Below are 144179 nucleotides of genomic sequence, written 5' to 3' on the forward strand. Positions count from 1 at the left end.
GAGTTGGAGAGGTATGAGGAGGGAATTCCAGGGATTAAGGGCCTTGGCATCTGAAGGCACGGCCACTAATAGTGGAGTGATTAAAGTCAGGAATGTTCAAGAGACCAGAATAAGATGTGAAAGGAGGTATCTTGGGAGGAGGTGCAGCTGGAGGAGGTTATAGATTTAGGGAGGCACGAGGCCATGAAGGGATTTGAAAATGAGGATGGAATTTTAAAATTGAGGCATTGCTTAACTGGGAACCAATGTAGGTCAGCAAGCACAGGGGTGATTGGTGGACAGGACTTGGTGCAAGTTAAGACATGGGCAGCAGAGTTTTGGATGATCTCAAGTTTAAAGAGGGTAGAAAGTTGGAGGTTGGCCAGAAGTGCATCGGAATAGCCAAGTTTAGAGATAAAAAAGGCATGGATGAGGGTTTCAGCAGCAGATGAGCTGCAGCGAGGCAGAGTTGGGAAATGTTTGGTGGAATTAAATCAGTTTTAAACAGATATGGGGTCAGAAACTCATCTTGGGGTCATATGACACCAATACTGTGAACCATCTGCGCTTGATTTTAAGGCCACATATCAGGCAGGCTGCACCCACTGTTCCGTGTGTATGTAAAATATGGCATGATGTCATCAGATCAGCAATCTGACATCATCAAGCCAGCCTCCAGTATTACAAAAGGTGAGAGGGCATGGAAGTTGAAAGGTGACCTGCCATTTTGAAGTAACCAATTAACAAGCTATTGACCTTGTCAAAGAGCCAATTGTCCACAATTTTTCATTGCCCACTCCATTTTTCGGCTGTCGACAGGAAAATATTTGGGTGTGCTTTATGCCAGGTATGAGAAGGCAGCATGAGGGAGGAAGAAAAGGCCTGCCAATGGGACCATGCTTTCATGTATGCTGGTGAAGGTGATAGCATTTATATGTTTTCTCAGTTCATTCACTCACTTTTTTGAGCATGACATAGGAAATAAGGAGCGATTGAGAGGGAAGGTAGCCTTTAATTTTGTAACTGTGACCAACTTCCTGTTCATGGCATTTCCTCTCTCTCGCATGGCGCCCTGACCTAGAGTCCTGATCGGGCGCAGAGCCCCACTTCACACTGCTAATTGGCCGCATTCCTGCCGGGCAGCCGCTAATTGGCCATCCCATGCTTGATTTGCCGAGCTGAGGCAGCAGGGGCAGGAGCGAGCGGACCACTCGCTTTCCGTTCTGCCTCCCTCACCCTGCCGAAAGCCATAACATTCAGCCCTCTATTCAGCATCAGACAGTTGTCAGCAACTCTCCCTCCCACGCTTCAGAAGCAGAGATGATGCAGCTGCAAACCCCTTGGCTGAGAAATTAGCTGCAAAAGCGATGGACGTACAAGAGACGCCTTTACAACATACTAGCTGCCTCAGAAGCAATTATATATTTACAAAAGCTCGACTTTCCAACTGAAAATGAATGCCGGTAACATCACATGAAGGTTCACTGAAGTTTTGATCACCAGCAGATGTCTTAGATTAATTAAATCTACACACCGCATATAATTCAAAAAGCTGAGAAACCAAATCAGGTCTGTGCCTGGTTGCATTCGTGGTTAATTATTTTCAAAAGAAAAGATTTTCACCTCAGTTGGGAAACAATATGCTACAGAGAAAACCTATCTAATGGTAAATTGCTGCAGGTGGGGAGCAAATCTCTTGCCTCCTCTTAATTCATTTGGAAATAAAATGCATGAGATCGGAGCTTAGGGGCTCCTGATAAAGTCCTAAGCTAATATGAATTGATCATAACTTGTTTTGATTGTGGAGCTGAAGAGTGCCACAGATTTGCAAGACCATTATACAAAGCAACTTAAAGAGGGATGTACTTCCATTGGAAGCAGTTCAGAGAAGGTTCACGAGGCTGATTCCTGGGATGAGGGGTTTGTTTCATGAGGGAAGTGCTGAGCAGATAGGCCTATACTCATTGGAGTTCAGAAGAATTAGAGATGATCTTATGGAAACATATATGGTTCTAAGTGGGCTTAACTATGCTCGGGGATGTTTCCCTTATGTAAAGCAAGGGTGCGCACTTTGAAAATAAGGGGTTTCCGACTTGAGATGCAGATGAGAAGTCTTGCCTCAGAGGACCATTAGTGTTTAAAATTCTCTCCCCCAGTGAGCAGTGGAGGCTGGATCATTGAATATATTCAAGACTGAGTTAGACAGACTTTTGTTTGATGAGGGAGCCAAGGGTTATGGGGGTTGGGGAGAACTATGTGGGAGGCAGGCAGGAAAGTGCAGTTAAGGCCACAATCAGATCAGCCATGATCTTATTAAATGTTGGAGCAGGCTCGAGGGGCCGAATGGCCTACTCCTGCTCCTATTTCTTATGTTCTTATGTTCAAACCATGCAATCAGCTTTATTTCTAGAGGGGTAGAATGGTAAAGTGGGAAATTTATACCAAACCTCTATAGAACCTTGATTGGAACACACTTAGAGTACTGTGTGCTGTTCTGGTCACCATATTATAAATAGAATGTAAAGGGAGGGAAGAGGGTGCAGAGATGATTTACAAAGATGATGCCAGAAATGCATGGGTATACATCTCAGGAAAGGATTGAGATGCAGGGCCTCTTCTCCCTTGAAAAAGGGCTGAGGGGGTGACCTAATAGAGGTTATACAAAATTATTCAAGGTTTTGATAAAGTGGATACAGAGAATGTTTCTTCTTGTGGGGAAGAGCATAACTAGAGGTCCTCAATACTAGATGGTCACCTAGAAATCCAACAAGGAATTCAAAAGAAACTTCATCACAGAAAGAGTGGTGAGAATCTGGAACTCGCTACCACAGGGAGTGGTTGAAATGAATAGTATAGATGTATTTAAGGGAAAGCTAAACAAGCATATGAGGGACCATGGAATAAAGGGTGTTATGGACAGGAAAGAGATGTGGGATAATTTCCCTTTTTTCTCACCTCTCGTCTGACCACAAGGTGCTGTATTTTTGAGGAGTGCTTTTACCCCTTGAGTGCTGTGACTTTTAAGAAAGCAGGCTTTCTTGTAAATTTAAATCAAAGGAAAGGATAAAAATTTATTTGCACAACACCCAAAATGTAACCGCAGTAAACCCTGCTCCTCATCCACACAAGACATGCGCATGCACAAGCAAAGATAATTGCAAAAAAAAGGCAGCTTGCACGAATATCTTTAAGAAGTGTTAAAATGTCACTATTACACTGTTTCTTCAAGATGATTGTTGGAAGTGTTGCAGGCCTGAAAATTCCTTTTTGATTTGCTAAAGGAAAATGAAGGTCAGAGGTTTCTGGTGATGAGTCAACAATGGTACTCCAAACAATGGCAGGTTTCTACCTCCTCTAGTAGAAGCTGTGGTCACGCCTCTGTAGTGAAAAAATATAATTTCGCAGGTATAAGAAGAGCTTCACTTCTCTTCCTAGGATGACTTTCTTGAGGCAGGGTTCTTATCTTCTGAGGGTGAAATGTCTTTCCACTGCGGTCATTGCCCCAGACTGACTTCTCTGGGCTGTTCTTAGAATACTAAGATATTTGCTATCTCCAGCCAGTTTTTGCCATGTGACTACAGTATAGATGTTTCTATTGTCTACAGGAAAGGGTGGATGGCTAAGCAATTGGTCACACAATGGAGGATGTCTGATATCTTGTCAACATGCCTACTCTAAGTAGCCTCCAAAATGTCTCTATTTGCCACTTTCATGGAGTCAATATGTCTAACAGCCTTTGTTAATTTAAGTCACTATGGCGAGGGGCAGTCATCAACACCCGGGTAAGTAGTTTGTAATTTAAGTGACTTCCCAGGGATATGCTCAGACATGTGTATCCCTGTCTGCACAGAAACCACCTGACCCCCGGACTCTATTTTGTCAAGGTAAATTGTCCATATTCTATCTTTTAAAAAGTGAAAATGTCCATCTACCTCATACGTTCACAGGCATAAGATGCAAGCATAACAGGGTTACAATGATACATTTAGATGAGGAAAGATGGAATGAGAACAAGCCCCAAGTGGAGCATAAACACCAGCATGGGTTTGTTGGGCCGAATGGCCTGTGTCTATGTATTATCTCCTATATAGTTCTAAGTAAAGAGGAAGTTCTATTTTGTGGGCAGTGGTTTGACTCCAGCAGTTGGCTTGATTAAATGGACAAAAGTTAATAAAGCACTATGGGTTACAAATTGAATACCACCATTAATCTGGCAAAGGGTTGCAATTCTCATAGAGATGGGCAGCACACCAATTTGGTGCTGCTACTTCATTTCCATGTATGTAGCATGGTGGTGGGGTGAGGGGGCGAGCATTTTCCATGTGCTGGCTGCCACTGCGATCTCTGCAGTCCTAGTAGCATTGTGCTGGTGGCATATGATGTAGCTAACCTTCTGTTCTTAAAGACAATCTCTTAAAGGGAAGCTACATTGAATGACAGGAGGCAGTTACTAAATACTATTGCTGCATTTCTAAACATGAAAATGTAATACCAGGGCAGAGAGGGGGCTCCAAAGCCATGGAAGTGGTCCTGGAGGGCTTAGTGATGGAGATGGACAGGAAGAAAGATACCATGGAGGCCGTCACAAACTTCTCAGGAGGGATTGGGAACGGGTGGACAATGAGGTCAATTCTTGAAGTCTGCACCTGAGGAGCTAGCAGCAGTGCCACAGCAAGAGGTTTAATAAACTTACGTGGGTATTCAAGGTCAGTAAATGCATCTTCACATGACATCTCCCACCCACAGCTCCACAGCTTCTTACATCGCTCACTGTTCCACACCTTCATCACTCACCAGCACCAGAACCTGGCATTCACCACTCACGCATAGTATCCAGATGCTCCACCTCACCCTCCCACAGCTGCCAATGCTGCCAGCCTCACACCTATCCCTTGCTACCTTCACATATCTCCAGCTTTTCAGCTTTGGCAGGCAGATTATCCAAACACAGTGCAACACACTCACTAACATTCTTCCCTCTTTCTTGCAGCACAAGGTGGAACACAATCGAAGTAAGCAGAGCAAAACCAGGGGACAACAAGTATACCTGCATCTCTTGGGGCCAACAGAGGAGATCATCCTCTTCAGTGTTGGGCTGGCTCTAACAGACCCCATGCCATCCAGTGTCACATTGGGAATGATGGTATGTTAGCACCGCATGCCACTCCTCAACTCCCAGTTCATTCACATCTTGCTATCTGGCATGTTGAGCAAGCTGCAGATTGTGTGACCATGGACCTCTTGATTTCCAACTCACCCCATTCCTTTGCCCCAGCCATCCCCTTCTGATTTTTTTGCTTTCAGACGCCCAAGAACTGCTGCCGATCCAGCTGCAGCAGATCCCAGAAGGAGAAAGAGCAACACTGATGAAAAAGCCACATCACTTGCTCTGACAGTTGGAGCCATCAGCTCAGATACTGCCACTGCATATACATTCAAGGCAAGTTTAGAACTGGAATTAACATATGGCAGGTCACCAGACATGAGAGGGTTGTAGTCAGGCCAGGGGAAAAGGATAGTTTGGGTGAAATTTAATGTTCCCTGAGGGGTGGAGGTCACACCACCTTCCTGACTCCCCCCAATCAAGTTCCAGGTAGGAAAGGTGTATGATGGCTCTCCCTTCCCCTTAAGGGCCTCATGCTACTGCTGCTGCCAAAATTAAGCTAGTGGTGGTCAGGGAACCTTTCATGTGGGACAACTGCTCAGCCAAGCTCATTGACTTTTCCTGAAAGTGGGCGGGGGGTGGGGGGGAGTAGAGGGAGTGGGGAGAAAGGGCCGGTCCCTTTTTCTCAGACACACTATGGCCGATTGAGGGACCCAGCATTGGGAAGGCACTCTCTGCCAAGGAAAGGCACTCTCTGCCCACCTAACTGGTGACCCCCTCCGTGGTACCCACATCCCACCCACACTTACCTCTCAGCAGCAATTCATTGCTGGTCCCTGGTGAAGGCCTGTGTGTAGTACCATAGTAGCCACCACTCACAGCTGTGCTGCCAATACTGGTCTCTGCTTGGCCGACAGCTCTTGGGGGCTGGATTTTCGACCTAAACCGGGTTTAAACTGTCTGATCCTAGTTTGGTAAATGAGCGTCACATCAGCTGTAGGGTTGTGTGGCATCATGATAGCATGCACTTCGTTGCTTCCGGCGCTTGCAGGGGATGTCCACACGAGCCTCCCTCTCAAGATGGTGCACCTTGAACAGCACTACCAATCTGAATTTCACACCTTATGAATCCCCCTCCCACGTATGGGCCAGAACTTTTCCCTCCTTGGGCAGGTGCACGCCTGACCCGAACGGGAGTAAAATAGTGCACTGTGATGTCGGGCGAGCATCCCGACGTCATCGCGCGCTCTCACAATATTTCATGCTCGAGAGGCAGCAGCCCGCCTGCTGACAATTAAGACCCTTAATCAATTAATTATATGGAAGTTTTCTCTGACCGTCCAACCATTCATTTGGCGGATGGGCAAATAGGCCAAGCGGCTTTTGCATTTTTTGTGAAACCTCATCCACAGACAGGATATGGTGATTAAGAGATGGTGTAAGGTGATTTAAAAAAATAGAATTTTCTGAAACTCATTTTTAACATGGCCTTGCTCATGTGACAGAGTCACATGAGAGGACATGTTTTCCTTATTTTTCAATTGTTTATTTTTAATGTTAAAATTCTTCAGCTCCCTGAGACAGCTCTGTGCCTTCAGGGAACTTTCTGTGAGCGCATCCTCACGCATGCGCTGACTTCTGCGCTTGCCCTCCTCCTCCTCCCCACCCAGGCAACGCTGAGCGTTTCAGCGTGCAATTCACACTGGCCGGCCATTAGTTGGCCAGGCAGCATGAAACCACGGTCGGGGCCCGATCATGGGTGGTGGTCAGTTTCACGGCTGCTCCTGGGCCCGCCCGCCACACCCGCCCAATGAGATAAAAATCCTGCCCGTGATATATTTCCACATTGAACAGACTGAAATCAAAAAAGAAATAAGTAAACTTATTTCCTGTATATGGAAATAGTGAGGTTCAGATGGCAGTTTGATCATAATGACTGGAACATAAAAACACAAGAATATAAGAAATAGGAACAGGAATAAACCAGATAGACTGTCGAGTCAGCTCCGCCATTCAATACAATCGTGGCTAATCTTTGGCTTCAACTCTACTTTCTCATCTGCTCCCCATTCCCCTTGATTCCCTGAGCAACCAAAAATCTGTTCAGCTCAGCCTTTAATATATTCAGTGATAGAGCACCCACAACCCTCTGAGGTAGAGAATTCCAAAGATTCACAACACTTTGGGCGAAGAAATTTGTCCTCATCTCAATCCTAAATGATCCTTATACTGAGACTGCGCCGCCCTGTGTTTTAGATTCCCTAACTAGGGGAAACAACTTATTGGTGTCTACTCTGTCAAGTCCCTTCAGAATTTTGTATGTTTCAATGAGGTCACCTTTCATTCTTCTAAATTTAGTGAACCTTTGCTGTACCACCTCCAATGCAAGTATATTCTTCCTTAAATATGGAGACCAAAACTGCATGCAGTATTTCAGGTGTGGTCTCACCAAAGCCCTGTACAACTATAGCAAGACTTCATTATTCCTGTACTCCAGTCCCCTTGAAATTAAGTCCAACATGCTGTTTGCCTTCCGAATTGCTTGCTGCACCTGCATGTGAACTTTCTGTATGAGTACACCCAAGTCCCTCTGAACATAAATATTTAAAAGTTTCATTCCTTTGCTAAAATATTCTGCTTTCCTATTTTTATGATCAAAGTGAATAACCTCACACTTACCCACATTATACTCCATGTTATCTTGTTTCCCACTCACTGAACCTGCCTATTTATCTTTGCAGCCTCTTTGTGTCCTCCTCACAGCTCACATTCCCACCTAGCTTTGTATCATCAGTGAACTTAAATACATAACTCTCTGTCTCTTTGTCTAAGTGTTAATATAGATTGTAAATATCTGAGGCCTCAGCACTGCCCTTGCAGCGCTCCACTTATCACTGCCTGCTAACTTGAAAATGCCCCATTTATCCCTACTCTCTGATTTCTATCCATTAATCAACCCTCTATCAACGTTTGTATATTACCCCTAACTCCATGATCCCTTATCTTGCGTATTAACATTTTTTGTGGCACCTTATCGAATGTTGTTTTGAAACCCAGGTATACTACATCTACTGGTTCCCCTTAATCTACCCGATTAGATACATTCTCAAATAAATTATAATAAATCTGTCAAATAGGATTTTCCTTTTGTAAAACTATGTTGACTTTGTCTGAACATACCCTGATTTGCCAAGTGCATTGTTAAGGCTTCCTTAATAAGAGATTCCAGCACTTTCCTGATGACTGATGTCAGGCTAACTGGCCTGTAGTTCCCTGTTTTCTCCTTCCTTCCTTTCTTGAATAGTGGTATTATATTTGCTAACTTCCAATCTACTGGGACTGCTCCAGAATCTAAAACATTTTGGAAAATCATAACTAGCACATCCACCATCTCTGCTGCTATCTTTTTTTAGAATCCTGTGATGTAGACCATCAGGTCCTGGGAATTTGTTAGATTTTAGTCCCTTAAGTTTCTCCAGTACTTTTTCTCTGCTGATATTAATTACTTTAATTTTCTCACTGTTTTCAGTCCGTGCCGTCTACTGTGAAGACAGACACAAAATATTTATTCAATATCTGCCATTTCCTCATTCCCCATGATAATTTCCCCTGTCTCTGCTTCTAAGGGGCCAACATTTACTTTATCTACTCTCTTCCTTTTTATATACTTGTAAAAGCTCTTACTATTTTTATATTCCTGACTAGTTTACTCTCATAACCTATTTTTTTCCCTTTTTATCAACTTTTTGGTTGCTCTTTGTTGGTTTCCAAAATACTCCCAATTTTCAGACTTACTACTTACTATTCTTTGCAAGATTATAAGCTTCTTTTTTAACCTAATACTATCCTTAACCTCCTTAGTATCTATTCATGGGATGTGGGCATCGCTGGTTAGGCCAGCATTTATTGCCCATCCCTAAATGCCCTTGAGAAGGTGGTCCAGAGCTGGTTTCTTGAACTGCTGCAGTCCATGTGTTGTTAATGCTGTTAGGAAGGGGTTTTCAGGATATTGACCCATCAACAATGAAGGAATGGTGATATAGTTCCAAGTCAGGATGGTGTGTGACTTGGAGGGAACTTGCAGGTGGTGGTATTCCAATGCATCTGATGTCCTTGTCCTTCTGCTATGTTTTTTGTTTTTCAATGGGATATATGTTTGATCATTTTTAATTGTTTCTTCAAATGTTTCTCATTGTTTATTTGCTGCAATATCTTTTAGTTGTTACGATTGGTCCCCGGGTGAGGACCCCAATTTGTTAACTTCCCGAACTTCCTGATTTTGTTAAGCTCCTGGGTGAGGAGGGATGAACTGGCTTCACTTCTTTATTCAACCCCCTTGTTTGGTCTCAACAAGGTTAATTTAAAAGGGATCCCTTTCTCCGTGGATATCTTTTCCCAGTCCAAATATATTTATGTTTTAGGAGCCAATTTAACCAGGCTACCTTGGGTCAAAGAAAGAGTAACTTTATTATTTTCTAAAAACTCGAGAAAAATAATAAAAGATCAACACATATACACACAGATCAGAAATGAGAAGTTAAAAGTCCAAATCAAAGTTAAAAAAGACATACAAATCAGTCTTTGGCTTGTCCGTGTGGCATAGATTGCAAAATGTTGTAGTCGTTAAGTTGGGTGATACCGGTGGAGCTAACCTTGGCAGTTTAGCAGTTGGTTTGGAGACACTTGGTTCTGCAGGTTGCCTGAAGAAGCTGTCCTATTTCCTTTTTGATTATGGCTTTGCTGACTTGCCTCCAGCAACAAAGAGAGGGAGAGACACTTTGACTGCAACTGCAGGGGTGACTAGTTGAACATCTTTGCTGTCACACACACAGCCCACCAGCACACTAGCGCTGCTCTGCAGCTAGTTTTTTAACCCATTTTTCCCTGTGTATTCCTGTAAGGGAAAAAAAAATGTCTTGCCCTCAGAGTCTGTTTTCTTTGATCTCTGATCATATAACACATTCTGGGATATAAGTCAACAGGAGATAGATTTTAGATGCCTTCTGAGGCATGGTAATCAGTCTTTCGTCTCTGCAACCACAGGAGATTAAAGTTCAGTCTTTTGCATCTTTGCTATTTCCCTTTTAAGTGTCTCTGCTTGAAGAAGGCCATGACACCTTTTCAGGTGCAACATTCCATGTTCTCTCAGGACAGGTCTGTCAGTATAGTACACATAGGAATTTTCCAGAAAATGATCACTTTGCATTGTCAGCCATCCTTTGCTCAGCGTCCTTGCTTGTATTTCTTTAAAAACACACTAATCTTCCTCAAAAACTTCAATATGCCTGTAATTAATTTGTGGCTATAATTGGCTTTTATGACATTGTCCATTTACCCAATTAACCTTAGCCAGCTCTCCTCTCATACCTATGTAATTGCCTTTGTTTAAGTTTAAGATTATTCTTTGGGACTTGAATATGTCACTCTTAAACTTAATTTGGAATTCAAATGAATTATGATCACTATTTCATTGTATTTTTTACAATGACATTACTAATTAACTCTGTTTCATTACACAATATTATATCTAAGATAGCCTTATCCCTAGTTGCTTTCACAGTGCATTGCTCTAGGAAACTGTCATGAAAGCATTCTACAAACTTACCTTCCAAACCACCTTTGCCAGTAAATATTAATGTCACCTACAATTATTACATTGCCTTTGTTACATGCTGCAGTAATTTCTCGTTTAATGCTTTACCTAATGGTATAACTACTATTTAGGGGTCTATAAACTATTCCCACCAGCATCTTCTGACTCTTGATATTCCTAATCTCCACCAATACTGATTCTAATTTCTGATTTTCTAAACCAAGGTCCATTGTCACTAATGTCCTTATGTCATCCTTTACTATCAGGGCTACCCCTCCTTTTCCATTCTGCCTGTCTGTTTCAAAAAGCTAAAATATATCAACAGTTCAGCTGGGTCTGAAGCTCTGCAAAAGGTGCTGATCTTACATAACTACTAGTCACAGGATTAAAACATTTAACATCAATATTGTACACAAATGGTGCAAAATTTCCACTCTCAACCGCTGGAAAGATGTTCAAGTATGTCAATCTCTATTCCCGACATCAATGATACTTTTTCTTCATTGCACTCGTGATGGAGAATGTGTTAGTCATTGGAATCTACAGCGGACCCCCACCGAAAGCCAGAAATGAGTTGGTGCCTGCACTTACACAGAGGCAGAGACTACTGCTCTGTTGGCAGATCAGATAGCACACTGCATGCAGCTGCCAGGCTCTGGTGGTTCTCCCTCCACTTGGACCCCTCCCTCTGGATTCTTACCTTCTCTTGATCTTTTCATTGAGAACTGTCGGCGTGACATTAGCCGTCTCAATTTCTCTGCTCCTCTCACCCATTCTAATCTGTCTCTCTCTGAACTCACTGCACTCCGTTCTCTCAGGTCCAACCCCAACATTGTCATCAAACCCGCTGACAAGGGTGGTACTGTTGTTGTCTGGCGCATTGACCTCTACCTCGCGGAGGCTGAGCGTCAACTCGCAGACATTTCCTCCTACCTCTCCCTGGACCATGACCCCACCACAGAACATCAAGCCATTGTTTCCAGGACTGTCACTGACCTCATCTCCTCTGGAGATCTTCCTCCCACAGCTTCCAACTTGATAGTCGCCCAACCTCGGACGGCCCGCTTCTACCTCCTACCCAAAATCCACAAACAGAACTGTCCTGGCAGACCGATCGTGTCAGCCTGTTCCTGCCCCACGGAACTCATTTCTCGTTATCTTGACTCCCTTCTCTCTCCCCTTGTCCAGTCCCTTCCCACCTACATCCGTGATTCCTCTGACACCTTACGTCACATCAACAATTTCCAGTTCTCTGGCCCCAACCGCTTCCTCTTCACCATGGATGTCCAATCCCTCTACACCTCCATCGCCCACCAGGATGGTCTGAGGGCCCTTAGCTTCTTCCTTGAACAGAGGCCCCAACAATCCCCATCCACCACTACTCTCCTCCGTCTGGCTGAACTTGTTCTCACACTGAACAATTTCTCCTTTAACTCCTCTCACTTCCTCCAAATAAAAGGTGTGGCTATGGGTACCCGCATGGGCCCCAGCTATGCCTGTCTCTTTATGGGGTATGTGGAACATTCCTTGTTCCAGTCCTACTCCGGCCCCCTCCCACAACTCTTTCTCCGGTACATCGATGATTACTTCGGTGCTGCTTCATGCTCTCGTCGGGACCTGGAAAAATTTATTAATTTTGCTTCCAATCTCCACCCCTCCATCATCTTCACATGGTCCATCTCTGACACTTCTCTTCCCTTCCTTGACCTCTCTGTCTCAATTTCTGATGATAGACTGTCCACCAATATCCATTACAAGCCTACCGACTCCCACAGCTACCTCGACTACAGCTCCTCACACCCCGCTTCTTGTAAAGACTCCATCCCATTCTCTCAGTTCCTTCGCCTCCATCGCATCTGTTCTGATGACGCTACCTTCAAAAACAGCTCCTCTGACATGTCCTCCTTCTTCCTTAACCGAGGTTTTCCATCCACGGTCGTTGACAGGGCCCTCAACCGTGTCCGGCCCATATCCCGCGCATCCTCCCTCACGCCTTCTCCTCCTTCCCAGAAACATGATAGGGTCCCCCTTGTCCTCACTTATCACCCCACCAGCCTCCGCATTCAAAGGATCATCCTCCGCCATTTCCGCCAACTCCAGCATGATGCCACCACCAAACACATCTTCCCTTCACCCCCCTTGACGGCATTCCGTAGGGATCGTTCCCTCCGGGACACCCTGGTCCACTCCTCCATCACCCCCTACTCCTCAACCCCCACTTATGGCACCTCCCCATGCCCACGCAGAAGATGCAACACCTGCCCCTTCACTTCCTCTCTCCTCACCGTCCAAGGGCCCAAACACTCCTTTCAAGTGAAGCAGCATTTCACTTGCATTTCCCCTAACTTAGTCTACTGCATTCGTTGCTCCCAATGCGGTCTCCTCTACATTGGAGAGACCAAACGCAAACTGGGCGACCGTTTTGCAGAACTCCTGCGGTCTGTCCGCAAGAAAGACCCAAACCTCCCTGTCGCTTGCCATTTTAACACTCCACCCTGTTCTCTTGCCCACATGTCTGGCCTTGGCTTGCTGCATTGTTCCAGTGAAGCCCAACGCAAACTGGAGGAACAGCACCTCATCTTCCGACTAGGCACTTTACAGCCTTCCGGGCTGAATATTGAATTCAACAACTTTAGATCTTAAACTCCCCCTCCCCCCATCCCCACCCCGTTTCTTCCCCCCCCCCCACTTTTTTTTTTCAATAATTTATATAGATTCTTCTTTCCCCACCTATTTCCATTATTTTTAAATCTAAAACTAAAACCTTGTTAGCCTTTCCACCCCACCCCCACTAGAGCTGTACTTTGCATATCCTGTCCTCCATTCTTAATTAGCACTTTTCTCAGACAAAACACCTCTTTGACCCTTTTGTCTGTGACATCTTTTGATTATCTGCTCATCTCCACAATCACCACACCCTCAATGTCTCTCTCTCCCCCCACCACCCCACCCGCCCCAACCTTAAACCAATTTATATTTCTCCCTTCTTCTAACTATGCTTCAGTTCTGCCGAAGGGCCATGAAGGCTCAAAACGTTAACTGATTTCTTCTCCGCCGATGCTGCCAGACCTGCTGAGTTTTTCCAGGTAATTCTGTTTTTGTTTTGGATTTCCAGCATCCGCAGTAGCTTTTAGCTTTTTGTTTTTATATCTGGTGGTCAGGATACACACAGCTGTCTCTTGGGGCTTTCAGGATCTGATAGCTCCCATTAAACCAGTTATCTGGCTGATCAGCAGGAATTTTGATCTAGGGCCCAGTGAAATGATGATGACTGAAGTTAGCCAGTAAGAGTCTGTCATCTCTCAGAACAGCAGTTTGCTCCTTAGAGTATCATGCCAGTGGAATGTAAAGGGAAATACCAGGCTGCCAGCCAAAGTTCCCTGCCAGGAGCAAGCTGCCAGGAGAGGAGAGGTTGCTTCGTTCCATGACTTTTTTATGAAACGCAGCTAGCCAACCACAATTTGAGGTGCTGGCCCACAAGTTGTACTGAAGAGAAACACTAGGGCCAGGATTTTCCCCTTGGCGATTTGGGCGCGGGGCCTGCTCGCCGAGGGGAAAATGAAACAGGATGACGTCGGGAGGAATCCCCAACATCATCCCGGGCCATTTAAATTTTTAGGAAGGCGGGTGGACAGCGAAATCAGCTGTCCGCCCGCCGACTGTCAATGGCCAATTGAGGCCATTGACAGGCTAGTTAAGATAATTAAGTACCTGCCCATCCAAGCTGAAGGCTGGCGGGCAGGCCACATGAAACTTCATCCACTGGTGGGATGAAGTTTCATGTCCGTTTTTTACAAATGTAATAAATTTAACATGTTTATTATTAACATGTCCCATCTCGTGTGACATTGTCACATGAGGGTGACATGTTAATAATTTTAATATTTTTCTATTTTTAGACTTTACTTACCTGTCACTAAACTCCCTGAGACAGGACTTTGTCTCAGGGAGCAGCGCACTTTGACAGATGGGGATTCCCTCCCTCCCCTTGCACAGGAAGCGCATCGCGCTTCCCGTCGGGCAGGCCGCTGGGCGGGCCTTAATTGGCCCGCCCGCTCAAAATGGCAGCGGGCCCCATTTCGGTGGCGGGGTTCGGCTGTCCACCCGCCGCCGAGCAGGTGGGGCCCGCCTGCCCACCAAGGGCAAAATTCTGCCCTAGGTTAGGGAAAAGAAAGATATGTCAGTCACCCAGGGAATGTACAGTGTCAGAAAAGTGAAGGTTGACTTTGAGCTTTATTCTATTAAAGAGAGTGTAACTTATGTCATGCTTTAATATTCATGGAGCTTAGATGCATGCAAAAAGAGGTCAATTATTTAATCTGGTGATTATTATTGACATTACTATGTTTAGGTGAAAAAGGTTAATGCTTTGCTCTTCTCAGATGGACACTGGATTGATTTCCTTTATTTGAAGGAGGTAAGGTTTTGATTTCAACATTAGACAGTGTTTAATAGAAAATAAGACTTCAGTCATCAGTTGTGCTCTGTTGCCCTTTGGAACAGTCCCAGAGCAGTCCTTTAATAATGCCCTTCAAGTACTTCTGCATCCAAATCAATTAGGCCTATCTCCCCAGAAGTGTCTTTGCCACCATTGTTTGAGGCAGCAAAATTACACAAGGCATAGCAGTCTTTGAGAATGGGTGCCATACAAGCTAAAGGGGAGTATTTTCGGCTCAGTGAGCAGGGACAGGGCCTGCTCACCAAGGCATAACATGACGCGGGCATGCGCCCCGGCGTCACCCTGCGTCATTTAGATTTTCAATTTGGCAGGCACGCAGCAAAGTTTGCTGCACGCCCGCCGAACTGTCAAAGGCCTGTTAAGGCCATTAATTAACTAATTAAGGCTATTGAGAAAGCTGCCCATCCAACCTTAAGATTGGTGATCAGGCAAAAAGCCCAGGCAGCCTTCACATATTTCATGGAACCTCATCCCACGGGCGGGATGAAGTTTCATGAAGGGTTTATAAATTAAATACATTTTTTCATTAAAGTTCATTGACATGTCCCAGCTCATGTGACACTGTCACATGAGGGGACGTCTTAAATTTTTTTTTTTAATTAAAATTTTTAAAACTTAAAACTTATCTCCCCTGTGCCTCAGGGAGATTTCTGTGCTCTTTCGCGCACTTCCGACTCAGGGAACTCCCCCCAGCCCTGCCCACACACGGAGCACACAGCGCTTCTGGCACACATCACGCTGGGTGGGCCTTAATTGGCTCGCCCACGTAAAATGGTGGCGCGGACCTGATCAGGGGCACCAATCAGGTCCGCGCCCATCTGCACCCACACCCGCACCTGTGCCTGCATAACTCCCCCAATGGGGGGACAATTCTCTCCAAAGTGTATTTCAACCTATCAAGACAGTGATTGAGTCCTTTCAAGATCCCAAATGTTCTCTTGAAGACAACTCTGGCTGAAGCACTTGCCACATTGTAGTGTTCATTTGGTGTTAATTTGGAAAAACTGAAATTGTATAAAAACCCTAGGGGGTCAATCAGATAAGGTTGGTAATCAGACGCTGGTATCATGATACTCCTGTGGGGAGGCAATGGTAGTGGTATTGTCATTGGAATGGTAATCCAGAGACCCAGGGTAATGCTCTGAGGACCCAGGTTTGAATCCCACCAATGCAGGTGGTGGAATTTGAATTCAATAAAAAGTCCGGAATTAAAAGTCTAATGAAACCATTGCCGACTGTTGTAAAAACCCACCTGGTTCACTAATGTCCATTAGGGAAGGAAATCTGCTGTCCAAACCAGGTCTGGCCTACATGTGACTCCAGATCCTCAGCAATGTGGTTGACTCTTAAATGCCCTAACAAGCCACTCAGTTGTATCAGACCATTACAAAGTCTCAAAAAAGGAATGAAACCAGGCTGACCACCCGGCATCGACTTAGACACCGGAAACTACAACAGTAAACTCAGCCCCGTCAACCCTGCAAAGCCCTCCTTATTAACATCTGTGGGCTAGTGCCAAAATTGGGAGAGCTGTCTCACAAACTAGTCAAGCGACAGCCTGACATAGTCATTCTCATGGAATCATATCTTACAGATAATGTCCCAGAAACCACCATCACCCTCCCTGCGTATGTACTGTACCACCGGCAGGACTGACCCAGCAGAGGTGGCAGCACAGTGGTACACAGTTGGAGGGAGTTGCCCTGGGAGTCCTCAACATTGATTCTGGACCCCATGAAGTCTCACGGTATAAGGTCAAACATGGGCAAGGAAATCTACTGCTGATTACCACGTACCTCCCTCCCTCAGCTGATGAATCAGGGCTCTTCCATGTTGAACACCACTTAGAGGAAGCACTGTGAATGGCAAGGGCGCAGAATATACTCTGGGTGGGGGACTTCAATGTCCATCATCAAGAGTAGCTTGGTGGTACAACTAATGACCGAGCTGGCCGAGTCCTTAAGGACATAGCTGCCAGACTGGGTCTGCGGCAGGTGGTGAGGGAACCAACAGGAGGGAATAACTTACTTAACTCATCTCCACCAACCTGCTTGCTGCAGATGCATCTGTCCATGACAGTATTGGTAGGAGTGACCACTACACAGTCATTGTGGAGACGAAGTCCCGCCTTCTCATTGAGGATAACCTCCATCGTGTTGTGTGGCACTACCACTGTGCTAAATGGGTTAGATTTTGAACAGATCTAGCAACTCAAGACTGGGTCCATGAGGCGCTGTGGGCCATCAGCAGCAGCAGAATTGTACTCAAACACAATCTGTAACCTCATGGCCCGGCATATCCCCCACTCTACCATTACCATCAAGCCAGGGGATCAACCCTGGTTCAATGAAGAGTGCAGGTGGGCATGCCAGGAGCAGCACCAGGCATACCTAAAAATGAGGTGTCAACCTGGTGAAGATATAGCACAGGACTATTTGCATGCCAAACAGCATAAGCAGCAAGTAATACACAGAGCAAAGTGATCCCACAACAAATGGATCAGATTTCAGCTCTGCAGTCCTGCCATATCCAGTTGTGAATGGTGCTGGACAATTAACCATCTCATTGGATGAGGAGGCTCCACAAATATCTCCATCCTCAATGATGGGGGAGCCCAGCACAGCAGTGCAAAAGATAAGGCTGAAGCATTTTCTACAATCTTCAGCCAGAAGTTTCAAGTGGATGATCCATCTCGGCCTCATCTGGAGGCCCCCAGCATCACAGATGTCAGTCTTCAGCCAATTTGATTCACTCCACATGACATTAAGAAATGGCTGAAGGCACAGGATACTGCAAAGGCTTTGGGCCCTGACAATGTTCCGGCAATAGTACTGAAGACTTGTGCACCAGAGCTTACCGCTAAGCTGTCCCAATACAGCTACAATACTGGTATCTACCCGGCGATGTGGAAAATTGCCCAGATATGTCCTGTACACAAAAATCAGGACGAATCCAACCCGGCCAATTACCGCCCCATCAGTCTACTATCTATCATCAATAAAGTAATGGAAGGGGTCATCAACAGTGCTATCAAGTGGCACTTGCTTAGCTATAACCTGCCCACTGAGGCCCAGTTTGTGTTCTGCCAGGGCCACTCAGCTCCTGACCCCATTACAGCCTTGGTTCAAGCATGCACAAAACAGCTGAACTCCCAAGGTGAGGTGAGAGTGACTGCCTTTGACATCAAGGTCGCATTTAACCGAATGTGGCATCAAGGACCCTTAGCAAAACTGGAGTCAATGGGAATCGAGGAAAACTCTCCACTGTTTGAAGTCATACCTAGCGCAAACGAAGATGGTTGTGGTTGTTGGAGGTTAGTCATCTCAGTTCCAGGATATCACTGCAGGAGTTCCTCAGGGTAGTGTCCTAGGCCCAACCATCTTCAGCTGCTTCATCAATGACCTTCCTTCCATCATAAGGTCAGAAGTGGGGATGTTCGCTAATGTTGGACAATGTTCAGCACCATTTGTGACTCCCCAGATACCAAAGCAGTCCATGTCCAAATGTAGCAAGACCTGGACAATATCCAGGCTTGGGCTGACAAGTGGCAAGTATCATTTGTGTCACACAAGTGCCAAGCAATGACCATCTCCAACAAGAGAGAATCTAACCAACTGAACTGGACCAGTCATATAAATAATATGGCAACAAGAGCAGGTCAGGGGCTAGGAATCCTGTCACGAGTAACTTACCTCCTGACTCCCAAAGTCTGTCCACCATCTACAAGGCACAAGTCAGGAGTATGATGGAATACTCCCCACTTGCCTGGATGAGTGCTGCTCCCACAACATTCAAGAAGCTTGACATCATCCAGAACAAAGCTGCCCGCTTGATTGGCACCACACCCACAAACATTCACTCCCTGCAGCTCCAATGGACAGTAGCAGCAATGTGTACTTTCTACAAGATACTCTGCAGGAATTCACCAAGGCTTCTTAGACAGCAACTTCCAAACCCACGACCACTACCATCTAGAAGGACAAGGGCAGCAAATAGATGCAAACACAACCACCTGGAAGTTCCCCTCCAAGCCATTCACCATCCTGACTTGGAAATATATCACCGTTCCTTCACTGTCACTGGGTCAAAATCCTGGCACTCCCTTCCTAACAGCACTGTGGGTGTACCTACACCACATGGACTGTAGTGGCTCAAGAAGGCAGTTCACCACCACCTTCTCAAGGCCAAATAGGAATGGGCAATAAATGCTGGTCTAGCCAGCAAAGCCTGAATCAATATATTTTTTAAAATTGCGAATTTATATTATAGTGGTGTGCAATCCAGCACTAGTTGTGTTGCTGAATGACTGCATTCCTCAGGAAGGGGCCCAAGTTTGTGTAAGGTTAGCACTGGTTAAAGTTAAGGCAAACAGTATCTCTTTTAGGCGAGGCCTGGCAGAAAGCCTGATGTCACAGTCAAGGAGCATGGAGGAATCCGGCATTAATTTTGCACAGGGTTTCACACAGAGCTTGGAATCCATTCTTTCCAGAGTGGAAGCAGTGGCCAATTCCATAAGAACACCCAGCTATGATGTAGCGCCTGATAGCCGATGTCTCAGCTTCCATTACAGCACAAGTGGGCACCACCCGAAATCTGAGTGCTGCAGTGGAGACTCAGGATGAGATAATGAAATCTCAACTTGTTGCCATGCAAGCTCAGACTGCTGTCACCATGGCCGTGGATATCCGTGCTCAAAGGAGCTTGCAGGGTGTCACAACAGTCCAGCAAACTGTCCTTCAAAGCATTGCTAGGATTGTCGAGGTGCCACTCCGATGCAGTGCTAGTGCCTCTATGAAGTACAAACCTGCTATCCACTCTGAGGATGACAGCATTCATGCATCCACCACTATCACTCCCCCAGTGCCACTGCTGTTATCCGTCAGCTTACCAGCCCATAGTGCTGCTGCCAATGGCAACTGATGCATTCAGAAGCCAGTGCTTTGAGGGCCAGAGCTGCGCCATGTCATTCTCCATGCCTATCTGCAGTCTGCACCACTAAGTCAGCAGCCTTGTAGCAACCATGCTACAACCACTGAGGTAGTACTGTGTAGGAGCGCTAGGACAGCCAATGGCACCCACAATACAGACACTAAGGCAATGCAAAAGGGTGATTAGCAACCTTTGTATGGAATATCAGATGTTTGTTGGATAAAGTTGATTTAGAATTGTTGTTTTATTACAATTTTTATTTCAGCATTGTGGCTAATTGTGATGGCCAGTGCAACTGTTGTACAGTTGGGATTTGGGATTGTGTTCAGTGGAGCTGTAGTTGAATGAAGCGAATCCAGAAAGGGGATGTGCCAGTTGCCCCCTTCCTCTTCCTCAGCTGCTCAGCATATCCCTAAAGCAAGGGTTGTGCCTTCACAATAGCCAGGTTGTGGAGGATATAGCAAATCATCACAAATCAGTACACGTGCTTCAGAGAGCATTGCAGGGCTCCACCCTGAGCGGTCCAGGCAGCAGAACCAATGCTTCAGCACCAAATGCTCTGCTTTATGATGTTTCATTGTGGCAGCATGTACCATTGTACATATGCTGGCCACCTGTGATTGAGTTGCAGAGTGGCAATAGGAAAAAACAGTTTGGACCAGTACTCTTATTTCCCAATTTTTACTGGTGTTCTATGTTAAGGTAAACAAGACCAGTTCAGACCAGTATTCTTATTTCCCAGTTTTAACTGGTGTTCTCTGTTAAGGTAAACAAGACCAGTTCAGACCAGTATTCTTATTTCCCAGTTTTTACTGTTTTTTTCATTCTGGGAGTCATGAGCCAGGTGTTAATATAGGAAAATAAGAACAGGAGAAACCTATTCAGCCTGTTGAGCCTGCTCCATCATTCAATACGATCATGGCTGATCGAACACTTGAATGCCTTTTACCCACACTATCCCCATAACCCTTTACTGTATTGTTAATCAGAAATCTATCCATCTCTACCTTAAACATACTCAATGACTGAGCTTCCACGGCCCTCTGGGGTAGAGAATTCCAAAGATTCACAACACTCTGAGTAATGAAATTTCTCCTCATCTAGGTCCTAAGTAGCTTCCCCCTTATTTTGAAATTGTGTCCCCTGGTTCTAGACTCCCCAACCGGAGGAAACACCTTACCTGCATCTATCCTGTATATTCCATTCAGTATTTTGTAGGTTGCAATGAGATCACCTCTCATTCTTCGAAACTCTAGAGAATTCAGGCCCAGTTTCGCCAATCTCTCTTCATGAGACTGTCCTGCCATCTCTGGAACAAGTCTGGTGAGCCTTTGTTGCACTCCCTCTATGGCAATAATATCCTTTCTAGAATAAGTGGACCAAAACTGCACACAGTACTCCAGGTGCGGTCTAACCAAGCTTCTATACAATTTAAGCAAGACTTCACTACTCCTGTACTCAAATCCTCTTGTGATAAAGGCTAACATTCCATTAGCCTTCCTAATTGCCTGCTGCACCTGCATGTTAGCTTTCAGTGACTTATGGACAAGGACACCCAGGTCCCTTTGTACATCTACACTTTCTAATTTCTTACCATTAAGGAAATACTCTGCACATCTGTTCCTTCTAAAGTGGATAACCTCACATTTTTCCACATTATATTCCATCTGCCATGTTCTTGCCCACTCACTAATTCTGTCCAAATCCTCCTGTAGCCGCTTTACATATTCCTCACAACATGCATTCCCATCTAGCTTTGTATCATCTACAAAATTGGAAACATTACATTTGGTCCCCACATCCAAATCATTGATATATATTGTGAACAGCTTGGGCCTAAGTACTGATCCTTATGGTACACCACTAGTCACAGCCTGCCAATGCGAGAATGACCCATTTATTTCCACTCTGCTTTCTGCCTGTAAAAAGGAAACATTTGTCTAAGACAAATGTGGGTCATGTCAGTATATTGCCTCTTATCCCATGTGCTTTTATTTTGTTAATCAACCTGCTGTGGGGGGCTTTATCAAAAGCTTTCTAAAAATCCAAGCATACTATGCCCATCGACTCTCCTTTTCAATTTTATTAGTAACATCCTCAAAAATCTCCAACAAGTTCGTCAAACATGATTTCCCATTCGCAAATCCATGCTGACTATGCCCTATCAGATCATGATTATCCAAGTATCCATTTCTCACAGCCTTTATAATAGATCCTAACATTTTCTTTACTACTGCCAAAAGGCTAACGGGTCTGTAGTTCCCTGTTTACTCTCTCCCTCCCTTCTTAAATAGTGGGGTGACATTTGCTGCCTTCCAATCTTCAGGAATCATTCCAGAAGCTATAGAATTTTGGAAAATGAGCATCCACTATCTCTATAGCAACCTCTTTCAACATTCTGGGATGCAGAATATCAGGTCCCAGGGACTTATCAACTTTCAATCCCATTAATTTCTCCAATACAATCTTCTTACTTATATTAATTTCCTTCAACTCCTCATCCTCCCTAGTCTCTTGGATCTCTAAATCTGGGAGGTTTCCTGTATCCTCCTCAGTGAAGACAGACACAAAGTAATCATTTAGCTTCTCTGCCATTTCCCTATTCCCCATTATGAATTCTCCTGACATTGCCTGTAATGGACCCACATTTGTCTTTGCCAAATGTTTCCTTTTTTACATACCTATAGAAGCTTTTACAGTCCATTTTTACATTTTTTTTTGCTAGATTGCATTCATATTCTATTCTCCCTTTCTTTACCAGTTTCTTGGTCTTCCTTTGCTGTTTTCTAAAAACCTCCCAATCCCCAGGTCTACTACTACTTCTGACAACTTTATAAGCCTTTTCTTTAACCCTTATACAATCCTTAACTTCCTTTGTCAGCCACGGTTGACTGACCTTTTGAGTTTTTGCACCTTGAAGGAATATATAGTTGCTGTAAGCTATGTAATAGTTCTTTGAAGACTATCCATTGCCTATGTACAGTCATGCCTTTTAATGTATTTTTTCCAACCACCTCAGCCAGTTTGTCCCTCATGCCTTCATAATTTCCTTTATTCAACTTTAACACCTTTACTCCAGAGTGAACTACCTCACTTCCAAATATAATGTAAAATTCTATCATATTGTGGTCACTCATCCCAAAAGGTTCTTTTACAACAAGATTATTAATTAGCCCTTTTTCATTACATAATACTAGATCTAAAATAGCCTGTCCTCTAGTTGGCTCCTCAACATACTGCTCTAGAAAACCATCCCTAACATACTCCAGAAAATCCTTTTCCACAGCATTAGTGCTCAATTGGTTTACCCAGTCTATATGCAGATTGAAGTCACCCATGATCACTGATTTGCCTATGCTACCTGCTTCTCTCATCTCCTGATTAATGCCATGCCCCACATTACCATTACTGTTTGGTGGCCTACAAACAACTCCACCCAATGTCTGCTACCCTTTGATGTTTCTTAGCTCCATCCAAACAGATTCCACACATTATTCTTCCAATCTGCGATCCCCCCTTACTAATGCACTGACAGCATCCTTTATTATCAGTGCAACTCTACCTCCTCTCCCTTCTTGTCTGTCCTTCCTAAACGTCAAATATCCTTCAATATTCAGTTCCCTGTCTTGGTCACCATGCAGCCATGTTTCCGTAATGGCAATTTTATCATATCCATTTATCTCTATTTGTGCCTTTAGATCATCTACCTTATTGCGAATGCTGCACACATTCAGAGAGAGCGCCCTTAACTTTGTCTTTTTGACACAATTTCGCATTCAAAGCATACTCGATGTCTTGGTTTGTTTCTCCTGCCTTCTAGTCTCACGACTACTTCCTGTTACCAACTTTACTTTCATCCCATTTGGGCCACCCCTCAGGTTCCCACCCTCCTGACAAGCTAGTTTAAACCCACCCGAACAGCATGAGCACATCCCCCTGTGAGTATACCAGTCCCAGTCCTGTTAAGATGCAACCCGTCCAGCTTGTACTGCATTGAGTTCTGATGAAGAATCATTCGGACTTGAAACGTTAACTGCATTCCTCTCCGCAGATGCTGTCAGACCTGCTGAGTTTTTCCAGCTATTTTTGTTTTTGTTTCAGATTTCCAGCATCCGCAGTATTTTGCTTTTATCAGCTTGTACAGGTCCCACCTGCCCCAGAATTGGTCTTAATGCCTCAGAAATCTGATGCCCTCCCTTCTATACCAGTTCTCCAGCCACGTATTTAATCGATCAATCGTCCTATTCCGTGGTACTGTGAGTAGTCCTGAGTTTACTGTTCTTGGGGTACTGCTTTTTAATTTCCTTCCTAACTCCCTGAAATTAGCTTTCAGGACTTCATCTTTCTTTCTACCTATGTCGTTGGTACCAATGTGGACCACTATTTCTGGCTGATCCCCCTCCCCCCGAAGGATGTCCTGTAGCCACTCCATGACCCTGGCACCAGGGAGGCAACACACCTTCCTAGAGTCACTTTTACTGCTGCAGAAATGCCTGTCTGATCCCCTGACTAAGGAATCCCCTATTACTATTGCCCATCCATTCTTCTTCCTCTTCCCTGTACAGCTGAGCCACCCGTGGTGCCACAGGCTTGGCTCTGGCTGCACTCCCTCAAGGAACCATCGCCCTCATCAGCATCCAAAATGGAAAACCGATTAGTAAGCAGGATAGACTCAGGGGACACCTGCACTACCTGCCTGGTTCTCTTAGATTGCCAGGCGGTCACCCATTCCCTCTCTGGCTGTACGCTTCTGACCTGCGGTTTGACCACCTCCCTAAACGTCCTACCCATGTGGTCTTCTGCCTCGTGGGTGCACAACAGTGACTCCAGCCGCCGCTCATGTTCTGAAACCCAGAGCTCAAGCTTGTACAGCTGGTGACACTTCCTACTGATGTAGTCATGGTGCATCTATGACTTCCCACGTACCGCAGGATGTACACTGCACTTGGCCGAGGTGACCTGCCGTCCCTTAACTTTAAAAACTATTTATTATATTTAGAGTGAGTACAATGAGTAGAATAGATCACTAGTAACTTAACTTTACTACACTTACACTAATTTTATCTTACTTTGCTTTACTTAATCACTTAATTTCACTTTGACTTGATTTACTTTACTTCCCTATTGCTAGTGTTCCTTATTGAAATTCAAGTAGCTACTTCTCTTTAAATGATATGTTTATCTAGTTTTAAGCTATTTAAACACACTTCCTAATAGCAGCTTCTCACCAACCAATGAACTTACAGTTTTCCTGTGATGCCACTCCTGATTTTTTTCAAACTCAGCCCATTGCCCAAGTAGAGATGTTCCTTGCAGGTCCGGCTGTTTATACTCCTGGAAGGTGAGTGAAAGCCCCGAGCCTCTTCCTCTATTTATCCACTGCCTGAGGAGAGGTGTCGCTCGCAGGGCCGGCTGTTTATACTCCTAGAAGGTGCGTGAAGGCCCCAAGCCTCACCCTCTATTTATCCGCAGCTCGGATAGAAGTGTCCCTTGTAGGTCCAGCTGTCTCCGCTCCCAGAAAGTGAGTGAAGGCCCCGATCCACGCCTTCGATTTATCCGCCGCCCGAATAGAAGTGTCCCTTGCAGGGCCGGCTGTCTCAACTCCCAGAAGGTGAGCAGTGACACTTGTCGTCTAGCAGCCACTGTTTAATGTGATGTTTTAAAAACTGAGAAAACAGCAAATTGGAACATCAATTGCTTCAGCCTAGAAAGATCCTGGCGCAAAGAAATTCAGGACCAATCACCTTGACAGCCAGCGGCAGCACTGTCCTTGTCCTGCACTGCGGCAGCAGCGGTGAAGAGTTTGGTGAGGACTTACTTCCTAAAGTGCAGACAATGCTCAAATTGTTCCTGGCTTTGGGGGAGATAAGAGAAGTGCTCCTGGAACTTCTCTTTCTCCTCCTCCCTCTGCAAGCAGCTCATCCTCTTTTTTTATCACCTCTGCTCCATCTTTCCCTCATGCTGCAGCCTCAGGAGGATTGCAGCTACAGACTGGGAGCAAGTGGCCTGACCAGAACCCTTGAAGTCACAAACAACATCTTCTCAATCTGCAGTGCTGCTCCCAGTCAGCTTCATCAACTGCAAACCACCAAGCTCTTCCTCAAAATCAAACAGAGCCAGCAGAGATTAATCAGCATCCAACCTGCACATGGTTGATGATTCATTTAAATAGTGCAGGCGGGAGGCCCTTCCTGCTGCTGAACTCCATGTTCTGTGCTTGTGGGAGGAGATTACTTGAAATGGTGAGGTTGAAAGTGGCAGCACTGGTGTCAAATCAGCATTATACACTGACTGATACACAATCTGCCTATTCTGTATACTTCAAAGCATACTCGGTACACCCGCACACATGGACCCGCTAAGATGGTGTTCAGTGCAACTGCACTGGAAGGGTGCATGTGCATGTGGATGCAATTTTGTTACTGAAACAAACGTATAGCACCAAAACTACAGGCATATGGGGTCAAAATTTGCAGCTTATATATTCTGAGGATACAGGGAACAATAGTTCTGTTGTACCTTTAAGCAACTGGGGGAAAAGGCCAACAGTTTGTTACATTTGTGTTTCTCAAGTCATTCACTGAAGAACATTGCTGTCTTTAAATGACTCAGGAAGCTATAAAAGCAAGAGCTGTAGTGACATGAATGTCATTTAACCAGAGCTAGAAATGGTAACTCAATTCAGTATCACAAGGGACACAGTTGGAAATTTCAGGATTATAAGACAGATATTCCTACATATGGAAGCATACTGGGAATTCAGGGAATGAAAGGCAGCAACACTATCTGTTACTTCTGTACAGTAATTGCCAGTAAAGGAATAAAAAAAAAATTTTTTGCTGGTTTTCACATACATAATGCAATGCTATAAACAAAATTGAAACATCCATCATTTAAAGCATCATTGTTATATAAGTGCCACAACCTCTTACTACCCCAAATCAAAAGAAAAGAAAAGCATTCTGGGAAACCATGCATCTCTAAAACATTTCCAAGCGCACTTCTAAAGGCCAATTGCGCAACTGTGCAGGTCGGTTTTTTACTTTGAAGACATTGGGCAGTGTTTAATGTAGGCGACGTAGCTGACTGGAGAGCCATGAGAGCCCTGTGTTGCATCCTCTGGAGAAGGCCCACCGAATTAAGTGCCTGTCAGGTGATTAAGTGGCCAGTGGCAGGCCTTTCCCGGGATCAATCTCCCTTGGCACGGAGGTCAGAGACTTACAACTGTGCATTGCAGGCAGTGCCAGCAGGAGTGGTGGCAGCTACTGGCAATGCACCCACCCAGGTTCACTGATGAGCTCCAGGCCAAATGTGAATGAGAGAGGGATAGGGGTTGCGTGAGAGAGGGTGATTGGCAGCAAGGACAGGGGTGTGGCTCACCGTGGGCCCTCACCTTCCCAATGACTGCCTTTGAACGAGGCCTCCCCTTGTGCCAACCCCACCCCCCCCACAAGGATTTGCTTTATGGGATTCCCACATGGCGTCTCCCCTGCCCACTGCTCGTTGAATAACAGCAGCAGCAAAATGAGGTACTTTAAATGATTATTAATTGTCCATTTAAGGGTCTCAATTGGCAGCAGGGTGGGAAGGTCATACATAAGCCTTTGTGCCCCGGACCAAACTGGGGCAGAGGCAGAAATGTGGCAGGGTCCCCACATGTCACCCTCCTGCCGGATTAAATGCCCCCTGCCTCCAAACTCACTTCAGGAGAGGGCATTAAATTCTGCCCATCATCATGATGAAATGGCATTTTGTTATAAAGGCTACATTATATGTTCACATGTGAGTACACTGTACCAAAACTGTGAGGGAGAAAAATTTATGGATTGACCTAGTTGACTTGCAACAAATGCTGGAGAGAAAGGAAATCTCTAAAATTAAATAGGTGGGTACAAGTCATCATCTGTCTGACTGTTTTACAAAAACCATGTATGGAAAAATTGTTAGGGGTCCTGCTTTCTGCAGGATTTTGAAGTAATTTGTACATAGAAACTTGAATTTTTATTTGAAGACAGAAGGGAATCTATTATTTGTATGCAGGTGGTGTGTATTCACTTAAGCCTCTGAAAAATAGACACAGACTAAAACTAATTATTTTGGGTGGAAGGGTGTATGTTTGTAATGTAAATAAATATCACAGTGTATAAAGATTGGCCCCAGTTCTATCCTTCACCAACTGGCTTTCTGGAATATAGCATAGGAAGCATATGCACCATGTAAGATTTTTAACAAAAGAGAAGTTTGATTCTGCTCCTTAATATTCTTCCCAGCATTCTTCTCACAACCAGCTTTTATTTTCATTTCTTTAAAAGATTAGCATTTAATTCCGTATAATTGGTTGAATATTATCACCCTCATACTGAGCTTCAATTTCCTTTTTATTCAGATTACAGAACCACTGTCAAGCTGTCAAGTTTATAGTTTCTAATGTCGACAATTGTCATTTGAGAAGTTGAACTGCACCAACTATTTAGTTTTGTTGCTATCTTGTGGTTATTTTCTTCATGTGTTAAGACATTAATGGGTTTTAGTTTTTAGTGCGTGATATTTAAATCAAATCCCTTCAAATCATTAGGTGGAATTTTCCGCTCTGGAGGCTATGTGCGGTAGTGGGCAGGGTAAGCAGCATGTTTCCCGCTGTGTTGCGGGTGGGATATCACACCTGATTTTACACTAGGAAGCTCATTAGTTATGCATCGGCGAGCAGCTCTCCAAATCACATGGTGGGGCTGCCACTGATTCATCCACCCACTGTCACCTAATGGGGTCGAAGGTCCTGGTGCCATATTTAAATGCTAATTGAACATAGACATTCACTCTCTGCAGCCCAGCTGTGTTCACCACCAGCCCTGAGATGGCCCCCAGAACAAAGAAGAATATAACCCCAAGGTTTAGCCACGACGCACTGGAGTCTTTAATAGAGGTGTCCGCCAACTCCAGGATGTCCTTTACCTGAGAGATGGTTCCAGGAGGGACCATCACCTCACCGGCCTGGAAGGTGGTTGCAAAGGACGTCTGTGTCATGGACAACCACCAACAAAATGTCCTGCAGTGTCAGAAGAGGATGAATGATCTAATTCACACTGCCAGGGTAAGTCAACCTTCAGCTCACTCCAAACTCACACTCTCATAATGGCATCACGCACTCAAAGGGTTACACTCCTTAGGAATCTCACACAATATTAGCAAGGGAGATACCAGCATTGAATATCTCACTGACAGTTTAACATCACCAGTATCTCATCTATTATGTTACACAAACACCATCCCCAGCCCTTACTGGGGAGGGCACAACACACACCGCAGGCATGCATCCTTCCCAACCTCTGCTCCATTCCTTCTCACATTCCATCCCCTTGTCTTCATGCAGGCAAAGCTTTCCCACAACAAGAGGGAAACATCCCATACTGGACGAAGGACAGCTGACATTCTGGATCTCAGTTGATTTGAGGAGGATGCTGCTGAGTTCGCAGGGGAGGACAGGGATCGCTCCTGTAGAGAAGGCGAGATAGGCCTCTCCCTGCAATCCATTACAGTTGGGCCCTCCATGAGTTCATTACATCCTGACATTCACAGCGATTGACATACAATGTTGTATTCAGCCTGTTCATGAACTAAATCTTTCTTCTCGCGCTTACAGGCCCAGATGACAGGTTGTGAAGGGAGCAACAGACACTCTCTGTGCAGAGTACTGCAGAGCCCCACCTATAGGTTCAAACATCAGAAGCACATCTTCAGGATGCCAGTATGATGGATCTTGTCGCAAAGTGCGCCGTGTTGTATCTCTTCTCTAAGGCGCTTTGAGGATGACACACAGGCGTCATGAGCCACCTCTTCAGCCCTTGTCACCCAGCAGCCAATCCTGTAAGTGCTATGGCCCTTTGAATATCTGTGGCACCTAGGAGTGACTCAGGGTGTAGGAGTCATGGGAATTCCCAGAGTACCTGACACAAACATGCATGATGTGCTTCTGATGATCGTGAACCAGCTGAACGTTGAGGGAGTGGAACCCTTTCCTGTTAAATGAAGTTTAAGGTTTGTTGCCATGGAGCTCTTCAAGTGGCACGTGTGCAATCGACCTGTACTCTAGGGAAGACTGAGACAGCCGCAAATCCAAATATCTAGCAGCCTGGTTAGCGTCATCCATTGCAGAGTTTATATAATGGTGAGCCTTACTGTAGAGGGCATCTGTCACCTCCTTTATTCATTTATGTGTGGAGGACTGAGAGATGCTGCATGGGTCCCCTGTGGATCCCTGGAACGAGCCGCTTGCAAATAACTTGAGTGTGGAGGTGACCTTCAGGGGCCATTGGCAGAGGATGGCCTCCCATTCCATGTGGCATTAGATCCTCCCACAGAATGTGATAGATATGAGCCACCACATCTCTTGACAATCGCAGACGTGCGCGGCCCTGTCTCTCATCCATCTCCAAATAGGAGAGGTATCTTTGGTAAACTTTTGGTCGTGCCACTTGTGTCTGTGGGATGAGCCTGACTTCTTCAGCCTCTGGTTCTTCCTTGGGCTCCCCATGGTGCATGGACCATGCACCTCAGGCCAGGGGTCTTCTCTAAGCTGTGTTAGACAATGTCAGGCCCTTCTCCTCCTCAATCTGAGCACTGCCATCAAGAAGGCAACATTGAGCGCAGCCTCCATTATTAAATTCACCTTCTCCCTGTTGACAGATAGATCCAACAGATGAATTTAGATTGACCAACTATAGTAGACAGCCCACTCTTAGCCAGAAGTGCTAGTGCTGTACCTATGCTACTCGCCTTTCCCTGTCATGCCCTTGTGGCTGTGGAACTCCCTCACAGATTATAGGTGCCTAAGAAGCCACCCCAACAACCTCACCTCTCAAGCCCATAGAGGATGGAAGAGGCTTGGGCACAGCCATACTATGCTCAACCTCACTAAAAGTACTCATATGATGCCTGATTTGAATTAGAGATTAAGCTTGCCTTGCACTATTTGAATGACTGAATGCCTTTTGGCCCCTAACCCATGTCAATTGGACAATGCGCTTTTCAGGGTTTAATTGAGCATCCTGCAGATATCCAGCAGCTGTGCTCCCTTAATGGCTGGATGCCTCTTCCCTTCTCACATCCCTGACATTTAAATGCTCAATTAGACTACTTCTAATGTGATCCCATTTACCATTGTTGTCTCGCGTAAAGGTGCACCATTATATTGCGCCCCCAACTCCGTTCTCAATAAAGTCTTCATGATTTCTATAAGGTGACCCTTCATCTCCATGTTGAGAATCTAATTAGCATGAGGCTGCCCCCAGAAAGGGCCCCTGAGTCCATCCATGGGCTCCTCCCACACTGCCTCAGGCCCTTCCTGTGGAGATTTCTTTACATTTCATTTTTAAACTGCGACATTGATTCGGGGTCTCAAGATGGTGGTGCTGCACTTCTACTTCCAGACCAGATTCGACCCTCTCCCTGTCACTATTCAAATCCCTTCGAGCATCCTGGAACCTCAGATGTGCAGATAGACCTCCTTCCAGTAATTTTCCAACCTCCCCCAGTAATCCCGGGGCCTAGAGTTATTGTTGTGGATATTCCTGCTCTCCCCACTGAACACTGTGGATGTCCCTATGCCCCATGTGGATCTCACCTGTCCCCACCTTGAGGCTATGTGGCCACCAGCCGCAACCCCCACCCCACTCCGAGACCTTCAAGTATATCCCCCTTTATTACATTTTCCCCATTTACAGGCTGAAGATGCCTCCCCTGATCATGAGCATCCCGTCTACAGTCCAGTACCGAGCCAGACACCCCCAGGACCACCGAGTGTGAGACAATGACCATGTCCTGCTTACCAACATGTGCCTGACCCCCATTAAGCACAAATGCCTTGTCCCTCCATGGAGTGGCACCACGAGGTGTGTGTGCCATGCATAGCCCCGTGAAATGGTCCACAGAGCCCCAGGACTGCCTTTAATCTCTCAACCCAACCTTTCAGCCTCAGTCCCAGGACTTTGACTGTCTGTACTTGGCCCCACTGTTCCTTCAAGACTACCCACAACACCATTTCCCTCTCCGCTTCCATGAGTCTCTGTGTAACCTTTCCCTCTTGTGTGAGCCTTAACCATCCCAACCCGCAGACATGAGTGTGTGTGCAACCCTTCCATCTGATGCTATACTAAACCCCCACCTTCCCTACTCTAGAGTCTGCAAGCATCCCCTCCCATTCATGCCAAAAGAAGCCCATCCACCCCCCGCCACATCTGCATTCACCCCTCCCATGTTGGGCTCCAGCTCCAACACCCCTAATCTTCCCTCTGCCTGCCATCTTCCCCCTCCTTCCTCATCAACCCTTCCTGTTCCCTTCACCCTCAAGTGTCTGTCAGCCACACCCTCATCCGGTCCCCATGCTGGTTTCTGTTGGTAGAGTGTAGCCCTGCCTGAGACCCGCAGCACACACTGTGTGCAGTTCTCCCAGAGAAGTACAGCACCCACCATGAGCGGCCCCACCAGACAACCGAGGCACCCACCGTGAGCAGCCCCACTGGACACCTGAGGCACCCACCGTGAGCAGCCCCACTGGACAACCGAGGCACCCACTGTGAGCAGCCCCGCTAGACAACTGAGGCACCCACTGTGAGCAGCCCTGCTGGACACCTGAGGCACCCACCGTGAGCAGCCCCGCTAGACACCTGAGGCACCCATTGTGAGCAGCCCCACTGGACACCTGAGGCACCCACCATGAGCAGCCCCACTGGACACCTGAGGCACCCACCGTGAGCAGCTCCGCTGGACACCTGAGGGACCCACCGTGAGCAGCCCCACTGGACACCTGAGGCACCCACCGTGAGCAGCTCCGCTGGACACCTGAGGGACCCACCGTGAGCAGCCCCACTGGACACCTGAGGCACCCACCGTGAGCAGCCCCACTGGACACCTGAGGCACCCACCGTGAGCAGCCCCACTGGACACCTGAGGCACCCACTGTGAGCAGCCCCACTGGACACCTGAGGCACCCACCGTGAGCAGCCCCACTGGACACCTGAGGCACCCACCGTGAGCAGCCCCACTGGACACCTGAGGCACCCACCATGAGCAGCCCTGCTAGACAACCGAGGCACCCACTGTGAGCAGCCCTGCTTGACACCCAAGGTACTCACCATGAGCAGCCCCACTGGACATCCCAGGCACCCACCATGAGCAGCCCCGCTAGACACCCCCACCAGTTTGCCTTACACTGCAGCTTTGGTATTGCCGATGACTCGGAGCAGCACTGTTGCAGGTAGGCTTTGAAAGTTGCATTCACCTTGGAGTCCCGAGTGAAGTAACGTTGGACAGCTGCACACTACTCATATCCGGTTGTGATTCAGAGCCACGCCATTGGGAATTTAAAGTGCCAATTATTCGTTGCCCTATTTGTGGCCAATATTTATAATTGCACTTGTAATCTTGGACTAAATGGGCTGGGGTTGCTTATTCACGTTATCGAAAAGATGATTGTGATACTGATCTACAACCGCTGATGAGGTTCAACAGACAGAATTTAATTGGGAAGGAGTTTGTGATTCTGGCAACTTGCCTATTTAATGAGTATTCATGACATGTTAATACATGCAAATGAGGATCCCGACAAGGATCAGCGGGAAAGCTGACCCGCCATCATCCCACCATGAAAGTGGTGAGGGGAAAATTACAACTCATTTTCCTGCTGGCAGAATTGAGACTTTGGGCCTCACTCCGAATTTTCCCCACCCACCCGCCAAAACCCACCACTAGTGGGACTGGAAAATTCTGTCTGTTGAACTTCATCAGCGGTTGTAGATCAGTATTACAATCGTCTTTTCAATAATGTGAACGAGCAACCCCAGCTCATTTAGTCCAAGATTACAAGTGCGATTATGAATATTGGCCACAAATGGGGCAAAGAATAATTGGTACTTTAAATGACCTGCTAAGTATAGTTCTCAAAATAATTCAAGCAATGACAAAGCATTGCTTTAAACTATAGAATGTGGCAATGTAGTGTTAATTATACACTTTTTAATCCGATGCTTTGCCATAAGGATCTTTTTTGCTGCCCTATATTCACTATATTTAGTGTGGAATCTTGTGGAGGTAACGGGGGTCTCAGTCGCCATCTGGAGAGCCTGAGAGAGACCCATGTCGTCTCTTTTCAGGATGGCCTGTCACATCTTGTGCCACTTAGGAACTTAACAGGCCAGCTGCAGGCCAACCCCCAGGATCAAGTACCCCTGGGTCAGGAGTCCTGCCCACCAAGAGCTGCTGGCCAATCAGAGGCCAGCAGATTTTCTGCACTCAGCAGCACCAATGGGGAGGCTGCTTCTGGTACTATACCCACCCAAGGCCTCAGATCAAGAAGGGTCCCAGGCATAGATGAGTGATGGTGGGAAGGGAGTCAGGGGAAGAAGGTCATGGGGATGAGGGGAGGCATTTCAGTGTCTCCCTCTTCCTGATGCCAGGTCCCTCGGTCAGGCACTATAGTGAAACAGTCAGTGAGTACATTGTGAACTGCAGAATTTATCACTACATTGCAACTTTTTCACAAATGTACAACAGCAAATTCAGTGATGTATCTCTAACTGAAAGCACAGTTCAATTGAAAACCTACTCTGGTGAGGTGTTAGAAATGTGTAGCAAATGCAGTGCAATGTCAGATATAAGGAGAAGTCCCTCAAGTCACTCATTATTGTACTGAGACTTGTCAACAAAGCAGGGTTAGTAGACAAAGACTTCTTTTGCAAACTGAGATCAGATTAGAAGCATGCTTTTCAAGTGAGACTATCAAGAAATTTGGTCAGCTATTGAATAGATAGAACAATATTTTTGAGGCCAGCTATGAAGGCATAATCTGTGCGTATGCACACATCCGAATCAGGCCTGATGCAAAGCCAGTATATTGCAAGGTTAGGCCAGTTCCTTGTGCTCTCAAAACTCAGGTTGAAGAGGAGCAAAAGAAGCTAGAGAGAAATGGTGTGCGAGTGAAGCCTGATGTCAGTGATATAGACACTCCCAATTGTAGTAGTGCCCAAGCCGCATTTGCCACATGAGGACTCAGAAATAGTCTGTGAAAGTGCAATCTTCACATTAGGGATAGTAGATAATGATTTTCAAATCACTGCAACTGAACTTGTAGCTGGAACTCAGAAAGACCCAGTGTTGAAAAGAATCTATTGTTGGACAGAGATAAACCAGCACATAATAAGAGAAACAGAAATAATTCCATAATCAATGCATAATCATGTGAGCAGGACTGTATCAAGTGTAGTCACAGGGTGGTAGTACCTAGTTTTTTGAGAGATAGAATTCTGGCAGAACTCACAGTAATTGTCAGAATGAAATCCATAGCAAGAGGATTTGTTTATTGGAAAAACTCAGCAGGTCTGGCAGCATCTGTGGGTAGGAGCACAATTAACGTTTCGAGTCCAAATGACCCTTCAACAGAACTAAGTAAAAATAGAAGAGAGGTGAAATATAATCTGGTTTAAGGAGGGGGTTGGGACAAGAAGAGCTGGATAGAGGGCCAGTGATAGGTGGAGATAACCAAAAGATGTCACAGACAAAAGGACAAAGAGGTGTTGAAGGTAGTAATGTTATCTAAAGGAATGTGCTAATTAAGGGTAGAAAGCAGGACAAGCAAGGTACAGATAGCCCTAGTGGGGGTGGGGTGGGGGAAGGGATCGAATTAGGCTAAAAGGTAGAGATAAAACAATGGATGGAAATACACTTAAAAACGATGGAAGTAGGTGGGAAAAGAAAATCTATATAAATTATTGGAAAAAACAAAAAGGAGGGGGAAAATCGGAAAGGGGGTGGGGATGGAGGAGAGAGTTCATGATCTAAAATTGTTGAACTCAATATTCAGTCCGGAAGGCTGTAAAGTGCCTAGTCGGAAGATGAGGTGCTGTTCCTCCAGTTTGCGTTGAGCTTCACTGGAACAATGCAGCAGGCCAAGGACAGACATGTGGGCATGAGAACAGGGTGGGGGGATGGTCTGATGGTTCTCCACTTCTTCCTCGAACAGAGGCCCGAACAATCCACATCCACCACTACTCTCCTCCGTCTGGCTGAACTTGTTCTCACACTGAACAATTTCTCCTTAAACTCCTCTCACTTCCTCCAAATAAAAGGTGTGGCTATGGGTACCCGCATGGGCCCCAGCTATGCCTGTCTCTTTATGGGGTATGTGGAACATTCCTTGTTCTAGTCCTACTCCGGCCCCCTCCCACAACTCTTTCTCCGGTACATCGATGATTACTTCGGTGCTGCTTCATGCTCTCGTCTGGACCTGGAAAAATTTATTAATTTTGCTTCCAATTTCCACCCCTCCATCACTTTCACATGGTCCATCTCTAACACTTCCCTTCCCTTCCTTGACCTCTCTGTCTCAATTTCTGGTGATAGACTGTCCACCAATATCCATTACAAGCCTACCGACTCCCACAGCTACCTCGGCTACAGCACCTCACACCCCGCTTCCTGTAAGGACTCTATCCCATTCGCTCAATTCCTTCGCCTCCGTCGCATCTGTTCTGATGATGCCACTTTCAAAAACAGTTCCTCTGACATGTCCTCCGTCTTCCTTGACCAAGGTTTTCCACCCATGGTAGTTGACAGGGCCCTCAACCGTGTCCGGCCCATCTCCCGCGCATCCGCCCTCACACCTTCTTCTCCCTCCCAGAAACATGATAGGATCCCCCTTGTCCGCACTTATCACCCCACCAGCCTCCGCATTCAAAGGATCATCCTCTGCCATTTCCGCCAACTCCAGCATGATGCCACCAGCAAACACATCTTCCCTTCACCCCCCCTGGCGGCATTCCGCAGGGATTGTTCCTTCCGGGACACCCTGGTCCACTCCTCCATCACGTCCTAAACCTCAACCCCCTCCCACGGCACCTTCCCATGCAACCGCAGAAGGTGCAACACCTGCCCCTTTACTTCCCCTCTCCTCACCGTCCAAGGGCCCAAACATTCCTTTCAAGTGAAGCAGCATTTCACTTGCACTTCCCTCAACTTAGTCTACTGCATTTGTTGCTCCCAATGCGGTTTCCTCTGCATTGGAGAGACCAAACGCAGACTGGGTGACTGCTCTGCAGAACACCTTCGGTCTGTCCGCAAGTATTACCCAGACCTCCCTGTCGCTTGCCATTTCAACACTCCACCCCCTTTACTTCCTCTCTCCTCACCGTCGAAGGGCCCAAACACTCCTTTCAACTAAAGCAGTATTTCACTTGCACTTCCCTCAACTTAGTCTACTGCATTCGTTGCTCCCAATGCGGTTTCCTCTACATTAGAGAGACCAAACGCAGACTGGGTGACCGCTTTGCAGAACACCTTTCGTCTGTCCGCAAGTATTACCCAGATATCCCTGTCGCTTGCCATTTCAACACTCCACCCTGCTCTCATGCCCACATGTCTGTCCTTGGCTTGCTGCATTGTTCCAGTGAAGCTCAACGCAAACTGGAGGAGCAGCACCTCATCTTCCGACTAGGCACTTTACAGCCTTCCGGACTGAATATTGAGTTCAACAATTTTAGATCATGAACTCTCTCCTCCATCCCCACCCCCTTTCCGATTTTCCCCCTCCTTTTTGTTTTTTCCAATAATTTATATAGATTTTTCTTTTCCCACCTACTTCCATCATTTTTACGTGTATTTCCATCCATTGTTTTATCTCTACCTTTTAACCTATTTCGATCCCTTCCCCCCACCCCACCCCCACTAGGGCTATCTGTACCTCGCTCGTCCTGCTTTCTACCCTTAATTAGCACATTCCTTTAGATAATATCACCACCTTCAACACCTCTTTGTCCTTTTGTCTGTGACATCTTTTGGTTATCTCCACCTATCACTGGCCCTCTATCCAGCTCTACTTGTCCCAACCGCCGCCCCCCCCCCCCAACTTAAACCAGATTATATTTCACCTCTCTTCTATTTTTACTTAGTTCTGTTGAAGAGTCATGCGGACTCGAAACGTTAACTGTGCTCCTATCCACAGATGCTGTCAGACCTGCTGAGTTTTTCCAGGTATTTTTGTTTTTGTTTTGGATTTCCAGCATCTGCAGTTTTTTGCTTTTATCGGATTTGTTTATCTGGTCTAGACAGTGATCTAGAATCACTGATAAGCAAAATACACTGTCTGCCAAAACTGTAGAAACAAGCCTTCAAAAACCCTTTTGCAGTCATGATCGACCATTTCAAAACGTTCATGTAGACTTCTGTGAAAAGGAAAATGACAATTTCTTGGTACTCATTGATAACCACTTGAAGTGGATCGAAGTAAAGCACATGGGTCAAAGCACCAATACGGAATGAACAACAGATGAGTTAAAGTCTATTTTTGTATGTCTTGGATTACTGGAGGAGATTGTCTCAGAACAGCCCTCAGGTTCATTCTATTCCATTTCAAAATTTCATGGAGTAAAACAGTATCAAACATACCCTTACTTCTCCTCACTATCCGACATCAAATGGAGCAGCTGCAAGATCTGTTAGGATAGCGAAAGAAGCACTCAAGAAACAAGTGCTGCATGGGTGTTTAAAACTCGGTATGAAACAGTGGTTGGCTAGTTTTCTACTGAAGTACAGAACAACTCCACAATCCATTACTTGATATATCCCCAATGAGCTTTTGATAAAGTGAAGGTTAAGGATATGGTTGAGTCTGATCCTACCAAACTTGCCTGTTAAAGTTGAACACTTACAGTTCAGCCATAAACACCAGTATAACTCAAACAAAAAGGAATACAGTTTTAGTTAAAATTAGTCTGTTTGTGTTTTGATCACCCTTCACAATTTGCACAAGTGGAATGTGGAAAATGTAGCAGAGTTTGTGTAACTTGGTTACAATTAGAATGAAGGTTAGAAATGTTCATGTTGCTCACGTAAACTCAGCAAGGGAATGAACCAAAACACAAGTATGATCCACTTGATCACAAGCTCATGACAGCGTTTGAACCAGTTCTGACTTGAACTGAGAAAGAAGCCAAAACCAAACAGTCCAAAATCTGACTCTACACCAAAACCTGTAAAGAGACCAAGAAGGCTTTGTAAACCAGTTACTAAACTTGATTTGTAGACATAGTTTTTTTAAAATCCAGTTGTAATTATACCAAGCATGTCTAATCATAAAGATCTGCTTATTTGCATTCTAATATATATCTATATACACACACATATATATACACATATACTTTGAATCACATCAAAGCTATATTTAGTTGACATAATTGTGAAGTGCATACACATTCAATTGCACAAATGTCGAAATAAGTCTAGTTGAAATAAGAACTTGAAATGCATCAGTTCATGTTTTCAGTATTTTATTGGGTGTTAAAAATATTACAAAATATTGTGTAAGATGCATGTTTTCAACCAAAATGGAATCTGTTTCATCTGCAATTCATAGCCTTTTGAATGTATATCAAAGAAGGGAATATGGAAAGAAAGCTTGGTTCTTTGTTATTGAAAAGAAACAAAAATACTTTTCTGTTGGAAGGGGGAGGCAGTGTAATGTATTCAGAATGTTATGAGGATGTGGCTTTATTTTAAAATATACAATTTTTAATTCTCCCATCTCCTGTTGGCTTTACGCTATCTTGAAACTCTCCAAAAGTTTCTGAGATGAGACATCAGAATGCAATTACCTGTTCTATAAATCAGTGACCACAGCAGACATAGGGCAGAATTTTGCCCTAGGTTGGCGGGCAGGCCCCACCAGCTCGGCAGCGGGCGGGCAGCCGAACTCCGCCGCCGAAGCAGGCCCCACCGCCAATTTAAGTGGGTGGGCCAATTAAGGCCTGCCCAGCGGTCTGCCCGACGGGAAGCACTATGCGCTTCCTGTGCGGGGAGGGGAGGGATTTCCCAACTGTCAAATTGCGCATTTTCGTGCATGCGTGCAAAAGAACGCACTGCTCCCTGAGACTAAGTGCTGTTTCAGGGAGATCACTGACAATGCTTCAAAGTGTCAAAATAGAAAAATAAAGAAACTATTAACATGTCCCCCTCATGTGACAATGTCACATGAGATGGGACATGTTAATAAATCTCACATAAAGTTTATTTAAGATTTTTAAAACAGACATGAAACCTCATCCCGCCAGTGGATGAGGTCTCATGTTTTATCAGAAGCCTGCTGGGGCTCCTGGCCTGCCCACCAGCCTTAAGGTTGGATGGGCAGGGCCTTTAATTACCTTAGTTATCCTGTCAATGGACTCAATTGGCCATTGACAGGTCGGCGGACGGACAGCTGATTTCGCTGTCCGCCCGCCTTCCTGAATATTTAAACAGGGCGGAATGATGTCGGGGGTTCCTCTCGACATCATCCTGCATCAGTTTCCCGTCGGTGAGCGGGCCCCACCCCCAAATCGCCAACGGGAAAATTCAGGCCATAGTAACCAAATTCCTCTGGAATGTTAAGCCAGCAGGGCTTTTAAGAACTGTTTTATCAAGCCAGAGAGATAACATGGAGAGATCAGAATATTTTATTGAAAAGTTGTAAGGAAGCTGTTTCTCTCTCTCTCTCTCAAAGCTATTACACCTGGATTTTCAAAGTAACTATCCTAAAAAGAGAAATCTACTAAAACCAAGATCATTTGGAAATAAAACATGGAAATCTGTTCCATACAACTACACCTAGGAAGACACCTCAATAAAATGGCCACAACGTGAAATCACTGCATCAAGACCAGCCAAAGTACAGTTAACCATATATTTATTTGTTTGATTCATCTTGTTCGTGAACTATAAAACACCTTAAGCTATCCTCTTATTCTACCAGCTGTAGCAGTGTGTGTGTTGGCCCAGGGAATGCGTGTGATGTATGAATGGTGGTTGCGATTTACCTAGTTTTTTTTTAAATTTAGGAAGTAGTGTCAATAAACTTACTTTATTCTTTGTTTAAACTCAGAAAACCTGTCTGGCCAATTCTTTATAACTTGGAAGTGTACATACAGGGACTCCTGTAGTATTGGTAAAGCACATCCTCGCTAAATTCACAAAAAACCCTGTTACAGCCAGACTTGGAGTGGTTAATAGGGGAGTCATTTTTTCCCTCCTCACATGGCCGTAACAAGATGTTACATTAATGAGATGTCATAGTGTGCACAATGATGCAATAAACACCTGTGAACAGGCCATTTCTTGTGTTTTGGCTTCTTTGTTTGTGCCACCCAATATGAAACACAATGAATGACTTTATTCTTTCTGGCAATGCGAGTGCAATGTCAGACCCTCAGGACAGGCCTCTGGGTATTCAATCTCCAGCAGACACACCAGCTGCAGAGTCTGAGGGTGCATGCTGCTCCTGAACATGTGAGCCCAGGGTATTAACTGATCCCTCAGCAAGGCTTAGAACCCTAGCGCTGTTGAGGGCCTGCTGGCACTGATACATGAAGCTTCTAATGTCAATAAGCTGCTCGCATTGGCCACGGAGACCACCTGTGCCTTATCTCTCCTTATTTTGTCCTTGCAGGAGAAAGAAGCTCACAATGTAAGAGAAAGGGCTCTGACAAGAGGAGGAGTACCTATCTCTACATTGACGGCCAAGGAAGAGGAAGTCACAGAGATTGCAAGGGTGGCCCTCCAGGAGCAAGTCAGGAAGGTGCATGTGGTGATTTTGCAATCTATTGATGAAGGGGGCGGAGTGCACTCCTCCCTGCCTGACAGTATGCCAAAGACTGAGCTGCATCGGGGAACCTCAGTACTGCAGAAACTTCTGCTCCCCAAGATTACTTCTCATGATCTCTGCTTGTGTCTGCTTGTGTCTGCTGCAGGTTCTGGCATGGAGGGAAGTGATAGCGTCTTGTGCTGACACCAGAGCAAACACTGGAATTAGGGACATCAGATCTGTCACATCTTACAAGCTTACCCTCCACTGGTGTTGATACACTTACACTGGTGGATCCTCGCGTGAGGAGAGGTAGGGTGGCACTGGGTGAAGAGCACATCACAAGTCAGCAGGAGGAGATGAGAAAGGGAAAGGCAGCTATGGGCAGTCCCTTTGCAGGTTGGAGGACAGATATAGTGATGCTCAACTGGGCATAGATGCAGGGCCTCAGGAATCTCAGGAAAGAAGGTTTTACTTAGATCAGCAGCCAGATATACACTCACAGGTTAGACTTAACACAGTGTGGGATAATGGGCTGAGAATGGAGGAGTCCATTCAGGTTATGTGCAGCACCATGGCTCAGGGCTTTAAACACATGGGGAAGAATTTTTCCCTTGGTGGGCGTACAGGTCCCACTGGCTCGGCGGCGGGTGGACAGCCGACCCCCACCACCGAAACGGGGCCCGCCGCCATTTTGAGTGGGCGGGCCAATTAAGGCCCACCCAGCAGCCTGCCTGACAGCTATGCGCTTCCTGTGCAGGGGGGGAGGGAATCCCCAGCTGTCAAAGTGCGCTCTTTCGCGCATGCGCAAAAGAGCGCACTGCTCCCTGAGACAAAGTGCTGTCTCAGGGAGATTAGTGACAGTGCACAAAAGTTTAAAAAATAGAGAAATAAAAATATTATTAACATGTCCCCCTCATGTGACAATGTCACACGAGATGGGACATGTTAATAAATATCACATTACATTTATTAAACTTTTTAAAAAGTAACATGAAACCTCATCCCGCCAGCGGATGAGGTTTCATGTATTATTAAAAGCCCACTGGGGCTCCTGACCTGCCCACCAGCCTTAAGGTTGGATGGGCAGGGCCTTTAATTACTTTAATTACCCTGTCAATGTCCTCAATTGGCCATTGACAGGTCGGCAGGCGGACAGCTGATTTTGCTGTCCGCCCGCTTTCCTGAAAATTTAAAGGAACCGGGATGACGTTGGGGGTTCCTCCTGACGTCATCCTGCGTCATTTTCCCCTCGGCGAGCGGGCCCTGCCCCCAAATCGCCGACGGGAAAATTCTGGCTATGAGCTCCTCAATTGAGAGAATGGTCAACTTCAGAGAGAGCTATATGTGGCAGCATTCAGAGTGGATGCAAGGGCAGTCCACTGACACGCAGTGAATGCATGCCACACTCTGTAGCCTTGGCCAGTTAGTGGTGCTGGTGACGGACAGATGTTTGGAATAGAAGCCAGTTCAGCCCTACCAGGTGCTCTCCTCCAGCCAACAGAAGCAAGAGGGCTGAGTCAGACACTGAGGAGGAGGTTGCCACCCCTCATGGGGCACCGTCACCATCATTAGCTTCCTTGACCCCTTTCACTGAAGGATGTTTAATGCAGCAGAGCTTAAGAATAAGAGGTCTCCCTTTTAAGATGGAGATTAGGAGAAATGTTTTCTCTCAGAGGGTCGTTAGCATGTGGAATTCTCTTCTCCAGTGGAGGCTGAGTCATTAAATTTATTCAAGGCAGAACTAGGCAGATTTTTGATGGACAAATGAGTCAAGGGTTATGTGGGAAAGACAGGAAAATGGAGTTGAGACCATAACCAGATCAGCCATGATCTTATTGAATGGCAGAGCAGGCTTGAAGGGCTGAATGGCCCACTCTTGCTCCTAACTCCTATTTCCCTATAAGAGCCCAATGACTGAGGCTGCCCCAAATCATTGGTGGTACAGCAGCCTCCGAAGGCGCTTTCCAGGTAGCCCCACAATGAGGTCAACTGCCACTTGCATCTTGGCCTCATGCAGAGTAAAGCAAGCAGGCTGTCCCCATCTCATCTGAGGCCACAAGGGGAGCCTTCGTCAAGGCCCATAACTCCCTGGAGGGCCATATTACCAAGAATGCAACAGACCATCATGATGTGAGAAACCTAGCTGCACTGTCCTGCAGGAGGCTACCCAACTTGTCCAGCCACCAGAACCACATCTTCAGAAACCCGACGGCCTGCTCAATGCTGGTCCTTCTGAACAGTTAGCTTCGGTTATCACACCTCTGTTGCTACGTCTCGGGGTCTTGTAAAGGGGTGAGTCACCATCTCTTCAAGAGATATCCCTTGTCCCTACAATCCATCCACAGAGTTTGGGGTTGGGTGAAATGAGGAGCTGCATCATGCTGGAATGACGAAGGGTTAAGGCCAGGGCAGCTATAAGGAAAGTGACTGCACACATGCAAGAAGCTCTTGTTGTGGTCACAGACCAGCTGAGCATTGAGGGAGTGGAAACCCTTCCTATTGATTAATCTCATTGGGCAGGCACCCGCTGCCTTGAAGGCCACGCGGTTGCAATTGATACGCTATTACTTGGGGGAATCCAGTGATAAAAACAGACCTTACTGCCTTCTGTTCCTGTGAGGCCACAACTGTGTGGAATTGAAAATTCTGTCCAGCGCTTTCGAAAAGGGCATCAATAACATGTAAGATGCAATGGTGTGCAGCTATTTGAGATGCCACCAAGGTCCTTGGAAGGAGCCATAGGCAAAGAATTCCAAGGTCTCAGTGACTTTAACTGTTGCTGGCAGGGCATAGTGAATAATGGTGTGAGGTGTGAGGCTTTCAGTCACAAGGGCACAAGTCCCTGTTTGATCTACTGGTTAGGAGCAATCTCATGCAGCACTGGTTCTCTGACATCTCCAGTTGGTCCACCTTTTCTGGTAGGTCCTGTGTTGTCTTCATACACTTGCCCCTCTCCCCTATCTTACTCATGCTGACTCATATGTCAGGGTCTGTTTGCTGAGGATATTGCTTCTTATCATTTCTGGACCCAGAACCTGAGTATTATGCTGCCAGTAGCAGCTGTTGCCTTCCTTGTGCTCAGCTGGACTCCCTATAATGTCTGGAAGCCATCTTCTCATATGCCACCGCAATGCCAAGTTGGTGACAATCCTCTGTGCTGCCGAGGACATATAGATCAGACCTAATAGCACATGTGTGCCAATGGCTGAGTGTCCCTCTTAGCTATGCTCCCTTTTACTGGCAGACTTAAGTTGATAGTGTGCCCATGACTGGCTTCCTGCTGACTTGCCAGTTCCATGTACCTGGCCTGTCCCTGACCTCGTGTGCAAATCTTGTGCCTCCATCAAGACCTCAAAATAGCCATCAATGAGCATGTTGACAACTTTAATTAGCCTCATTTCCAATTTCTGTGTGTCCGCAGCCTGCCTTCCCGCATCCTGATGAAATGCGCCAGATGCGGGAACAGTGACAGGAAACCCGCTGGCTGAAGCCATTATTTTTAGCCCTCCACCCTCCTCTCCTCCTGCCCCTGGAGGGGCCTAAAAATCCTTCCCCACAAAGAAAGATATTAGGACAAATGACTAAAAACTTAGACCAAGGAGTAGGTATTAAGGAGCGCGTGAAAAGTAGGAGAAAGGGGTGGCAGGGTGAAGAGGTTTAGGAAGGGAATTCCTTAGGGCTTGAGCAGCTGAAGGCATGGCTGCCAGCTGCAGAGTGATGAAAACTGAGATTACACAAGAGACCAGAAATGAAAAAATGCAGAGATTTCAAAGACTTGTTGAGCTGGAGCATGTTACAGAGATAAGGAGGGGGTAAGGCCTTGGAAGGCTTTGAGACAAGGATAAGAACTTGAGACAATGTAGGCTGTGACCTCAGGACCTATGGGTGAACGGGACTTGGTTTGCATTAGGACATAGGCAGTAGAGTTCTGGATGAGCTCAAGTTTATGTAGTGTGGAAGAAGGGAAGCTGGGCAGGTGAGCATGAAATCATCAATCTTAGAGGTAACTAAGACATGGATGAGGGTTTCAACAGCAGGTGAGCTGAGGTGGGTGGAATCAGATGATGTTACAGAGCTGAAAGCGGATGGTCTTGGTGATGGAGTGGAGATGAGGTCGGAAGTTCATCTTAGTGTCAAATATGACACCAAGGTTGTGAACAGTCCATTCAGTCTCAGAGACGTGTCAGGGAGCATGGTCAAGTCAGTGCCTAGGACTCTAAGCTTGCGGTAGGACTCAGTCTTCTCAATTCTTAGTTGGAGGAAATTTCTACTCTTCCAGCACTGGATGCCAGATAAGCAATGTGACAAATCAGAAACAGTGGAGGAGTCAAAAGATATGGTGGTGAGGTATAGCTGTTAGTGTACAAGTGGAATGGCATTGAGTTTACAGATGATGCCGCAAAGGGGCAGCATGTAGGTGAGAAACAGGACGGGGTCAAGGACAGTTCCTTAGAGTACTGGAAAGATAATGGTGTGGGAGTGGGAAGAGAAGCCTTTGCTGGTGATTCTGTGGTTACAATTGAGTAGATAAGAATGGAACCAAATGGGTGCAATCCCACTCAGTGGGATGACAGAGGAGAAGCATTGGAGCATGATGGTGTGGTCAACCATGTCAAAGGCCACAGACAGGTCGAGAAGGACAAGGAGGGAAAATTTACCTTTGTCACAGTCACATAGGATATCATTTGTGACTTTAATAAGAGTCAGTTCAGTGCTGTAGCAGGGATGGAAGCCTGATTGGAGGGATTCCAACATGGAATTCTCAGGAAAATGGGCACAGAGTTTAAAGGGAACACAACACCCAAAGATCTTAGAGAGGAAGGGGAGGTTGGTGATGGGGCGGTAGTTTGCAAAGACAAAGGGGTCAAGGGTCGATTTTTAAGGTGATGGGTGATAATGGCATTTTTGACAAGGTGCAAACAGTGTCTGAGCTGAGGGAACCACTGATAGTATCAGCTAACATGAGAGGCAGTAAGGGTAGTTAAGTGATCAGCAGTTTGAGGTGTCAAGGGAACAGGAGGGCTCTCCATGGCTCAACAATTCTCGTGATCTTCTATGCATCCTGGAACTTAGCTACCGACTCTTATCAAAATTGATTTTTCTTAAGGGGCAGATAGCTTCTCCTGAATAAGTTGCTGAGGCCCAAGGACAAATTCCAGTCATTGGTGTGCCTCTTTGTTGTAGTGTAGGCTGCTTGTGCAGAGATCTGTCTAGGCCCAAAAAGGGGTCTAGATGAAAATATAGCCCTATAACTTCAAAAAATATAATCATAGTGGAGCAATCTAAAGAATACAGCCAACAGAATCTATGTGTACTATTTAGAGGGCAGTGAACAGTTTTACGAAGTGGTGTCATTATGGGTTTATCAATAAAGGTTTGTCACATTTTGTTCAATCACACTGAGTTTCACCTTGTTCCCAAAGTAAGTTATAGAAATATTTACCATTCACATCATATATGAACAGCAGTTCTGAAAATATATGATTATTAATACTTCATCATTTGGAACATAAACCACAGAGTTGCTTTTGAAAAGTTACATCAAAATTTGAAATGTGCTTTTCCTGCTAGTGCCTCCTCTTTTACAATTTGCAAATACTCTAGATATATGAGTGTGGCATTTTTCCACATTGCACAGTTGATTAATCTTCTATTTCAAAGTACTTATCGATGCCCAACATGCCATGAAATCAAGTCTTTCACATCCTCTTAAATGACTTCACAGAGTTTTCACCCTCATTCCAATTACCTTAGGTCCACAGCAATTTTCTACTGACAAAGACCACTACAGTTGGATATGGTGATTCACTCTATGACTAGCATACACTCATTCCTACCCTTTATCAGGTCTGCTGAACTAAACAGAACATATGAATATATTACCTGAAAGGCAATAAAATAGAATCACAGCTATCCAATATACTTCTGCACACATTCAATAAAGTCAGCAAGCAGCATAGTTTTATCTTATTGTGTTATGATAGAAGCTAATGTAAACATTCGCATCCATTTACTCAGCAATTATTTTACCTCTAAGCAGCATCTACTCAACAGATACTGTTTTAAACTGAAATATATGATTTCTACTTCTCATTAAAATCTTAAAGAGCAGCTTTAAAGAGAATATCAATGAAATGAAAAATAAAATCATTGCTAATTCTTATAGTGAAGGGTTCTCAAAATTCTCACATTTTTCATATCATCAACAAGGATATGACATTTGGACTTTTACCTGAAACCAGACAACGAGAGGAGACAGAATACACATTCTTCCCTTTAAAACAATCAAGACGAAACTAAAGCCCATCAAAATCTTGCATAAATAATTGCTACTAACTACGGTGGCAGGAAAACCACAATCAATGCAATTATGCGAACCCATCAATACTCCACACATACAATGGCTTTCAGTTTAAGACTAGTTATGGGGGCAGGAAGATAATGATAAACATCATGCGAGCCCATTAAAAACAACGAGACAACAATCACTTGGGGAAGCCCACCAAAATCAAACAAAGAACTAACCTTGATTTGGATTGAGATAAGAAATTTGAAAAAAACAGTATAACTGGGCCAGGAGATCTGAAGTGAGCAGTTTTGGGCAGTGACACAGAAGGGTGAGCAGTTTTTGAAAGCTGACACAGGAGAGTGAGCAGTCGGGAGCGGTTGAAGCCGAGTTTAAGGAGGGAGCTGAGCCAAGCAGAGGAAGGAGATCTGGAGGTTTGCAGGCCCGCAGGCAACATCACGGCAAGGGGCACGGGGTGGCAGGCTCAACCGAAGACAACAAGGCTGCAACCGCAGCCCTCCACGAAGATCGACCACCCACAACCACGCTCTCCACCCAACTGAAGAACCTTCGCAGCTTCCACAGACCAGGACCACGTAGGGATGGCAGGCCCCAGAGGACACAAAGAACGTACCCCAAAACTTCAACCAGCTTACCTGGCTGGATTTCGAACTGTCAAAGAACCCTGGTTTGTGAGCATGATCCTTGACCTCTCCTAGTTCAATTTAGTTAGGTTTTGGGGGTGGGACAAGGGTAAGGGGATTAGTAGCGTGATTTTCCCTCATTATGCCATGTGTTCCCCATTCTTAACTAAGTGTACTTTGTAAATCTGTATAATCTCAGTGTAATCCTAATGTTATAAGTTCATTTGTGATTTCAATAAACTCAGTTTTTTTTCTTGCACCAAAACCAGTTGTCTGCTGCACTTTGTCACAACCCCCAAATAAGTCCAAGGTCCAGAACCCAGGGAGTGGGAGCGATTCGGACTGCTCAGAAGTCAGAGGTGAAGATGACACTCACCAGCACCAACAGTACCAATTCCTTGCCTGCCAAATCCTAAGTACTTTTATAGTGGAAGATGTTGTATAATGGATTCAATGAAATAAATATCATTGAAGAAATCTAATCAGGTTGTGATTTGCAATGTCATCTGAACCCAAAGATTAGACTACACTTTTGATATAAATATATTACTGAACATTTGAAGCAATAAATTAATTTCAGGATTCATCTTGATTCCAATTCTACTCATTGAATCTGAATTGAATTGACAGTTGAGAGTACTGCAAGTGTGATGTTTACAGGATCTGGTAACTGTTATATTATTAATGCTGGTTTATCTATCTAGCTATATATAAAACAAAATGCCGCTCTGTCATCACCAAGAGTGACTCAATAGCACCACCACTGACCGAGTTGGTCAAGTCCAAAGAGACATAGCTGCTAGACTGGGCCTGTGGCAGGTGGTGAAGGAACCAAGAGGACAAAACATGCTTGACTTCATCCTCACCAACCTGCCTGCTGCGGATGCATCTGTCTGTGGCAATATCGGTTGGAGTGACCACCGCACAGTCCTTGTGGAGACAAAGTCCCATCTTCACATTGAGGATACCCTCCATCGTGTTGTGTGGCACTACCACCAGGCTAAATGGGATAGATTTCGAACGGATCTAGCAACTCAACACTGGGCATTCATGAGGCGCTGTGGGCCATCAGCAGTAGCAGAATTGTACTCAACCACAATCCGTAACCTCATGGCCCGGCATATCCCCCACTCTACCATTACCACAAAGCCAGAGGATCAATTCTGGTTCAATGAAGAGTGCAGGAGGGCATGCCGGGAGCAGCAGCAGTCATACCTAAAAATGAGGTCTCAACCTGGTGAAGCTACAACACAGGACTACTTGTGTGCCAAACAGCATAGGCAGCAAGTGATAGACAGGGCTAAGCAATTCCATAACCAATGGATCAGATCTAAGTTCTGCAGACCTGCCTCACCCAGTCATGAATGGTGGTGGACAATTAAACAACTAACTGGAGGAGGAGGCTCCACAAATATCTCCATCCTCAATGATGGGGGTGCCTAGCACATCAATGCAAAAGATAAGGCTGAAACATTTGCTTCAATGTTCAGTCAGAAATGCTGAGTGAATGATTTTGGCCTCCTCTGGAGGTCCCCAGCATCACAGATGCGAGTCTTTAGCCAATTTGATTCACTCCACATGATATCAAGAAACGGCTGAAGGCACAGGATACTGCAAAGGCAATGGGCCTTGACAATATTCCAGCATGTGAAGACATGTGCACCAGAACTTGCCATGTTCCTAGCCAAGCTGTTCCAGTACAGGTACATCACTGGCATCTACTCGGCAATGTGAAAAATTGCCCAAATATGTCCAGTGCACAAAAATCAGGACAAATCCAACCTGGCCAATTACTGGCCCATCAGTCTACTATCTATCATCAATAAAGTAATGGAAGGGGTCATCAACAATGCTATGAAGTGACACCTGCTTAGCAATAACCTGCTCACTGATGCTCAGTTTGCGTTCCGCCAGGGTCGCTCAACTTCTGACCACATTACAGCCTTGGTTCTAATATGAAAAAAAGAGCTGAACTCCAGAGGTGAAGTGACAGTGACTGCCCTTGACATCAAGGCAGCATTTGACCAAGTGCAGCATTGAGGAGCCCTCCTAAAACTGGTTAGTTGGTGGGGGGCCTAGGTGGAGTGTCTAGGTGGGGGTCATAGTCAGGGTTCAGGAGAGTAGACAGAGGGGTGGGGGTTAGTCTGGGTGTTGGGGTATAGTCAGGAATTCAGAGGCATATTCGGGGGATGAATGCATAGTTGGGGGTTCATGAGGGTAGTCAAAGGGGTAGGGAGGTAGTCTGGGGGGTGGAGGGTAGTTGGGGGTGTTGGGGGCATGGTCAGGGGATCGGGTGGGTATTCGAGGGGGTCATGCAGTAGTCGGAGTTGGGAGGGTAGTTGGGCATGTTAGGCTGTTGAGGGTTGGGGTGGTGGGGTGTGGCTGGAGGGGTTGAGGGTTGGTCAGGGGATATTCAGGGGGGTCTAGTGAGGGGCTGGGTGGGAGGGTCAGCACCATAGTTACCCAGGAGTTGGAAGTGGTTTTAATCCTTCTAACTTTTCCTGGGTAATTATTCTGCTAGGAGAGTCGGAAATATCCGAAGTGCCTGATTTAAATTGAAGTATTGGATGGTTGCTGGCACAGGGTAATTGCCCTTCCGAAGTTTATGCTTCCCAGGCAATTCCCGTGCAGTCCTTGAATGGGGACTTCTGGGGGTATTCCCCAATGCATTTTCTGGGTTACTTCGGGGGTATGACCCCATCCTCGCCCCCACCTCCCCCCCTCCCACCACCAAACCTCACAATTCTAACATGATGATGATCAAAAATAAGTTTCAATTTTTAATTTTGTAAAATACCCATATCAAATAAATGTTATTTAATCATTTTATTCCCATTGTCCTTTAACTACAACAGTCTAGTTTATACAGGTTTTCTGGAAGCCACATCCACAACTACCTGCCATTTTCACCCGCATTAAACAACACTGCTGGGCCTTACTGAGACTGACACTGGGAAAGAATCTTCCCTCATTCAAACCCAAATTCTCACACTGAAGATCATGATAGGTAGGTTTGGGACTACTCTGTGATCTGGGTGATGTACAGATGTTTTCATTCATAGGAATCAACATCTGTTGGTGAAAAACAATTCTATTCTTTTATAACTGTAATAAAACAGATTATTAGTCTAAATTTTAGCTGAAGATATTTTAAATACTGTAAGCTGTGAGTTTGTCAAATATTTATGAGCTGATAATACCTCAAGAAATGTTTGGAGACATGCTGCTGTTTAAGCAGTCATTGATGTCTGTAAAATGATATGGAATGAGGTATTTCCAGCAGGGATCCAAAGGGACTTCCTAGCACATCCTTCAGGATTATCTTGCTCCCTGTGATCATATTTCAATCTGTCAGTATACCACCAAGCATGCATGTGTCACAGGCTCACAGCTACTGCCACAATTTATAGATGTACTCAAGTCCTGGGGCAGAATTTTGCCCTCATCGGGCTGGTTCGGTGGGGCCGAGCGGGAGCGGTAGGGAAGCCGACCACCGACCATATTCGGGCAGCGACCATGATTTCACACTGACGGGCCAATTAAGGACCACCCAGCACGAAACACGTGCTGTAGTGCTCAGCACTGCCTGTGTGGGTGGGAATGGGGGGGAGTGGGGAGGAGGGCGAGCGGGGAACTTTGTGCACGCGCGCACATATGCGCAGGAAAAGCTCCCCGAGGTATAGAGCTGCCTCAGGGAGATGAAGATTTTTGAAAATTAAAAATAAAGAATTTTAAAATGTTTTTAAAAAGTCCCTTCATGTGACTCTGTCACATGAGCAAGAACATGTTAGAAACTAGTTTGAAAATGTTTTATTGTTTTTTTAATGGTGGATCAAAACCTCATCCTGCCCATGGATGAGGTTTCGCAAAAAAATCCAAAGGCCACTTGGCCTTTTCGCCTGCCGGCCAACTATAAGGTTGGACGGGCAGCAAAAAATGTTATTTAATTAGATCTTTAATGTCCTTAACAGGTCTGTTAATTGTCGGCAGGCACGCTGCCGACTCTCACGCACACCCGCCGGCCAAAATCACAAGTGCGCGATGACGTCGGGATGCTAACCCAATGTCATCGCGCATCATTTCACGCTCATTCAGGTCAGGCGAGCGTCTGCCTGGTGAGTGTAATATTCTGGCCCTGGAGTGTGTATTGAATACACAACACTCTGGCTCATAGGCATGGCTACTACCACCTAAGCCATGCTATAACAGAGTGTGACTTCTGACGAGTGGCATTTTTCTGTGCTGAAGCAGATAAATAGAGCGACAAAAAGAAAGAAAAGAAAGTCTTGCATTTATATAGCATCTTTCACAACCTCAGGCTTCCAAAAGTACTTTACATCCAATTCAGTGCAATTGAAGGAGAGAGGAAAAGGAGAGAGGGAAAGAGATAGATAGATTGATCTTTTGGTGGAATAATGTTTATTTTGAATCATAAACAAAAACAAAATTTGGACAAGTGACTACCTTGGTTAGAGTTGACTGGAGTAATGAATAATAAAACATCTAATGTACCTGTGTAGATTAACAATGACAAGATCATATCTGTAGGAAATAGTGGGGGAAAATTCAATAAGGCTTATTAGTGGGTGCAGTGATCATGTGTCTTTACCCCGTGCCCAATAAAAGTACTGCAGGCAGCACGCAATCTTTGTGTTTAGAAACATGGAAAATAGGAGCAGGAGTGGTTCATTCGGCCATTCAAGCCAGCTATGCCATTCAATATGATCATGGCTGATCCCTTATCATCGCTATACTCCCGCTGTATCCTCAAACCCTTTGACACCTTTGGAATCCAGAAATCTATCTATTTTCTTCTTAAATATATTCAGTGACTTGGCCTCCACAGCTTTCTGTGGCAGAGAATTCCACAGGTTCACCATCCTCTGAGTGAAGATGTTTCTCCTCATCTCTGTCCTAAGTAGCCTATCCCGTATCCTGAGACTGTGACCCCTTGTTATAAACATCCCCCAGCCAAAGGAAACATCATCCCTGCATCCAGTCTGTCTAACCCTGTCAGAATGTTATACATTTCAATGAGATCCCCTCTCAATCTCTTCAACTCCAGTGAATACAGGCCTAGTCAGCCCAATCTCTCCTCATATGACAATCCTGCCATCCCGGGAATCAGTCTGGTGAATCTTTGCTGCACTCCCTCTCTGGAAAATATATGCTTTATTAGGTAAGGAGACTAAAACTGCACACAATACTCCAGATATGGTCGCAGCTGTACAGCTGCAGTGATACATCCTTGCTCCTGTACTCAAGTCGTCTTACAATGAAGGCCAACATACCATTTGCCTTCTCAACTGTTTGCTGCACCTGCATGTTTGCTTTCAGTGATTGGTGTACAAGATCACCTAGGTCCCTTCGCACATCAACATTTCCCAATCTATCACCATTTAAATAGTGCTCTGCCATTGTGTTTTTCTTCCCAAAGTGGATAAGTTTACACTTATTGAAGTTATACTGCATCTGCCATGTATTTGCCCACTCACTCAATCTGCCTAAATCACTTTGAAGCCTCTTAACACCCTCCTCACCACTCACATTCCCGCCAAGTTTCGTGTCATCAGCAAACTTGGAAATATTACATTTGGTTCCCTCATCCAACTCATTGATATATATTATGAATAGCTGGGGCCCAAGCACTGATCCCTCCAGTACCCCACAGTATCACCACATGCCAATCCAAAAAAGACCCATTTATTCCTACTCTGTTTCTTGTCAGCTAACCAATTCTCAATCTATGCCAATATATTACCCCCAGTCCCATGTGTTTTAATTTTGCACACAAACCTCTTGCATGGGACTTTATCAAAAGCTTTATGAAAATCCAAATACACCACATCGACTGGTTCTCCCTTATGTATTCTGCTAGTTATGTCCTCAAAAAACTCTAGTAGTTTTGTCAAACATGATTCACCTTTCATAATCATTGATATTTTCTAAGTGTCCTGTTATCATATCCTTTGTAATAGACTCTAGCTTTTTCCTACTACTGATGTTAGGCTAACCAGTCTGTAATTCCCAGTTTTCTCCCTCCTTTTTTAAATAATGGGGTTACATTTGCCACCATTCAATCTGCCGGGACTGTTCCAGAATCTACAGAATTTTGGAAAATGATAACCAATTATAACCTTTTTCTTTTTACATACTTATAGAAGTTTTTACAGTCCAATTTTATGTTCCATGGCCACCTCCTTTAGTGCCTTAGGATGTAGATTATCAGACCCTGGGGATTTATCAGCTTTCAGCCCCATTAATTCCACCAGCACTGTGTTTTTCAGTAATACTAATTTCCTTCAATTCTTCCTTCTTACTAGACCCTTAGTTCCCTAGTATTTCTGGAAAGTTATATGTGTCTTCCTCCATGAAGACAGAACTAAAGTAGCTGTTTAACTGTTCTGGTATTTCCTTGTTCTCTATTATAAATTCTCCTGTTTTGGACTGTCAAGGAACCTACATTTATCTTCGCTAATCTTTTTCTTTTTACATACTTATAGAAGTTTTTACAGTCCAATTTTATGTTCCTTGTAAGTTCACTCTCATACTCTATTTTTCTCCTCTTAATCAATCTCTTGGTTCTCCGTTGAGGAATTCTAAACTGCTCACAATCCTCAGGCTTGCTACTTTTTCTAACAACTTTATATGATCCCTCTTTGGACTTAATACCATCCTTAATTTATTTTGTTAGCTATGGTTAGGCCACTTTTCTTGTTGTGTTTTTGTGCCAGGAAGGAATGTATAACTGTTGAAATTCATACATTCGTTCCTTAAATATTAGTCGTTGCCTATCTACCATCATGCCTTTTAATGAATTTCCCCAACCTATCTTAGCCGACTCACGCCTCATAGTTTCATAGTTTCCTTTGTTTAGATTTAGGACCCTAGTTTCAGATCAGACTACTTCACTTTCCATCCTAATGAAGAATCTTATCATGTTGTGGTCACTGTTCCCTAAAGGACCCAGCACAACAAGATTATTAATTAACTCCTTCTCATGCACAATACCAAATCTAGGGTAGCCTGTTCCCTAGTCAGTTCCTCAACATATTGGTCTAAAAAACCATCTCCAGGAATTAATCTGCCACGGTATTATTGCTAATTTGGTTTGCCCAGTCTATATATAGATTAAAGTCATGATTACTGTTGCACCCTTGTTACATGCATCTCTAATTTCGTGTTTAATGATGTTCCCTACCTTATCACTCCTATTTGGAGGCCTTTAGAAAACTCCCACTAATTTTTTCTGCCCCTTGTTGCTTCTTTGCTCCACCCAGACTGATTCTACATCTAGATTTTCTGAGTCAATATCCTCCCTCACTATTGCACTGATTTCATCTTTAACTAACAGTGCCATGCCACCTCCTTTTCCTTTTTACTTGTCTGTCCTAAATATCGAGTACCCTTGGATATTCAGTTCCCAGCCTTGGTCACGCTGCAATCATGTCTCTGTAATCGCAATCATATCGTAGCTGTTTACATCTATTTCTGCTGTTAATTCATCCACCTTATTGTGAATGCTCCATGCATTCAGATACAGTGCCTTTAGACTTGTCTTTTGAACATTTTTACACACCTCTTTTTGTACTAGGGCTCTATTTGGTGCTAGCACTTGTTCCCTCTGCCTTCCACTTTTGTTTTCTAATTTTGTCTTTCATTTCTAATTTTTATTCCCTCTCAAGTTCAAGTTCCCATCCCCCTGCCAGTCTAGTTTAAATCCTCTCCCACAGTACTTCCAAATACAACTGTGAAGATATTGGCTCTGGTCCTGCTGGAGTGCAACCCATCCAGCTTGTACATGCCCCATCTTCTCCAGAATCAGTCCCAAGAATCAAAATTCCTCCCTCCTACACCATCTCTCCAGCCACACATTCATCTGGTCTATTCTCCTATTCCTGCTCTCACTAGCACGCAGCACCAGGAGTAATCCTGAGATTACTACCTTTGAGGTTCTGCTTCTTAATTTATTTCCTAGCTCCCTATATTCTACTTTCAGGACCTCTTCCCTCTTTTTACCTATGTTGTTGGTACCAATATGGACCACAACCTCTGGCTGTTCACCCTCCCGCTTCAGAATGTCTGGCAGCCAGTGACATCCTTGACCCTGGCACAGAGAGGCAACATACTATCCTGGGGTCATGTCTGTGGCCGCAGAAACATCCATCTGATCCCTTTACTTCCACTTTCTCTAGTTTAGAGAATATTAAGGACAGAAAAAGTACTCACTAGGTCCTACTTAGCAAGGCCGCCATTCCTCTTACTGAGGAATGGTAGAAAATGAAAGGGTTCCTCCTTCCCTCTTCAGTGAACTCCCTCTCTCGCCAGACTCCAACTTAAGAACTCTAATGCAGCTTAGAGCAGCACTCCAGTGCAGACAAAGGCAGCACTGTCGATGGATTGCTTTTAGCTTCTGAATCTAGCTTCTGAAAACCTGTTTAAGCCAGTTAACTAATTTACTAGCTGCATCTGCAAGCAGAGCCTGCATAGACCCTGTTTTAAAGCTGGACTAAAATTCACCTTCTCCCAACCCAAAGAACAGCTTTTAGTTAATTACTAAATTAAAGAAAGTTTAGACTTTAGATAGAAATTAACGTTTAAAAGTCTCTCTCACACCAAACTCCAACTTAAGCACTCCAAAGCAGCACTCCAGCACAGACAAATATATCCATGATTGTGACATGCAGCCCAGTTCTAAACACACTCTGTGTGACTGCACACTCAGCTAGGGACCCAGATTTGTGCAAGGCTAGAACTAGTTAAATCTAGCCTGCATTTCTTAAAGCCAGTCTGTACCTCTTAAAGGGAAGGTTCATTCTGCCTGCAGCAGGTGCCAGAACTGGCTGGGGACAAGTGTCTGAGCAATAAGAAAACAGAGCAATGGAGCAGATGGCCAGGGAAAGATCTCCAAGGCTCAGGTGCAGAGTTGGAGGCCTAAGTGCAAGAGGTGGAAGGAGAATGGTCACTTTTCTGCAAGAGTCATGGACGCCTTCCAGACTTGCGTTACTAGGGCAATGGGAGCAGAAAGCCAGGAAGGCCACTTTGAGGAGTCTGACCTTGAAGACCTAGATACAGTGCCAGAGAAAGCTCAATAACCTAACACGAGTGTCAAGGTCAGTGACTGCATCTACAAATGCCATATCCTACCTGTCGCACCACCAACCTCACATGCTGTTAGTCCCTCACCTGGTTGTTGTTGCTGCAAGAGAGATGGAAGAGTGTGATTGAATCCATTGCAATGTCTTTGGACTATGTGTCTGCCATAATTGAATAAATGGAAACATGTAGAAGCTGTAAAATGTGGGAGCAAGGCTTGCAGCAGTGGTTAGCAAGGGAGTAAGGGTGAGGTGGAGCTTATGAATGTTAGACGTGAGTCCTGATTGCTAGAGATTGCTGATGCGTGAACAATAGGAGTGTGCACTGATTGAGCATAGTTCCTACCAGATATGACCCTTGAACATAAAACCACCCCAAATTTGCAAATGTTAGTAAATTGATCAATTTACTGGCATGGCTGCAACTCCTCACTCCCTTGGAGGGGATGGCAATGAGCATTTTTGATGTAGCTGTCACTGAGACCATGGCATTTATTAGCTTGGCTTGGTATGCTCATGACTTATGCACCTTTTCAAATCCTACTTCACCCACACCCTGCAATCTGCTATGATGCACAAGCTGCAGCTTGCTTTCCACTCACCCAAATTCCCTTAGCACAACCCTCTGCTTGCACATTTATGTTTTCAGATACCCAAGAACTACTGCCTGGCCAGCCTATGGTGCCTGAGCGGGTACCTTAGAGGGCAGTAGGGATCTGCATGTGGTGATTCACTTTGCACAAGTGGGCTGCAGCCAGGCCAGGTGGGAAAGGATAACTCATGTGTTACTCACCAGAGTGCAAAGGTGGTGCTGAGCTGTCTTCTTGAACTATTGCAGTCCATGCAGTGTAGGCACACCCATGGTGCTGTTAGGGAAGGAGTTCCAAGATTTTGACCCAGTGACAGTGAAGGAACAGCGATACAATTCCAAGTCAGGGTGGTGTGTGACTTGGAGGGAAACTTGCAGATGGTGGTCTTCCTATGCATCTGCTGCCCTTGTCCTTCCAAGTGGTAAAGGTTGCAGGTTTGGAAGGTGCTGTGAAAGAAACCTTGGTGAGTTGCTGCAGTTCATCTTGTACATGGTACACACTGCTGCCTCTATGCGCCGGTGGTGGATAATTGAGAGAAGACTGATGAGACAGATTGGATTTTTCCTGCTTTTATTTTTGGACAGGACATAGCTGGGCAATTTTCCACATTGTTGGATAGATGCCAATGTTGTAGATATATCAGAACAGCTTGGCTAGTCCTGGAGCACAAGTCTTCAGTAACATAACCATGATGTTGTTAGGACCCATAATCTTTACTGTATCTGGGGCTTTCAGCCATTTCTTCATATGACATGGAGTGAACCGCATTGTCTGCAGGCATGTGTCTATGATGCTGGGGACCTCAGAAGAAGGCTCAGGTGGATCATTCTTTCAGCACTTCTGGCTGAAGAAGGTTGCAAATAATTAAACCTTGTCTTTTGCAATGATATGCTGGGTTCCCCCTTCATTGAAGATGGGGTTGTTTATGGACCCTACTTCTCCTATTTGTTGTTTAACTGTCCACCACCATTCAAGACTGGATGCGGCAGAACTATAGAGCTTTGACCTGACCGTTGGTTGTGGAATTGCTTTTAGCTCTGTCAAAAAGCATGCTCTTTCCGCTATTTGTAAAAAAATGTCTTCACGGAATGTGGACGTCATTGGCTAGGCCAGCATTTTTATTGCTCATCCCTAATTGCCCTTGAGAAGGTGGTGGTAAAGTGGTGCACCTTCCTGAACCATTGCAGTCCATGTGGTGTAGATACCCCACAGTGCTGTTAGGGAGGGAATTCCAGGATTTTGACCCAGCAACAGTGAAGGAACGGCAATATATTTCCAAGTCAGGACTGTGAGTAGCTTGGAAGGGAACTTCCAGGTGGTGATGTTCCCATTCATCTGCTGCCCTTGCCCTTCTAGGTGGCTGAGGTCACGGGTCTGGAAGGTGAAGTTTAGAATTCAGCAAAAGTGGACAAAAAGATTGATCAAGAAGGGGAAAATGGAATATGAGAGTAAACTTGCAAGGTACATAAAAACTGACTGTAAAAGCTTCTATAAATATGTGAAGAGAAAAAGATTAGCAAAGACAAATGTAGGCCCCTTACAGTCAGAAACTGGGGAAATTATAATGGGGAACAAAGAAATGCCAGAAGAATTGAATGCATATTTCGGTTCTGTCTTCACAAAGGAGGATACAAATAATTTCCCAGAAATGTTAGGGAATCAAGGGCAAGGGAGGAATTGAAGAAAATCAGTATTAATAAAAAAATTGTGCTGGAGAAATTAATGGGGTTAAAAGCTGAAAAATCCCCAGGGCCTGATAATCTACATCCCAGAGTACTAAAGGAAGTAGCCCTGGAAATATTGGATGCATTGGTGGTCATCTTCCAAAATTCTATAAACCCTGGAACAGTTCCTACAGATTGGAGAGTGGCAAATATAGCCCCACTGTTTAAAAAAGGAGGGAGAGAAAACAACAGAGAAATACAGACCAGTTAGCCTAACATCAGTAGTGGGGAAAATGCTAGAGTCTATTATAAAAGACATGGTAACAGAATACTTGGAAAGCATTAATGGGATTAGACAAAGTCAGCATGGGTTTATGAAAGGGAAATTATGCTTAACTAATTTACTGGAGTTTTTTGAGGGTGTAACTAGTAGAATAGACAAGAGAGAACCAGTGGATGTGGTGTATTTGGATTTCAAGAAAGCTTTTGTTAAGGTCCCACATAAGAGGCTAGTGGGCAAAATTAAAGCACATGGGTTTGGGGGTAATATACTGGCATGGATTGAGAATTGGTTCACAGACCAGAAACTGAGAGTGGGAATAAATTAGACTTTTTCTAGGTGCAGGCGGTGACTAGTGATGTACCGCAGGGATCAGTGCTTGGGCCCCAGCTATTCACGATATATATAAATGACTTGGATGAGGAAACCAAATGCAATATTTTCAAGTTTGCTGACAACACAAAACTGGGCAGGGTTGTGAGTTGTGAGGAGGATGCAAGGGGGCTTCAGGGTGATTTAGACAAATTGTGTGGGCAAACACATGGCAGATGCAGTATAACGTGGATAAATGTGAAGTTATACACTTCGGTATGAAAACAGAAAGGCTGTGTATTATTCAAATGGTGATATATTGGGAAATGTGGACATACAAAGGGATCTGGTGTCCATGTACACTAGTCAATGAAAGTAAATAGGCAGGTGCAGAAAGCAATTAGGAAGGCAAATGCTATGTTGCCTTTCATTGCAATAGCATTTGAGTTCAGAAGTAGGGATGTCTTACTACAGTTATACAGGGCCTTGATGAGACCACACCTGGAGTATTGCATGCAGTTTGGTCACCCTACCTAAGAAAGGATATATTTGCCATAGTGGGAGTGCAGCGAAGGTTCACTAGGCTGGTTCCAAGGATGGCAGGACTGTCGCATGAGGAAAGATTGGTTCAACTGGGCCTGCTTTCGCTAGAGTTTAGATGAATGAGAGGGGATCTGATTGAAACATATAAAATTCTAACAGGGCTAGACAGACTGGACGCAGGGAGGATGTTTCCCCTGGTTGGGAAGTCGAGAACCAGGGACCACAGTCTCAGGATACGGGTCAGGCCATTTAGGACTGAGGTGAGGAAAGATTTCTTCACTCAGAGGGTGGCCAGCCTGTGGAATGCTCTACTACAGAAGGTTGTGGAGGCCGGGTCACTGAGTATATTCAAGAAAGAAATTGATTAATTTTTTGATATTAGAGGCATCAAGGGGTATGGAGAGAAAGCGGGAATATGGCGCTGAGAGAGAGGATCAGCCATGATCATATTGAATGGCGGAGCAAGTAGACTCCTGCTCCTAGTTTCTATGTGCTCTCAAAGGGACCTTGGAAAGTAGCTGCAGTGCATCTTGTAGATGGTACACAATGCTGCAACTGTGCGTCAGTGGTCATGGGAGTGGATGTTGGAGGTGGTAAGTAGGGTGCCAATCAAGTCGGCTGCTTTGTCCTGGATGGTGTCAAGCTTCTTGAGTGTTGTTGGAGCTCTACTCATCCGGGCAAGTGGAGAGTGTTCCATCAAACTCCTGATGTGTGCCTTGTAGATGATGGACAGGCTTTGGGGAGTCAGGAACTAAATTTCATGCCACAAAATTCCTATCCTTTAACCTACTCTTGTCACCACGATATTTGTATGGCTGTTCCAGTTCAGTTTATGGTCAATGGTAACCCCCAGGATGTTGATAGTGAGGGATTCAAGAAGGCAGTTCATCACCACCTTCTCAAAGGCAACTAGGGATGGGCAATAAATACTGGCCTAGCCAGCGAACCCCACATCCCATGAATGAATATTTTTAAAAAATCAATGATGGAAAAGCCATTGAATGTCAAGAGGAGATGGTTTCTCTCTTGTTGGCGATGGTCATTGCCTGACATTTGTTACTTGCCACTTATCATCCCAAGGGTTGAACTTTGTCCTGGTCTTGCTGCGTATGGACACAGACTGCTTCAGCATTGGAGGGGTCATGAATGGTGCTGAACTTCGTGAAATCATCAGCGAACATCCCCACTTCTGACCTTCTGATGGAGGGAAGGTCATTGATGAAGCAGCTGAAGATGGTTGGGCCTAGGACACTACACTGAGGAACTCCTGCGGTGATGTCCTGGAACTGAGATGATTGACCTCCAACAACCACAACCATCTTCCTTTGTGCCAAGTATAACTACTACCAATGGAGAGCTTTCCCCCTGATTCCCACTGACTCCAGTTTTGCTAAGACTCCTTGATGCCACTCTCGGTCAAAAGCTGCCTTGATGTCAAGGGCAGTTGTTCGCCCCTCACCTTTTGAGTTCAGCTCTTTTGTCCATGTTTGGACTAATGCTGTAATGGGTCAGGAGCTGAGTGACCCTGGCAGAACCTAAACTGAGCAGCAGTGGGCGGTTGTTTCTGAGTAACTGCTGCTTGATGACCTATGCATCACTTTGCTGATGTTCGAGAGGAAATTGATGGGTCAGTAGTTGGCCAGCTTGGATTTATCCTGCTTTTTGAGTACAGGACACACCTGGCCAGTTTCCATATTGTCAGGTAGATGCCAGTGTTGTAGCTGTACTGGAACAAGGGTGCAGGTAGTTCTGGAGCATAAGTCTTAAGAACTATTGCTACAATATTGTCAGGGCCCATAGCCTTCGCAGTATCCAGTGTCTTCAGTTATTTCTTGATATCATGTGAGGTGAATCAAATTGGCTGAAGACTGTGATGCTGGGGACCTCCAGAGGAAGCCGAAGTGGATCATCCACTCGGCACTTCTGGCTGAAGATTATTGCGAATGCTTCAGCCTTGACTTATGCACTGATGTGCTGGGCTCCCCCCTCATTGAGGATGGGGATATTTATGGAGACTCCTCTTCCTCCAGTGAGTTGTTTAATTGTCCACTGCCATTCATGACTGGATGTGGCAGGACTGCAGAGCTTAGATCTGATCCGTTGATTGTGGGATCACTTAGCTCTGTCTGTCGCATGCTGCTTATGCTGTTTGGCATGCAAGTAGTCCTGTTTGTAGATTCACCAGGTTGACACCTCATTGTTAGGTATGCCATGGTGCTGCTCCTGACATGTTCTCCTGCACTCTTCTTTGAACCAGGGTTGATCCCTTGGATTGACAGTACTGGTAGAGTGGGGGATATGCTGGGCCATAAGGTTACAGATTGTGGTTGTATACAATTCTGCTGCTGCTGATGGCCCACAGCAGCCGCTCATGGATGCCCAGTTTTGAGTTACTAGATGTATTTGAAACCTATCACACTTAGCATGGTGGTAGTGCCACATAATCTGATGGAGGGTATCCTCAATGTAAAACCGGGACTTCGTCCCCATGAGGACTATGTGATGGTCACTCCTACCACTACTGTCATGGACAGATGCATCTGTGACAAGTAGATTGGTGAGGATGAGGTCAAGTAGGTTCTTCCCTCTTGTTGGTTGCTTCACCACCTGCTGCAGAACCAGTCTAGCAGCTATGTCCTTTAGGACTCAGCCAGCTGGGTCAGTAGTGGTGCTACCGAGCCACTCTTCAGTATGTATGCAATCTTGCATTCTAGCTTTACCAGGTTGATGCCTCATTATAAGTATGCATGGTGCTGCTCTGGGCATGTTCGCCTAAACTCTTCATTGAACCAGGGTTGGTCTTCTGGCTTGGTGGTTATGGTAGAATGAGGGATGTGTCAGGCCACTTGCAGATTATGGCTGAATACAGTTCTACTGCTGTTAATGGTCTTATAGATGCTCCATTTTGATCTCCTAGATCTGTTCTGAGCCTATCCCATTCAGCACTGTGGTAGTGCCACACAACATGATGGAGGGTGTCTTCAGTCGGAAGATAGGACTTTTTCTTCACAAGGACTGTGCAGTGGTCACTCCTACCAACCTGCTATGGGCAGATGCATCTGCAACAGGTAGATTGGTGGGGACAATGTCAAGTAGGTTTTCCTTCACTTCCTCCCTGTACGGTTGTGTGCAGCTGTGTTGTCATCTCTGATGGATCTTTCTGCTGATGGCACAGGACAAGCTGAGGAATCTTGACAAAGATGCCTGGGACATTGGCTGTAAGGTCTGATTCAGTGAGTATGACTGTGTCAGGTTGTTGCTTGACTAGTCAGTGGGGCAGTTCACCCAATTTTTGGCACAAACCCCCAGATGGTAGTGAGGAAAACTTTGCAGGGTCAACTGGGCAGACCATTCTTTTCTCATTTTCAGTGCCTACATCGATGCCAGGTGGTCTATCCGGCTCTAAAACATTCCTTGATGCAGCATGACTGTCACTGTGGTAGTGCCGGTAATGTGTGGTCGGGTGGCAGAATGGAGTCATCATCTCTGTGTAGTGTGTAACCCTTGTTGCCAAGCAGCCACCCTCTGGATCATCATAGTGGCTCAAAGGTGGCTGGACCAGCTGACGTGAGCAGGATGAAAACATCATGACTGCAGCCAGGATAGCAGGAATTAAGCAGCATGATGGTATGGGTGTGGTTGCACACCAACTATATGTCCAGGGAGTCAAACCGTTTGCAGTTGCAGAACTTCTCCATTGAGATGTAGCAGCCACAAGGCCAAGTGCATGTATTCGCTGGCTCCCTGCATCATGGAGTAACCCACATCCTGGAAAAACCTGCTCGTCATGACTCTCTCTGCTTAGAAAGATGACAATGAACTCCCCTCCTGGATGCAGCAATAGATGGCAAACCTTTATCTTTTGGTGATGTCTGCCAAGCCTGTGAGGATCTGCTGGTGTAGAAATTGAGGATGACGGTGACATTGACAGCCACAGTCCTGCTCTAACAGCAGCTTCAGTTCAAGGAGTGGAACAGTTCTGTGACCATGTCCTTGGTGAAGACACAGACACTGCTCCTTACTGAGGTGGAGATAGGAGAAGCATTCTCTGAAGACCCTATGTGGATAAAGCCTCCAGCTGAGCCCTCCTCCTCTTCCCTCTGAGAACAGCTTTTCCTCTTTGCAGCTTCTGCTTTATACTCCAGCCAACAGGAACTGCAACTATAGCCGTCATGACTGGGAGCACGTGGTGAACCCAAAAGACTTGCAAAACCACACCAGTTCTTCCAAAGGTCCAGCACAACCCTCTTCTGACTGAACAAACCTCTGTCAGCTCCTCCAACACCACAGTACTGCCACTAACTCTGCAGCAATGAACAGAAACTCAAAAACACCTCTCCTGAAAGTTGAATGATGATGCCTTTAAATAGCACTGTTGGGGTGGGGGCTTGGGGGTGGGGGGGGGATCCCTCATGCAGCTGATTACATACTCAGCTGTGCATGTTTAAGAGAGGGTGTTAATAGAACCTGCAAGGTCCAAAATGGCTGATTAGATGCCAAATCAAGTTAGGATGGCATCAAAGTCTGCGCACTCTGTATGCTTACAGCACACGCACGCGACACTTGTGCAATCCCCTTCAAAACAAAGCAATTGTTGTGAGCTGCATTTGTTTCACCGCCTAGCTCCTAAGGCACCAAAACCAGTGGCACTATGGAGCCCAATTTTGAGGCCTATGGCCTTAATAAGATAGTATGAACAAGTTTGCACTTAACTTTGGTGCATTCAACTGCACTAACACAACAGAAACAAATGGAAGGCTGGTTGAGAAAGTAGAGAGGCTCTCATCTCTCATGTGATCATCAAAGATGCAATAATGTTGCAAATCAAGAAGCAGAATCGTATCGCTGATACAATAGATTGGTTTTAAAAATAACTTTGCAGGGCAATGCTGCAGTTACAAGAGCACACTTACTGGATTCTGACTAAGCAAGCTCAGCTTAATCTATAATTAGTCTTCTCTAGAGGCCGCATTTGGCAGTGTTGGGCAGATTGGGTATAGAAAATCAGCAGGGGAGGGACTCTATGCATTACTAGAGCATGTCAGTGGGTGGGTTGACTAAGCCTTAGGACTATCGATGGAGATATAAAAAGTAGCATATAAGAGGAAATAAGACAAAGACCATTTGACCTTCAAGCCCGGTCCTTTCACATAAATCTGCATTACCACAAGTCTTCCCAAATTTATTTAACATCCTGAGCGAGGTATTCAAAATATAATATTCTGAAATCCTGACTGAATCCCAAAGGCAATCAGCAATGCCTTTGGGATATCAGACTAACATTAAGGTATATGGTACATCATTCACCATCCATTCTTTAGCTAACATATATGTCATTCAATAGAATTGGAGGAATGACAATAGAAATTATTGTCAACAAAATTATTGTTTGGATGTATACATATCAAATTCCAACAAAAATAGTGGAGAGAGAAGCATAATAGTTAATTATTAACTATTAATATTTAAAATGCTGTTAAGAATTAATACTAGAAATACTGTTAGGTATTTCTATAATTAATATCACCCACAGTAATTTCTACCCTGTAATGTTGTGGAGAATTTGAGGGTGGGAAATTTGTTTTTAGTATTGGTGCGGCGCTATGCAGACTTAAACTGGTTCACCGGTGCACAGTGGGATGTCAGTATGTTATGTCAAAGTACCATATAGAGCTTTTCTGACAAAATTAATTTACAGAAAAGCCTGCTTATAAGCAGTATAGCAATTGCAAGTTGGTTAACTTTGAATTTACAAATTTGTCATTTATGGAAAACAAAACAGGTTTGAATAGTCATTCATAATAAAGCCTCCATATCGGTAGCAGGGGGCTAAGTTGTACTATTAACAATAGAGTTGATTGGCAGACACTTCTTGGGTGGAAACTTTAAGTTTATTTACAATATACTCAGCTGCAACAATATGTGTGCTTTCAACTCCAACTCTATCTCTACATGGACTGCTGAAGTAGCCCGTGCTACTCTCCTTTTGGTTACTACAGATCATATGATCTTGCCTAACACGTATTATTCTTGAAGGTACATTACAAACTAAATAAAACCATAATTATTACACTCCTCCCCCTTTAACTCGGCTATACATATTATATTTACAAGTACAAAATTTTTAAGACAACATATTATTTACACTGGGTAAGGAATTTAGTGATTCAGTCTTTCAGGAGGTTTCCTGGTACATGTGGAATGTGGCAGCTCCACAACTTCAGATTCTTTGTCAGGAACCTCCTTTTCCGGAGTTGCCTGAACATCAGGTGCTTCGGTGGGCACTTGCAGTTCTGCATCTTCAACTCTTACAGGAACGTCAGACATGTCAGTCCTGGCTTGAATATTCTCAACAGGAAACGCAGGTGGAGGATGGCACCACTTTGTGCATCCTGTATTGCTTTTGAATCTCGTACTGTGCTTTCCATGGCCAGTGCTATCTCCAGCACCTTCTTGAAACCCAGATTCACTTCAGACAATAATCTTTTCTGGCTAATGTCCTGTTTCACACCACACACTAAACAACCTCTGAGCATATCATTCAAAGTTGTACTGAACTCACAATGTTCCATTAGCTGCTTCAAATTTGCCATGCGCATTGAATTGTCTCACCTGGGGCTCTCTTTCGCAAATTAAACTTGAACCTCCACATCATGGCTGTGGGCTTTGGTTGAAAGTGACCCTTCATGAGGTCCACCAATCCATCAAAATTCTTCGAATCTAGGGCACTGGATGCCATCAAACTTCAAATCAAGCTGTAGGTTTTACTCCCACAAGTACTCAAGAGGGTTGCTTGCCTCTTCTCTTCTCCTGTAATCTCATTCACTTGAAAAAGGTGAGGCGTTCTATGTATTAAGACCAATTGTCTGTGGCAGGTTCAAAAGGGTTAATTCTCCAAAACTGTGGCCTTTTCAGAGAGGATAACTTCTTGAATTGTAATGGACCCTGCTACTTACAATCACGGGATGAGGTACAGTGCAATTTATTTTTAACTTGATTTCTTCTGTTCAATCCTGTTTTATCCTCATTGACAGTTTGTTGTAGGGTGGCCGAGTTGTACTATTAATGATAGAGTTGATCAGCAGACACTTCTTGGATGAAAACTTTGGGCAGAATTTAGCCCTTGTCGGGCAGGCTTGGTGGGTACAGGCAGGGACGGTCGGGAAGCCGACTACCGCCTGCGGTCGAGGCTGGAAGGCGATTTCATACTGGCGGGCCAATTACATAATGGAGGGAAGAAAGAAACAAGCCCTATTCTGGGTACTGGTCATTTGCTGATTTCTGATGCTCATGAAACTACAGCAATTTATGAAAAACAATGCTATTCTTTTATAATAGGTTTACATTCCAGCTGTGGATTAATTAAATTAAGTAAACTGTGAGTTTATCAGACATTCATAATCAAGCAAGGGTTGGAGACAGACTGGTTTAAACAGTCAGGGATGGTTGGAAAATTACATAGAATGAAGCATTTCCAGCAGGGATCCAAAGGGGCTTCTCAGCTTGTCCTTTAGGATTATTATGCTTCCTATAAGCATCTCATTCATTCTGTCAGTCCTCTACTGAGCGTGTGTCTCACAGACTCACAGCTATTGCCATATTCACCCGCTGTGTGACATTTTCAGAGATTTTTATATATCTCAAAGTTATCTTTTGTGAACCTTGTAGATCATCAAAGTACCATTTTGTTGTGACATGTAGCATCTCTCCAGCTTATCTGGATAAAGTGGTGTTGTGCCCCTTTTCAGTAAACAGTACAATAAGCATACAATACATGCAGATGCACTTTTATTCTTTTAAACTAAGCAACTCTTGCTTAACTCTTAATAAAGAACATTGGAATTAATGCTCATGGTTATTTAAGCGGCCAATTCCAGATATCGGAATTGAAATCAAGGCATCGAGGCAGAGTAAAATTGTGTTATTGATCGGAGAGCGTATAAAACATTAAAAAAAGGGTTGTCAAATGATTGAGAGACAGGAAGCCGATACTCCTATTTTCTTGGTTCCGTATTTTGCCAAATATAAGTATTTTTGATACAAATGGGTGGAATTTTCCCAGGCAAGGGAAGGCTGGTTTGGGAATCTGTGCATGGAGGTAAATTCCCTAAAAGTGACTTCAGGTCGGGATTGCAGCATCATCTTGCCCATTTCTGGATTTCACTGCGGCTGAGAGTGGGGATTGAAGATGTGTGGGGAACACCCGTGCAGCTGTCAGGTTAGTAATTAAAATAATTACATAGCTCATTAAGTAGTGTTTTAACCTTTAATTTTGTCTGGAGTTAGCCGGGCTCAGCTGGTCGTACTCTTGCCTCTGAATCAGTAGGTAGTGGGTTCAGGTCCCAATCCAGGATGTGAGCAGGAAAAATTAAGGCTGATAGTCCAGCTGAGCTCTGAGGAAGTGGTGACCTGTCAGCGATGCTGTCTTTCAGATGAGGTGTTACACTGAGGCCCTGTCTGCTCTCTCAGGTGGGTGTAAAATATGCTATGACACTATTTCAAAAGATATAGCACAGGAGTTTTCCTTTGTGTTCTGGCCAACTTTTATCCCTCAACAATCATCGCAAAAACGGATTATCTGGCCATTACAACATTGTTGTTTGTGGTGGCTTGCTGTGTGCAAATTGGCTGCTTCATTTCCCACATTTTAACAGTGAATACATCATTGGCTGTAAAGTGTTTTGAGACATCCAGTGGTTGTGAAAAGCGCTATATAAATGCAACCTTTTGTTTCTTTTATTTAACAGTCAGAAACCATTTTCCAAAGTATCAGTGCCAGGGTCACCATGGTGGGTGCTCAGCGGTAAGGGTTTCTTCAATGAAACTGACAAGCTGGAAAGATTTTGACCAGTGAAACTGAAGATCTCCAGCCATAAGCAGGTAAGGGGCTGCTGTTCAAAGCATTTCTTCTCTTAGAGAGTGCTTACACTGCTTGACATGTGAGTACCAGTTTTACCTGTCTTGCACTTCACTCAACTTCAGCTGCCTTTCTTTGCTGTCAGCCTCCACCACAGTTTATGCAGCTCTACCTTGCACCTCTGATGAAAGACATGGGGAGAAGTAACACCAACAGCTCCAGTGGCATCAGGGCCAGCACCAACTACCTTCTCCTCAGTTACATACCCCTCCACAGGGCAGAGGGGATGGATGCCAAGATCCAGCTGGAAGCAGGGGAGAGCCCCAACACTGGGTCCACATGCAGAGGATCAACTCTGTTGACATGTCTGAGCACCAGTGCCGCAGGAGGCTAAAGTTTTCATGGCAGATCATTGCTGACATTTGCAGCCTCTTGGAACAAGACCTCTTTCCCAGTGAAGCAGCTGGGCACACGTTGCCAGAGACTGCTAAGCTGCCTGTCACTGGATGGCCAACATTCCCACTGTTCCCCAACATCATTCCACCCCCGGGTCTCTGCTTCCTACCAAGATGTGTGCTGTTTTCTCCTGCAAGGAGAGAAAGCAGAGAGATGTGAATGTTCACAATGGTGTGTAGGGAGGACAAGATTTGTGGAATGGGTTCAAGAGAGTAATTGGCTGAGGGGAGAGTGTTGACTGCTCAGTCAGGGATGTGAGGCATCTGGAGAAAGTGCAGCTGCAAGGTGTATTGGTCTGAGGAGTACGGAGCAAGCAAAATTCTTCCCAAGTCAGAATGTGGGGCTTGGCATCTGAAATTGTTATGGCACTCACCAGAGGTCAATTCTGATGGAAGGCAATCAAGCTGAAGTGTTGGGCGGTCTTTAATAGGGCCTGTTACAGTGGAATCATGACAGGCAAGGGGACTGAATTAGGCTGGAGCTGAAATCTCAGTTTTCTGATGGTGGGATGAGATGTAAAGCTTGCAGCAGCAGGTTGAGCTTCACCCTGTTCAGTGGCAGATTCCTGTTTTCAATACACTTGCAATCATGAATGGTCATCATCTTAAAACCTTTTCAAATTAAGTCCTACCTTCAAGATTAAGTCAATGGAGCACGGGAAACTCATGCCTCCTGTTTCACGGTTGTTTAAAGGTGGCAGGCACCTGTTGGGTTTGTCCATTTGGATATGAGGTGAGTGGCTGTTTTTATAGAAATCTACAGCATGGAGAGGGGAGAAGGAGGCTGGAAGCTTGGAGGGTAGAAGGGGCAAGGGCGAAAGTGGGGAGGTGGTTGAATCAGAGGCATCAATCCATAGGCACCAGAGGTCGTTAAGGAAGAGGAACAGGTGGAGTTGGGGCATGGGAGTACACAACAGAAGGGCCTGGTGTCTTGGGTGTGGTTCGAGAGGCGGGGGGTGGGGGGTGGAGGGTGGTTGGGTTGCAGTCAGGGTTTGCAAAATGAGGGATGGAAAGTGTGGTTTCTGTACTGTCCAATGGGGATGGTTTAGTTACAGGGAGCAGTTTGATGTGGTAGGAGGGCAGGTCCAGTAGGAAGTAGGGATAATGGAAGATCTCAAAGGGCGAGTCAAGGGATTATAAGGATGATAGGAGCAAGGGTCTAGGATCAAGGGAAAAATGTCTACAGTGAGCAGGGTAGGGTCAAGGGTGAGAGATGGTATGTCCGCTGTCACTGTCACAAGGTCAAGGGTGTTCAAGGGTGACAGAGGGAAGGCGCACAGTGTTGTTTGAAGGTTCAAGGATAATGGGCTCAAACTTGAAGACAGCAGAGGGAGGGTAGATGGTGATGGGCTTCAGGAGCAAAGTGAGTCTTCTTCTATCACTGGTCATTGCTCCGAACTTATAACAAAGCTGGAAGGACTCCAAGTGGGTGGTGGCTACTAGGGGAGGGGGTGTGAGGCAGTGGGAGGATTTTTGGGTGTGGCTCACATGAAGATTTGAAAATCTCATTGCTCAGGATCTGTATAGATGAAAGCCATAGAGCTTGAAGAGGTGCCTGCTTTCTTCACACGGTTAACTTTGTGGATTCACTATGGGTTGATGCACCCGATATTCTTACAACCTCAGGAGCAGGAGGAGAGGATGCGACAAAGGAGGGCTGTTGCTGGCCAAAAACAGAGGCCACAAAGCCAGCAGCAGGCAGCACCAGAGGGAGAGGCTGGCCATGGGGCAGGCATGCAGGGAGGGCATTGCAGAAGACAGGAATGGGCAAATCACCACACCTTCAGGACGGGAAATAATTACCTGCAACTGTTGGAGAGGCAATGCCAGAGACGGTTGAGGATGTGCTGGGCAGCAATCGCAGAGATATATTGGATTGTGCAGACCTGCAGTCACATGGGTTTGGTGGAACCTCATGTCTGGAGCTCGCAATGTGACTGAGGCGCTTAATTTTTGTACCGACATTTGTTTCCAGGGCTACATGGGTGATATGTGTGGCATTTCTCAGGGTGCCACACACAGGTGCATAGAGGAGGCGACCAATGCCCCCTTCTGTCATGCAAATTAATTAATTAAATTCTCCACAGATGAGGACAGCCAGATGTCGAGGCCATTTGGCTTCAGGGCCATCGCTCATTTCCCTATGATGCAAGAGGTCATTGGCTGCACTCATGTCGCCATTAGGGCTCCTGGGACTAGCCAGTGGCATCGGTGAATTGCAAAGGCTTTGAATGTGCAATTTTTCTGCAACCACAGGCAAAGAATAATGCATGTTTGAACTCGTTTCCCAGGAAGCTCTCATGACTCCTACGTTTTGCAATAATCACATGTTCTAAAGCTTTGAAGCCCCAGCCCAGATTGACAGACCTGGTCAATTACACCAGTGAGCCATCCTTGAGCACCAGTACAATGCAGCACATGCCTCCACCTGAGCCATCATCACTTGCTGAAAATGCGCTTCCATTGCTTTGACTGCTTTGGATGGACTCTGCAGTACACAGCACAGAGGACATCACAAATAGTCGTAGTCTGCTGTGCACTGCACAATGTGGCTATGCAGTGCAGAGAACGATTGGGACAAGATGAAAAGGAGCAGCAGCACACCTTCTCAGATGGGCTTGAAGTGGATGAGCCTCAATTGGAGGTCATGAATGTACATGAGGCTTTATTGGATGTCAGGTCCATGGAAGGACATGCAAGGGATACCAGGAACAACCTAATATGCACCCAATTCGCCCAAGAGTGAGGTAGCTACATGACCATAGTCCCATCGCCGGAACTCCATTGCCAGCTTGGGAAGTCTACCAGCTCCTGCCAACCTCCCTGCCGCAGCTACCTCTGAACCTGCATCCTCTGCCATCTAGAAGAGTAAGGTGAGCATATATTTGTCACACACACTCACTAGTGAATGCTGGTCCTGAGGACATCTGTTTTGCACTTGGACGTATGTCAATCAGCTTACCATGGCCGAGAATTCATATTCTGCACCATCATTACAGGGTTTTGAGTGCACTTTTAATAGCTCAAGTACCCTCATTGAGAATAATCTCAGACATTCTCCTTGACAATGCACATACGGAGGTCCAGCTTAGCCTGAATGTTCAGCCAAGTTTCACAGGCTGGTGAGTATAAACTGGACACTAACATAAACATTCATTAAAGACTCAGTGCAAAAAACACAACATTGTGTCCTCCACTATAAAGGAAATGTTCCCAACTGCCCTGTAGCCATCAATGTGTGCTAAACATGAGACATGCCAATACATGTAGTTTTCTAACTAAGCTAGACCCAACAAATAATGGTGATGTACACATATGAATACATTTTTTAAAAATTGAAAATTGAAAACAATATAAGGCATATGTGACAAACTTACAGGTGACAAATTGAACATTTTTAAAACACCTGTTACATCTTTTGATCCCATAAAGTCTTAGTTTTCTCTTCAGCCAATATGCCTTGGGGATACCTCAACATTAGCAGCTGAGATGAGGCCTGTCTGTTCAGTGGTCTGCGCCATTGCCTTAGATGATGTGGCAGGCATACCCCAAAGTTCCAAGGCCTTGAGGGCTCTGGCCTACTGGGGGTCTCCTACACTGGTGAAGGGGCATCCTCCACACCCTCACCTCTTGGAGGTGATGGGGTCAATCACAGAGGAGGGTGAGGAGAGGCCATCCTCCCTGTGAGTGGCCTAAGATGGAGCTCCTGGGGCAGGAGGCACACACTCCTCCTCCATCCCTGTGCGCAAAGGCACTTCCCTGTCTCCCAGAGGAGAAAGGGCACCTGGAGGGAGGCCCAGGTGCCTCGCCTTGCTCTCACCCATCACTGCTGCATGGAGCCCATGGCTGGAGTAGCAGAATGCAGGTCAGAGCACACATGGGCCATATGTTGGTTCTCCATGGAGGAACCTCTCCATGGAGTAAGCCTGAGACATGGCAGAACTCATAGTTTGCAGGGATTCCTCCATCGCCCTTGCAAAGCTGCACATGACCTCTGGCATCTCCACCATATGTTCCACCACCTTTTTCTGCATCTCCAGCAGGTTTCTTGTGGCCATAACCAGAGGCCTGTTATCAGCATTGGATGCTGCCAGACCTGCTGAGTTTTTCCAGGTATTTTTGTTTTTGTTTTGGATTTCCAGCATCCGCAGTTTTTTGCTTTTATCTTCAGGCTCCCGTTGTGGCTGTGGCCTGGGCTCGGCAATGCAAGACCATACAGTGGAGAGCAAAATGAACCACATTAAGAATCAGCACAATCTATGAGCAAGTCACATTTCCTCATGTGCCTCCTGTGTGTCCCCGTAAGCCAGCATACCAGCTCACTCTGATGCCTGGCCATTCCAGCCTCACCATCTTTGATCGCTCAGCCTTCCCCTTATCCTGTGATCTGCAGTTCCTCTTCCTCTGCACAGATGAGCAGCTTCAGGTCAGGAACTCATTTCCAGTGCTTGACCACTGCCTTGAGTTCTGGGTCTGCTTCTCCTGCATGACAACATGCAGGTTTAGTGACATGTCAAGTGACACCTAAAGCCCTTGTTTGTACGCATCCCCATCACACATACTGGCCTGTCAATGGTATGTTGGATCCAAGTTCTCATAAATTCCCAATTGTCACACAATTTGGTCTCAATTGTCAAGCTGTGCTGAGGCTGATCACACATTCACCTGCCTGAGCTAGCTGCCCATTCACAAGGATAAATTACTTGATGACTCCACGTGACCTCCTTTAATAATACGTGACTGTGCCACTTAACCTGGTGGATCGGAGTAGGCCATTGATCCTTTTTCTCCACTGGACCCAGGATCTTTGGTGGACCCCATAGTTGCTAACCTCCTCTGCACTCTCCATCCAGCTCGCCTTGGTCAGGCGGGAGGGTCTCCTATTGCCAGCACTCAGGAAGAGCACTTCTTGCTGTTTCCTGACAGCATGGAGGAGAATCTGAAGTGAAGTGTCACCAACCGTGGGGCCGATCTCTGTTTAGGTTCAGACACATGTGCAGTAGAAGGGGCTTGGATATCATGGGGGGTGGGGGGCAAGCCATAAAGGAATAATAAGATGGGTGGGGGATGATGGGGAGAGTAGTTTGCGGTTGGGGGAGAGAAAGAGTGGCGAAGGGTTGCAGCAAGAAATTGAGCAAAGTACTGATAGAATGGAGGTGGACAGGAAAGTGTGGCCATGATACAAAACCTCCGTGTTTGTGTAGGAGGCTCTTTTATTTCCTGCCCGTACCTGCTGCTACCTGACGGCAGGATCCACCAATGAATAACCACCTTCGCCACGTAGTCTCTTGTTCCCATCACCAGCCCTTTAAATTTTAATTGCAATTTAAAATGACAATTTAAAACTGAGATGCGAAGGAATTTCTTCTCTCTGAGGGTAGTGAATGTCTGGAATTCCCTACCCCAGAGAGTTGTGGAGGCTAAATCACTGAAAGTATTTAAAGAGGAGGTAGATAGATTTTTGAAATATTGGGAAGTTGAGGGCTATGAGGAGCTGGCGCGAAAGAGGAGTTGAGGCCTGGGGAAGATCAGCCATGGTCTTATTGAATGGTGGGGCAGGCTTGAGGGGCCGAATGGCCTACTCCTGCTCCTATTTCTTATGTTCTTATGTTCTTAATTGTGTGAGCGCCAGCTCTGGACGTGGCGGAAGCGGCTCACAATTCCGGCTCAGCCATCAGGAACTGCATCCCTCTTATTAAATTCCACCCATTAACTTTGTTTCACTCACCATTGATGCTGCCTGACTTTCTGAGTATCTCTAGCATTTCCTGTTTTTATTTCAGGTTTGCAGCATCTGCAGTATTTTGCTTTTGTATCAAGAATTTCTGTAAGCTGCTGATGGTCACATGGATGCAAAAAGGAAGTGGCTGTTTGATTAAAGTGGGTAAATTTCCATGGGCCTGAATTTTTCCCGTGTCGGGCGGGCTCAGCAGGAGCGGGCAGGGGCAGTCGCGGAGCCGACCACCGCCCGCGATCGGCTCCATGCCGCCATTTTACACGAGCAGGACAATTAAGGCCTGTCCAGGTTAAGACGTGAGTGCTAGCGCTGAGCGCTACCTGTGCAGGCAGGGGGAGGAGGAAGAGTCAGGTCTAGCGTGCAGTTCACACATGCGCGTGAAAGAGCATTTGAATCTCCCTGAGGCACGGAGCTGACTCAGGAAGATTGAAGCGCTTTTGAAATAAATAAATAAATGGAATTAAAATGTAATTAAACATGTCCCCTCATGTGACTGTGTCACATGAGATGGGACATGTTTTTATATTTCAGAAAAAAATTTAATTTAATTCATAAAAGCTTTAGGAAACCTCATCCCACTCGTGGATGAGGTTTCCTAAAAAACGTAAAGGCCGCTTGGCCTTTTCGCCTTACGGTTGGCGGGCAGCGTAAAGTTGACCTCATTTACTTCCTTAACGGCCTTAGAAGGCCGTTTAAATATCGGCAAGCATGTAGCCAACTCCAGCGTGCTCCCGCCGAATGAAACATCGCGAGACAGTGCGATGACATCGGGACGCAGGTCTGACATCATCGAGCATCATTTTACGAGCTGGCGTGTCAGGCCTGTCCCCGCACGCTGACTGAAAAATCCTGGCCATGGGGTTTTTTCACAGTCACTCCCTGTAACTTTGCAAAAGAGCTGTAGAAACCCCAGAAAAACATTATAAATATACATCAGTGAGATCAGGTTTTAACATAGGCATTGGGTTGAACCTGCCAAGAGGAATTATAAAGGCAAAAACATGATGGTTGTTAAAACGAGGCTGTGTTCTACTGGGAGACGGAGGATTCTACAAGGAGAAACTTCAATTGGATCTGTGGCCTTTTCTCATCCTTTGTTCATGTTCTTTATATTCTAATGAGTCAGCACTTTCAGGAGAAACAGAAAAACAACTTATAAAATGAAGTTTTCTGAGCGCCTTGTGCCAACACATCTATTCAAAGCGTACCACGGTTCATTTGAATGTTCCCAACAGGTAGCACCATGTTCTGTGCCAGGATCACTGCTAAAAACATGAACCTATGAACTTTGCTTGGAAATGATGGTGTGCAGTATATACTGAATGCAATTAATGAGTATGATGTACTTAATATAATCAGGGCATGCAAGGGAAGAGGGAGTTTCTTGCACTGGAAGTGCTACCTTTCTATATTTGAAACAGTGCCTGTAATAAGTGGGGATCTGCTCTATAATGTTTTCATTCTCAGTTTATATAAAAAGCCATAAATCTATTAAGTATTCAGTGGCTCAAATTCTAGTGCTGTATAATGACTGTGTGAACCTACCTTCTTCATATAGCAGATTCATAAAAAGGACACTTGTTCACGGTTGATGCTTCTGATAGTTAAACAGGAATGATCCACAAACAGCCGCACACAACCCCATCCATTTAGATCCTTCCAATTAGGTTATTTACCCCAAAGTTCTCAATAATCTGTAGCAAGGCATTGTGATGTTTCTGCTTTGTCACTTAGATTAACCAGGTTATGTTGGGAACTAAAAACTACTTATTGATCTTCCATTTTTCATATGATTTTTGTCTAATTTGCATATTTTTGCACAGACAGCAAATTAATTACTAAAAGTTAAGCATCAAGAGATGTTTTATTGTAACAAATTGTATGTATGTGTGTGTGTGGGGGAGTGGGTGGGGAGGGTGGGGGTGCTGTGGGGAGGTGGATTTTAACTACCAGTGTATTTCTGCCATGAAACTGTTGGTTAGTTAGCTTCCCACTTGCCAGTAGCAGTATGAAGCCACAGCAATTTTAACTGCTGGGCCTCATTAACGTGCTATCAGCCTTCAGCATATTTATTGGACTGCAGCTTCCCCAATCAGGCCACAGTTAAAGTCACTGTTGTGACTCAATGATGTTCACCTGACCCTTATTAACATATGTGAATTTGGACTCCACGGGCTTTGGGTGGTGCTATTTGTGCACAACAGTTCAGTTTCCAGTTGCACAGCACACAGCATTACCAACCAATGATTGTGTTCATGGAAAGTTTTGGTGGCTATTTTTTGAGGCAGGTTTTGGTGAGAAACAATGCCTCCACATTTTACATAACGTCACACCTCAAAACTGCAATTTTCTGCAAGAAAACCTATGCTTATAAATCTGAAGTTTGCACTGTGTGTGTAAGGTAAACACTAAGTTTGATTTTGTTTTTGCCAGATAGAGACCAAGTTTGTTAAACCATGCTATATATCAAAGCATGATTTATGAATTTACTGGATTGAAACTCCTGATTTTTAAAAAAAAGACCAAAGTCACATTCCAGTGACTTGGGATCACAGTCAAAGATTGCTGCACATTTGCATCACTGTACCTTCTGCATTCAAAACTATTAAAATGAAGACAACCAGTCTGCAAAGCTGCACCAGGAACAATGGCCCTGAAAGTGGATGAATGGAGGCCATCTACTATCTGATTAACAAATCATTTTCATGTTACAGTATAGTATGAACTTTCAGACAAAAACACTTTAAAATTTTGAACAAAATCAAACTGTTAAAATGGTCACTGTCAATCATGTCACCTTGGAAATGTCAGGTCCAGTTTGTCCTAAGACTCAAGCAAATAGTTAATTACCTATGGACATTCACAGCCACCTGAGAAATTCACACATCGGTTTGTTTAAAGATGGAACATCAATAAAAGGTTGTTATGAGACAGCCTTTCAGTACAGCTGGGTTATTTAAAAATCCCAGAAGAAATCTTTAAACAACTGTCATAATCTATAATTTTAAGTGGTATGTTTGAGATGCAACTCTAAATTTAGGAATCAGACCACTAGTTCTCGAAAGGTTTTACATTAAATTAAATGAAACATTTTATTAATTTACACAAGTTAAACATTTTTTTTGGCTACAAATTACAACTATCATAACTTTTAACAAATTCCCAAACTAATCTCCATTAAGGCAACAGCAACCCATAGACTTACCCAGACACCAAGCAAAGCATTTTCACTTTACAAATTCAAAATGAGGTTCCTTTCACTTTGGTTCCTGTGGAGACAGTTGTAGGCTTTGCAGCTACTTTGATCTTACATTGCCTCTGCCCTTCACATACGAAAACTGCCCTCTAGTATACCTAACATATCTCATTGAATGTAAATTCTCATTGTATTACTAGCCTCTTTGAACTCTACCTCTTCTAACATTAAAACCCGTTTCATTGTACCAATTTTATTAGTAATATAAACATATTGCTTGGTCTCTGCTAGCTGGGTGCCAGATTTCACCCCAATTCTTGAATGCTCTATTCAAAAAATGCAAATGCACTCTACCTCCTCTTACATCTCAAAACTAGTACACATCAAATCACCCAGACTAGCTGGCTTTAATCTAGTTAAGACACACCCACAGACTAAACCTCTATTTTGAACGAAAAAAGAAAAAGTAATTCCAATAATATTATATACATTAGTGGCTTCATGACAAAGGTCTATAGCATTCCAACCAACTTGTCTTTCTGGGCAAGCAACTAAAGGAACGAGACCCTGAGTGGGTTCCTTCCCCCACCCTCTCTCTTCATCCAGCTTGCAAGTTGAACACTGTCTGCTGATTTTGACTATCCAGTTTCACAGGCAGAGTTTAAAAAAGAACTCAGCCCAGTGCTGTTGACTCCAGAGAACAAATAAATCATCTTTTGGCTTTAAATCAAATAAATCAGCTTTAAACTGCCTCGATGACGAAAGCAGCAGGACCACTGAGTGGAAGCAGCAGGACCCCAGGTTCAGCCTGAAGCCAGCTAAGTCACCAACCTTCAAGAGTTGTATATTCCTTTAATTTTACAGAACTCTAATTTACATCCCCAGTATGCAATCTATTTATGTGTGTGAACTTCGAGTGTGTGTGTGTGTGTGTGTGTGTGTGAAAGTCGGAGTATTTTATTATTTTTCTTAGACCAGGTATTAACCATAATAAAGGCTATTCTCTCTTCTTTTTAAAAATGCAAGAAAACCTGTCAATCACATTTTTTATCGTGATACCATGTAAACAATTACGTGCTAATGGAATTGGCAAATATATCCCTTTTTAAAAAAAAATCTTGTTGCAGTCAAACAAGGAGAGGGAAAAGGAGGGAGTCATTCGATACCTTCTCACCTGATGATAACATCAGTAACCACAGAAGAAGTTGCGTGATTCATGATACTGCCAACCTAATTATTCCTAAATGTGGTAAATCAAATTATGGATTTAACAAATCAATAATCTATGGATTCATATGTTTTTGATTGGTAAATCTTTATCACTCAGTGTTGGGGAACAGAATTCTTCCAATTTTAGCATTCAGTGATGACATGAAACATTAGGGCAAATTTGGCTAAGATGCTCAAATGAACCTTAATGCCAACATCACAAGAACCCACTCTACTGAAATTGAGAAATGTTTGCCATTTCCCACATCAATTAGTGCATCAATAGTCATAGGAACTACTCCAGCCTCAGCCACAGAGCTTCAGCATGCAGATGACAGTTGCAGAAACTGAGCTGCAGATCATTGTCAACTCCTTCTCTGAAGCATATGAGAAAATGGACCTTTCACTAAACACCAAGAAAGCTAAGGTCCTCTTCCAACCAGCTCCCACAGCAAAACACCTCCCCCTGTCGATTAAGGTCTTCGGTGAGATCCTGGAAATGTGGACATTTTCCGTATCTTGGGAGCCTCCTCTCAATAAAGGCTAACATAGATGGTGAAATTCATCAACGCCTCCAATGAACCAGCTCAGCCTTCCGCCAACTGAGGAAAAGAGTATTTGAGCATCAGGATCTCAAACCCATGACTAAGGTCATGGTTTACTAGGCAGCAGTGATCCCCATGCTCCTATCTGCTTCAGAGACTTGGACAGCCTACAGCAGGCACCTCAAAGCACTGGGGCAGTACCACCGGCAGTGCCTTCACAAGATCCTCCAAATCTAGCGGCAAGAAAGGTGGTCCAACAGCAGCAATCTCTTCCAAACCAACTTGCCCAGCATCAAGGCGCTAACCACTCAGGACCAACTGCCTGAGTGGGACCTGTTGTCTGTATGCCTGACACCAGACTCCCAAAGCAACTCAGAACTCAGCAGCATAAGACTCCCAGGAGGACGGTGGCAACATTTTAGGGATATCCTCAAAGCACGAAAGCTCCCATGAGCTACCTGCCAGCTCATGGGAGACCCTAGTTTGTGACTAACAAAAATGGAGAAGGCTCATTCAGGAAGGCACCAAACACATCAGGAGACTTCATCCAGAATGTGCAGAGGCAAAGTCAAGACATCAGAGGGCGTGCACAAACCTCCAAACAACCCATTTACCCAACTTCAAGCACCACCTGTCCCACATGTGGCAGAGTCTACAGATTGTGCATTGAACCCACCGAATCAGAGTGGAAGCAGGCCATCCTCAAAAAAGAAAAAGAGAATAGGAAATGGGTTGAAACGATGCCAATTTATTCCATATGCACCCTTCAGAATTAGTAGAGGCAGGAGAATTTCCCCCATAAATTCTGGCTAGATTCAAAGCTACGTCCCTGCTTTGAAAGGGGTGCATACAAATCAACTGCACCAAAACCTGTGTGTAATTTTCTGGCCTCTCCTGCCAGTGGGGTCTTCTGGTCCTGCTGAAGTCATTGGGGGTTTGAATGGCTTTCCACATCCTCCAAGGGATGGTCGCCACGGCAGGGCCAGAAAATCCCTCCCCTCGTGTTTTTGAATCTAGTTAAACTCAGCAGAAAGCAAAGCACTCGAAGGAGTACATCTAAACATCTGACAAACTATCTTCCATTCAAAACTGAAGAAACAAAGCATAAACCTGACTCATTTAACATATCTTTATATCTGTGTGTTCACATAACATGAGTGTTAAGTCAAGCTGATATTTCTGCAGATAAAATCATGTCTAGGAGACTGCTTCATCAACTTCATTTATCCACATTCAATAAAGTTTTCTAAGTAAATAATGTTTTTTTTCACCCTTAAAACTTATGTTTTAAACAAAATACCAAAAGTTGTTCAGGATAAAAATGAATGTTTCAGGTCTGCAAGCCTGGATGAAAGGAATAAACAACTGGAAATGTTGTCAATCTAAACTGAAAACAGATAATATTCCAATTACAGAACAGACCCATCAGCAATGATAAATGGAAAAAACAGTTTAACTTTCCTTATACATACCCCAAAGTACTAATCTGTCTGTTTTATTTACTAGTCCTGATGGATGCAATTGAGTATTTCCAGCATTATCTGGTTGTTAATCGCTGCTAGATTGTAAAGGGGAGAGTAGGACTGCATACAAACTTATGGATGCTTCTAGTATCACTTGTCAGTACAGTAATTGACTTGTAAAATAATGTCTTTTATTATGAATTATTTTACACCATTCTCAGTGGCCAACATCAGACCAAACCTATTTCTGTTGTAATTGAGAATCAATTTAAAATCACACTAATGCTCTGTGACTGACAGTATTTGCCAAGAATATACCAGGCAACCAACAAATTGAATTTTTTTTTACACAGACCCCAGAAAGAAAATTCTTCAAACAAAGGCTCCTGGTGTTGCTCAAGGCCATGGGTTTCCTGACTGAAATTTTCTCAGCAGTCGAATACTAACATCTCAGCTCATTACACTAATAGGCCTTGGATACTGGTGAGACATCACAACTCTTAATGAAAATAAAGAACAAGATGCTCTGATCTACAAAAGCAAAGCTTGCAGTGAGCTGAAGCAACATTTAGCACAGATACTTTAGTGTTTACATCTCCCCGCAGGCTTAAACTGACAGCTTTCATTTCCTTAGCCTCTTTTTAATTTTTCATCAACAACTCATTTTGTATGGATAGAAACTCTTAAATTTTTGGTTTAAACAAAAATATTAAGTGAGTACAATGAAGAGAGGAATATGACTGCAGATTTTTGCTTACAATTCTTACTAATAAGACAATGATGTACAATGGAATTATCAGCATTGGAATTGGTTATCGCAGTGTTATAAAACTCCTGAGTATTTGCTAAGGCGAATGTTGCTCTCTACAGCAACACATTGGGTTAGATTCTGGCCATTAGCCACAAATGTCAGAGTTTTAATGCAGCCCAGATGGATCTTCTGACAACAGTAAAATGAGATTGGGCACTACATGAAATTAAAAGTATCACATTTGAGAGTATGTTGTTGGCAGAATAAAATTAACTTCACTGTATCTGGTCATGTTACACATGACCAGGGGATGCTTAATGCTAATAAATAGTGGAAGGCAAAATCCATAGTTCCTCCAGTGCATCCCTTCCAAAACTCTAGCTGGGTTATGCAGGAAGGGCCAATTTTAGGCTGACATCTGGATGTGCTGGTTTCTGACCTTCTGTGGAAGATTTTTCTGGCCAATATTCGAGCTAGAGGCCGAGATTTCTGCTCCCACGTTGGGTTTTCAGACGGGAGAATTCCAAGCTCTGCAAACCCGACCCAACAGTAGTAGGTTTATGCACTTCTAATGCACATTTATGCCTAATTTTAACACTTCGAAAGGGCACCTGACTTCCACCAATGGGCACCTTAACTACCCAAAGGTGGCCAGGGATTAGATCCAAAGGGGTACCTTACCTCTCCAAAGGGGTGAACTGGCTATCCAAACGAATACACCGAGTTCAGATCTCCTCTTACCTGGTCTAACCAACACATGCCGAGTTTCACACTCTTGGCCTACCAAAATCCCACTTCAGTGGGGGCAGCTGATGATTTGTCGCATGCATGAAAATAGCCCAATCCTGCCCCTGCAAAAATAGGAAGTGCTGTGTTCAGGGACAGGATTTATGATTTTTGAGCATTTTCACTATTTTCGCCAAGATGGAGAGTCTCTCCTTTCATAGCAAAAATCTGGGCTTGAGTCTTTGCCCACCAGAAACAAGACCATTAACACTGGAAGATGGTGGGTCCTCCCTGTGATGGGCAGTCCCCAGGTATATAACAAAGGAAGATATCTCCAAAAAGGAGTAGAAAATTATGCCCAGTAAACCTAATTCAGACCTTACTGCTTTACCTCTTAGTTGGATCCTACCCAATATCTTAATATTTTGCTTTATGATTTTCCCAATCTTGGATTACCCTTCCTAATGCTACATCCTAGTTCCTATCCTTCTGTCAAGTTATATCAATGTCATTGAATGTCAAGGGAAAGTGGTTAGATTTGCTCTTGTTGGAGATGGTCATTGTCTGACACGTGGCACAAATGTTACCTGCCACTTATCAGCTCCTGCCAGAATAGTGTCCAGGTGTTGCTGTATTGGGCACAGACTGCTTCATTGTCTGAGCTGTCATGAATGGAATTGAACACTGTGCAATCATCAGAAAACATCCCCATTTCTGACCTTTTCATGGAGGAAAGGTCATTGATGAAGCAGCTGAAGATGGTTGCAAGCATTTGCAGCCATATCCTTCAGTTCTTCCACTTCCTCCAAATAAAAGGTGTGGCTATGGGTACCCGCATGGGCCCCAGTTATGCCTGTCTCTTTATGGGGTATGTGGAACATTCCTTGTTCTAGTCCTACTCAGGCCCCCTCCCACAACTCTTTCTCCGGTACATCGATGACTGTATCGGTGCTGCTTCATGCTTTCGTCTAGACCTGGAAAAATTTATTAATTTTGCTTCCAATTTCCACCCCTCCATCATTTTCACATGGTCCATCACTGACTCTTCCCTTCCCTTCCTTGACCTCTCTGTCTCAATTTCTGGTGATAGACTGTCCACCAATATCCATTACAAGCCCACCGACTCTCACAGCTACCTTGACTACAACTCCTCACACCCTGCTTCCTGTAAGGACTCCATCCCATTCTCTCAGTTCCTTCGCCTCCGTCGCATCTGTTCTGATGATGCCACTTTCCAAAACAGTGCTTCTGACATGTCTTTCTTCTTTCTTAACCGAGGTTTTCCACCCACAGTGGTTGACAGGGCCTGCAACCATGTCTGATCCGATTCCCGTGCCTCTGCCCTCACACCTTCCTCTCCATCCCAGAATCATGATAGGGTCCCCCTTGTCCTCACTTTTCACCCCATCAGCCTCCGCATTCAAAGGACCATCCTCCGCCATTTCCGCCAACCCCAGCATGATGCCACCACCAAACACATCTTCCCTTCATCCCTCCCTGTCGGAATTCCATTGGGATCATTCCCTCCGGGATGCCCTGGTCTACTTCTCCATCACCCCAAACACCTCAACCCCCTCCCACGGCACCTTCCCATGCAATCGCTGTAGGTGCAACACCTGCCCCTTTACTTTCCCCCTCCTCACCGTCCAAGGGCCCAAACACTCCTTTCAAGTGAAGCAGCATTTCACTTGCACTTCCCTCAATTTGGCTGATTGCATTCGTTGCTCCCAATGCGGTCTCCTCTACATTGGAGAGACCAAACGCAGACTGGGTGACTGCTTTGCGAAACACCTTCGGTCTGTCCGTAAGCATGACCCAGACCTTCCTGTCACTTGCCATTTCAACACTCCACCCTGCTCTCATGCTCACATGTTCATCCTTGGCCTGCTGCATTGTTCCAGTGAAGCCCAACGCAAACTGGAGGAACAGCACCTCACCTTCCGATTAGGCACTTTACAGCTTTCCGGACTTAACATTGAGTTCAACAACTTCAGATTATGAACTCCCTCCTCCATCTTCACCCCTTTTTAATCCCCTTTTTTCAAATATTTATTTTTAAATTTTTATATATATTTTTCCCACCTATTTCTATTATTTTTTTTTTTAAATTTATTCCCATTCATTGTTTTACCCCCACCTTTTAACCCATTTTGATCTCTTTTCCCATGCCGTCCCCTCCCCCACCCCACCCCCATTAGGGCCATCTGCCACTTGCTCATCCTGCTTTCCACTCTTAGTGTCACCATTAGCACCTCCTTTAGCCAATATCACCATCATCAACACCCCTTCGACCTTTTGTTTGTGGCATCTTTCACAATCTCTCCTTCACCTCCACCTATCGCTGGCCTTCTATCCAGCTTCACCTGTCCCACTCCCCTTAAACAGTATATACTTCACCACATTTTTACTTTTCTTTAGTTCTGAAGAAGAGTCATACAGACTCGAAATGTTAACTCTGTCTTTCTCTCCACAGATGCTGTCAGACCTGCTGAGTTTTTCCAGCAATTTTTGTTTTTGTTTCAGATTTCCAGCATCCGCAGTATTTTGCTCATATCTTTTAGTTGTTTGACACAGCAGGTACTGTGTTTATGCCTTCCTATGGCCAGGCAGAGTGTGTTGTTCTCTAGAGGGTTGGGGGGGGTGGCGGGGGGGAATCTCGCACAAGGGAGCTTTCCTTTGCTTTTGTAGAAGTACCTACAAACCAGTTGTAAAATTGAGGCACTCTGTGTCATTGATCATTATTTTTAAGTCTATGCCAGCAACAATGAAACAGCCTTTTTAAAAGGAACTGCAGCTGGGAGCCATTTCCTGCCCTTGCTGACATTAATCTTCCATAAGCAGGTCCAATCCAGCATGGGAACTCACTACCGTGGATATAATGAGACTGACCTTTGGAATCCTCCTAGGCTGGCAGGCATGCAAAATGTTGCTTTAGCACCAAGACTGGAAAATTGCCCTTATTATTTTTTGCTACGGTCAATTTGATAAGGTACGGCACACTTCTTTACCACCTTGACACGATCTGCACTGGCTTTGGTATTAAGCGAAGATTCTGGTGGCAACCTCAGGATAACAAGCAGAAAACCTTTCTGTAAATTGTATTAGCTTCCTGTGCTTCACTAGACATCTTTCATGTCATGAAAATGTCAACAAAATGTCAACATAATTCTGACTAATATACATACATTAATTGCTATTTTCTATCCTTTATTTTTTATCAGTGTTCCTGTTAATTATCTTAATTCCAGCCACTTCCCTCTGCCCCATACGCAATCCAGTTTTGGACGTGATAAAAGATGACATACTGAGATTTTGGTGCAGTTGTTGACCATTCACTGCAAGATTCCAGTTAATGCAGAGCTGTTACCAATTGCATTAATCAGACACTAAGATACAGCTTAGAGCACTTGACTATTCTAACTTTGTACAGATCAGAAAATGAGATAAAAACCAATGAGATAAAAAAATTAGATAAAAAACTTCAGAAAATGAGATCCTGGTTGGAATATTATATGCAATTTTGACAGATCCACCTTCAAAAGATCAAGGTCACATTGTATTACATTGTATTTACAGCACAGGAAAAGACCATTGGCCCCAACAAATCTACACTGATGTTTATGCTCCACTAAAGCCTCCTCCCACCCTTCTTCATTTCAGCATATTCTTCTATCCCTTTCTGCCTCAAGTGAGGCCCGACACCTCCCCCAACCACGTAAAATTTCAGACAAGTCAGGGCAGGCTGGTAGGTGGGTGGGACGCCACTCACTGGATTTTACCTGCAAACCGGTCAGCAGGGGAGTGTAAAATCCAGTCCTACCTCTTCCTCATCGTTTAACTGCTTTTGTTTTCTGTCACTTTGTCCCTTCTGTTTCTATTCTTTTCCTTTTTTTCACCTCATACTTGTGACCTGATATAAAAAATAGGAAATAAAATCTGTCAATGATCCAGAGGAATTGTGATTCTCTCTTGCGTTGCCTCCGATTTCCAGATCAAGAAATTCAGCTCCACGGTGCTGCTGGAGTGGCATTATGGAGGCCAGAGGCCTGGTGATTGGGGCGGGCAGAGCTCCAGTCCGCTTCTGGCGCAGCCCCTGCAGCGCCCATGCTGGGGGGGATGCTCACGCGGACCTGCCATGTGGGCACCAACAGTTTGATGGAGTTTGTCGTCAAAAAGCTATACCAACTGATTTGCTGCATAAATTCCAAACTTGGGCCATGCAGGTCCACTCAATAGATTCACTTACCGCTCAGCAAAGAGCATGTGTTCAGTGACAAGAGGGAAACCTCACTCACATCAGGGGCAGCCATCCAACTTGCAGGTTAGGAGTTTTCGAATAACTTCTACTCTCATAAATTTTGTGGAAGTATTATGGGGAGTTTTTGGAGGTGTTTTGGTGAGTTTGGCAGTGGGCGTTGCTGTTGCCTCACAGGGAGGGCCAAGGATTCAGTGACTTTTCCACACAAAGACAGTGCCAATACCTGAGCTGGTGACTCCAAATATCAGATCAAGTGTTGGTGCTTCTTCATCAGTGGTATGTTGTTGCTCTCTCTCTCTCTCTCTCTCTCTCCCTCTGTCTTTTCCGCCTGGGTCTGCAAAGGCTTGCAGGGAAGCAGTTCTTGGATTTTTGAAAGCAAGAAATCAGAAAGACGAAGAATGGGTGAGCAAAGGGGTGGGAAGAAAAGCAAGGGGTCACCATGATGCGGAGAACTATCTCCTCAGCAGAGGTCAGGAGATGCAGCCATCCTTGTCCCCCATCAGTACTTCTCTGCCCCTGGCAGTTATTGACCAACTTGTCTTGCAATAGAGAGGGAAGAATGTCATTGATTGCATTGCACTGTGTATGAATGATGTTCCTGGCACAGTTGAACAGCTGGTGGCCTGTGGAAGTAGCGAGAGTTGAGCATGAGGCTGTCAGCATTGGAATGTGCGTGACATGGAGTATCAGGATGTTAGGTGTGAGTCCTAAGTGATAGGGAATGCTGATGAATGAGTGATGAGGTTGTGTGGCATATTAAGCAGAATGAAAGGTTAGTGGAGCGGTGGGTAGGAAATGTTATGTGAAGATGCATTCACTGACTTGGATCATCCACATGAAGTCACCTAACGTTTTGTGGCACTCCCTGCCAAACCTTTGGGACCAGACTTACAGAAATTGATCTCCCTGGCCACCTGCTTACCTTTTCCTGGACCCCCAGAGAAAACATGAGCTGGAATTTTCAGCCCCCCACCAGAGTGCAGCCTACTTCATGTCTACAGACCAGGACTGCTCCAGGCAACAGATGGCCCCGAAAGCCAGGAAGACATCAGCGCCCAAATTTATTGATGCCTCTCTGGGGCACCTGTTGAACGGAGTGGAAGGTCAGCGTGATATCCTTTACCCGCGCTCTGGCTGCAGGAGGTCCACCAAAGTCACAAATCTAGCCTGGAAGGCAGTGGCAGCAGCAGTCAGCGCCACCGGAGCACAGAGGATGTCAGCCATCCAGTACAGGAAGAAGATGAATGCTCTCATCCATTTCACCAGGGTAAGTCAGCCACCTCATCACTCTCAACTCATACACTCACAAACCCATCACTCATCCACAGGGATCTCACACCTCAAAAGACAACACCACTAACTCTCACTCGCACCCTCACATCTCCATCAAGCTCATACCCTCTTTAACTCGTGTCCTCATCCTGTCCATGTCTCCACTCACCACACAAACATTCCACTCAGTGCCATGTGTCCTGCTCACACTCTCACCATCTGCTTTCATGCAGGAGAAGCTGGCTTACAGCAGCAGGGAGAGGTTCCAGACCGGGGATGGAGTGGCCCACGTTAGACCCCTCACCCATGTTGAGGAGTGTGCCATCGCGCTGATTGGTGAGGACGTGGACCATGCCTGTGGTAACAGTGAAGTCAGCGGTGAACACTCACGTGAGGATCCTACACCACATCATCTCTCAACACAACTGTGAGTGTTCTCTCTCCTGCTTTTGACTCTGCTGCCATGCACTAAATATATCTACTTCACTTCACAGCGAGCTCTGCCAAGCAGCCTACACCCTCAGCCAGCCAATCACTCAGCTCCAATCACGTCCTCACCTCCAACCAAGAGGACACCTCCTCCATTGAAGACCTAGAAATGATCAGCCTGGAAAACCCGTCACAACGCTTACTTACACCCTCCACCAGCACAGAGACAACCTTGGTGGGGCCTAGATCTAGAGCAGGCTCGGGTTCACAATCATTTGGTTACCTCACAGACACATGTCTGCAGCAGGAGGAGACTGGTTTAGCCGAGCTCCCTGGCACTCGGATGACTGCTGGGGAAGAGGCATCTGCGAGGTCTGAATCAGAAGATGAGCCTCTGGATTCAGCCTTCCAACTCATCGTGGAGAGTCAGCAGAAGGCGGGGGAACATCACACAGAGCTATTGGAAGCCCTCAACAGAGTGGCACACAAGTCGGAGGAGTGCATCCGCCTGCTCTCTGATGAAGTGGTGCCCACATGTGCACATGTGGAGGTCTCCATGGGAAGGCTGGCGGACGCCATGGAGACCCTGGCCCAGCAGAACCCAGAGATGCGTGCAAACCTGCACTTGATCACGGTAGCCATGGGTGAGTTCCTGCAGTGGAAACAAGAGAGGGAAACGGGCATCTTGACATCCCTCCACCTACTCCTTCCCCTCAAGAAGTCAGGCCGGAGCCTTCAGGCACCTTAAGGGAGGAGGAGCGGCAACTGGACACAACTAGGTCATCCATTCCGGAATCTCAGAGGCTTTCCTCTCCCTCTAAGTCCCCTTTGCCTGTGACCCCCTCAACCTCATCCTCTCTCACTGCAGAAGGAGCATCTTGGTCCACCGGAAGACAGCCAAAGCAAGCTGGGGCCCTCAAGGCCTCAGCTCTCTAGAGAACCCATGCTGAAATCATCAGAGGCAACAGGGCCAAACATTGCACAGGCTGTCTCCACCCCTGCTGAGGGTGTCAGGGCAGCACTTAGAAGAAGTGATAGGTCTAGAAAACTGGGGTTCTCTTTCAGTTGTCCACCTGAGTTGATCTGCACCTCCGCCCACTCACTGATCACACTCCCATGCAGTACCTGTGCCCATCCGACACCAGGCTCCGCTCACTTTCGAATTCAACAACCATGGTCATGATCAAGTTTACCATCAGCTCTCCCAGTCACCCATGTCCTTTCCCCCATCACTATGGATCCCCGGCCTCACCTTCCACTTCCCCACCGTCACCTACCAACCTGAACCCTTGTCTTTCCAGGATGTCCAGATAAATGTGCACATTCCCTACCTTCCTAAGAAACCCACCCCCAACCACATTGACCTTCCCGACCTCCTCTTTCTCACCCCCAGGGTTGTTGTCTGCCTCTGAGTCCCCACCTGCCACCCTCACCATACCTTATACTGTTAGCGATGCATCTTCACCCTCCCACCCCACCAGCTCCCTCTGCCCCCTCTCACACTCACCATTCCTCCTGCGACGCCCACCCTCAGTCCACTCCCCAAGAGGCAGTCATTGACTCCAAAGACTCCTCCTTTGCACGTTCACCTGGATATCTCCCCCCATTACTCCTGCACCTTTATTCCTCCTCCACCCTTACTCCTTCTACCCTCTCCAAACACTTTCCCCTCTCTGAACTCCCTCCTCCCCAGGACACCTTCCCCCCTCTGAACTTCTTCTCTTACACCTTCCTATCCCCTTATGCCTACCTCCCTACTTGCAGCACTCTCCCCTGTTTCACTGTCCTCCCTCTGTACTCCCTCCTCCCCATTCCCAACCTCACCCCCTAACATCTTCACCCCCTCGTCTCGCAACTTCCCCCCAACACATTCGTTTCCGCCCCCCTCCCAACCTCACGCTCCTTCCCACCCCAGGTACACCTTCCTCTCCCAGTCAAACCTAGACCTTCCTCTCCCACCCCCCTGGTACACCTTCTTCTCCCACTCACAGTTGGACCTTCCTCTTCCCCACCTTGCCAATCATCTGTAGCAGCCCATTGCCAAGACCATCATGTTCCGAAGCAGACCCGAAGCACCAATGGAGACCCGCACCTTCTGAGAGCTGCTTCACAGTGGAGCCATGTGCATGAGGATCCATCCAGCATGCGATGCATGTGTTCCTCCGGGGTTCAGTACCTGTAGGGCTCCAGCATCTTCTCCTCCTCGCATATCCGTGATCTGAGCAAGACTCTAATGGTGAGTCCCGACTTGCACACCTCTTACTTGTCCAGATGTGTTCTGGGCCGGCGGGTTTTCCCGCCAGCATAACAGCAAATCAGGCATGGGGAATGATTCCAGTCAGGCCTTATTTTGCACTGCATTATCAGGATGCAAACCAGATTCATGCCGAGCTCCATCAGGATTCAGCCATGGTGGACACCATCGGATGATACTGCTGTTGTTTCACACCGGCGCAAAACCGATTTCTGCCCCTTACATCGAGTTATTCCCCCCGCCCCCCGCCCCCCACCCGCTGTGACGCTCACTGCCAAAGGGACCGGATGATTCCGCCCTTTCACTATGAATAGTAACATTACTGCTCTTGACAAATTGTGTGTGCCATGACACGTAATAATGATTCTAATAAAGTTATGGCATATGATAAATCAATATGTATTCAAATAAATATATACATTGCCTTTAAATATGTTCCTGTCATGATTTCATGCCACCAGGACTGTAGTGCTTGACTAGTGACATTCTTTCTGTCTCTGTGCTATAGTTAAAGCAACTATCTCATTATGCTTGAAAAATATGAAATCAATTCTATTTGTAAGTGGTCCCTCATCTTGGCTGCAGAAGAAAGTGGCGGAGGTGGGGAGGGGAGGAAAAGGGAAGTGACTGAAATAACACTGTTTGCTACACAAGAAAATAATGTTAGAATTGGAGACACTGAATCAAGGTTCCATCAATACTATTGTGCTCCTTTACGTTATTATGCCAAAGCAATCCAATATCCTCAGTTAAAGTGTGCAAACATCAGATAGGAATGAAGAACAAACTTGCATCAAGGGAACATCTTTCATATTCCCAGGACATCCCGAAATATTTCACAACAAACAAGTTCTTTTTGAAGTGTAGCTGCTGTTGTTATGGAAGCAAACACAGCAGACAATTTACAAAGAGCAAGTGAAATAAATGACTAGTTAATCTGTTTTAGTGATGTTGGATGAGGAATAAGGATTAGGCAGGGCATTGAAAAATTCCCTGCTCTTCTTCAAATAATGTCATGGCATCTTTTACACCCACCTAAATAGGCATTAGGGTCTCAGTTGAATATCTTATCTGAAAGGTAACATTGACCCAAATCTTCCAATCAGGGTCAGAATCATTGCGCTCGATGTTGATCAGTCAGAAAGCTGTCACTTACCTGGTTATATTTAAAAGGGTCCAGCTTCTGATGCAGCATCCTGAAGAACTCGCTGAGCAAAGGAATCCACGCAGAGACCTGCAAAGAGGATCAGCATAGAAGACATGCCCCCTTTGATGACACGAGTTGCCGTACGGTACGTTTAAAGGTCCAGTCTGAATGTTAGTCAATGGGTGAATGAATGAATGGGTGAGTGAGTGAGGGGGTAAATGGGAGAGGTAGGTAAGTGAAGAGGGTGAGGTGGGTAGGTAGGTAAGTGGGGTAGGAGGTGAGGTGGGTAAGTGGCTTAGGAAGGTGAGGTGGATAGACGGGTAAGTGGGTATGGGTAGGTGGGTATGTGGGTGAGGTGGGTAAGTGGATGAGGTCAGTAATTGGGTAGGATGGGTAAGTGGGTAGGGGGTATAGGGTAGATAGGTAGGTGGGTTAGGTGCTTAGTGTGGCAAGTGGGTACCTGGATAGGAGGTAGGTGGGTGAGGTGGGTAAGCAGGTACAGTAAGTAAGGGGAGGTGGGTAGTTGGGTTGGGAATGTAGAATGATGGTGGGGGCTAGTTGGGTGACTGGGGATAGTTAGGTGTTTTGGGGGTAGTTGGGTGGTCGGGAGGGGAGTTGGTGAGGTAATCGAGTGGTTGGGGGGGAGTAATTGTGGGGGTCAGTTCATAGTTACCCAGATGTTAGACCAGGTTTTAATCTAACATTCAGGTAAATTGTGCAGAACTGTTCAAAGTCTCCGAATCTGAGCTCAGAGTCAGAGACATTCACTGAGGATCCCGGGGAGCAGGGAAATGCCATCGGAAGTTCAAACTTCCTGGGCAATTCCCATGTAGGTCTGTGCATCAGGACTTCCACAGGCCCCAACGCGTATCTCAATTGTACTTCCAGGCATGAAATCTTTGCTCGTCAGATGCGCATGATCGGCGGGCCTGGGAGTAGACGGGAAACGGGCCCCCGACCGTGATCGGCCCCTGACTGCGATTTCACCCTGGCCAATTAATGGCCACCAGCCTGCAACGCGGCCTGAGAAAGGCTCAGCGCTACCGGTGGGGGCGGGAAGAGGGTGGGCGCTGACATCACCGCCGGGCACTGGTGAGCGCTTCCAGTGAGCTCCCTGAAGGCAGACAGCTGCCTCAGGGAGGTTCAGACTTCCACAGAATAAACAAAACAACAAAAATGCTACAAAATATGTCCATGCAGCACAATCAAACATCTGAAAGTGTGCCTCATAAAAAAAACAGTCCCTGGATATCTCTTTTTATTTTATTTCTCCATGGAGATTTCATCCTGCACTGGATCAAGGTTTGAGTAAAAGTGTAAAGGCCGCCTGGCCGATTGGCCTGTCCGCCAATTACAACAATGGACGGGCCACAAAAAATCACATTCAGTTGCCTCTTTAATGGGCGCATCCAACTGCCGCTCGTACCAGCCAAATGAGATATTGCGCGAGTGCGCAATTACGTCGGGTCACTTGCCCGATGTCATCTCGCACTATTTCGCGGCCGTACGGGTTGGGTGTGCGCCCACCAACAGGACGTAAAATTCTGGCCCCAGTCTCCAACGATCTGGAGACCAAAAGATTTGGCCCAATAATACATCCCTGAGGACATCATGAAGTATATTCAAACATACTCAAGTTGCAGCGAGATTTTAATAAATAACATTCTGACAAAGCCAATGACAGTGCTATCGCTGAGCCAAGCTGACATCACAAACTGAGGTCTCTTTCCTATACATCCACTTGGTTTCATTTTCAGTCAGCTAATTGCCATACTTAATACAATGCAAATTTTCTTTTCGGTCTCGTCTTGAACTTATGATATCGTGACACCATCTACCAAGCATCAGTATCATATTTTGGGATTTTTGATTTTTTTTTTGTTGTCTTCATGGGAAGAATTTGGGAATAAATTATATTTAAGTGATGCTGTTTGCTGTGTTCATAATGTGGCCAAACAGGCTGATTAGCAACCTGCTAATCCTTTCAATACACCTATGGCAGGGAGTGAGAGCAGGGCAGTCTCTTGGTCAGCCACAACCTGCAGAAGATAATGGTGAACAGTTGAATACCTTGCCAAGCATAACCATAGGCCAACACATAGAAATCCATGGTCACCAACACCTTTTTAGGGCACATGAAGAGAGAGAGAGAGATGCCACTTGCACCAGATAAAATGAATTCTGACTTGGAAAATACCAAATACATCCCTTTAGTTCTCAGCAGTACATGTATGCCTCTGGGCTCAAGACCATCAACTTAATGGCTACCACCACAGACATTGCGAAATCAAAGGCTGCGCTGCTAGTTTGCTCAGCATGAATGCAGCATGTTGCCAAGTGCCTCTCACTCCCAGCGTTGATGCCCCCCTTCCAGCCCCACCTCTCCCCACATAATGGTTCAAGCTTGGGCCTGGAGTTCTGTACATACCGAGGCAGACCCCAACTGGAGTCAGAGAATTGCTCAAAACAATTACAGCTATCTGTCTGCTGCAGTCTGCTGCACTCCCACTGTGGGTGCTGGCAGTGTTGTCAGTGTCATTTGCCAGTGACAAATTATTTGCTTCTCACAATGTGTTTTTTAAGTCAGTGTATTTCATTAATAGAGCTCATCTCAGTTATTGGTAGCTTTGAAACAAAACCTCCTGTGCACAGTACAAAGATTTAATGCTGGAACCAGGTAAAAAGCAGTAGTGTTGCCAATGACCTGAAGTTGGATATCCCTCTCTAAGTGATTGTGATCTCACCCCAGAACATTCAGATCCAAGAGCGACAGTGCCGCAATGTGTCACTGACAAGATTGCATATGAAAGAGGCCCACACTGCATGACAATTTAAACAATAGAAACATTAGATATTATAGGTGCCTCAGTTTATAAGTGTGTCTCTGAATAGGAAGGAAGGAATGCTGACCATTAAGTCATACAAGAGTTCTTTAGATTTCTCCAACCAAGTAACATATATAAGGCAGCAGCACAACTGCACCTACTGATTTTAAACAATGTGATGGGCCCATGAACCCATGCAACACTGTTTCAGATTCCAAACAAGACCAAATTGCAATTAAAATAAAAAAACAAAATACATTTGGTATTGCACTGTCAAAAGTATTTAAATATGCATCAACATGTCTATATTCATCTGTCTGAGGAACAAAAATTGTATGGCAGTCTATATTATTCAAGTTAAGATTCAGACTGCAGCACAAGGAACACAATAATTACTGTAGTACAGATCAATTCTGTCAGTTGTGAAATTGTTTCTATGATTTGAGGGTCAATAATTTATACCTCAGACAAGTAAGGCATAATAAGAGGTAATTATCTTCTAGGGCCTGCTGCAGGTACATGTGTGTGTTTCTGTTTATTTCTATCTCTCGTAAAATAAGCTGCTTCCCATGAAAATATTTAGACAAGGCTGTTCATCACACAAGGGCAATCATAAGTGAAAATTCTGCCACAATATTGCCAACAAGAACTCCACTGCTCCATCACTAACTACAGCCAAATTGTTAAGGTGCCTTCAACATGGTTAGTCCCAATAGCTGTTGTTGATTTCCAACAGAGAAGCCAGTTTAACATAACATCCTTTTATTGCAATTGTGGCCATAAAACATATTGTCCAATTTTCCTCTCAGTGCTTGGCTGAAGTTATTTTATTCAGTGCTGCAGAGAGCTGATCAATGTAACCAAATAAATGGAATCGCTTGATGGAGAATTCTTGACCAAATTCACATCTTTAACGTGCAACCAGCAGACGTACCAAGGTATTGCTGATGGCTTGTAGGACACACTGTTCTATAACAATTAGAGGTGCTTATGCCATGTTGAAGATAATCTCAGGGCTGCTGATTTGCAGGGGCTCAATAAGTCAGAATCCATCTTTTGTTAAATGGTATTGCTGGGACTTTTATTGATGGGTTGGAGACTGAATTCCACAACTGCATCAAAATTCTGTGAAAACAGTAAATGAATGGCCTTACATCTATTTAGTTACTTATATATCAATTTTACCCCATACTAGTTTTAAACATAAAAATATAGAGCAGAATGATATGCAAGGTTGACTGGTGTTTAGTTCCACTGGGCATTACTGTGTTTATGGTAGAATTAGAAGGTGGTCCTGGGTTTTGGCAGGACTTGGGAACACCCTGGAATTTAGCTGCATTGTAAGTGGGCTACTGGGATTTTGCAGCATTAGGGGAGATGTGGTCTGTCATCACTGGGAGGATTGATAGAACCATGAGAGGAGGAATAGTAGGCTTTGGCAGAACTGTCAGCCTCTCATAGATTCCTGTGGGGAAGGAATATAATCTCATTGCACCAGTTTTCCGGATGGAAAATAGGAGCAAAGAGATCTGACTCAGGGAGCCAGCCACCCAGGTCAAACAGCATTAGAAACAGATCCAATGCTATGTTGGTTTGACTTTAGAGGGGTCCCAGACATCAACCTATATCAGGTGTCTGCTCCCACACCTTACTAGGTCCTCTTCCTGAAATTAGTCAGATCCTTCATGGTCTGATCAAAATCTAAACTTTGAACAGAGGTCAACTCCAGAACCATTAAGGAGTAAGTTTGCAGGATCAATGTTATTCTTCACGAGAAAAAAGGTACGGTAATGTACAGTTGTGAGGCACTCAGAGTTGGTGCCACTTGCACCACAGCAACCCAAACAAATATGCCCCTTAAAATGTGCTATAATTTCAATCATAGCCAGTCAGCTGCAATAATAAAGCTGTTTTTAGGAGCAGAAAGCCAAACACACCAGTCCCCAAAATGCATGAAGAACAGGGAGAATAGGGTGCACTGCCTGAGCACCATACATTTGTATCTGCAACAAAGAAGATGGTCCAGGACTGCAATCATGCAAAACCACAACGTGTTATGAAATTCCAACCACTGCTCATTCACAATATTTCATTTTAGACTTGTAGAAGACTGACCACTGCCTCATTCACAGGGCGCAGTCATTCATTCCCTGTTCCAACATCGTGAAAACTTGGGTATTGCTGAAAAAAAAAGGCATTTTTTGTCAAAGCATTTTGTCTTGCACTCATCAGGACAATTTGCAAGAAAATGCCAATGTCAGGGGAAGCAACATTTTTATATTGTATGAGAAGAGAGTGCTGATTGGTTGGCAAGTGGACTCTGATTGATAGAGGCATTGCCATGGAGCGTGCACCAGTTGATGGCAACTGACAGTTAACTGCCAAGCATTATTTGAAAGTTAAACCAGGCAGCTTGACTCTGATTGGTCAAGACATTGCCCTGAGGAATGAGCCAGCGAATGGCTGCTGCTTATTTTGTATAGCTGAAACAGGCACAATGTGTGTACATGTTCTTTCTGTCTGCAAAGAACAGGGCCCTGTGTATTAATATATGTAGCTTCCAGTACATGTAACACAGTACACTGTGAGCCTGACTGACAATCTTAAATTGGCTGTTAGCACAATTCTTAGCAAACTGAGGATTATTTAGCAAATGTTGCCCAATCGTGGAATCACATCTAATGTTGGACACTGTGTGTTGAGTTTTGCAAGCATGGGCTGGTTAGGTACCTTGCCCATTGTGAACAGCGGAAGGGACACGCTGTTTGATACGATCTGCCAGGCTTTGGGACGTACAGCCTGGTGCATTCTCCATGGCAACATCTCTACCAATCAGCGTCCACTTTCCAACCAATCAGCACTCTCCTCTCATACAGTATAAATATGTTGTTTCCCCTGACATTGGCATTTTCTTGCAAATTGCCCTGATGAGTGCAAGATGAAAAGCTTTGACAAAAAATGTCTTTTTTCAACAATACTCAAGTTCTGTACTACCAAATGACTATCTTGCAAACTATATTTTTGATATATTAGCCGGCTCAAAACTGATGCCACATTTTTTCAGTCTGGGAAACCAGTAAGAGACCTATTTTAATTTGTTTTGTAAGTATTTTGTTCCTTTAATGCACGAAGTAAAACACTCAGTTGAAGAAGCTAAATGTTATATTCATCAACTTATAGCCAAAAAATTGTATTTTTACATCACCGCAAAAGAAAAATATTACTTAATCTAACTATAGATGGAGCAAAGAATTGCCTTAAACGACACAAATCCTGTGTCACATTCAGGCCTCACGATTGCAACTGATTGCTTCAAGTCTCATATCCATTAAAAAAGAAAATCACAACTAAAGAGGTAGAGAATGTACCAATCAGCAAATTGCAACAGGAATGAAAATCAATCATAAACAATAATTACAAATTGAAACCAACAGTCAACAGCAGCCGCTAATATCAAACAGCTCAAAGAAGATTTTGAAACAGCTTTTGGCCGTCATCTTGAATCCTTCACTACCTGGTGAAAATAAGTTTTTTTTATTGTAATAAAGACATTAAGGGCTAAATATTTGTTATTGCCTATTTTTGGACATGGGGGTCACGATTGTGACTTGCCCACACCTGCTGCCATTGAGGCACACAACCCACAAACGTGGTGTTGCCTCCTCATTTACTTAATAATAGCCTTGGTCCGGGTGGGGCCTGCACTGCTGGCTGTTTCAGCTAAGCAGGGAGCCAAGCATCATGTGCTGATCACACATGGTGCAGTCAGTTAGCTGTCCTAAAGGCAATCTGTCCCTCTTCAAAAGAAGCCACACTAAGTGGAAGGGAGCTGCTTTTGGCTGCTTAACTGGTTGTATGTAGGAGCTGCACAAATGTGAGTTTTCCCTTTAAAAATCCATGCTGACTCTCTTTAATTAGCCTGCATATGCCCAAGTGACTATTAGCTTTCTCCTGAATTATTGTTTCTAAAAGCTTACCCACCACTGTGGTTAAACTGACTGGCAGGTAGTTGCTGGGCTTATCTTTACACCCTTTTTTGGACAAGGGTGTAATATTTGCAATTTTCCAGTCCTCTGCATCACCCCTGAGTCTAGAGAAGATTGTAAAATTATGACCAGTGCCTCTGCATTTCCATTGTCACTTCCTTCACTATCCTTGGATGCACTTCATCTGGTTCTTGTGTCTTATCAACTTTAAGTAAAGACAGCCTATCCAATACCTCCTCCTTATCAATTTTAAATCCTACAAGTTTCTGAGCTATCTCCTCTTTCACCATGCCCTAGGCAGCATCTTCTTCTGTGGTAAAGACAGATGCAAAATATTTATATAATATCGCTGCCATGCCCCTGCCTTCATGTGTAAATTCCCTTTTTGGTCCCTAATTGGCCCCACTCCTTCTCTTACCACATTTTTGCTTTTTATATGTATATGGAAGACTTTAGGATTCCCTTTTAAGTTAGCTGCTAGTGTCTTGCATACTCTCTTTTTTTTCTCTTGCTTGTTTTTTCAATTCCCCTCAGAAAACTTCTATATTCTGCCTGGTCCTCAATTTTATAATGCACTTGAAACCTTTCATAAGCACACTTTTTCTGCTTCATCTTAATCTCTATCTCTTTGTCATCTGGGGAGCTCTGAATTGATTTTCTCTACCTTTCCCCTTTGTGGGAATATACCTTGACTGTACTTGAACTATCTCTTCTATTAAAGGCAGTATTCAGACAATCAAAGCACCCTTATTATAACTATTCAATAATTCTTGCACTTCTCTGTAATTTCCTTGGATATTTGTTCCTATACATCTTTCCTGCTAATTGGTGGCCTATAGGCTACAACAATGTAATTGTTCCATTTTCATTACTTAGTTCTAGACAAGTAGATTCTGCCCTTGTTCCCTCTGGGGCATCCTCTCTCTCCAGCAGTGCAAAATTCTCCTTAATCAATACTGCCACAACTCCTCCTTTCATTCCTTTCCTATCTTTCCAGGACATCTTGTATGCAGGAATAATTAATACCCTGTGTCCAGCCCTTCTTGGACCCAAGTCTCCATTATAGCCACAACGTCATATTTCCATGAGGCTATCTGTTCTTGCAGCTGACAAATTTTGATACCACGTTCCACACATTCACATACAGGCATTGTAGCCCTAACTTAGGCTTTATTACTTGCCCTCTTGCATTGAACCCACCTAATACCTATTTCATACCCTAATACTATCTGTCTCTCACAACATTCTTTGCCCCTTGGTATCCCTCCCTAGTATTACCTCCTGATTCCCACATCCCTGCCAAGTTAATAGCACTAACAAATCACTCCACAAGGAAGTAGGTCCCAACTCTGTTCATGTGCAACCTGTCAGGCCTGTACAGGTTCTATTTCCCCCAGAACTGATCCCAGTGTTCCAAGAATTTAAAGCCCTCCCTTCTGCACCATCTCTCCATCCATGCATTCAACTGCTTTATCCTTCTATTTCCATACTCACTTGTGCCTGGTACTGGGAGTAATCCAGAGGTTATTAACTTTGAGGTCCTTTTCCTAATTTCCTGCCAAGCTCCCTAAATTCTGACTGCAGGACCACATCCCTCTTTCTACCTAAGTCATTGGTACCAATGTGGACCATGAATGCTGGCTGTTCACCTTCTTCCCCTCAGGGTGCTGTGCAGCCTTTCAGTGACATCCTTGACCCTCGTACGCACCGGGGGAAATTTTTACCTCAGTGGGAGGGCGCGCACTCGAGCGTAAAATGATGCGCGTTGATGTCAGGTGAGTGTCCCGATGTCAACGTGCAGTTGCGCGATATTTCTGTCCGTGGGCGTGCACTGGAGTCGGCAGCGCGCCCGCCGACAATTAAAAGGCCTATTAAGCCCATTAAAAAGGTAATTAAAATACATTTTGCGTTGCCTGTCCAACCTTATGGTTGACAGGCAGGTGAAAAGGCCAAGCGGCTTTTGTACTTTTTAGGAAATCTCATCCAAGTTTCCAACAGCAAATAAAAATAAAATAACATTTTTACATTTCATTTATAACATGTCCCTGCTCATGTGACAGAGTCACATGAGGGGACACGTTTTATTATATTTTTGAAATCTTTATTTTATATTGGGAGGAATGTTCATCTCCCTGAGGCAGCTCTGTGACTCAGGGAGATTTGCAAGTGCGCACTCGCGTGCACAAAGTTTGCGCTTGCACTCCCCCTTTGCCCGCACAGGCAGCGCTAAACGTTTCATGCTGGGTGGGCCTTAATTGGCTCACCAGCGTGAAATCGCGGCCTGGCCCCGATCGTGGGTGGGGGGCTGCCCACACCCGCCAAGCCCACCCGACAAGGGCTAAATTCTGTCCACCATCTGGGATTCACCTTAGCAGCCACAGAAGCACCTATCTTTTCCCCTAATCATTATATCTCCTAGCACTATTGCTCTCCCAGTATTCTTTGTGCCCCCTCTCCCCCCTGCCCCGTACAGCTGAGCCACCATGGCGCCATGGGCTTGTCTCTGGCTGCACTCCCCAGGTGAACCATCACTTTCATCAGTATTCAGAGCTGGTTACTGGTTGGAGAGTGAGATGCCCTCAGGGGATTACTGCACTGCCTGCCTTTTTTTTCCTGACTGTCTGATGGTCACTCATTTCCTCTCTCCCTGCACATTCTTAAGTAGCGAGGTGACCACATCTATAAACCTGCTACCCACAAGGTTCTCAACCTCATGGATGCACAGCAGTGATGCCAACCACTGCCCAAGCTCTGAAACCCAGAGCTGGAGCTGCTGTAGCTGATGAAACTTCCTGCATATATGGTTATCCAGGACATGGGAAATATCGAGTAAAGGGACTGTCTCCTTCCTGCATCTGGCTTAGTTCACAAAGAACCTGTAGCCTCCTGTCTGCTGATGACACCAATGGCTCTTTTTTACCTCTCTCTCTTTACTTCTGCCCAAAAAACTTGGAGTTGGCAGGTCTATTTACTGTCAGCACAGCTGCCCTTGTCCTTTGTTCCCAGGTGTGAGAACTTTGCACCTTGCTCAGCAAGCCCCTTGAATAATCAGGCTTGTTGTCAGGTGGAATTCGGAATAGTCACATGACCCCCTTCATTTTAACCTAACTTTACAGCCATAGTCTAAAACATAATGGGCAGAATTCTTACCTCGATGGGTGGGCGGGCCCCACCGGCTCGGCAACAGGCAGGCAGCCGACCCCCGCCACTGAAACAGGGCCCGCCGCCATTTTGAGTGGGCGGGTCAATTAAGGCCCGCCCAGCAGCCTGCCCGACAGGAAGCGCTATGCACTTCCTATGCGGGAGGTGGAGGGTATCCCCATCTGTCAAAGTGCGCTCTTTTCACGCATGCACGCGAAAGAGCGCACTGCTTCCTGAGGCAAAGTCCTGTCTCAGGGATATTCGTGAGAGGTAAGTAAACTCTAAAAATAGATAAATATGAAAATTATTAACATGTCCCCCTCATATGACAATGTCACACGAGATGGGACATGTTAATAATAAACACATAAAATGTATTAAATTTTTAAAAAATGGACATGAAACTTCATCCCGCCAAAGGATGAAGTTTCATTAATAATCTGCAGCCCGCTGAGGCTCCTGGCCTGCCCGCCAGCCTTAAGGTTGACCGGGCAGGGTGTTTAATAAGGTTAATTTACCTGTCAATGGCCTTAATTGGCCATTGACAGGTCGGCGGGCGGACAGTTGATTTCGCTGTCCGCCCACATTCGTGAATATTTAAAGGGACCAGGATGACATCAGGGGTTCCTCCCGACATCATCTCGCGTCATTTTCCCCTCGGCGAGCAGGCCCCACCCCCAAATCGCTGAGGGGAAAATCCTGGCCAATAATCTTATTGACTTCATAATTATAACAAGGTGAAGAAGTTTCTTCTGAATTCCCTATTTCTTGGTGACTATCTAATATTGATGGTCTCTAGTTATGCTTTTCCCCACAAGAGGAAACCTTCTCTCTGTATCCATTCAATTAAAACCTTTCGTAATTTTAAACACCCCCATTGGGTCACCCCTCAGCTGCTTCTGCATAAAATGGGAAGTCAAGCTTGTAGATAGAAGAATGTCAAAAGTCACATCCAATCACACCCTCATAATTCTAGTCACAATGAGTTACTTTATTTTATTAAAGCTTGAAAAATAAACTGAAGAAATTTGTTTTACATTTGCACTGCATCACAGTCGATGGAATCATTTCAGCAACATTTCAGAACAGACTATTCTTGGCTATCCCAGGATGCAGACAATAATCCAACACAATTAGTGTATCTTTAAATGACATACGAACATACAATCACATACAATTCATACTGTAAAGGAAAGATCATTTTTTCCCAATAATACTGTGGGATACTTTAAAGCAGGCTTGTGGGGGCTGTGTTGTGTGTGTGTGTGTGTGTTCAGTTTAATTAAACTGCAAACAGTGAAACTGCAAGGTTTGTATCATCAAAAGGGGTTAGATGTAAAACAGGCATTTGAAATGGAGATGGGTACGCTAGGATGAGGTGTGAATGGAATTTGCATTTTTAAGATAAGTTGAGAGGTTGTTTGATTTTCAAAAGGACATGATAAGATGTTTACAATTGGTAAGATCAATAAGACAAAGTTATTAAGTTTATTTTTCCTGGAAGTTCTGGCCAAAATGACAACATGAAAGATTTTTATATTTTGGAAAAAGTAACTTCCAAAGCAAGGTTGAAACAATGGGATTTACATATCAAAAGGGAGGAAATACATATAAGATAGATGGAAAGCTTTATGGGAGTGGCCATGTAAGATCTAGGAATGTACACTGTGTGAAACAAACCTGTGGGAAAAAACCTCTAGCCGCCCTGGAGAAACTTGCTGTTCCATAAAGCAAGATTTTGTTAAAAGGTTTGGAATTCCATTGTCAAGTGAGAGGGAGAAAGAAGCTGCGAAATACCTTCCTTACAGCAACAGAGGATGCTTATGGTAATATTGTTGGATGTTTTATAGATTAAGAATCTATTTGGAATGTTGCCTGAAAGGGGTGTGTAGTTGGGAGTTAAGTGGAAATCTGGTGAGAACTGCTATAAAACAAAATGTAACTGTGTAACTGTAGTCTTGTGTGTTTAAGCTTTCTTTTATTTTGTTAATAAATGTTTTAAGTTAATCTTAAAAATCTTTAAAGGTGACAGTGGACTCATTACTTCTGACTTCAGTGCACAAACCTTCTTGTAATAAATACAAATTGCAAAATAATTGTGGTAGCATGGCCAAGTTTCCCTTTGGGATTTGGTCAGCCTGACAAATACCACCTGATATATCTTAACACAATAAACATCACTGAGCTGACTTAATTAAATTTATTGTTTTTCTATATACTGAATGGTGTGACCTAGTCCAATAATTTATGTTATTATTACCAAATTGAGGCCTTCTGAAATGGGATCCTTATCTGTAAAGGTATAATAAGTATATAGTGCATTGGTTCAAAGTGTCTATGTTCCCTCTGCATATTTCTCATCCTTAAATCCAATTAATTGTTTCTATGATTATACTTTGAACCTTTAATCATGGGTCTCTCTGCTGCTATTTAGCTAATATTATTACTGATGAATTAATTTTAAAAATCTAAATAAGGCATTGAATTCACAGGATTTAAATTGTAATAATATTCAGGGCTAGTCACATGAGGATGTTGTAAACTCCTCAAGCTGGTTGAGAATTATCATCCCTCACACACATGAACACAACATTTCCCTCAGTCACACATGAACACAACATTTCCCTCAGTCACACATGAACTGAATTTGCCTGCATAATTGAGAGACATTCCTTCACCAATACATTCTGACATTTCATAAACTCAGTTTGCATTTAGACTTCGAAAACTGCTGAGAATATCAGAGTAAGTATGGGTTATGAATCACAGGAGTGAGGCCTCTGACATGCCAAGGAAATGTAGCACTGAGTCAGGATGATTAGGAAACCTCCTGGTATCTGTTGTATTCTAATCAGCTCTGAGTTGAACTCAAAATCAAAGGTTTTTGCTGTAGTGCACAAATTTTTATGAGAAAGAATGGAGAAGAGGAAAGAACTTGCCACAAAGACGTGCTCATCAGTGAAGCTTCACAAATTAGGTTTAACATTTAAACAAGGGGATTGACATGCTTTCTGTGTTGAATGCGTGACAAACCCATCGAAACATGTTGGAATATTTTCTTAGCGTTTCGTTCATTGGTTTTATATAAAATCTGAAGTTTGCTATTATAAGCTTACTTGTAAATATGCTTTCATATATAAGTGATGGTATTTCGTAAAGGCAATTTAATATGTGAAGTCCTCTGAGATATTTTGACATAAGGAAATCTGTGGAGTAGGAATTTGGACTGTTTTTGGGTCCAGAATCAGTGCCTAATCACATGGGTACATTCAGTAGCTAAAATTGGTCAGAAGTTCTCATTATCATGGAATAAATGGGCTGCCAGTGCTGCTCATTGACAGTTTTGTCTAATTGGGAGCAGGAATATCAGGCATTTTGGATTCAATTTGCCTTTGCCTGCAGGCAACTCCTCAGCAAGGCATGCCAAGGAGAAGCTTCAAGGGCTGCCCACTTCCCCTTCTCCCAACTTCTGGGATGCAGTATTGGAGATCTTAGAGGGGACGTCAAAGGAAGAAGGGACATCCACATGCCACCAAGGGGCAGGCAAATTGCTCGGCAGCAGTGGGCATGAGTGACAGAGCAGGTCAGTGCAGGAGGAGTGCCCCACTGACCTGGCTGCAATGTGTGACCTGACCAAAGTCACTAAGGTAAGACACGCAACTCCTATTTTACTTTACTTGCTGCATAACCCTATATTACCTGAAGCCCAGCACTCACACCATTCTAGTTACACATTTTAAAAGGCTTGTCATTCATTTCAGGCTGTTGCTCGGGAGCCACGTCACTGAATATCTTTAAGAAGGAAATAGATAGATTCCTGGACTTTAAAGGCATCAAGGGGCATGGGGAGTGAGCAGGAGTATGATGTTGAGATAGAGGATCAGCCACGATCATATTGAATGGTGGAACAGGCTCAAAGGGCCAAATGACCTACTTTGGCTCCTATTTTCTATGTTTCAATGTTTCTATGCCTAAGGATAGCCTTAACTAATATAGCAGAAGCCACACTTCTTGCATATTTGAGGGTGGTGTGTGGAACATCGAGTTAGTGGCCACAAACTGAGTGAAACGCAACCAATTTTCTATCAATATAAAAAATATTTTATGACACAGCAAATATAGAATTATTAAAATAATGGTGATTTTATATTGGTAATGCTTAATTTGGATCTGACTCAGGATCTCCACTACAACACTTCCCATTAGTTTTGAGAGAAAGTTCAACTTCATTAGATTGCTCAACATTTACTGTAGCATATTATAATTGATTCAAAGTTAGTTGATTGTTTCACTTACTTTTAATTTTATCACAGTTTTTACCCTTTAAATTTCATGAGTAACCACAATTGATTCCAAAGAGTACGACTGTATATCCCTTTCCTGTTTTGTATATCTAAGTCACACACTATTCTGACTTGGAACAATGCCGTTCCTTCACTTTAAATGTGTCTAAATCCTGGAATTCAACCTATAACAGCACTGTGGGTGTACCTATACTAGGCAGAATGCAACGGTTTAAGGTGGCAGCTTACCACCACCTTCCAAATTGCAATTAGGTATCTGCAGTAAATATTGACCTTGCCAGCAACACCCACATCCCGTGAAGTAATTTTTTTTAAAAGTGAGGTAAGACACTTAGCCATAAAGTAGCCTTAAATTTTTGACTCAAAAGTAGGAAAAAATATTCTGGTTATCAGAATTACACCATATCAATCGAAGAATCAAATAATTAATCTTCTTCCCCCTTTATGAATCATATTAGTTCAGGTCAACTATGCTCCCATTATTCCTTTCTGTGAATAATCACAGCTACTAGATTGAAACACCAATTGCTAAAATTAAACATTAAGTTGATGCTCACCATACTCATGGTATATGATTATACTCAAACTCAGAACTTAGGGGTGGAAAGAGGAATGTCTTACCCATTGCACAACCCAGTCCCTATAAACTTCTATTGATCTGTGCTTTTCTATAGGCAGGTTTCAGGCCCCGCCCACCACCGGGATCATCCGGTACCTCCAAAAGTCAATGGGCTTTAGGCTGGGCTGCTGAATCTCCCACGGCAGGTCCCATCACAACAGGGCTAGAAAATCCTGGCCTATGTTTCACTTTCAGAGGCTTGAGCTCTGTAAGTATACAATATAGAGCTGCATCAAGAGTAGATGGAAAGTTCAGTAATAAAGACCTTCCACCTGCATATATTTCTAGTAATAGAATGTTATGGCACTTTCATATTAAATGGACAGCTAGCGGCACAGCTCAACACTTTACACGCATCTGGGTGGAAATAAGTTTCAGCTGGATTTCAGGTCTGAAATCTTGGACTGGGAGGTGATCGAGCTGAGGCTGGCAATGGAATTAGAGCATGCTGTTACTCAGGAGGAACACTCCTGATCCTCTTGGCTCCACATTCAGGTAAGCAATTTTGTTTTCGTAAAACATTACCTTTTTGGGGGTGACTGCCACCAGTCCCTTTGAGGGCCACTGATTAGGCAGCATGTAGACCTGGGTTATCCTGAATGCAGTAGGCTTGATACTGAATATGTTTAGGACAATCTGATTTCAGAAAGGGAGTTTTAAACATTAGGCATCCTATTTGCATATTCATAGAGCCTATTGTCTGGACATCTATACATGAGCCTTCATCAATATGTGGGGCAGCATTCTTCCAACACTGAATGTGTGCAGACGTGACACCTGATATATTGGACACTGGCATCCATTTTACACCTGTAAACAGCATGGCATTAACAAATTTCCAGGCCATCAAGTTTAATTCTTCATTTCTGGCTTCATCATCTTAGTTTTCAACTTTAGTTTAGGAACATAGGAGCAGGAGTAGGCCATTTGGTCCCTGAACCTGCTCTGCCATATAACTAGATCATGACTGATCTTTTACCTCAACACCATCTTCCTGCACTATCCCCGTATCTCCTGGTGTCATTGGTATCTAGAAATCTATGGGTTGTATCTACATCAGGGGCAAAATGTAATCCTGAAGGAGCTGGGGCATAAAGATAAACACAGAACTTTGCAAAATGATGAGTGTGGGCATAAGCAGAAAGAAGTGCAATACTTTTGTCTTAATTTATTCAATTGATCCACAATGGATTACCGTTTGTCTGATATTGCTCTTCTTGCATTAAATTCAAACACCACAGGAATACTTTTTGTTTGCATTAGGAAGAAAGCAGTGGACATAGAAGGTTAGCAGTCATCTTAAATCCATTATTATTCGTCTGAGTTTCTAAGTTCACTGTTATGGGTGAACTGCCAGGCATGTGTCACAATCGGTGGCTCATCCATTCTTTTTTGTTCTTGATTCTCTTCTTGAGCCTAGAGGCACATGAGGCAGATTAAGCACATGCTTACATCTGTTTCCATGGGCTGAATTTTAAGGTCCACGGCGGTGCACAGGAGTCTGACCCGATCACCAACTCCCGCCCCTGCCTTTGAGAGACATGCAATAATATGGCAATCAGCCAATTAACAGCCTTGCGGGTTTTCAGCCAACAGGGTTTCTTCAAGGTGTGCTACTCGCCCAATGGGCCATGGAGGCAGGGTGTCTAGGCATCAAGCTGGTAGGCAGTGATCCGAAAGGAGGTGACAGGCATTCATTTAAAGGAACCCCTGGCACACGACTGTGTCAGGTGCACTGGGGGTAATAGTTTTCCTAAAAGAAGAAGATTTTGGTGCTGCTTATAAATAATTGGAAGCATTGACGCAGATGAGTGCCAATTTTTATTCATTTGTACATGTCTTTACTGATGGAGAGATTTCAGGAACTTTGGCAGGCAAGAAAAAGCCAAATGCATTTCAAGCATAACCCTGATGAATATAGGGAGATATGGAGCAGGCAGGTTGTAAACTCTCATTGTTTCTCCACAGAGCGCAGAGTGAAGGGAGCGAGGTGATGATCAGGGCAAAATGACAAGGGTGGCCTCAAGGTTCGATGACAACTGCCTGCAAGACCTCCTTCAGGTTGTAGATGGGAGGTCCTCAGCTGATGGAAAGAGGAGACCTCCCAACATGACCAAATCAACCTGGATGGAGCAAAGTTCAATAGCCTGGGGTCATCAAGAGAACCTGGATACTAAGCAGTAAACACCTCAACCACCTTTTAAGATCTGCCAGGGTGAGTTAGGGAGATGTACATTCACAGAGGGATGTGGGAAGGCCCAATGAGGGTATAATTTTATGCACTGACAAAAAGTGCGAGGTGGCATGATGCACATATGCCACTGTACGTGGCGCCAAGGCCTATGAAGGGGTACTGGGGGAGTGGGGGGCGGGGTGGAGGCGGCTGTGGAAGAAGTGTAAAAATTACACTGGGCCTGAATTTCACACTTGGCTTGTGTGCCAAGTCAGCGGGCCTGGAAGTGGACGCAAAATGTGCTTCTGCCTGCGATTGTCTCCTGTTGTAGTGTGGCCGAGTTATCTATTTGTAATAGAGTTGATTTGCAGACAACTTTCTAAGTAGAAACATTAGGTTTATTTACAATACAGTCAGCAGCAACTACACGTGTGCTTTCAACTCCATCTCCATCTCTACATTGCCTGTGGAGGTAGCCCGCGCTGCTAACACATTGGTTTACACAGATCACATGATCTTACATCACAGGGCTATTCTTAAAGGTACAGTCCAACATTTAGCAACACCATAATTACGACATTCCTCCCCCTTTAACTTTGCTGTACATAATGTATTTATATGTATATTTATTTCATGACATTATAATATTTACACAGGTCATGAAATTTACAAGTTCCGTCTTTCAGGTGGTTTCCTGATTCGTGTGGAATGTCGCAGGAACTACATTCTCTGGAACTGCATGAACATCAAGTACCTCAGTGGGCACTTGCAGTTCAGTGCCTCCCATTCTAATAGAGACATCAGATATGTCAGTCCTTGGCTGAGCATCTTCAACAGGGAACATTAGTTCAGTAATAGTTACAGATGGAACCATATCTTGTTGTGGTATCTTTTTTTCTTTAATGGTCCACATGTTTACGGGCAATCCGGCATTCCACTTCCATGTGGTGTGATAATGGTCCAGTCACTGAACTTACTTTACTCGGTAGCCACTTCAGTCCTCCACTGAAATTTTTTACATATGCTTCTTCTCCTACAGTATATTGTCTCCCACGGCTATGCAAGTCATGCGCCATTTTTTTGGTTTCCTTGACTCTTCTCCATCTTCCCCTCCAAATTGTTGACGAGACGCTGTAGGCATCCTCTTTGTGCAGTCTATTGTACCCTGGGCATGGAGGAAGCCAGCAATCGCCGTGAACCCTCTTGCTCTCTGTGTCTGGCTTGCCTGGTTCCAATGATAGTGGATGAAAGTCAATGCACGCCTGAACAGAGCGACTGTAACCTTCTTGACACAAGCGTGGACAGCTGATTGGGAGACACTGCAGAGATCACCCACCGATCCCTGGGAGGAGCCAGAGGCATAGAGGTTGAGGGCAGCTGTGACCTTTAGAGCCACTGGCATGGGGTGCCCACCCACACAGTTGCTGGAGATCTCAGGCCCAATCATCTGACAGATATAGTTGACTATATCCCTTGAGAGACAGACCTTCCTTCGGCACTGCACCTCAGATACAATGAGGCAACTGCTTCGCTGCCTATATACCCTGGCAGCAGGATAGTTGCGTCTTCTGCAGCCCCTTCCATCTTGGACTACCTCTTGGCCCTGGGCCCCTTGTGCCTGCGCATGTCCTGCCAAAGGTGGCTCCCCTGGAGGCTGAATGTGCGCTCCTGGCCTCCTCCCCCTTCTAGCCCTCCCTTCCTCCAGTGGAGAGTTCAGCTCCCATTCCCAGGCTAAAGGAAGGCTTCCTGAAACCTGCAGGCCCAAAAAAGTTTCCTCACTGCAGAGTGCTGACCTGAAGGTTGTGAGTCGAGTCCAAGCAGCTGGTATGTGTTTTGAAGTATTGCAGATCACACAGGCAAGCATTAGTAACTCTGAAACATCAATATTTGACAGAGCATACTTGCGACCCCACTGAGCCCTCTTATCCTGCCCATGGATGAGGTTTATACAAATGTATCCTGCCCGCCTGCCCATTGCACCAATGTGCCAATCCAAAGATTGCACGGGTGCCAAAAAATCGCCGTCAATTGGTACCTCAAGGGCCTTAAGTGGCCCGTTAATTAATGGCGGGCGCGCGTCGGAGATCATCGCGCGCCTGCCCAACGAAATATTGCGATGGCGCACAGTGATGTTAGGACGCTCACCAGACATCACCGTGTGTCATTTTACACGCGGGTATGTGGAGCCTGCCCCTGCACGCCAACGGGAAAATTCTGGCCAAAGAATAAATGTCAGAATTTGTTGTTTCCGGCTCTTTTACACTGTAGATTTCATTGGGCTTCTTCTGTTGGCCACAAGCCTGTTTAATTCTCTCTTTGCACTGTCTCATTATATGTCCATTTCTGTGACAAAAGTAACATTCTACTTTTTTAAACTGTCAATCGCTAAAAGACTGATTGTTTCCATGTCAATTAAAGTTGTTCTTTGGTTTAGCTGCTAAATTATTTCTTCTTATTTTTCAGTTAGCGGGGGCTGTTCCCCGATTCGCGGCGGAGTCTCGCTTTCTCGCGCCACTTTCGGCCGATTCCCATCCAATTTGGAGTACGGTGCCATTTTCTGTCCCTGGTATTGCTTGTGAATCTCTTACAGCACCTTCCATGGCCAGAACTACTTCTAAAGCCTCCTTAAAATCCAGGTTCGCTTCAGCCAGCAATCTTCTCTGAATAGTGTCTTCTTTCACACCGCACGCTAACTGATCTCTGAGCATGTCGTTCACAGTCTCACCAAATTCACAATGTTTCGTTAATTGCTTCAAATCCACCACATATCTTGCAATTGTCTTACCCGTGGCTCTATTTCGCAAATTGAACCTGAATCTCTGCATTGTGACTGAGAGCTTGGGTTGCAAATGTCTATTCACGAGGTCCACCAATTTTCCGAAATTCTTTGAATCAAGGTGCTGTCAAACTTCGAATCAAACTGTAGGTTTTTCTCCCACAAGAACTCAAGAGGATCGCTCGCCTCTTCTCTTCCCCTGCTATTTTGTTTGCTTGAAAGAAGAAGACTGAGACCAATCGTCTGTGGCTGGCTCAAAGGGATCGATTCTACCAAACTGTGGCATTTTGGGTGAGTATATCTTCTGTTATTTTAAACAGATATTGACACTCACAATCACTGGGCAATTACCGATTTGGATTTATCTTGATTTATCCTGATTTATGCTCGTCACCAGTTTGTTGTAGTGTGGTCAAGTCACCTATTTATAATAGAGTTGATCTGCAGATAACTTTCGAAGTGGAAACATTAGGTTTATTTACAATACAGCCAGCAACAACTACACGTGTGTTTTGAACTTCATCTCTAACTCTACACTGTCTGTGGAGGTAGCCCACACTGCTAACACATTGGTTTACGTTGATCATGTGATCTTACATCATAGGGCTATTCTTAAAGGTACAATCCAACATTTAAAAAAACTATAATTACTACAGTCCTTGAATACCATTTCATGCTGGCTGGCCAATTAACAGCTAGCCAGCATGAAACCCGCATTGGGAAATCTTCAGTGCTGCCGGGGTGGGGGGGTGGGGGGGGCATGGAGAGGGCGGGCACCGACAAAAGTGAGGGTGCAGGTGGCGCTTCAGGCGAGCTCCCTGAAGGCAGGCAGCTGCTGCGGAGCTGCCCCATGGAGCTGCAGACCTGTACAGATTAAATGTCAGGGAAAAAATGCACCAAACTGTGTCAACATATTCAAACACCTGACAGCAGAACTCAAAAAAAATCAGTCCTCAAATTTTTTACTATATCTCACCCTGGCCATTTCATCCCGCTCTTGGATGAAGTTTTGTTAAAAACGGGCCGCACACCAGCCTATTTTGCCCATGCGACGAGCACAAAATTGCATGGACAATGTAAAATTGTGGGCAATAGGGTTTTTAATGGCCTTAATTGACCCTTTAATTATTGGCAGACGCTGCTCTGACTTCCATGCGTGCCTGCCGACCTCAATATTGCTTGCGTGCGCAATGCCATTTCGCACAATTTCACATGCGTTCGGATTGGGAGTGCACCTGCTCAATAAACGTCCGGCCCTGGTTATTGTGCAAGATTGTTCAGCCTGTGGAGTGCTCAGAGGCCCGACATGTTGGTTGCGCAGGAGATTCAAAATCATTGCAACGTCACACTATATTTGCAGAAGTGGGCTCACAATACCTGAGAAAGATGCAAGACAGGAGGTGGTGTGCCAAACATGACCATTCCCACACCAGTAGAGGAGAGGGTGTTGCAGCTAGCTGCCAATGTGTGGAGCCCATCCACTGGGAGAGGTGAGATAAATAGGAAGGGTTGATGAGATTGCAAATGGCATTATGTGCAATTGAGAGAGATATGTGTTAACAGGGCTAAGGTGAGGGTGCATGATGTCTGGTATATTGTTAAGAAAGAGGCATTGATGGTATCTGATTGAGAATGCTCTGATGCATCGGGGCAGAATAAGTGACTACATGTTGGAAGTTGTGAAATGCAAACAAAGAGTTACATCTCAATGCTTGAAGTGTTGCCAATGAGGAAATTTGTCTCTGCGTACTCACCTTAGAGGCCGAAGATGGCATTAACCTTCCCTATTTTTGTCCCTTGCGCAGGTGCAGCATTGATTGCTGCTTCTGAAAGTCCCAAGGGTTTGACACTAACTTCGGATGAGGAAGATGAAGCCTCTGCGGGTGCAGCATCACATCCTTTCTCTGCACCCAGCACCAGCGCATATACTAGCACCTCAGCGGGGGTTCATGCCTCGGAACTAAGGGAATCACAGGCTGGTGAAGGCACATCAGAGTCATACGTGCAGCTACCAGAGACAGAGATGAAGCAGGCCTCTGGTCATTGGAGGACTACTGGTGGTGATCTAGATGCTGAGTCCCAGTCAGATGATGAGCCTCTGGAGTCATCCGAAAGATGGCAGATGCTGGATGTACAGCACGAGGTGCATGGAGATGTGACGGAGATAACAGAGGGATTGTGCATTCTGGCACAGACTTTGGAGGTGCCTATCCAGGCCATGAGAACTGTGATCACCCACTGAACAGGATGTATGGCTTCCGTCATTGCCAGACTGGTGACTGTCTTGGAGGGCCAAACCCAGCAGATTATAGAAGCAACCATGGGTATGCATTCTGACCTGCACTCCATCACTGTGCTCAGTGGCCCAGAGCCAGGGCAAGAGGAGGATGAGCAGCCTGAAGCCACATCCAGCTCCTGGCCCATCTCAAGTAGGTAGGGAGGCCAAAAGGACCTCATGGTGGTGGGTGAGCAACAGCTGACGCCATCTTGGAGGCACCCCTCAGTGTGCTTCTGATGGGGTCATCTTCTGTTCCATCCTTCTGGCATTGGCACAGATACCCTCGAGTGCCGTGGTGACAGGTGGGCCTCCTGCCACAGAGTAGGACATTCTCACCATGCCAGGTACCTCACGGCCTCAGGTGACCAGAGGGCAGCCACCAAAGTCATCGCAGACAAGGCAGCATAAAGAACAACAGCCTGTCTCCACCATAACTATAAGTGAGGTGGGAAGCACCATGCCGCCGCACCCAGGAAAGGAAAAAATAAACTACACTGGTCATGCTTTGGTGCACATGGGTGTGTTTACAATTTGTATTACTTGCAAAGGACATTAGGTTCTGTGTACATAAATGATGTGTTGTTTGAGCCCCTGGAGAAGGGCACTGGTTTATTTATCATGTGCAATAATGGATGGAAATGGATTCCATGGATGGTATTATTTAAATGTGTGTTAAACAACAACCAAGGGAGTAACACAGTTAGGGTTTTTGTCATTGTAAGAGATGAAGAACTGGTATTCTGGTGATGACAGAGGGAGAGGAATGAAACAGTGGACAAGATGAGAAGTTTAGATGGACTGAGCTACTGGAATCCCCACAAGATTAAAGACTCCTTTGTTTCAAGCCCATCCAAACATTCCTAGCCAGGGCCTTGCACATCTGGCTGTGCTGGATACCCCTCTTCTTCCTCTATCCTTCACCAGAGGAATGGATGATTTCCCTTGGCTCTTCCTCCAAAAGGGAGGGCCTCTCTGGAGCACCAGGTAGTGGAGAACACAGTAAAAATTGCCATAAGGGACAGTCTGGAAGGTGGGTATCGGAGAGCTCCTGCAGATCTGTCAAGGCATTGCAACCTCATTTGGGGGAGACAAATTGTGCAATAATGGCCCTGGTTGTGCCGTGACACTCATTATATCAATGCTCAGGGTCAGACCTGGGACCCCAAACTGGTGTCATGAGCCACTTCTTCAATGGTTACCCTTTGACACCCAGCAGCCATCCTTTAAAAGCATCAGGTCCACTAAACATGCCTAGCACCTGGGAGTTCCTGAGGATATAGGGGTCATGCCTACTCCCCTGGTACCTTGTACAGACCTGCAGGATGCTCTGCTGGTCACAGACTATCTGCATATTGATTGAACGGTAGCCCTTCCTGTTCATAAAGGCTCCTGGCTGGCCTACTGGTGCCTTGATGGTGACATGGGTGCAGTCAGTTATTCTTTGCATCCCCAAAATACCTGCCATGGCCGAAAGCCTCTGGCTCTTTCCGTCTGACTAGTGTGGTTAGTGGTGAAGGCTATGAATTGCCCTGCACATCTAAGCATATATTACAACCAGTTCCCAGGCGAGGCCCCACAATTTGTTCTGATTCCGGTTGAGATACGCCGAACGTTATGCTCCCAGGTGAGGAGACATGAACCTTCTTTATTCAACCCCCTCAGTTGGTCGCGGCAAGGTTAATTTTAAAAGAATCCTTTCCCTCGTGGATGCCTTTTCCCAGTCCAAATGTATTTATGTTTTAAAAGGAGCCAATTTAACCAGGCTTTCTTGAGTTAAAGAAAGAGTGAGTTTATTAGTTACTAAAACACAAGCAAAATAATAAAAATGCAACACACATATACACAGATTGGAAATGAGAAGTGAGTCCAAAATAAAAGTTTAAAAGATATATGAATCAGTCTTTGGCTTGTCCATGAGGAATAGATGGAGAAACGTTGTGGCCGTTAAGTTGGATGATTCCGGTAGGGCTGGCTTTTGCAGTTGAGCAGCTGGTTTGGAGATTCTTGGTTCTGTAGGTTAGCTGAAAGGAGTTGTCCTGTTTCCTTTTCGACTGTGGCTTTGCTGACTTGTGACTTGCTTCCAGCAATCAAAGAGAGACTTTTTACCTGAAAGCGCAGGGATGCCTAGTTGATGTTCTTCAGCTGTGACCTTCACAGCACACACTAGCACCAGGATAGAACACCAAAACTAGCACACAGAGACCAGGGTTGCAATTAGCTTTTAACCCCTTTTCTTGCGTATTCCTGGAAAGGAAAAACAAACATGTCTTTCACCAGAAACTCCTTTCTTTCAACTCAGATCCTGTCCACACTCTGGGATATAACTCAACAGGAGGTGGTTTCTGCTGAGATGGTAATTGTTTTTTTCCATTGCATCTTGAAGACCTTGACACCTTTATAGGTGCAACATTGCATTCTCCCTGAACTAGTTGGTCAAGTGTAATCCACATTGGAATTTTTCAACAAGTGGTTACTTTACAGTGCTAGCCAGTTTTTGCTTGTATACCCTTTAAAATAAAAACACATGTCTTACTTAAAGGTTTAATATGTCCATAAGCAATTCGGGGCTTTGATCCATGATCATGACACGTAGCATCTATAAACACTGTAATGCAATGGGGTACTGCAGCCTGGGTAATGTCACGGGTCTCCACATGCAGCCCTAACTGAGCCTGAGGTAAAAAAAATCAAAGCCACTATGACTTTCAGTGTCACTGTCATTGGATGGCCCCCACACAGTTGGATGTGATCTCCTCAGCCACCATGCAACACAGGGAAGTCACAGTCACTCTGGAAAGCCAACGTTTCTTCAAGCACTGTCTCCCTGTTATCCGCGGGTAAGTCATGTGCACCCTGAATGCATTATTGCAGGTATGGCCTCCTCCCAAGCCTGTCTGCTGCAGCCTGCCCTCAGTAGCCCCTTGCTGCTTAGCAAGTTGGGCTCCTTCATGCACTTCCTGTGGCTCCTACCCCTGTTCATCTGGCCTCCACCCTCCCTTTCTCCTTATCCGCCACTTACTCATCCTCCTCCTCTCCTCCACACTGAAGAATATACCTCCAACAGAAAGACCTATGCCCATATTGCACAGATCAGCAATGCTGCAGTGATAGTGTATTACAAACACTACCAGTTTGCAGACTGCACAATGCTTAAAGCCCCGATAATGTCCAGGGATTCAGAAACTTCCAAGGGAAGCCAGTCAAAAGCTTATCATCAGTCTCTCCTGCTGAAGTCAAGCACAGACTCAACTCCAAAATTTACATCTGCCCTTACAACCAACTATGGATAAAAATGAGATTCCCACGTGGCGTAATTCAGGTGCTGGGACATACTATTGCATCGAGGACACTGTAGTCAATTAGACTGCTAATGAGCATAAATGTTCGTAAATTGCTTGTTTCAAAATAATTGGTGGGCTCCCGAGTACAGAGCTTGTCCATCTTCCGTATTATTGCCGAGTGGCATGATGGCATCAGAATCGTGACCTGATGTCATCATGCTGGATATTACTTCATCAAGGAATAAAAACAGTTTTGGTTTCACAGGGTAAAATTCAGCCCTGTAGCTAGTTTTTCCTGAAATTAGTTGCTAGCCTGTAGCTTGAAGGGCGCCACTCTGCATTAAGCATGACTGACCCACTTTTACCACCTGTTACAGGCTTATTGGAAGGATTTACAGATTAATAATCAACCTGTTTGACCATGTCACGACTGCACATACCATGGCATCAGTTCCTGCTCAAACCTGAAGATTCTAACTCAGAGGCAGTGACGATAACCAGTGCACTTGAAGACCTCCCCACTCATTAATTAGCGGATGAAAGACCAGCAATGTCAATTTTTAAAAAAAATTATTTTTGTTAATACTCGTTCATGGGATATGGGAGTCACTGGTTAGGACAGCATTTCTTGCCCATCCCTAGTTGCCCTTGAGAAGATGGTGGTGAGCTGCCTTCATGAACTGCTGCTGTCCATATGGTGTAGGTACACCCATGGTGCTGTTAGGAAGGAAGTTCCAGGATTTTGACCCAGCGACAGTGAAGGAACAGTGTTATATTTCCAAGTCTGAATGATGTGTGGCTTGGAGGGGAACTTACAGGTGGTGGTGTTCTCATGTATCTGCTGCCCTTGTCCTTCTAGATTGTAGTGGTCATGGGTTTGGAAGGTGCTGTCTAATGAGGCTGGTTGAATTCCTGCAATGCACCTTGTAGATGGTACACACTGCTGCTACTGTGTGTCTCTGGTGGTTGGAGTGAATGTTTGTGGATCAGGTGCCAATCAAGCGGGTTGCTTTGTCCTGGATGGTGTCAAGCTTCTTGAGTGTTGTTGGAGCTGCAATAAACCAGGCTACTGGAGATTATTCCACCACACTCCTGACTTGTGCCTTGTAGTTGGTGGACACGCTTTGGGGAGTCAAGAGGTGAGTTACTCACCTCACTGTACCCAGCCTCTGACCTGCTCTTGAAGCCACAGTATTTATATGGCTAGTCCAGTTGTTTCTGATCAATGGTAACCTCCAGGATGTTGACAGTGGGGGATTTAGCAATGGTAATGCCATTGAACGTCCAGGGGCAACGGTTAAATACTCTTTTGTTGGAGATGGTCATTGCCTGGCACTTGTGTGGCACAAATGTTACTTGCCACTTGTCAGCCCTAGCCTGGATATTGTCCAGGTCATGCTGCATTTGGAAATGAGCTGCTTCAGTATCTGAGCAGTTGTGAATGGTGCTGAACATTGTGAAATCATCAGTGAACATCTCCACTTCTGACCTTATGATGGAAGGAATGCCATTGATGAAGCAGCTGAAGATGGTTGGGCCTAGGACACTACCCTGAGGAACTCCTGCAGTGGTATCGTGGAACTGAGATGACTGACCTCCAACAACAACCGTCTTCCTTTGTGCTAGGTATGACTCCAACCAACAGAGAGTTTCCCTCAATTCCTATTGATTCCAGTTTTGCTATGGCTCCTTGATGCCACACTCAGTCAAATGCTGCCTTGATGTGAAGGGCAGTCACTCTCACCTCACCTTTGGGGTTCAGCTCCTTAGTCCATATTTGAACCAAGGCTGTAGTGAGGTCAAGAGCTAAGTGACCCTAGTGGAACCCAAACTGGCCATCAATGAACAGGTTACCCCTAAGCAAGTGCCACTTGATAGCACTGTTGATGACCCCTTTCATCACTTTACTGATGATCGAGAGTAGGAACCTCCATCCAAAACTGACTTTATGGCATTGTATGAAGTATGAATAATATTTCCAGTACTCTCACACACAGTTTTACACTACTTTGAAATATTCCTATGTTTACCATTATGTACCAGAGAAGACTGGGTCACACCTGCTGTTTCTCTGAAAAAGCCTTTAAGCTCTGAATTTGCTTAATATTTGTGCCTGTAATCAGATGCAATATGGGCAAAGGGCTAACATGTGGATATCTGTAAATACTATTCAGTTATTCAACCTCTTTAGTCTTGTTTTTTCAGGAGAATAAAGAGTATAATGAGGACACTATACCATACAAGCAGAGGACTTTGTCCCTGCCTCCCACCCCACTTCACCTGCTTTCATTACTGACCCTCAGGTAATTCCTGGTCTATCAGATTAAAGGTCTTATGTACAGTAAAAGTTGGATTTATATAGCGTTTTTAATGTCCCAAGGTATATCATGGCTACATCAGACAAAAAAAATCAATGCTAAATCAAAGACAAGCATTATTAGGATTGGTAAAAGCTTGGTAAAAGAGGCAGGATTAAAGGAGTATCTTAAAATGAGAGTGAGGTTCAGAAGGAGAAAGGTTTAGGTAGCCAATTCCAGAGCTTGGGACCTAGACGGCTAAAGGCCCATCCATTACGGCAAAAGGAGCAGGGAATGCACAAGAGGCCACAGACTTCTCAGAGGGATATAAACCTAGAGAAGGGCATATAGATAGGGAGTGGTGAGGCATGGAGGGATTTGCCTATGAGGATTGAGAATTTTAAAATCAGGGCATTGCTGGACAGGAGGCCAGTGAACACAAGGACAAATGGTGCACAAGATTTTGTGCTGTTTAGGAAACAGACAAAAAGATTTGGAAGATCTCAAGTTGCCCAAGGGTGGAAAATAGAAAGCTGGCCAAGAAGATTATTTGAATAGTCAAATCCAGAGCTAACACAAGCATGGGTGAAAGATTTAACAGCAGGTAAGCTGAGGCAGTGATGGGAAGATGTTACAAAGGTAGAAGTTGATGGTCTTTGTGATGGAGGGGAGGAAGGGAGGCTCAGCTCGGGCTCAACTTGGGCGCCAAGGTTGCAAATGGTCTGGCTCAGCCTTAGACAGTGGCTAGGGTGGGAATGGAATCAGTAAATAGGGAATGGTGTTTGTGGTGGGGCCAGAAGACAGTGGCCTTGACCTTCCTGATGTTTAGTTGGGGGAAATAGCAGTCCTTCTGGGACTGACTGTCAGACATCACAGAGACAGTGGAAGGGTTGACAGAGGTGTTGGTGAGGTAGAGCTGGCGTTACGTCTTAGGGTGATGTTGCCAAAGGGCAACTTGTTGATAAGGAATCGGTAGGGGGCTGTTGTACAGTAATATAATGAAGGATTTCAATCAGGTTTTAACAGATCTAGCCTCTGTAGCTCGACAGCATGATTAAACATAACTGGTGATAAAGATTGTTCTGCATGCACATAAGTAGGAATGAAACTATAGCCTGAGGGAATAATAAAATAGATTGCCAATGCAATTTTCTCATAATACAACATTGTTATTTGTCAGCAGTTACAAAAATAAACTTCTGCGTGCTTTGGAAATAAACTTTAGTGAACTGCTTTTGCACTAGTTGCCCTTCAGAACAGTCAATACTTGAATTCTGACATTTTAATAAGGAAGCATGAATCTTAACATGATATTCCAAATATTAAATGTTTCCTTATCAAGTAGCTCTGTGTAAGGTACGATATTAATTGATAAATTACTACTCTATCTTTGGTCATTGGACGTTCTCTGTCTGAATTTTACTTCCTCCTCCATTACCTCACCTGGCTCGACCCTGCCTCAAGCCATCTGCTACTGAAATTTGGCCTCTTCCAAGTTTTTGTTGCCTTCAAACTTGACTATTTCAGCTGTTGGCTACTCAGCTTTCAACCTTCAACCTTCATAAATATGAATTCATTCAAAACTCTGCTACTCATATTCTAACCCACACCAAGCTCCAGTTACCCTTGTGCTTACTGACCTACATTGGTTGCTGCTCTACTCAGTTTTAAAATTCCCATCCTATTGCACAAATTCCATCATGGCCTTACCCCATCTATTTTTGTAACTTCCTCTGGCCCCAAAAGCCTCCAAGATTTCCATGTTCTTTCAACTCTGGACTTGTGTACATTCTCAAACCATTCAACCTCCCATTGACAGTCATATCTTTAGCTACCTTAGTCCTTAGCTTTGGAATTCCTTTCCTAAACTTATTTGCCTCTCTTTCCTCCTTTATGACCCTCCTTAAAGCCTACGGCTGGGATTTTATGGCCCCATCTGCCACTGGGATCTTCCGGCCCCGCTGAAAGTCAATGGACTTTTGGCTGACCTACCACGTCCCCCATGGCAGGTCCTGCCACCACAGGCCAGAAAATTCTGGTCTACCTCTTTGCAAACTTCTAGTCAACTTACATCTCCACCTTTGATCAACTGCAGTCTGGTAACATTGCAATAAATCTCCTTGGCACATTTCCTATGTTAAAAGTTCTACATAAATGCAAGTTGTTGATGTTATGGTATGGTCCAAGATCTGATTGTAACCAAGCTTCACTACTACTAGTTTTCATCAATAATGATTCCTGTTTTGTCTTGCACTGGGAGATGAGCTGACTGTGTTGTTGTTTTCATGTACAAATTTTTAGCACTGAAGCAACACAGCAGACATCAACAAATTCTTCCTGTTACAGATAAAATTACAATTCTAGCGCTAGGAGCTATTTTCTAATCCCTGGGTTCTGATGGGATAAGAGAATGATGCTTGTGTTGGAGCATCCATCCATTGTCTCTGGAGTTGAGGGGGGAGGTTTGGAGAAGTACAAGACTATTTTCTTGGTAAATGAAGGAAGTATGTTTTTGCATTCCATGTTGGGATTGAGAGATTTATGTACAAGATAACAGCAACAGGATCACTTTAGTTTGGTTTACATAGTCAATTTCAAAGAAACAAGTTGAACCCTTCCCACTAAATATTGTTTCATGCAATAAAGCTTTATAAATGTACAGAATATAATTCATATTACTCAATTTAAGCCAAAGATATAATAACCTTTAATATTGCATATTTGATGAATATAAAAGAGCTACACCTGTCTTTGTTAAGGTTGTGCAGTAGCCTAGTAAACTTGATTATAACTTGACAAACATGGGCAGGTTATGAAATTGTCCCTTTCAATTTAAGGGGAGAGGAAAGTGCAGGAGGTACATTTTATTCATCCTATTTGATAAAATAAATAAACATAGTCATATTTTATTTAACATTTTGGAATAAGATCAATTTTCGTGCCAGTATAAAGACCCACAATGCAATGGATACTCCCTGTTCAACTGCTGAAGTGACCTCATTGACAGAAAGAACCGTCCTGAAGGAGCACTACAAGAAACTTCAAGGGTGCAACTTTAGAGCAGCCTGAAAGCTGTTGGTAAGCCATGGAACTCCTAGGAATAAATATTGCAGATTGGAAATACAGACTTGCCAGCTGAAAGCATGCAATTCCATGGTCCCACAGTTCTGTAGGGGCCCTCAGACTAGTGTAGACTTGCAGTCTCTTTATTTTTATGGTTAGTGTAGAATCTCTGGAACTGCCTGGAAATAATGGAAGCAAAAGGGCTTTTCATTAGGTCTCAGGTCAGATTTCTTAAATATGATCTTCTGCTCATGACAACAGTTTCTCAGATGAAAAAATAAATAAATCAGTCACCTGTACATTTATAAAAACCTGGAAAAATTCAAGTCAAAATTTTATTATTCTTTATTCATAGCTACTATAGCAAGATTAAGAGAAATGAAAATAACAGTATTTGGCTACTTAGCATAATATTGATCATCTGATTTGGAAAACAGTCTAGTTTTCTCTTTTAAAATTCTTGTGAAAACAGTGCAAAAATAACCTATTCGAGAACCTACAGGATGAAGAATTTCCAAATTGTTCTGAATAGCACTTTGTTAAAAAAATAGTGATGGCTCTCCTTTACAATTAATGGTATGTTTAACAGTGGCTCACAATTCTATACACTCACACTCTACAATCAGAGTACTGCTCATTGGAAATAAAATTGTGGGCCAACCTCAAATGCTATTTCAAAAATCAAGCTATCAAAGCAAATTAAAACATCTCCATAAAATTAGAACAAACATTCTAACTGTCTTTTTAAAACCACCATTCTACTGATTGAAAATAAAGAAACAATGAGCTAAAAATTAGTGTACACTATTTTTTGGTGCAGGGGTTGCAATTTGTGACATGCCCACACTGGTTCCAGTAGAGGCGGGCAGCACTCACGTGTGGTGTTGCCACCTCATTTCTATAGTTGTAACATAGGGCTGGGCATCTGCTGTGCTGCAGGCTGCATCTGGCCTTAGGAGGGAGCCCACTAACATGTGCTAATAGCAAGTGGTGCAGCCAGCCTCCTGTTCTTAAAGGCAGCCTGTCCATCTTAAATGGAAGTTGCACTGAAATACAGGAGGCCTGCTATGATTTTAAGCAAGGAAAATGGAACAACAGGGTAGAAAGAGGGCTCCGGGGTCACAAATGTGGTGCTGGCACCCTTAGTAGTGGACATTTACAGGAAGAGAGATGCTATGGTTCCAAAGGGGGCCGAGGAGGGCCACACAGATAACACTCAGAAGGGATTGGAAGCAGATGACCAGGGAGGTCAACTTCCAGCACCTGGCCCCAAGGACCTGGTAGCAGTTCCACTAGAAGTGTAATAAACTCATGTAGGTGGTCAAGGCCAGTGAATGTACCTTTATATAAAACCTCCTACCCACCACTCCACCAACCTCTCACACTTCTCAATGCACCACATCCCCAACACTCACCCAGCATTAGCACTGGCACTCTGGACTCAAATAGCATCCTGATCCTCCACCTTATCGTCACACACATACCAATGCTGCCAGTATCACACCCACCTCTCAGTGCCTCCACATTTCTCCAGCTACTCAGTTATGACAGGTACATCATCTAAACATGATGCAACACAATCACTGACATTTTTCCCTCTCTCGTGTACAAGTGTACATAATAGAAGGGAGCAGTGCAGAGCTGTGGGCACAAGCATACCTGCATATTCAATGTTCTATGGAGGAGATGGCTCTCAGCATCCTGGAACTGGCTACAATAGAGTCCATGGCAATTGGCATCACTGAGAACATTCAGAGTGATAATATGTTTGTGCCTTATGCCCCTTCCCAATTCCCAGCTTACTCTCATTCTGCTATCTGACATGATGAACAAGCTGCAGATGGTGTCACCATGGATATCTTGCTTTCCCCCCCTCCCCAGCTACCACTCCCTCACATCAATCTGCACCCACACCCCCCACCCCTTCTGATTTTCAATTACTCAAGAACTGCCATCTGTCCAGCCACAGAAACCCCTAAAAAAGAGAACAACAGCGCATCACTGATGAAAAGGTCCCTCCTTGATCTGACACTCAAAACCAGCAGCTCTGATACTGGCACTGCACCTAACATAAAGGCCAGTATAGAGCTAGGATCAGCATGTAGTGAATCACCAGGCATGAGTAAGTTGCAATGAGGGTAATGGATAGTTTGTGTATCTGCTCACTTAAGGGTGAGGTTGCACATGAGTTCTGCTACAGGGAACTCAAATGAGAACCTCAATGGGGCTGCATACAGGAAAGTGCTGAATGGGCATGCACACCGTGATGCAGCTTCCGTTGGCTGGCCTGTTGGACAGCCTCCTGTCACTGTCAAAGAGCATGCAGGAGTTTGGCTCCAAGTTTGCAGTGATCATCGTGCAGCGTTTTCCCTCTCTGTAGCCTCTGCTCCATCTTCCTGTCATGTTGCTGGCCCAGAGTCTCTGCAGCTGCAACCCCCATACACGTTGGAACTTTGGTATAGTCAGGTCACAAAATCCCCTGCCCTCTCTGGGAAGATACGGCAAAATCTCATGCCAAATCCTGTTAACTCTTGTGCCAAATCCCATCAACACCTCCAAAAACACTCCACAACTATTTTGGGCACGTTGCATGAATAGATGTTTTTCAAAGTCACCTAATCTGCAACTTTGGTGCCTGCTCCTTTGAATAACTCAAATGCTGCACCTCTCTTGCTACCTGTACACTTGGGGCAGAATATTGTGCTTGTCAGGCAGGCGCGTGCCTGACCAGAACGAGTCTAAAATGATGTGCGATGACTTTGGGCAACTGTCCCGATGTTATCATGCACTCGCACAATATGTCGGTCGGCGGGCGAGTGCAGGAGACGGCAGCAGCCCGCCGACAATTAACAGGCCTAATAAAGGCCATTAAAGTCCAAATTAAATGAAATTTTCTGCCGCCCATCCAACCTTACGGTTGGCGGGCAGGCGGAAAGGCCAAGCGGCCTTTGGATTTTTTGCGAAACCGCATCCACCGGCAGGATGAGGTTTCAATCGGTGATTTAAAAAAATAATAAAAATTTTTCAAACTAATTTCTAACATGTCCCTGCTCATGTGACAGGGTCACATGAGGGGACATGCCATTAACATTTTAAAATTCTTTATTTTTTATTTTCAGAATTCTGCAGCTCCCTGAGGCAGCTCTGTGTCTCAGGGAGCTTTTATTGTGTGCACTCCTGCACATGCATACACTTGCGCGTTCACGCTCCTCCCGCCCCGCACCCCGGCAGCGCTGAGCGCTGCAGTGCACATTTCATGCCGCCAGGCCATTAATTGGTCAGCCAGCGTGAAATCCACGCCGGGACCCAATCGTGGGCGGTGGTCGTCATTGTGACCGCCCCCGGGCCTGCCCGAAGTGGGTCCAATTTTGCCCTTGATCTTTGGTGAGTGACATGCAAATTCATTGACTGGAGCTGCACGGTCCAAATTTAGAAAATGAATGTCATATCAGCCAATAAGACTGTATTGTGTCATGAAAGGATGAGTTCAGTTGCTTCCAGCACCCATGGAGACACCCGCATGAGCGCCCCCCTCAAGATGGTGCACTGCATAGGCCATGACGGAAGGCTGTGCAGAGCGCAGCAGAAGAGAGAATTGGCTCCCATAGCACCGTCTTCAGAGGCATTATAGATTCAAATTTTGCAGCCTGTCCTTTTAAGTATAGTTTGTGCTCAAATTGAGAGATGTTATTACTGGAAAATGGACCATTTTTCTCTTTAGAGCATCTAGTTGCAGCATCAAGCATTCTCATGTCAGGTAATTAATTCTTTTTAAATTAAATAATATGGGTCTGGCCTTTCACACCACCCCGCTGGCGGGTTTTTAGGCAAGAGGGGAGCATGAAATAGCAGGGACAAGATTCCCTCTGGGTTTTCACCCGCCCTGACCTCACAGCGATTTTACGCTGGGGCAGGCAAAGCCTCAGACAGGAAGCTCGCCCTTGCCCCAGTTGAGGCCCTTAAGTGGTCAATTATTGGCCACTTAAGGGCAGTTTCCTGCCCAGCTTCAATTTTTAGGCTGGCGGGAGGATTTACCTGGCATGGGGGTACCTGAAAAAGAACAGGCTTAGATCTCGGGTGGGAAGGGAGGAAGGGGGGGGCACCATTAGAAGCCCCCTTTTGACTGCAGACCCCTTAAGATCCGGTGGCTGCCAGACCTCTCTCCCCCAACCTGGCCTCTCCCACTTTGTGCAACCCCCCAGGCCTTCCCTACCCCACCTGTCCTCGGACCCCTTAAACTTACCTTGTCCTCGGTCCCAGGATCTAGGCTTAGGTATCTTCCCAAAGTTCCTTTTCAGTCCACTGCATCTCTTGTTCCTGCAGGGAGTGGAGAGTTTGCAGCCAATCAGATCGGCCAGCAGCTCTCTAAGGTGGGAGTTCCTCCTGACTGAGGGACAGAAGTCCCGCCAGCAGCCAATTGACGCTCATTCAAGTGTGAAGTGGCTGCAGGGCATTCGGTGTTGGCGGGGAATACTTTGGATGGTGGGAAGGGAAACTCTGCCATCTGAAAAATTCAGACCATGATGTTATATTGCAAAAAGCAGTGATATAACTATATTCGAAATCATTATCCTACTACACTTTTACAAATAAATTAAGAAACTGAATGCTCTTCAAATTATCAAATGACACATATTGATCATATTTGAAAGATTTGAGATACTTGGAATAAGTAAAGATGTGCTTTAATTGCATTGCAGCTTGATTCCCATTTAACTCCATTACATAGTAGATATGTGTGAGACATTTAGTGATCTGAAAGGAGAGAGAATGATACAAGGTATATTGGGATACACAATGGCAGTGTTTAAAATAAATTATATCTCTCTTCAGCAGCTGGAAAGTATAATTTAACTTAGGTGGTGGGAAGTGTAAGCAATCTATCCATTCTACTCCAAACATAACACATTATTTTCTTTCTAGGCAGAGACTGTACAATGCGTTATTATATAAATTGCAAAATACATTCTGAGAGGGATCAGGCATTTTTCTTGCACTCTAGTATTTCTAACATTCACTCATTATCTGAATAATAGCTTCCATGCATTAAATCGGTGTTCCTAAATATCACCTTCCTACTGTTATTTTAGTGGCAGCATATACATTTTGTTTCGCTGGATAGTTAAGTGTCAAAATAAAATAGTTTAATAGCACACATGGGTAAATTGGAAAGAATTTATGTTTGGTCAATGTGTATAACATTATGCTGAAATGGATACTGAACAATTCAACTAGACAATGAACATTGCTGTTCGGAAAAGTCCAATCGTTTTACATTAGAAATTATTGACACTGTTCAGCACCAAGTTAGTAGTAGCATGTCACTCAACAGAGAATCCAAACGTCATTGTCTTCACAACTTAAACATCTGGTGTCCCATATATTAATTTTGTTTTATGTGCATATGTTATTAAGATTGGGTTGTTAGCTCACACATCAGGCATGCTTACAGAAAATGTGCTGTAAATATGTCAGCACTGAGATGTTACATTTATTATTGCCAGCACCTTCTTCATCTGTTCCTTTAGTAGTAGTTTGTAAAGTTACACAATGCCAAGCTCATTTAAACTTGGGTCTCACGCCCAATTGAATCTGGCCCTTCTCTCAGCAGGCAGACTGAGATGGATGCCAAAATGTTGTTGTTTTGAAATATGTTTTTTCCAGACTGGTAAGAAGAGAGTTTGAATCTGTTTGTTATTTAGTATCTCCAGGATCAGGATGAATGTTGAGAGAGAGAGAGAGTGTAACAAAATATATAAATGAAATAGAAACAGCTGTGTCTTCTTATCAAGGAGGATGTTTATTTGGAGTATTTATCTTCTGTCAAAGGTCATTTTAGATTGTCTATTGACAAACCTTCATTGAAAATACAGGTCATTACACTCAATGTGACTATCACAATTATCTTGCATTGTGAGCCAATTCTAAGGTACCCAAGCAAAACCTTTAGCAATGAGGATTTATTCGTGTGGTGCTGTAAGTTGGTATTGGGCATGGCCTCTTTAAACAGGGTATGTCCCGGCAACTGAAAATCTAAAAACCATCATACTTGGAGCCTGTCGCACACCCCACCCCCCAACCTTCTACTGCCACTTTATCTGCATTAGTGTCATCTGGACTCAGGTTGTGTCTCAGTCAGAAGACTATTGCCTGAATTTCACACTTGTTATGTGCGCCAAGTGGGCAGGCCCAGAAGCAGACGAATAATCCACTCGCGGGTGAAATGCATTTCCAACACGATATCACGCTAGGTGGCCAATTAAGGGCTCAAAGGTTGGAAGGGCCAAGGTGAGGGGTGGGAGCCTGTTGGGGGACTTAAAAGCAGCAGAGGCTGCTCCCTTAAGGCTGCCAGGGGACACTTTGTAGCTTTGGAGTTGTTTGCCGAAACATTTTTTTGAGCTGCAATGGCATCTCTACTTGCTGGGCATGCCAGGCTGGAGGGAAAGTCCTGTGGGCACTCGGCACCTCCTGGTTCTCGGATGAGTGCCTGGGAATCCTCGTGGAGGAGGTCAGTGCCAGGTGGGGCATCCTCATCCCCAGGGATGGCAAGAGGAGGCCACCACACCTGACCAAGAAAGCATGGGCAGAGGTGGCAGCCCAGGTCAGCAGCCATGATGTTGTGCAGCGCACATGGGTGCAGTGCCGCAAAATATTCAATGATCTGCTGTGTTCAGCAAGGGTGAGTACTGGGTTGGCATGGATCTGTGTGGAGACGTGTTAATGGCTGGCCGTCCTCCCGTGGTGCTCAGGGGTGTAAGAGTCCGAGTGCCAGCTGTCAATTACATCAGCACCGGCCAAGGCAGTGAGCTCTGGCTGCTTGGCCTGATTGCTTTGCAGCTTGAGGGGCATGAATCAGATGTGCTCTACAAGGTGTTCCTCAGGTGGGGTTGGCTAGGCTGCAATGGCACTGCAGGTAGAGAGTGGACTAATCAATGCTCCTCTGTTCTTTCAGGAGAACAGAAGCCATAACAAAATCGGGAGGTCAAGGTCGGGCAGAGGCCCCCCAAACCTGCTGATATTGACGAGATAGGAGATGGATGCCTTAGAGATCGAGTGCCGGCACCCAGTTTGTTCCACTGGTTGTATTTGAGGCAGGGGTCTCTGATGAAGGTAAGAGTGCAGTGCCGAGATGCGAGAGAGTGGAATGTGTAAACGTTGTGTTGTCTCATCTGTAATGGAAGCCTCAAACCTGGAGTCCCCATTGCTCATTGAAAGACGATGGCACCATGATATGAATCCCAATTGTCTCACCAGCCTGCCTAGCATGCACAATAACAGTGTGATGACTAATAATAATATGTTGTTTTTCTCCCCTAGAATCGTCATCCAGCCAATGAGTGCAGGACCCCGATGAGCCACCCTTGCCACCGGAGGACCAGTGGCCATCAGGTGCACTTGCATCACACCCCCTCCCTCCCCCATCAGCACAGATACCAGCACCTCAGTGGGCATTAGATCATTGGCTACAATGTTGGTGCACAGCGGTGAGGGCACAGCACATTAGCATGAGAAGCAGGCAGAGGCAGCGAGTACCCAGGGCGCCAGCAGTCGGAGGTCTGCTGGGGAGCAGGACAATGCTGAGTCTGAGGCAGATGATGAGCCTCTGGAGTCATCCATTAGGTGGCAGATGCTGGATATCCAGCGAGATATGCGGGAGGATATGGTGGAGATTCCTGAAGGCATGCGTGCCATGGTCCCTGTTATGGAGGAGTCCATGCAGAGCATGAGCACTGCGTTGACCCTCATTGCCAAGCGTACAGCCTCCTCCGTTGAGAGGGTGGCAACTCTCATGGAGAGGCAGCTTCAGGAATAGAATCAGGAGTTCCTGGATTTGTGCTCGGATTTGCAAGCCCTCACACAGGCAATGACCTCAGAAGGTCTCTGCCAGTGTGAGAGATGGATGAAGCACCTGGTATCTCTGCTAGGTTCCCATCTATCACTGGCGAGCAGGGAGGTCCAAACCAACCTCATGTTGGCGCACGAGTTGCTTATTGTCTCTGCGGGCTCCTCTCAGGGTGCCCTGGATTACGACAGTAGCTCCTCCGCCCCTCTGCCAGTGACCGTGGCATCTGATGAGGCTGCAATGACTGAGGAGTGCCCAGCCATGGCGCTAGACTCTCCCTCCAAGGTGGGGCCTGCACAGGCTCCAATAGCAAGAGGACAACCGCCAAGGTCATCAAGGCCAATAGGAGCGCACAGTTAGCAGGCTGCCTCCAATACTGGTGTCAACGAGGTGGGAGAGAGGGGTCACCAAGTCGCAGCACTCACAAGCATAAGTTTAAGGCACCATGAGCACAAGAGGGACTGTTCACGGATGATCTTCTGTTCTGCCATGTTTTGTTGGTTTGTTTAGTGGTGTGATCATTAATACCTTATATTGTTATCTTCATTTTCTGTGAGTGCCAACATTACATAAATATTGTTCTTGTGTTAATGGCCTGAGCATGCTTCACTTGTTTTGTAGGTGCAGGGTATGCCAGTGTGTCATGCTGGACGAGAGTGGCTCTGAACTTTATTGCACAGGTGGAGTGGATTTTGGGTTCAATGGAATGGGTCATTTCAAACAGGCGGTAAGGAGGCGGCACTCCTGGCTTGAGGTGGAAGCAGTGCCTTGGCAGACTAGCTGATGGAGCATTGAATCAAGGCCTCCCTGGTGTCTCTGCCTTCCTGAAGGTTCCAGAGGAACCTCCACATCCTCAGCTTGTTCTTCCCTGCGATTCTCTTCTGATCTACCACAAGAGTCATCCTCTGTGGCCTATGGAGCTGCTTCAAGATCCTCTTCCTCCAGTGGGTCCCCTCCTTGCTACAGCCAGATTGTGGAGAGCTCAGTATGCAACCACTATCAGAGATACATTCTCTGGAGGGTATCTTGGTGCTCCCCCTGAATCGTTCAGGCACCTGAATCTCATCTTCAGCAGACCTATGGTCCTCTTGCTCACCGCCCTTATGGAGGCATGAGTCCTATTATACTTCTGCTCTGGTTCTGTTCTTGGGTGGCGGAGAGGCGTCATAAGCCACCTTTTCAATGGATAGCCCTTGTCACCCAGCAGCCATCCATCCAGTCGAGCTGGAGCCATGAACAGCTTTGGCACCTGGAAGCGTCGGAGGATGTATGTGGCATGGGAGCTGCCAGGGTACGTTGCACAGACTTGCAGAATCTGCGTCCTGTGGTCACACACTATCTGGACATTCATGGAGTGGAAGCCCTTCCTGTTGACAAAGGCACCCGGCTGACCCACTGGCACCTTGATGGCCACATGTGTGCAGTCGATTACGCCCTGGATGCGGGGAACTCAGCAATTGCAGCAAAATCTCTGGCCTGGCCGGCCTCGCCATCCAGAAATGAAAAAATATCATTACCCGCCTGAACAGAGCATCAGTCACCAGCTTGACGCAACTGTGAACAGCTGATTGGAACACTCCACACAGATCCCCCACTGACCCCTGGGAAGAGCCGGAGGTATTGAAGTTGAGGGCTACTGTGACTTTCAGAGCCACTGGCATGGGGTGTCCACCATACAGTTGAACATAATCTCTGGCCCAATCATCTGACATATGAGGTCACAGTCTCCCTGGGGAGCCAGAGTGTCCTTCAGCACTGACATGCTGAGGTAGCTGCATCGCTGCTTGTACACTCTGACAGCAGGATAGTGGCGGCTTCTGCAGCCCTTACTACCTTGGACTCCCTGCTGGCCCTGCCCCGCCTCTTCTCTCACAGGTCACTCCCTTGGACGCTGCTTACAGATATGTGGCCTCTTCTCCCTTCTGCCCCTTTCTTCCTCCTCAGAGGAGGTGCCACCAGTGAAGTACACAATCCCCATTACCAGTGAGGCACAAGGCTCTCCTCCAGGGGCTGTGGAGGCACTAATGAGAGTCCTGGAATGAAGGCTAGCAATGCAAAAACTGAAACTCAAAACAGAGATAAAGCTGTCAAGTTTCACAAAGCAACCAGCAGCAAACTATCTCCTAAACTCCTCACTACTCACGATAGCATTGCTACAGATGCTTTTTATCTTGCCCTTGGATAACAATTCATTAAAAACGGGCTGCCCTCCAGCCCATTTTGCCCATGTGACAAGCGCAAAATCACACGGGGCTACGTAAAATTGAGTACAGTTGGCTTTTTAATGGCCGCGATTGGCCCTTAAATTGTCGGCGGGTGCGGCTCCGACTCCCGCGCACACCCTCGACTTCAATATTGCTCGCGTGCGCAATGATGTCGGGTTGCATGCCCAATGTGATCTCACGTAATTTCACCTGCATTCGGGTCAGATGCACGATCGACCTCGGAATGTAAAATTAGGGCCTATATTCCAGCTGCAGCACTGGGCTGACACACCAGTGCAATGCTGAGGAAGAAAAAAGCAAAATACTGCGGATGCTGGAAATGTGAAACAAAAACAGAAAATGCTGGAAATACTCAGCACCTCAACTTCCAATTAGGCACTTTACAGCCTTTCAAACTTAACATTGAGTTCAACAACTTCAGACCATGAACTGTCTCCTCCATCATTACCTCTTTTTTAATCCGATTTTTAAAAAAAAATTACATCCTTTTTTCCCCAAACTACCCCACCTTCACCCCACCTCCCACAGGGCATCTGTCACTTGTTTTTATGTTTTGCTTTCACAGGGTGCTAAGCCTTGTTCTGTTATTAACACATTCTGCTATCTAACCTTTATGCCACTATTAGCACCTCTTTAGTCTTTAACGCTACCATTAAAACTCCCTTTGGCCCCGTGTCCATGACATCTTTGTCAAATTTCTCCTTAATTCCCACCTATCCCTGACCTTCTATGTTGCTCCACCTGCTCTATCCCATCTTAAACAATTTAAAATCTATCACATTTCTACTTCTCTTTAGCTCTGAAGAAGTGTTATGGATTCAAAATGTTAACTCCATTTCTCTCTCCACATATGCTGCCAGACCTGCACAGTTTATTTCAGTACTGAGGAAGGCTCTCCATTGTCGGAACTGCCATTCATCACAGGAGATATTACACCATGCCTGTATGTTTAGATGTTAAGGGTCCCATGGCATTAAAGGAGAAGCCAGGAGTACTCCAACTAGTTAATATTGCTCATTCAACCAATACAACTAAAAAAAAGACCTACTGGTCTTTCATCTCAACTGTAAAAGAACAAGAATGTGCATTTATATGGTGCCTTTCGTGATCTCAGGATGTCCCAAAGCACTTTACAGTTAATGAAGTACTTTTGAAATGTAGTCACTGTTCTAACTTATGAAAATGGTAGTCCATTTGAAAACAAGAAGATTCCACAAACAGCAACATGACCATGACCAGAAAATTTGTTTTTGTGATGTTGACTGAGGGACTCATATTGGCCAGGACACTGGGGATAACTCCGAAGCTCTTTTTCAAAACTGTCCCATGTTATGTCCATTTGAGAGGGCAGGCAGGGCCTTGATTTAATATCTCATCAGGATGATGGCACCTCCAACAATTCATTACTCCCTCAGTAGTGTTACTGGAGGGTCACTTCAAGTCACTGGAATGCGACTTGAACCACAACCTTCTAATTCAGAGGGCAAAGTGCTACCAACTATAACTGATGCACAGCTGATGACAAACTAGCTACATTTAATACACAGCCACTATGTAATTTTCACTGTCTAAGAGATGATTCAAAGGATAAGATAGAACAATAACTTACAATGACCAAAGCATATTTTGCTTTTATTATATAGGGCGCTAGACTTTATTTTTACAATTCCATATATTATAATTTGTCATTTATTATTATATAATGAGCGAATAAGGCAATTTTGACCTTTATTATGTGGGATTCCTAAATTTTTCCTAAGGGATAGAACTTTGTAATTCATCCATTTTTGCCAGGTTAACCACAAATCAGTGACCTTGAATGATAGTTTATTTATGGTACTGTCTTCTAAGCTAGGCAGACGTTTGAGAAGAATTGAAAAGCAGTGCTACATGATCCATAGACCATATTCAGTAGACTTATTGCTAGCAGTCTCTAAACAATTTACAGATGGTTTGTTTTAGACGGCTTTTACTGAAATTATAAAATAATATGTGGACGCAACAGTTACTTTTATTGGTGCCTGTTAAGTTTTGCTCCTGTTTGCTTAAATATATACATGGTTTATTAATTTAAATTTGTCTAATTAGAAATGCACCTATTATTAATGTAGCCAGTCCTTCAGCAAAAATGCATTTAACTTAAAGTGAGCTGACATTACAGGGTCAAGTGTCTCTGCTGCAAAGGCAGTTTGTAAATTGACAATCGTCAGAAATGGGCCAAATTTCATAACCCAGGAACTGAACTTTTAAAACAAGCTGGGAGATGAAATGAAATTATTCATACAGGGGCAGACAAAATGGGTTGACAGCATGAATTAACTAAGAAATAGCTGGAGCAATCAATCCACACAACAGTATGTGTTTGTTCTAGTTTAAGTGACTGCCCTGACCATTGAACTCCTGTGGCCAAACTATTAATGTGGGCTGGGATTTTCCAGTCTTGCCAGTGAGAGGGTTCATGGTGGGTCAGGGTGGACAATACACCGGGAGCTGAAAAATTGGATTCCTGATGGTGCAAAATGAAGGCAGGAACTCGTGGTTCTGATCGTCATGGCGGGATAATGGGTCACCATTCCCGTCAGAGGCCGCTGGGAAGCCATTTTGCATCTCATGGTCAGGATTAAAATGAACACCCGACTAGAATTTCCCCACCCTCCACTCCTGTCCAACTGACAGTCCCACCAGCAGGATTTCACACCAGTCCAAAACACGTCCGGACCACCGCGGTGTGCAGAATTCGGGACTTACCTGGATCGATGCCTGGAGCAGCAAGTACAGCCTGAAGCCTTGCGATGTTGGAGTCAGGAGCTGTGGGTGGGGCCTTGACCAAGTGGAGCCTCGATCAAGTGGAGCCTCCAGCAGCAGGCATCCAGCTGCAGCAGGTAATGAGGCATGATGAGGACCTTTGTGCAGGCGGGTGGTGGGGAAGAAGATGGGGAGGAAAGGCACAAAGAGTGGAGTAAGTTTGGACTCTGAAAGTCAGGGGGAGGGATGGAAGTCTTGCCGAGGTCTTGGATGGGTGTGGTGAGGAAATGGAACAGGAGCAAAGAAAGGGCAGCGGGGGAAGAATGGGACCGTGAGTGCAGGGGAGAGTTCAGTGGGAGAGGTCTGTGGTATAAATTGAAGAATCCTGCAAAGTGAGGGAATTGGTAGTATGATGGAATAGTTACATTTAAAGGGGGCAATGACATGTGGTAGGGTCTTGTGATGACGGGTGAAGGGGTGTTAGGGTTGCTGGAGGGGAGGCAAAATGAAACACGGATCCTTGGTGTGGGAAGGACAAGGAGGAGCATTGGAATGGTGACTGGGGTGGGCTCTTCGGGGAGGGAAGTGACTTGGGCATTCACTGTAACGGGCTGAAGGGTGATGGAGTGGTGGAGGTGTGGGGAGGTGGTGTTCAAGAGTGACCATGGGGATGTTAAGTGAGTCTTGAAGGTACGCACACCATGGCTGCTCCAGACCTCCCAGAGCCTCGAAGTCCTTATATGAAATGCTGGATGGGAGTTGGGTCACCAGGTAGCCCAAGCTGCAGATCAGCTCAACTGGATGACCAAAGAGGTTCCAAAGAGAACCAGCATGTGGTTCTGACTAGGCAAAGGCCTTTGGATTGAAAAGGCTGTGAAGGGAAAAGGAGCAGCCTGGGTGGAAGGCTTCTCGCACATGGTTCGCAAGGGCCCTGGCAAAGATCGATGCCTCCCTGAGCACACATGATTCCGGAGAGTCATAGACCCGGGTAGGGTTGTGTCCTTTAATATAGGAGGTGTGCACAGGTATTAAAGTGAAAAGATGCAATGAAAAGGAAGCAGACCTTCTTAAAGTTCAAGTGTACATATACTAACTGATGCGCATCAACAATGAACAATGAGAGTGCACCTGTGCCACCATAGTGAGATCAGTACTTCTTTATTTCACGTTTCCTGCCACTGCATCTAGGTGTTCCCCAGCACCCGCAGCAGGGTGGAGGCAGCCTGCTCACTGCTATGGTCTGTTGTCTTTGATGACTTTGGCAGACGTTCTCTGGAGGGTCCCAACTTAGTTTGCGTCACTTGATCTGGGGCAGGTGCACCCTCTGCAGTCTCAGAGGCTGGAGCTGATGGGGTTCCAGACAAGGGGAATCGGAACGGCCACGCACCCTCAAAGAGTGCTGTGTGGAGGTCCCAGGGTGCCCGCCTGACGCTCCTCCTCCCTTTGGGTGCCCAAGGGCCCCTCCCTGAATCCTTGAGGGAAAGGGGCACCTGCAGGAAGATCAAGGTGACCCGTCCCTCTTTTGCGTAGCCACTGCAAAAGCTCACTCAGGGCTAGGGCGATGGAGTGCAGATCTGTGCACATCTCTGGCAGAAAATGGGCGTTCTATTGGACCAGGTTCTCCATAGTGCTTGCCACCCTCCCCATGGAGACTTCGGTGTATGCACATCAGTACCACTTCATCAGCCAACAGGCAGATGGACTCTTCCGCCTCTCGTGCCACTCTGTTGACGGCCTCTGATACCTCTGCCTGATGTTGCCCCGCCTCTCGCTGCATATCTAACATCTTGTCTAGGATCACTCCCAGAGGCATGTCATCTGACTCAGGCTTAGCTGAAGGCTCTTCTTCAGCAGTCCTCCGAGTGCCAGTGACCTTTGCTGTCCCTGCCTCTTCCTGCGGACATGCATCAGTGTGGTGACCACCAGAATGTGAGACCCTGCCTGAATTTTATCTATTACCCACTGAGGTGTGTTTCTCTGAGCTGGTGGAGGGTGCAGGTGACTGCAGTGACGCCTCTCTGGTGCAATATGTTCATCATCCTCATCACCCTTGCTCCTCTGCATGCTGGAGCTGGTGCTGGACTCGGTTTTGGGGTCAGGCCTCACCCTCTTCCTGCTAGCAGGTGTAATTGAAAGAGGAATGAGTAAGCGACTGCATGGGCTGCCTCCATGGCACCAAGCATGACCCTTAGATTTCTATGTCAAGACAGTAAGCATGGTTCCATACTGGATGGAGGCCACGTGCAAACCTCACCGTCTGTACATGAACGGCCCCGAACCTGCCCAGCTTAGCAGCACGCTCTTCGAATGGTGTGAGTTACTGGAGGGCAGCCATGCCCCCTCCATTCCTCTCCCTCTCACGCTTGTTGTGTGCTAACCTGTTCGCTGCAAAGAGAGAAGATGGTTTGAGAGTAATTGGGGTGCAGGTGGCATTCACATTATGCCAGTCCTCACCCAGTGGCCACTGTGTGCTACATGAAAGATGCACTGCAACTAGTCCACAAGGGTTCTTCAGCAGCACCCTCCAGAGCTCATGTAAGTAACATCCGCGCCACACAAGTGTCAGGCAAGGACCATCTCCAACAAGAGAGAATCCAACCATCACCTCTTGATATTCAATGGCATTACCATCACTGAATCCCCCACTATCAACATCCTGGGCATTACCATTGATCACAAACTGACCTGGACAAGCCATATAAATAGTGTGTCTACAAGAGCGGGTCAGAGTCTAGGAATCGTGCGATGAGTAACCCACCTCCTGAATCCCCAAAGCCTGTCCGCCATCAACAAGGTACAAGTCAGGAGTGTGATGGAATATTCCCCACTTGCCTGGATGAGTGCAGCTCCCACAACACTCAAGAAGCTTGACATCATTCAGGACAGAGCCTGCTTGATTGTCACCCCATCCACAAACATTTACTCCATCCACCACCAACGCACAGTAGCAGCAAGATGCACTGCAGGAATTCACCAAGGCTCCTTCGACAGCACCTTCCAAACCCACAACCACGGCCATCTAGAAGGACTAGGGCAGCAGATAGATGGGAACACCGCCACCTGGAGTTTCCCCTCCAAGCCACTCACCATCCTGACATGGAAATATATCGCTGTTCTTTCACTGTCGCTAGGTCAAAATCCTGGAACTCCCTTCCTAACAGCACTGTGGGTGTACCTACACCACATGGACTGTAGCAGTTCAAGAAGGCAGCTCACCACCACATTCTCAAGAGCAACTAAGGATGGACAAAAAATGATGGCCCAGCCAGTGAAGACCACATCCCATGAATGGATATAAAAAAAAAGCTGACAGAAGCATGGCATCATCAGAATGCTGCTGCCCTCTATGCCAAGCTCCCCCCACTCCCCCCCAACCCACACAATATGAGCTCTCTGTGTGGCACGGTCAAAGGTCCACAGTCGTGTCTCTACCTGCAGACTATATGGACTGCAGTGGCGCTTTGAGGCACAGCCATATCAGGTTGAGATGCTCTTTTGTGCATGGGCAATGCAGATAGTGGCCTTACCACTGAGGCCAGGTCCCATTCAGTGAGGTGAGTATGTGGAGTACAGGGTTCACTCACCCTGGTGGCGCAGAGGGGGTAATTCATCCTTTTCCTGCGCTACAGGGCTGTCCTCTGGTGAATGCAATTGGCACTCACCACCCTAGTGGCTTCCTGCCATGCAGGGTTGGTGAGTCGGGCGGGCGTCCTCCTTGCATCCCTTGAGTAGAGGACATTCCTCCTCTCCTCCACTGCATAGTGAATCTGGGTGCTGTTGCTCCTTGGTTCTGTGTGCTATGTCCTGGTCCATAGTTAAGAGCACGATAAAGCAGTGTCTGTCCAGATGCCTTTTAAATTAGATGCCCGGATATGACAGCGCAGTGTGCGACTTCCTGCCCACCTCGTCACAAACAACGTCGGGAGGCATAATTAATAAGACCAGCATCACGCGATTTGGTGCAATTTCCCATTGGGCTCCGTGGCGGACAACATTCCCTTTTCCTGCCCCCGCCACAGGACTTAGGCCCGGAACAGCAAATCCCGGCCTTGGTTTACAAAACAACTGATGTCGTTCCATAATGTCTAGATTGGCCCCCACAACCTTTGGAAATGTTAATCACAAAACTATTTTAGAAGGTAAAACTCATTCACCAACCTAATGATGCTGATAAGCCCAGAACTTTTCCCAACACCTTCTTTTGTTAAAGGGCTATTAAGGAACCCAGGATGTGGAATTGATACAAGATTTAAGATGCTACAATCAAAAAGGTGAGGGTCAGAGTTATATCAATCAATATCATGGGTCTGATCTTTGTACTATCAGAAGGAGCGACTCGGAAGGGTAATCACGGGTGGGAGTGATCAGCCCACGCAGAGACGGGAACATACTTCATCTGAGTAATCATCAGGGTGAGTACTGTTTGAAATTAGGAGGGTTGAAGGAAACATCGCATGTGGAAACCGATTAAAACTGAAGGAAGCAGTTTACTGATGCTTGTATGTTATCCGTGGTACAGTCCACAGTTAAAAGAATACTGAGTTGTGAGCTTTAACCTTTTTACCACACCCAGAAACAGGATTTTCCATCGCACTTCCAACAAAATTGCAGCGGTGGAATGGAAGCAGCTCCAAGGAAAGTCTGGGACAGGATGCCTACCCATTGTGCAACTCAGTTCGCTTGAGAATCCTAAGAATATGTTAGCAATACGGTCTTTCACATTGCCATTTGTTAGTTTATTTGTATTAATTTTCACTTGGTTAATGCAATTATTTTTTTGAGGTAAAATTATCAAATACATCAGTCAATTAAACTTTCTAATTGTCTGTGGAATGTCAGAAAGCTTTTACCATGAATGTTGAAATATAAAACTAATTTGTATAGTGAACAAAAATTCAATTATTTTATTAAAAAGAATGAAAAAATTAATTTGCATTTCCTGTAAAGCAACCCCAATTTGCCACAGGTTGATCTATTTAATTAGTTTATGGTTTTGAAGTGGATGTGGATAGGGTTTCCCATATGCTGAAAAATTGAATCTTATCAAGCAACAACGGTTATTTCCCTGTGTCCCAATAGGAGAATAAAACTGGTGGGAATTACTTTCAACTTAATACTGGGTCTGATCAATTCTTTTCTAATTAAGGCCACTTTGTTACAAAAGGATAATCAATATTATTTTACGAACATTTGGATTAAAACAACCTCAATGCACAATTGCATCTGTTGAAGGGAATACATAAAGTTGATCACTTGTATTGGAATTATCTACCCACCACCCAATGTTTTGGTTTCCATTTTTAAGAGGTGATAAAATTGGTTCGTTTTGCCTTATTTCTCTATTGCTGTCAGTGTGTTTTTTTTACAATATTGCTTTTACTTCAATATGCTGGGGCTCTCAGCGCTGTGGAACCTCACAGAATCACAGAGTTGTTACAGCACAGAAGGAGGCCATTTGACCCATTGTGTCTGGACCAGCTCTCCGAATGAGCATTTCACCTAGTGCCATTCTCCTGCCTTCTCTCTGTAACCCTGCAGGGTTAATCCTGCAGATCATTTCTTTTCAAATGATTACCCAATTCCCTCTTGAATGCCTCATTTGAACTTGCCACACTCTCAGGCAATAAGTTCGATTTACCTTATGAAGTGGATTCCACAGACAACAGAGAAACGAATGGACATGTGCAAGAATAGTTACTCTTGTTTCCCAGTAATGGACCTTTCCTAATGCCTAGGTAGCATCCATTTAGGTAACCCTCTCAGAGAAAGTAGAGTGGACAATGGCAATGCAGAGGGTCGATTTCTAGGGTAATGCTAATGTCAAAATCTTCATTATTGTCAGCATCAGTGGCAATTTATAATGAGGATGTTAAAATCCACACCACTTGGAGCAGAGTTCCAGCAGTCTGTATAACTGCAATTCATAGTGCAAAAAACACAATAAACACATTTGTAATGCAGCAAGCAGATCCACCACTTATTGTACCATGGTTGCACCTGCAGAAAATGGTCGAGGAGGTAATTAAATATCTTGGTTGTAACCAGCATTAAAAATAATGAAAACTGTTGAAGGATTTGCTACTAATGGTAGCCCAGTGGCAGCCATAGTGAAATCCAGGCTCTCACTGCCCAGAATATGATAATAAATAATTGAACGACGCATCAAGTAAAAAGACAGGGCATGAGTTTCCTTAGTGTATGGAATGCTTATACGTCCATATTCTTCAACAATGGTCCTGACATTTCCTCAGACTTTACGCTGCTGTTAAAGTTTATTCAATCCCAAAAAGAAGCAAAATGTTGATTGTGTCAGTGGGAATGAAATTCACCCAACTTGTATGCGCAAGGATGAGATGTAATTTAACGAAAAGGCACCCAACTGACAGATAATTTTAATGGTAACTATACATCACGGCTGTGTGAATGAATCCAAGATGATATGATATCAAGGTCAGTCTTAATCTACTTGAAGAACTAAGCGTCTCACACTATTTCTCTAAACTAGATTTAGGTGAGTTTACACCTCAACTTCACTACAACATTTTCACTGACGCAAAATTGAAACTGTAGATAATATATCTGGCAGATAATGGAATGTAATGGATTCCTGAGATATAGTCTACAAATCAATGGGGAAAAACCACAAAATTTGCTTATATACCACATGTAATGCAAATACTAAACATTTTAAATGTGACACTTTTGGGCACAGGGAAGCAAAGTGGGTTAGAAAAGACAAATGGTGATGAGCGAACAGGATGGGCGTGTGGGATAGGATACAGGCAGCAGAGGCTAGGATGAGCTCCAATTTACAGGAGATGCAGTATAGGAGGCCAGTCAAGGGAGCATTGGAATAGTTGAGTCTGCAGGTGACAAAGGCATGGAGAGGGTTTTGGCAGCAGGTGGACTCAGATACAGCCAGAGTCAAGTGATGCTACTGCAGTGATAGTAGGTGTCCTTTGTGATAAGAGAGATTTCGAAACGTATCTCAGGGTTAAATAGGATACCAGAGTTGAAAATAGCCTCGTTCATTTCTTTTCAGTCAACATGCTGGGCAAGTCAATAAATATGCACACCTTAAATGTACTTACATAGAAATTACGCCAAAGTTTACTTGTTCATGATCTTTCTAACATAAACTTGTGCCCAAATTTCCCGTGAAACTCATTTGTTAAGTCCTGGCATAAAACCTGCTCAAATTTGTTAAGCAAAGATTTATTCAGGGTGGTGGAGGGGGAAAATGGG

This window comes from Cetorhinus maximus, chromosome 14, assembly GCF_964194155.1.
Source record: "Cetorhinus maximus chromosome 14, sCetMax3.hap1.1, whole genome shotgun sequence".
Taxonomy (NCBI): Eukaryota; Metazoa; Chordata; class Chondrichthyes; order Lamniformes; family Cetorhinidae; genus Cetorhinus; species Cetorhinus maximus.